The 134,984-nt window shown below is 37.4% G+C and overlaps 1 protein-coding gene, 1 non-coding gene and 1 pseudogene across 2 annotated transcripts; all 3 read right to left on the bottom strand.

The window, feature by feature from the left end:
• Positions 1 to 66,769: 66,769 nt before the first annotated feature.
• On the bottom strand, positions 66,770 to 91,234 carry LOC143271220 (vomeronasal type-2 receptor 116-like; annotated as a pseudogene).
• Positions 91,235 to 91,503: 269 nt separating this feature from the next.
• On the bottom strand, positions 91,504 to 132,447 carry LOC143271219 (vomeronasal type-2 receptor 116-like). Its single transcript, XM_076563423.1, has 3 exons — positions 132,310 to 132,447; positions 114,151 to 114,934; positions 91,504 to 92,408 (listed from the first exon to the last, which is right to left on the bottom strand). Exons 1-3 carry the CDS (start codon positions 132,445 to 132,447, stop codon positions 91,504 to 91,506), a joined length of 1,827 nt encoding a protein of 608 aa, XP_076419538.1.
• LOC143271232 (U6 spliceosomal RNA) lies at positions 128,927 to 129,029 on the bottom strand. Its single transcript, XR_013048454.1, has one exon. It is a non-coding gene; the product is annotated as a U6 spliceosomal RNA (small nuclear RNA).
• Positions 132,448 to 134,984: the final 2,537 nt, after the last annotated feature.

Here is a 134,984-nt window from a genome sequence, read left to right as displayed (position 1 = left end):
AGTAAATTTTGTTGGATGATGCGCATTGAGACATGCAGTGATGGTTTAGGGGGATTCACAATCAGAATTCATGGTTACATACTGGGAATTGTATCACATAGTCTCTGTTAGGCAAAAGCAGCTTGATGTTTATAGCAATTGAGTTACACACACAGCATGCACAGGACCTACACCTGTGACAGTTAATGTCTAACCAAATCCTGTGCTTTCACATGTTGAGAAACAATAATCAGACCAAATTCCATAATTTCCTTAATCCTGCCATTTTAATACTATCAAGCTAAACATAGAGACAATGGTTTCATTTATATTACAAAAATGTTTTTAAATATTCAAAACCATCCATAGAGATCTTCTGCCCTACCCTTCAAACACTAAATAAGATCTCTCATTTCTCCTCTACACCAATCATTATTAAAGTGTAGATATGTTGAATATTTGATATCTAAAACATCATCTTTGTCCCCAATCCTCAGTTCTCATAGATCAATTTCTTTGTTGACTCATTTCTTCTTATTTATATTTGATTCCCTACATTGTTTTAGTTGATTTTACAATCTAGAAAATGCTGTGAAGAAGACTTTTTGAGTATCTCAGAAGCAAATAACAAATGGGAAGTGGCCCTGTGTTTAATGTGTAAATTGTTCTTAAAACATTTTCCTAGTTTTCTATTATTGTTTGCATTCCAGAACTTGCACTGCCAGTGTGAGAGCATTCTGATGAGTGTGGGTTGATCATCCTTCAGTGGATATGGACTACAGAGAAAGCAGAACAAAAGTAGGGCACTTCTTTGCTGTGGTTAGTGATGTGTCTTATTTAGTTTTTGAGATGATGCACACATGGCTATTGTTCTTATCTGGATCTTATTTTTTATTCAATAATAAACATTTAAAGAGTGCATGACCTCTGGTTTTGTGATGAGCTATCCTCGGGGTCTAAAATGTGGAAACAGAGGAATGTGACAGGAAGAGTCTTTCATAGGAAGACAGAGAAATATCACCTTTCATGAAGAGTGCAAATAAAAATTCCAGTGGTCCAGTTTGGGCACATGGTATCCAGCTTTGTTTTGTGTGTATAATTAATTTTTTTATTTAATATACTTTATTCTGGCAACTCATACATGTATCATGTGTCCTTTGGTGGTATTTTCTCTACTCTTGCCCACATCTATTGCTCAACTTACTACTCATTTCATTCCTCAGTCTAAGTGGTTTCCTTCTAACGTTCTTATGTTTATATGTTTGTATGTGTGCATATTAAATTAATGAGACAGTGTTTTATTTTCTTTATATTAGTTTCACATGGGAACCCATCCTTAGATCCTTAGGCCTTAAATTCCCAAATAATACATGTAATATTTTATTTATTCTGAAATGTGATTTTATTTGTATGTTAATAAATAAAGTTGCCTGGCAGTCAGAGCTAATAGCAAGTCATTTAGCAGTAGTCTGGCAGTGGTAGCACACGCCCTTAATCCAATCACATGGCAGACAAAGTTTCTGTGTGTTCAAGGACACTTTCAGCATAGAGATACACACCTTCAATGGCAGTACCAAACACAGAAACCTGGAGGTCTATGTAGACAGGCATTAATGAGGAAGTCATGTGGTTGAGTTAAAACCAATGAGAAGGTAGAACAGAAAGGCAATAAAACGACAGGTCACACAGGAGAAGGTCTCTCTCAGGGGCAAAATGGCAGCAACTGGTAAGCTAAAGTCTATTCACTAGTGCTCTGACCTCTTGTGCTTTTAACTATTCATTTGGCTCTGTGTTTCTTACTTAATAAGACCATTTAGAATTACATCTACATAATACCTCTCCTACTTTCTTGTGTAAAATGTTTGCATTATGCACACACACAAAAACATGCACATGCACACACAATCTCACAATCACATACACATAAACACACAGATACACACAATTATATCTAGAATCTGTGAAAAGTCTGAATTTCCAGAGTCTATTTAGATAACATGGATAACCTACTAATTTTTCCCCAATACTTGCTAATGACATCATTTAATTCTTCCAGGCTGCAGATACCTTCATTATGTGTAAATAAACCTGGTGAGGATTTCCTCTGAATTATAATATGTCTAAGAGAAGTCAGGACTCAGTAATCTTATTAGTTTAACTTCATCTTTGATTCCAATCATTTATGAATTACATAGACTCAATTTGTCTAAATTTCTCTAAAATCCGTGTATATGGTTTAGTTAAAAATCACTGTGTATATATTTAATTGTGCTAATTCATGATACCAAACTTTCAAAATTCTAATAATGCATGGCAAATAACAATAGTGAATCTTTGTACATATAAAAATAAAATCACAAAATTTTAGCTGAAATCTTTTCTTTATTTCTTCATCTTTTTAGAATCATTGTGACTGATTCCATGTCTAGCATATTCTGAATTACAGTGAAATAAACCTGCCTAGACAAATATATATGTGCTATGCTGACTCATTTGCTTTCAGAAGTTTTCAAGAAAGGTGTGGATGGACCATAAGATTTTCATACATTTACTGACTGAAGTAGCAGTATGTGCTTACCACAATGGAGCCCTAGGCTTCAACTCACACTAGAAACATTCACTGTTTTCCCACAACTCCTACATGCTCCTTCATTTAGTATAGGTCAGATTTTAGTCACCAATTATCACAGTGATAGGGAACTCCCATCTTTTCTGGTTTTCCCTTTATATAGCTAAAACAATCGAGTGTATTTTTATACTCATGTTGTCTTTCACAATTTGAAAAAAATAAAGTTAAAATCTAATACTGGTTATGAAGAAGTCAGGATTTCTAATATTTTGATGTTGGCCATGGACTTTCTTTAAATTGCATTCATCATGTTGAGGTATGTACCACTTTTCCCTATTGTCTCCATGACTTTTTCAACTAAGTGGTGGTGTATTCTTTCAAAGGCTTTTCTTCACCTCATGGGATGATCATATGTTATCTTTTTTTTCAGTTTGTTTATGTGATAAATTATATTAGTTTGTTTCTTTTATTGAACCATCCCTCCATCTCTGAGAAGAGGCTGACTTGTTCATGTTGGATGAAATTTTTGATGAATGATTGGATTTGGTTTGCAAATATTTTATTGAGTATTTTTGCATCTACTTTCATAAGGGAAATTTGACTATAATTCTCCTTTTTGTTCAATATTTAGGAGATTTGCATATCAAGGTAACTGCCTCGTGAAATGAATTGAGCATGTTCCTTCTATCTCTGCTTTGTGGAGTAAATGTTTGTGTATTGGTGATAGCTCTTCTTTGAAAGTCTGCAATAATATTTTATGACCCAGGGCTTTTTTTTGGTTGGGAAACATTTAATGACAGCTTCTATTTCACTCGGGATTATAGGTCTATTTAAATTGTGTATATGATCTTGAGTCGACTTTTGTAGTACATACATATTGAAAAAATGCCTGTTTATTTTACATTTTATAGTTTGGTGGAGCATGGTTTTTAAAAGTATTTTCTTATGGCTCTCAAGAACCAGCTCTTGATTGCTGTCATATGGTCTGTATGTCAAATCTGTTGCTCTGATTGGTCATAAATAAAACACCGATTGGCCAGTGGCCAGGCAGGAGGAAGTATAGGCAGGACAAGGAGGTGCAGAATTCTGGGAAGTGGAAGGCTGTGTCAGAGAAATTGCCAGGCACCACCATGACAAGCTGCATGTGAAGACACCGGTAAGCCAAAAGCCACGTGGCCAGTTATAGATTTATGGAAATGGAATAATTTAAGCTATAAGAACCGTTAGCAAGGAGCCTGCCATGGCCATACAGTTTGTAAACAATAGAAGTCTCTGTGTTTACTTGATTGGATATGAGCAGCTGCAGGACTGGAGGGTGATAAGAGATTTGTCCTGACTGTGGGCAAGGCAGGAAAACTCTAGCTACAAATAGTGCCCAATGAGTTGGCAAGTGTTTCCACATAAAACCTGACTAAAAAGATTTTAAAACGGAGCCTAAAACAGTTCATAGTTGTCTCTTTCAAGTTAGTGGCAGCATGTGTGTTTGAGCTACTAGCTACAATGGCGGGTTCCTGCTGTGTGTGCTTGTCCTGCAGTATGGCAGGAATGAGGCCTCTGCAAGAGGCACATTAAGCTGAGTGGTGGATTTAGCCTTTGCTAGTACAAAACAAAAAGAGGTTTCTGGGGTACATGCTGCCTTGATAAATGCATAGACCCCCTGTTTCTGAGAGATGATGACTCCCAGAGCTGGCAGAAAACATACCACCGCCATGTTGGGAAGCTGAAGTGGGCAGAGCCAGCAGCCACAGCACTGTTTCAGGCTTAAAAGGCTGCAGTTTAAAGCAATAGGCTCAAGGTAATATAAAAAATAATCCACCTAAAGATGGCTATCACACAGAGAATCTGGATTATGTTCTTTTTGATATTCGTAACTGAAGAAAAACATTTGATTGCAAAAGCTATTGAGTTATGGCAAAATGTATATTTTAAAGGTACCTTGACTTCAAAATTTGGATGTAAGGATATGTTGCTTTGGAAAGGAGGTTCTGCTTTTGTCTCCACAGAAAGCCAGAGGCTATGGATTTGTTCCAGATTAAGATATATCGGGTTTGACCAGCCAAGACCCCCTGAATGGTCACCGATGACACCATGGCCCAGATGATCCACCATCCAGAATTGTTTCAAGGTAACTGGCTCAGACGATACAGCCTCACGGACTACTCCATAATCCTTAAAATTTCTATGTGTCCCCATAAGATACAGCGCCCCTCCAGCAGGAAGTAGTAAGAGAAGCTACACCCAAATTCCCAAATATACCAAGCTGGCTTTGGAGATGTGTAAAAGTGAAAAACTTTCTTTTTGGAAAAAAAATAGGGGAAGTGCTGTGGGATAGTCTGTATGTCAAATCTGTTGCTCTGATTGGTCAATAAATAAAACACTGACAGGCCAGTTGCCAGGCAGGAGGAAGTATAGGCGGGACAAGGAGGAAAAGAATTCTGGGAAATGGAAGGCTGAGTCAGAGAAATTGCCAGGCGCCACCATGACAAGCTGCATGTGAAGACACCGGTAAGCCATTAGACACGTGGCAAGGTATAGATTCATGGAAATGGATTAATTTAAGCTATAAGAACGGTTAGCAAGAAGCCTGCCACGGCCATAGAGTTTGTAAACAATAGAAGTCTCTGTGTTTACTTGGTTTTGTATGAGGGGCTGTGGAACTGGCCTGTGACAGAGATTTGTCCTGACTGTGGGCAAGGCAGGAAAACTCTAGCTACACTTGATTACTTTTTTTTTCTATGTTTAAAGCACATTATTTCTATTTCATTGACTTCAACCCTGAGATTGATTAAATTATTGTATCTACTCCTCTTGGGTTACATTGTTTCATTTTGTTATTGTTCTAGAGCTTCCAGGTGTGCTGTATTTTTCTTAGTGCCAGATCTCTCCAACATTTTTATGTAGGCACTTAGTGATAAGAACTTGCCTCTTGGAGCCACTTCTCTTCATGTACCACAAGTTTGGGTATGCTGTATATTCATCTTTATAGAATTCTAGGATGTCGTTAATTTTTTCTTTTTTTCTGTCCTGGCCTATTTCTCATTCACTAGAGAATACTCCAGTTTGCATGACTTTGTAAGATTTTGTTGTTGCTCTTGTTGTTTGTCTACAACTTTAATTCATGATGACCTGATATGATGCAGGAATTTACTTCAATTTTCATGTATCTGTCGAGAACTGCTTTGTTTCTAAAAATGAGGTCAATTTTGGAAAAAGAATCATGAGGTACAGAAAAGTAGATATAATCTTTGGTGTTTGGGTGAAATGTTCTGAAAACATCTGTTAGATCTATTTGGTTTACAGCATCTGATATCGACAGTATTTCTCTGTTTAGGTTTTGTCTGCATGGCCTCTCCATTGGTGAGTATGGGGTATTGAAGTCTCCCACTATCAATGTGTGGGGCTCAATATACTAATTTTAAAATACTAGGTTCTTTTACAAACATGAGTTACTTTGTGTTGGGGCAGAGATTTTAAGAATTTTAAGAATTTTAAGCTATCTTGGTTGATTTTTTTTACTTTAATGAGTATGTATTTTCCTTCGCCTAAGAGCTTTGTTTAGTGGTTTGAAGTCTATTATGGTATCAGATATTAAAATGGCTATACAAGCTTGCCTCTTAAGTTCATTTTCTTGAAATATATTTCCAATTATTTACCATGAGTTAATGTCTGTATTAATGTTGAGGTGAGTTTTGAGAATGCAGCAAAAAGATGGGTCCTGCTGGGCAGTGGTGGCACTTGCCTTTAATCCCAGCACTTGGGAGGCAGAGGCAGGCAGATCTCTGTGAGTTCGAGGCCAGCCTGGACTACCAACTGAGTTCCACGAAAGCCACAAAGCTACCTGTCTCAAAAAAAAAAGAAAGAAAAAAAGGATGGGTCCTATTTTCACATCAATTCTGTCAGTCCCTGTCTTTTAAATTGGGAATTAAGTCCATTCATATCAAGAGATTTTAATAACTAATGATTATTTATTCTTGTTACTTAGTTTGGGTGCTGTTGGTGCTCTGTGTGTGTGCTTCACTTATTTTCTTTAATAGTCTAAGATTGTTTAATCCCTCTGTCTTTGTGGAAGGCATTTTCCTTCTATCACCTTCTATATGTACTTACTTAAAGATGGATATTATCTGTAAACTAATGGATAGCCATGCCAACATCAACAGACCCAGAAAGGCTACCTAACAGGTAGGGCTCAAGGGGATATATGATTCTCCCTGGGAAAGGGAGATAGAAGATATTTTGTGAATGGGCTGGGTGTGGGTATGTGTGGGAACAGGAAGTATCAGATTGGGCTGTGTGGAGGGAAATAGTATTGAAAAAGATGACTGGATAGTGGAGGAAACTTGGGGTCATGTAAAAACCCGGTGAAAGGGAAATTCACAGGAATATGTAAAGATGACCCCAATTAGGACACCTACCTAGACCAGATACATATCCTGAATTGTCCATCTCCTATGGCCAGGTAAGATTTCCAGTGGAGGGACTGGGATGACAACCCAGCCACATAACCATTGACCTACAGTCTTTCCTGCCTATGTAACGTGCTGGGGCAAGGGTTTTACAGAGATTGTGGGAATGACAAACCAATGGATGGTCAAGCCAGAATATGTTGCCAGATACCCTCAGAACAGAGATAGAAGAGGGATAAGCAGCCCTGTAGGTTCTGGGGAATAGAACCCTGGTCTTCTAGAAGAACAGCAAATGCTATTAACCACAAAGCTACCTCTTCAGGATGGTATAAGGAAACATTTTACCCAAATAATGAACTGCAAATTTACCAAAACTTAAAGAAATGGGTTCCTTAAAAGTCATAAATGATAGAAGTTAGTGGTAAAATTAAACAAATAATAATTTTGATTACAATCTTTTCTTAGGCATATTAGAATTTTTTAAAGGACACATGAGGTTTATATACACATAATTGATTAGTACTCAGCTAGTACTATCATTTAATTCACTGAGAATTAAATGATACAATTATGAAGAACAGGAACAAAATAAAGCATCATCAATTCAGAGAAAAAAACCCTTGTTATTTTACCTTTAAGCTACAAACTTAAATGTGAGGGATGTGTGTGTGTGTGTGTGTGTGTGTGTGTGTGTGTGTGTGTGTGTGTGTGTGAAGAGAGCCTGGAGAGTTTTTTTCAGTGTTAAAAAAGTCTGATAGTTTTGGACATGTAAAGTACATAGCCAATGATAAGAAAATTACTGTAGATGAATAAAAAAGTCACATATTATGTGGAGCACCAACATCCCTAGGGAATAGGAGGAGGAAGGATTGTAGTATGAAGAGAGGTCAAGGACACAATGAGAACATGGTGTTCAGGATCAACTAAGCAGAGATCGCAGGGGCTCAAAGAGACTAAAGGGGCAGTCACAGAGCCTCCATGGGTCTATGCTAGGTCCTCTGCATACATGCAGTGGTTGTTTAGCTTGGGGTGTTTGTGTGACTGTTCACAGTGGGACTGCATGTCTGTCTCTGACTCTTTTGCCTGTTCTTGAGAAAATTTTGATCCTACTGGGTTGCCTCATCCAACTTTGATAAGAGGGTTTGTGTTGAGTTTTATGGCATCTTGTTATGCTGTGTTTATTTGACCTCCCTGAGAGACCTGCTCTTTATGAAGGAAAAGGAGAAGCAATGGGTCTAGTGGAGAGAGGAAGTGTGGCATGGTGGCCGGAAGAGATGGAGGAAGGGGAGGCTACTGTTAGGATGTATTTTTGTGAGAATAATAATAATTAAATAAGAAATCCAGAATCACACACACACACAAAAAAAACCAGGGGAATGAAGTGAATAATACACTTCAATACCTAAAAATGGAAAAGAAATCAATAGTAAGAAAAAGGACCAAATTGAAATTTCTCTGGAAATAAAAAATTTAAAAATTCATGTGGGAAAAACTATAGCCAAGTTTCACCATCAGAATGTACTATTCCAGGGGGTGGGAGGGAGAACATGGGAATCTGTGGCTGATATATAGAACTACATTACATTGGAAAATAAAATTTAATTAATATAAAAAAAGAATGTACCATTCCAACTCAATTTTAAACAGATCATCAGAGGAAACTTTTCACATTCATATGGATAAACAATAAGAAGAACATAAACAAATAGCTGAAATATATAAAAACAATAAGTGACCTCTTGGAACTCTTACCATCTTTGATTTCCAGTTGGACTGAAAACCTATAGTTATAAGAACCGTATGATACAGTCATAACAAGAGACAGGTTGGTCAATTGAAACAAACTGTTGATCTTTTTCTTCTAGAGTTCTCAGGTGGACTGTTAACCTGCTAGTGTAAGATTTCTCCAACTTGTTTGTGTGGGGATTTAGAGCTCTAAACTTTCCTCTTAGTACTGCTTTCATAGTGTCCTATAAGTTTGGGTATGCTGTACATTCATTTTCATTGAATTCTAGGAAGTCTTTAATTTCTTTCTTTATTACTTCTTGACCAAGTGGTGATCCAGTTGAGCATTATTCAGTTTCCATGAGATTGTAGGCTTTTTGGAATTTTTGTTGTTCTTGAATTCTAACTATAAGCCATCGTGGTCAGATAAAACATGGGAGGTCATTCTAACTTTTTTTGTATCTACTGAGATTTGCTTTGTAACTGACTATGTGGTGAATTTTAGAGAGGGTTCCATGGGGTACTGAGAAGAAGGTATATTCTCTTCTGTTTGAGTGGAATGTTCTCTAGGTTTCTACTAAGTCCATTTGAGTCATAACCTCTGTTACTTCTCTTATTTCTCTGTTAAGTTTCTGTCTGGCAGACTTGTCCATTGGTGAGAGTGGGATGTTGAAGTCTCCCATTATTAGTGTGTGGGGTTTGATATGCAATTTAAGATTTGGTAATGTTTCTTTTACAAATGTGGGTGCCCTTGTATTTGGGGCATAAATGTTCAGAACTAAGACTTCATCTTGATGGATTTTTCCTGTGATGAATATGTAATGACCTTCTTGATGTCTTTTGATTAATTTTATTTTGAAGTCAATTTTGTTAGTTATTAGGATAGCTACACCAGCTTACTTCTTAAGTCCATTTGACTGGAACTTTTCCCAGCCCTTTCCTCTGAGTGGCCGGTTGTTCCTTTGTCTCTCAAATCTTTCAGCATTTACCCCAATATCTGTCTCTGGGTTTTTATTATTAAGATCAATTAGAATTCACCCCACATCTGGTATCCAACTTGTGAGACATGAACTCACAAAAAGCCACTCATCTGTGGCTTTGCAGCCACCAGCACAGACGAGGGCTACACATGGCCAGAGTCGATAACCCAACAGCTAAGGATTTCCTTTCTGTTCCCCAAGCACAAGTAAGTCTGGAATTTTTTTCTATTATAGCCTGTCTGCTGCAAACTTCATAGGCACATGGGCTCAGAATGTTGCTGAAGTTATCCCCTCTCATGATCAGCCACATCTACCTTTAGGCAGCTCCCACCACACAAGTTTCTTCCTCTTAATCTACTGTGTGCATTTTTCAGATAACAGGTTCTCTCTCCTGGTGAGTTGTAGGTATTCCCTGGACCCTTTCTTGGGCTACTGTCACAGTAGGTATCTGCCTTACTTCAACCTCATCTGAATTTTTAACTTTGGCAGATTTGTTGAGACAACTGGAAATTCTCAAAGACAGAGTTAATTAAAAGAGAGAGTTTTTCCCCACATTAAAATGGGAAACTATTAACAAGGGGGGAATTGGGTTTCTGTATTTCAATACACTGGGCAGTTTGGAAATGGAGCACTTAAATGAGAGGATAACTAATTTAGATGAGATTTATATAGTGCCAATTATAAATATTATCTCTTTGATCATTTTTGCCTTATCACTAAAAAAATAGTTAATAAAATGCCAAGATAAAAGTTTAAAAAACTAATTAAAAAGGATGATAGATATATTCAGACCCAGAGCAAATAATTTAAAGGAGAACCAATCTCAGCATTGCATTATAAGATTGAGAGGAACAACCTAAGATTTTCAAACAACCAACCTTAATTTACCCAGTAGCTTTACAGGAACTGCCAAATGGTAGATATCCTCAAGGGTGAGTAAGAGCTTAATAGACTCCTGTTCAAATATTAGATTTAAGGAGATTCAAGGAATCAATAGTCTCATATGGCCGGGCGTTGGTGGCGCACGCCTTTAATCCCAGCACTCGGGAGGCAGAGCCAGGCGGATCTCTGTGAGTTCGAGGCCAGCCTGGGCTACCAAGTGAGCTCCAGGAAAGGCGCAAAGCTACACAGAGAAACCCTGTCTCGAAAAACCAAAAAAAAAAAAAAAAAAAAAAAAAAAAAAATAGTCTCATATGTTGTGCATTCACCTTTTGTGAAGCAGATGTTAAACTTGTGGTCATCTTATAACAGAGCTATCTCTCAAGACTGGAGAGTGTTCAGTACAACAATTGAAAGCTTTCTCAGGTTTTAGGTAAAAACACTTGCCCTATGTTTTGGCAAAATTTGTCACTGAAAGTTGTCTTGTGTCCTGCCCAGTCTGTAGCTGCTCAGACCCAGGTAAACACATGAAGGCTTATATTAATTATAGCTGCTCATCCACTAGCTCAGGCCTACCACTGACTAGCTCTTACACTTAAACCCAGCTCATTCTGTTAATCTATATGTTCCCATGTCTTTTGTGGCTTTACCTGTGTGTCATTAAGTGCTCTTCCCTAGACAGCAGGCCAGCATCTCTCAACTCAGCCTTCCTCTTCTTCTTGTCTGTTTATCCCACCTATACTGCCTACCAGGCTACTGGCCAATCAGTGGTTTATTAAAACACTGTACAAAATCATTATCCCACAACAATAACCTTGTGCAGAGTAACACAGCCAGGATCCCTAATTTCTACCCTTTCTGTAATTATCACTAGCCGCATCTGGCCAGGATCATCTCTGAATATAACAAAGTGTCTTACCGGAGATACTTCAAAGCTTCTCTAAGAACAGACTTAAGCATTCCCACTATCTATTTAAGAAGGTGGATGAGCTTATTAAGCTTAACATTCTCATTTCCAAAGTCTTATTTTTAGGTTTAGGTCCACCCTTAACAGTTAACTCAAAACTGAAGCCTTCCTACATACAGGTACATCTAGCTGTGGTTGAAGTTGCCTAGCCAAGTTGCCTAGTTACCAAGCAAACTTCCCTACCCTGCCAAGAGTGGAAGAAGCTGAGATAGCTTGGAGAGATAAGGGCCAAAGGGATAAAAGGAAGGTTTATTTTCAAAGCAAAAATAGAGAGAAAATAGGGAATGAAAGAACTAGATAGGTAATAAATGGTGGGGAATAAACTGAGGTGGGGAAGAAGTAGATTAAAAGAGAACTAAATTGGAGAAGAACTAGATTGGAGGACTAGAAGAGAGAACTAGGAGGATGAGAGAGAAGATGAGGAAGCCAGATGGGGAAGAACTAGATGTGGAAGAACGAAGTGAGAAAGACGAAGAAGGGGTAGAAATAATAGTCTTACAGGGAACAGTAGAAAGAGGTAGAGAGTATTAAGCAAGAAAGGAGCTAAGTAAGAGAGCAAATGCAAGGCATGTGGAGTGAGAGCTGACTCAGAATAACAAAGCATATAGACTAAAGATCTCTGTGTACATAGATTTATTAGAGAATCTCTCAGATTAATCCACAACCGGTAGCATCTTTTCTAAAACTCTGGGTGAATGCAATTCAGGGGCTGGACCCCAATAGCTTTCATTACCTGGTGCATGTCATGATAACCATACTAATTAGAAGAGTAATTACCCAAGTACATCCAGGGAGAGAGGAATCAATTAGAGGAGGTTGTCCAGAGTAGAGTCAGTTTCCCAGAGAGTCATAAAGATGACCTCTGAAGTCTTCAGCTACCAAGTAGACCTAACCAAAGGGTGCTGCAGCCCCAAGGACATGGTACCCCCTGGAGTGTTGAGTAGTTTGAATAATACCTTGCCCAGTCCCCTAAGAATATTTTTCAAACCATCTATCAGAACAAGTCTAAAGAGAAGGAGCTTCTGATAGAACTTACAGGACACAATCTTGAGATAAGAGGTATGTCAGCCAGCTCCAGTCAGTTTACAAGCTTAAATAAAGAAACAACAGACTATCTTAATCCCAAAAGGCTCCCTGAAAAATAAAAATGAAAGATTTAAAGCACCCCTAAGGGCCTCAGACCTAGTGGGATGGTTTCACTTGCAGACTATGATAAGTGGCAAAGTTTCTAACTTTTCCCTTTAAGGAAGAAACCTGCTGTTATTTCATTCAGGGCCTTACAAAGAGATAACACAATATTATCACACTACATGACCTCCTGAGAGCATAAACTACAGCTAATGAAGTCTACTAAGTCCTGTGAAGTGACAGCCTCCTGCTACAATCAGCTTTTTTTTTTTTTTTTTGCTTTGACTCAGCAGAATCTAAAAGGATAACTTGGGCTGTAAAATTTCTAACCTGCTCTGCAGATAGCCCTGAAGCTCAATCCAGCAGCTTTCTTTAATAACAATACAAGCCTCAAAGCCCTGCTTGAGCCAGTTTTAAAACTATGGCAATTCCCCAGCATTCATAAACTACTTCTTTAGCTCTCCTATCACTGTATTACAAAAGTGTCTCTTTTTCCTTTTCTCTTTCTGGGTTGCCTGTTTCTATGAGGCATTTGGTTATTTACAAAAATCTTGGCCAAATCTAAGAACTTCCAGTTAAATCATTCAAATCAGACTTGCAGAAAAGGGACACTCTTCCAGGATCTGGAAATCCTATGGGTTTTCTGGACCCCAGAGACTTCTGGAGACTGAGAAATCCTACCTAGGTAAATGCTTCCTGAACATCTGCCTTCTTTTGTCTCTGAGCCTAACTGCCTGCCTGTAATTAATCTCCTTGCATTTCTGCTGTGTCTCAGGTCACTTCAGCTTTCATCTCAAGCCCTCTCCTCACCTTGCCCTTCCCAGCCGTTACCTGGCTTGATTACAAACTGAACAAATTGACTGCTACAGATAAAACGACAAAACAAAACACTTGTCCCTTTAATTTTTTTTTACTGTGCTTATCTTATATTATGATACATCATTTAGGATTTATCCAATTGTTACTCTCCTTACATAAAATAATTCTGAATAAGCGCTCTTGTCCCTATATGAAAATAACTTCAGTACAGGCTTATAATTTTTTAAGCCTAAACCTAACATGGATAAATCTTAAAGTTCTAAGTTTATAAGGACAACTAACTTATAAACTATTAAGAATAAGTTTACATTAATTAAAAACAATTAAAGATAATTAAGATATACAACTTATCAATTGTTTGCCCAACAAGCTGTAACTGTTTAAGGATAAGTTAGTTGTACTTAAATTATAAGCTATTAAAGACAATTATTGGGATACAAGTTACATCTTGATCATCTTAAAAAAAGTCTAATTCCCTAATGTATGTAAAATCATATTTATATACCTGGTTAGTATGCCAAATATAATCAATTCATTACTTAGCCCCTGGCATTTAAAATGTTTAAGATTCCCATTTTAGACAAAATTGCCATGCCCCTTACTACCAGGGTTTAGTCCAAATTAGACTTTGGGATCATTTGTTCTGTATTTCCACTTACCAGGTCTAAAAAACAGTTTTCAAAGTAATCTTTGACTGTTACTTTGTTTAAAGGAATTCATTCACTCTACATTGGCTGCTCTCCATATTTAATCATCCATGTCTCCTAAAGAAATAAATACAAAGATGCTTTTAGAAGTAAAGTTTTTACAAGGATATGAAGGCTTAGATATAAAGAATGTTTAAGGAAGTTCAGAAATAACTTAAGATATGTAAAATACAATTTATTGGGAGAGATAAATATAACATATAAACATCTAATATGTAATAAATGATACATGAGTCTCAGTAAATAAGCTAGATATACTGAGGATATATGTCTAAGTTAGATATAATGATAAAGTTTTTTTATTTGTGAGATATATAGGCTTTAGGAGTGGAGTTATGTTCCACCTCCTTCACAATACAAAAACTGACTCCTCAACAGTATGACTTAATACAAGAGTCTATGGACCTGCCTACAAGCTTAACTTCCTCCTTTCTAGGTTTACATCAACCCTTACCTACAGTAAAACCAAATGATAGTGTTCTAAAAAAGGCAATAATAAATCTTGTAATTGCATTGTTATATTCAGGGATCAACATCTTGCTCAGTCATCTTCAGAGAATCTTAATTCTATAGCAGACAGGAACAAAGAGCAAACAGAAATCAACAGCCAGACATAATGTTTACAGGAAGAAAACTAAGGTTAAAAGGGTTACCTCTTTCTTTTTTTTTTTTTCTTTTTTTTTTTTTGGTTTTTCAAGACAGGGTTTCTCTTGTGTAGCTTTGCGCCTTTCCTGGAACTCACTTGGTAGCCCAGGCTGGCCTCGAACTCACAGAGATCCGCCTGCCTCTGCCTCCCGAGTGCTGGGATTAAAGGCGTGTGCCACCACAGCCCGGCTAGGGTTACCTCTTTCACATATCCCCTCAAGCCACAGAAAATAGCACGGACCCATATGTAGAAAGAGATTAAGAGACAGACAGAATGGAGAACTATTAAGGTCAAAGCATGTGAGTCGACTTAATGGACAATATGAATTTATTAAGATTTAAATTTAGAAATACACTCCCTAAATCAGTCACAAGTAAACTTCTGAAGTCATCTTCTATTCTGTAAGTGAGCAAATGAACCTGGCGAACAGATCAAGCCAGTAAGAAGAAGAATGTGACCTCTCTCTGTTTTCTTTATGAGGTCACATATGATGGCAAGAAACACAGCCTCTTTTGGCCTGTATAGTGCATGACATGGGTGGAGCAGATACCATGACAGAGGACACGAAAGAAAAAAATGTCTTATAAATGAACAGGATTGATAAATAAAAGAAATCATAGAACCTAGGAAACAGGAACAGTTCAAACATGTTTTTTTCCCAGTTGGGTCCCATACCTGAGAGTAGAAGTGATCACAAGTGTATTTTAAAGTCTCAGATCCCATGGTTTTAGTGCCTCCTGATGTCTTTCTGTCTGTTTTATATATTTTGTTCCTATAATAGATGGGGACTTTGTCTTCCATTGGGATACTTCCTGTGATATGTTTTCTAGTTTGAATTTACTAGCCCAAATCCATTTACATAGACGAAATACTAACCTAAATCTGTAGGGACACTTAGAATTCACACATGGCATGCCATCACAAAGTAGATTTATTTGACCCAAAGAAAAATGAGCAGGGAATAGGTGACAGAAACAGGAGATAGAGAAAGAAGGAGAAGAGGAAAACAATAAGAAAGAGGGGGAAGAGGTTTTTGGCCATGAAAGACAAATAACTGCTCTGGATAGAGAAGACATAGACATGGCCTCTTGGAACATGGCAGCTTATAAAGATGAAAGGGAATCCCTGGTTAGGCTGAAGTACTTAATTTAAATTGGACACTTTCATTAGGATAGACACAACAGAGTTTTTGAAAGCTGGACTTCAGTTCTTTGAATGCTGGACATTATTAGTCAGCCTCAGGAGGAGGAAGTGACCAAATTAGGGAATAGACATTGGTGACTAGCTTTAAGAATATAATAGCCTTAGTTAGCATTTCTATTGCTGTGAAGAAAACCATGACCCCAGTAGCTCTTCCAAAGGAAAACATTTGATTGAATGGCTTATATTTCAAAGGCTCAGTCCATTATCTTCATGGGGGGACATGGTGCTATGCAGGCAGTCATAGTTCTGGAGAAGAAACTGAACATTTTACATCTTTGATCCATAGGCAACAGGAAGAAAACAGTCTCACTTGGTATGGCTTAAGCATATAAGAGGCCTCAAAGTCTTCATCCACAGTAGCACAATCTTCCAATAAGAGCACATCTCCTCCAACAAGAACACACCCTCAAATAGGGCCAATTTCATTCAAACTATCACTGTAATCTCATGATTTTAGGCAAGGCAAAGGGAATAGGGAAGAAAGGTAGTGCTTGCTAGAGCCAAATTTTCATGCTTATTGTAACTAAAGTTCCTTCATAATTGTATGTTTTGTGTGTGTATATATGCATGTATGTACATACAAAAGTAACAACAGAGCTCTAATATGAGAGTGATTGGGTTTATATGGGGGAAGCAGGAAGAGGAGAGTGAAAGAAGAATGTTACATAAATGTAATTTTTATGTTTATAAATGCAAAAATAATTAATCACTTAAATATGTCCCCAGTTGTGTCCTTATCTGGTAGTAGGGATGGTTTGTCCCCGAGTCTCTTATAAGAAGCAGTAACCCCCTCCTGAAGTCAGAAACATCTGTATATACTTAGCATTAACAAGCCTTTCTTCTTGATTCTATCACTTTTGGGAACAGACCACCAGCTTTCTTCCTCTGTAGATGTAACCAATCGTATTATTAAAATAAGAAACACAGAGCCAAGGTAAAAGAGAAAAGCCGAGAGGTCAGAGCTCAGAGATAAAATCTTACCTCCTGCAGTGCTCCTAGCTTCCCCGAGAGAGGGAGGTACTTCCTGTGTCCCTGTTTAAATAATCTTTCTGTTCTGCCTTCTCATTGGTTGTAAACCCAACCACATGACTGCCTCATCACTGCCTGTAAGTACCGCCCTCCAGGTCTTAAAGGCGTATGTCTCCAATACTGCCTGTATCCCTGAACACACAGAAATCTACCTAGCTCTTCTAACCACCACGTTCTTACTATGGCTCTAATAGAACTGAACCAAGGGCAACTTTATTTATTAACATAAAATTAAAATAACATTTCAGTACAAATAAAATATCACCACATTTCCCCTTTTCTATTTTAATAAAAAGAAAAAAGGCAAAGGTTATAACTAACAAAAGAAAAACTATATACAAAAGTACAATAACTATATACAATATATACAAGTAACAAATACCTAAACGATGTCTAGTCCATTTGTATTTGACAAATCAGAGAAAATAATTCCCTTATCTATCCTATTTTAGTAAGTTCAAAATGTATCTAATTCACTTTCTATCCTAATTAATCTTCAACTATAACTAACTAATCTTCAACTCCCTCAGAGACCCAAGAAGGAAATAATATTAGCTAACAAAAATAAAAACAGGAAGTGCACAAAAGCAACTTCCAAAAATTTTGTGAGTTGACAGAAATAGCCAGATGCCTGGACAGTCACCTGAGGTTTCTCCATAGTGTTGGGGCATCATCTTCAGCCTATAGGCTTATGGTATCTGACAGACTCATTTGTGAAGTAGGTTGTACACAAGGTCAACAGTTCAACCTCACATTGGGTGAGAGCAGTCCATGTACCAGAAACACCTGAATTCCACTAGTGTCATGTCATGATTCAGGATTTTAAATTCTGGAAATTGTTGACAGTTTTTGAATTCAGCTGTCCATTCTTCTTGTCTGTGTATATATGGCTTCATCTCAGCATCCTCTTCTTCTCCACATCCCTCTATTAAATGCCAGTCTACTATTGAGAGGCGTGAACTTTCAGTTGCTGTTCCATTGTACAACAGAAGCCATCGGCCCACTGCCTGTTCAGCTGCCTTCAAAGAAAAGGGCACTGTACCTTTTCCAGATTGTGAAGGCCACTTCAGGGATGGTGCCATATTGTCCTGGCCTCAGAAGATGCCGTCTGATAAAGCCATAACCACACTTGTTTTGGCAGGAATCGGTAGTCCTTTGTTTCGTGTTCTGTCTGTCCATTTTGTCCTGTTGATACGAGGATACTTTGTTGTCCAGTGGCTAACTTTTGCCACAATGAAAATTAACTCCATATGCAGTTTCTTCAATGCCCATATTTTCTCTGAAGTAGATTGGTACTGCCAGGAGCCGACATGTCTCAAAAAAGAAAAATTTCTAAGTTATTAAAACATTTTAAATGCCATATTCTGTAGATCTCTGAAGGATTTGAAGATGACCTGTCTAAAATACATCTGCTCAATTTTTAAAACATATCTAATATGACTACAATTTCTATTGTAATGTCTAACTACTAACTTTCATTTCCTTATATCCTAATAGTTGGTAATAATGTAAAGTATTTAAAATTAGTAACTGTCTTTTTCTTTTCTTTTCTTTCTTTCTTTTTCTCTCTTTTTTTTTAAAAAAAAAACAAGAACCTTAAATCTAATCTTCTTTGCTTAGCCTTTTTCCTAACCCTTGACAACTTGTAACCTACCCCCCTAAATAATGAAAATTATCCCCGACCCAAAACCCATTAAAAGAACCAAAAAACCACCCGCCCCACACCACTTCTTTGGCAATGTGGGTGTCATATTCTTAAAATTGCTTCCTGCTGGGTATGGGCGAAGTTATCTTTATCCTGAAAGAAAAATTTAGGTTAATTGTCAAATTCTAGGAAAGGTAACTATATCCTTCATTATTATCCAGTCTGTGTATAAAGCCAAAGTTCAGGGTTTTTCTCAAGTCCTTATTCAAGTAGTCTTTGAGACTGGATCATCTCAGCTAGTCATCTCAAAATTGCTCTGAGCACCTTGTAGTTCAAAGCTGATCTGTAGATGATGTTTGTCAGTTTAGTGATATTATTATTGTCCACGTGGAATTGTTGTTGTTGTTGTTGTTGTGGGGCCCCATCTTCTTTCCGGAGACTTCAGTTGATGTTAGGCCTGGCCGTGATTTCCTGCAGAAAACTGATAAGAGACTCGAACACAAAGACATATATATGCAGCTAACTGAAGCCTTTTTTCTAGAATTAGATAGTACTCTATATGACCATTCATATCTTAACAAAGTTTAAAATGTATATATATTAATCTTGTAAATTTTGATATAAAATTTATACTTTAAGAAAAGTTTAAAGAATCAGAATAGAATCAAAGAGTTGAGATTAGTAATAGAATAGTCCCTTAATTAATTTGGCTTTTGTCCTGTCCCATAGCAGAAAATGGCTCTTTCTGGCATGATACAGGGAGTTTGCATTTTCCTTTTAACAACATGCTTGAGTTTAAAGAAGGAGAGAGCCATTCTCCAACTCCAAAGTCAGCTTTAAATTTTAATTGAACTGGGACTATTAGAAAACCAATAGTGTTAAATCTTTAGAGAAAAGCAGAAACAAACATAATTTTTTTTTTTTTTTTTTTAGATTATATATACCCATACGCCGTTTCACTTTGTTTCCTGGGATAGATGATTTGTCCTTTTTCTTCAGTTGTCTCATTTGTCTTGTGTTCTTCAGATTCCTTAACCTTCATTCTCCTAAAAGACAAAAACAAAAACCTTCCCCCAAGACTAATTTTGGGGATGTTCCTTTTTGGCAAGTTATTATCTGATTAAATGAAAAGACATGTGTTACAGGTACAAGTTAGTTTAAATTGGATGTTCATGCTGGTTGATGAACTATCACCTCCTCTAATTAAGAGGTTTCTCTTGTTCAAATCGAACCTTTATCAATTTTGATGGTACCCACAGCTTATCTTCTCCTATAGAAACAAAAGCAAAACCTCGTCCCCAACGTAATACATACCCTGGCTTCCATTCTGAGGTCAGCACATCCTTAAAGTATATAGGCTGATTTAATTCTGTAGTTTTTTCTATTATCCAATGTCTCTCTGCAGCTGTTGTTCCTTTCTCATTGGCATTCAGAAAATTCAAAGTTAATAGAGCATTATGCAGTCTATTTCTGGGGGTTTTTGTTACTCCTTTCTGTTTATTTAGCATATCCTTTAGAGTTCTGTTTGATCTTTCTATAACTGCTTGACCTGTAGGATTATGTGGTATACCTGTAATATGCTTTATATTGTAATAAGCAAAAAACTGTTTCATTTTAACAGAGACATATGATGGAGCATTGTCAGTTTTGATTTGTGCAGGTATACCCATGATGGCCATAACTTCTAGCAAATGAGTGATTACAGAATCAGCTTTTTCAGAACTCAGAGCAGTTGCCCATTGAAATCCTGAATATGTATCAATGGTGTGGTGTACATATTTCAATTTTCCAAATTCTGCAAAGTGAAACACGTCCATCTGCCAGATTTCATTCCTCTGAGTACCCTTTGGGTTACATCCTGCTGGTAATGGTGTTTGATTATAGAAGGAACAAGTAGGACATTTCTTTACTATTTCTTTGGCTTGTTGCCAGGTTATGGGAAAATCTTTTTTTAAACCTTTACTATTGACATGATGTTTTTTATGAAATTCTGAGGCCTCCAGCACATTTCCTATCAATAATTTATCAATTTCATCATTGCCTTGTGCTAGAGGGCCTGGCAGACCAGTATGAGATCGGATGTGAGTTATATATAAAGGATGATTCCTTTTCCTGATTGTATCTTGTAATTGAATAAATAGTGAAGTTAATTCTGAAGCATCAGGGATAAATTCTGCAGTCTCAATATGTAATACCACTCTTTCAGCATACTGAGAGTCAGTTACTATGTTGAGAGGTTCTGAAAAATCCATTAATACCAACAGAATAGCATACAATTCTGATTTTTGCACTGAATTATAAGGACTTTGTACCACTTTACTTAAATTTTCTGATTTGTAACCTGCCTTTCCTTGTTTGTTGGCATCTGTATAAAATGTACGAACTCCAGATATGGGTTTTTGCCGTACAATTCGAGGCAAGATCCAATCAGCTCTCTTTATAAAATCAATTCTGTTGCTTTTGGGATATTTGCTGTTAATTTCTCCCAAAAAATTACTGCAAGCTCTTTGCCAAGGTTCACTTTCTGTCCATAATTTTTCAATGTCCTCCTTAGTTAAAGGTACGACAATTTCTGCTGGGTCTATTCCTGCTAATTGACGAAGTCTCAATTTTCCTTTCCAAATCAAGTCAGAGATTTTTTCCCCATAAGTTTTTAATTTTTTATTTGGTTTATTTGGTAAAAATATCCATTCCAATATAATATCTTCCCTCTGCATTAATATACCAGTAGGGGAATGCCTAGAAGGTAAAATAACCAAAATGCAATCCAGCTTTGGATCAATACGATCCACGTGCCCTTCATGTACTTTCTTTTCTACCAAGGCCAATTCTTTCTCAGCTTCAGGTGATAATTCTCTTGGACTATTTAAGTCCTTGTCACCTTCTAAGGTTTTGAACAAATTAGTCAGTTCATCATTTTTTACCCCAACAATAGTTTGTAGATGAGAAATATCTCCAAATAATCTTTGAAAGTCATTAAGAGTCTGTAGTCTATCTCTCCTAATTTGCACCTTTTGGGGTCTAATTTTTGGTAGCTCTATTTTATATCCTAAATAATTAATAGAATCTCCTCTTTGTATTTTTTCAGGAGCAATTTGTAATCCCCAGCAAGGCAAAATTTTATTTACTTCTTCAAACATTCTTTCTAAAGTATCTGCATTTGAGTCAGCTAGTAAAATATCATCCATATAATGATAAATTATAGATTTAGGAAATTTTTTACGTATCACTTCCAATGGCTGTTGTACAAAATATTGGCACAGAGTTGGGCTATTTAACATTCCCTGTGGGAGGACCCTCCATTGAAATCTTTTAACCGGTTGTGAATTATTGTAAGTAGGCACTGTGAAAGCAAATCTTTCTTTGTCTTTTTCTTGTAAGGGTATTGAAAAGAAACAGTCTTTTAAATCAATAACTATGAGAGGCCATCCTTTTGGTAACAGAGTAGGCAAAGGAATTCCAGATTGTAGAGAGCCCATTGGCTGAATTACTTTGTTAATTGCTCTAAGGTCTGTTACCATTCTCCATTTACCAGATTTCTTTTTAATAACAAATACAGGAGAATTCCAAGGGCTGGTTGACTGTTCAATATGCTGAGCATTTAACTGTTCTTCTACCAGCTCTTCTAAAGCCTGGAGTTTCTCTGTTGTTAAAGGCCATTGCTGAACCCATACAGGCTTGTCTGTTAACCATTTTAAAGGTAGAGCTGTTGGTATTTTTGGAAGATTATCAGTTGTTGTGCCCTGTTCTTGTATAATATGGATGGCTGGTGACCACTCAAAATAATGCCTTCTAATATTTCTCTCAGAAACATGTGCTAGTTTATGATTTGTTTCTGAGATTGGAGGGATTTTAATCTGAGTATTCCATTGTTGCAACAAGTCTCGACCCCACAGGTTCATAGCTATGTTAGCGACATATGGTTTTAATTTTCCTCTCTGTCCTTCTGGACCTATACATTCCAGCCATCTTGCACTCTGTTTCACTCCAGATAATGTCCCAATTCCTAACAGTTGAACGTTTACCTCCTGAAGAGGCCAAGCTGGATGCCAAAATTCTGATGCAATTATGGTAATGTCCGCACCTGTGTCTACCAGACCAGACAACAAAACACCATTTATTTTTATCGTTAATTTTGGTCTCTGTTCATTAATAGAAGTTTGCCAAAAAATTTTCTTTATGTTTTCTCCTGAATTTTCTATTCTCTCTGTTTCATCATTCTGACCAGCATGATTTATTCCAATAGTCATTTGGTTATTTAATCGCTCAGAGCAGGGATTTCCTCTACAGCTGCAGGAAAGTTTTGAACTGGTTTTGCTATGGGGGCCTGCATGAGGCCCCTCCGGGAGTTTCCCGAAAACTGAGGCAAAGGATTACCCTGTCTGTCCTTTGTTGATCTACATTCGTTGGTCCAGTGTTTTCCCTTACCACACCTTCTGCATACTCCAGAAGGAAGGGGCATTCTGTTGCCATTGTTCCTTGAAGAAACATTGCTTCTAGGAATGACCTGTTTACAGTCCCTTTTAAAATGTCCTTGCTTTCCACACCCAAAACATCTAACACTTCTCAAACCTTTTGAAATTACTTCTCCTACCCACGTATCATGCTCATCAACCTCAACATTAATTGTTTCTCTAATCCAATCTTCCAAAGGTGCAGATCTTGCCCTTAACGGCCTGATTATTCTTTTGCATGCTGCATTCGCATTCTCAAATGCCAAAGCTTCAATTATTGCCTTACTAGCTTCTGATCCTGAGACCATTCTGTTTACTGCTGAAGCCAGTCTTTCTAAAAAATCTGTGAAAGATTCTTTTGGGCCTTGCATAACCTTTGTGAATGACTCAGATTTTTTTCCTGGTTCATCAACTCTGTCCCATGCATTCAAGGCTGCCATTCGACATAAAATTACGGTTTGAACATCATATAAACATTGTGTTTGTATTGAAGCATATTGGCCTTCGCCCATAAGCTGATCCTGACAAACTTGTATTCCTTTATCCCTCCATTGTGTTTCTACGTTTCTAGCTTCCTCCTTAAACCACGTTAGAAATTGAATTCTCTGGCTGGGTTCCAGAACAGCTTGTGCAAGGTCCCGCCAGTCCTGTGGTATAATCCTATTATATGTTGACCAAGAGTTTAACATTTGCTTTACATATGGGGAATGCATGCCATAAGATACTATTGCCTCCTTAAACCTTTTAAAATCCATCAGTTCAATTGGAGCCCAGATATTTTGTGTAGCCATTTGATCAGGCATCTGCTGTACGGTTACAGGATAAATTAAGGATGACTGTGTGAAAACAGGCTTTCTTTCTGTAACCTTATGATCCAAACTTGAACCAACTTCACTGTTAAAATTAACAGGTTTTTCTAAAGCTGTTATCCTGGCACTTAAATCGACTATCTTTTTAAATAGTAAAATGAGAATAAGCATGGTGATTAACTGCATAATTCCCATAATACTAATCTTTTCATATAGTTGTTCCATTGTCAGACTGCCTAAAATTTCAAAAACCCAATTTTCTTCCAATGTACACAGAAAACCCATTTTTTTTAAATGTGGAAAAAATTTGTCTTTTAAATAGTTTCCTTTATGACTTACCAAATCTGCGTAGAACAGTAGAAATCCGAGCGAATTTCAAAAGAGCCACCTAGTGTCCTAGGTGTGAATCCAGAGAGAGAGAGAGAGAGAGAGAGAGAGAGAGAGAGAGAAAGCAAGAGAGAAAGCGAAAGTGAAAGTGAAAGTGAAAGCGAAGGGGTAGCCCGCTAAAGCTTAAATCCAGCCACTTGTTCCCTCTTGAGCCGAGTCAAGGCTTGGCTTTACAGGCAGGGGCCCTGTTTAGCAGGGCAGGCCTGAGCTGTTTGTAGCACTGGCTTTAAGCAAGCAGCTCACAGTCCAGCCTGAGCCCAAGCAGACCTGAGCCGGGGCTAGGGAGCCGGCTGCTCTGGCTAGGGAGCCGGCCCCAAGCAGTTTTTAATGGATTCTTGTCACGTTGGGCGCCAGATGTAGATGTAACCAATTGTATTATTAAAATAAGAAACACAGAGCCAAGGTAAAAGAGAAAAGCCGAGAGGTCAGAGCTCAGAGATAAAATCTTACCTCCTGCAGTGCTCCTAGCTTCCCCGAGAGAGGGTGGTACTTCCTGTGTCCCTGTTTAAATAATCTTTGTGTTCTGCCTTCTCATTGGTTGTAAACCCAACCACATGACTGCCTCATCACTGCCTGTAAGTACCGCCCTCCAAGTCTTAAAGGCATATGTCTCCAATACTGCCTGTATCCCTGAACACACAGAAATCTATCTAGCTCTTCTAACCACCACGCTCTTACTATGGCTCTAATAGCTCTGACCCCAGGGCAACTTTATTTATTAACATAAAATTAAAATAACATTTCAGTACAAATAAAATATCACCACATTCCTCTTTCACTAATTTCCATCTATGAGAGTCTCAGATTTTGTGAGTGCACGAAAATGCTAAGTAGATATTGATATAATACTATGATCACAATAAAAAAAGAACACCTGAGAGTTGGGGATTTAGCTCAGTGGTAGAGTACATGCCTAGCAAGCAAAAGGCCTTCGGTTTGATCCTCAGCTAAAAAAAAAAAAAAAAAAAAAAAAGAACAATCAAGCAAGAGTGATAGGTCAGAAAGTTTGTTTGGAGGAATAATATCCCGTCCATAATTTGCAGTCTCCACCATGGTAAGTTTAAGAGACTTGAGTATAATTGCTCTGAATCATTCGAAATTGCATAGAGTCATGATGTGCTTTTAGGTTTCAAGTCTTTTTATCTAGAACAATGCATTTATGGAAACATGTAACAAGTTATGTTTTAAAGGAATAGAAGCTTTTCACAGTAGTTAAGAGAATATACTGCTCTTGCACAAGAACTGAATTCAGCTCTAAAGACTCACGTCAGGTGTCTCACAACTGACTGTAACTCTAACAATAGGGGCCTTGGATGCTTCTCACATGCACATGCAATTGTGTACACATAACCACACATTTGACATATATAGACATAATTAAATAATAAAAATATTTTTTCTGTAATTTTTGATGTATTTATTGTTGTAAATACCATTTATTCTTATATGTTTCATATGTAAAACAATTTCTTTAGAGTCAATTTAAGTAAATTGCAGTAAGTTTTATGTGCAAGTACATAGGGATCAGAACACAACTTCTAAGACTTGGCAACATCTTTTTAATAAATGGGTCCACAGGATGAACTCATCATCACCTTTAGTAGGAAGGGATTTAACTTCTGAACTGTTTTACTGGCCATAAATGTTCTTTAAGAACTTTTATTATATAGGATGATAGGCAACAAGAAAGAAAACATAAGTATCTGACATTGTTATATAACCAACTCTAAATAATCATTTGACTAACATGGGCTGTGTAGGTGTCAACACCATTTGGATAACTGTAGCTGGTTGCTATCATTCAAAACCATTGTGTCTTCTACTTTTTACTTTATTAACTATACTATATTTAAAATACTGATTATATACTCCATATTTTCTACTTTATGTGGGAACAATTCTCCACACTACTCTAGATTTAATATCACAATGATACTTTGAAAGTGGGGCTCTCTGGACATAGCTTGAAATCCTTTGTATCATACTGAACAGTTTCTTATAATTTCCTAAGAATTTGTTTCCATTCTTCATTAATCTTACAGAGACAGAGGGCTTATATTTGGTTTCTAAAACCCACATCCCAGAAATCAAGTGATCAGAAGCCCTTGTCTGTTCTCCATTGATTCCCTGCATATACATGGTGCCTATCAACTTATAAACTTATGTAGTGACACAAACAAACACGTAAATATAAAAAATAAATTCTAGTAAATTTTCAGAATTGGAATCTAAACTACTTGTAGTTTCAAAACAGATTAGTCACTAGTAAAGACCTTCTATGGAATTCCCTCACATTGTGGTTTGATTATCAAAATTTATATGAGAAAATGCTACCTACCATGGATTTTCAATGAGTCAAAGATGTATGTCATGGTGTAACATGTTACTTAAAGTGACACTGTTAATGATCATAGTCCTATCAAAACTAACTTGGGAAAGTGATATGGTTTATTTTTACACATATCTTTTAGAACATTTGATCATACCAGTGTGTTTGGGAGAGGATGATCTATGTGAAGTATTTATCTACCAGCAAATACTCACTTGTCTCATTAGAAACTTCATTTTCTGGGGAGGGGGATACAATCAAAACAGCACGCTGCAATTCCTTCCTGCAAGAATTTTTTGAATCCGGGACCACAATCAGCACTGAAAAACAGAGGGTGACATCTGAGGAAAATTAGACACATGCTGATATCAGGAGTTTTACTTACTTCTTCCATAACAAAATTATATTAGCATGTTGAAATATCAATAAGCTTATTTTATGTATATCAAATGAGTGACAACATTAAACATAGTATATTTTATAATGCCAAACAAGGAAATGTGGTGGTATTGTGTTCCCCAAAATATTGTGCACCCTAATAAACTTGTCTGGGGTCAGAGACAGAACAGCCACAATATTAAACATAGAGGATAGGCAATGGTAGCACACGATTTTAATCCCAGCACTTGGGAGAAAGAACTAGGCAGAAATCCATGTGTTCAAGGATATAGCCAACATGTCGACTCAAGACTTTAATCCCAGAAAGCAAGGCTTTAATCTCAGGAAGTGGTGTTAGAAAGCAGAAAGATATATAAGGCATGAGGATCAGGAACAAGAAGTATTTGGCTGGTTAAGCATTTGGCTGCTTAAGCTTTTAGGTTTTGAGCAGCACAGTTCACGTGAGAGCCATTCGGATAAGAGGACACAGAAGCATCCAGTCTGAGGAAACAAGATCAGCTGAGAAGTTGTCCAGGTGAGGTTAGCTGTGTCTTGTTCTGTCTCTCTGATCTTCCAGTGTTCACTCCAATAACTGACCTTAAGCTTGATTTTATTAACAAAAATTTTTAAGATTTATGCTACAAGCAAATGTACGGAAACAATCTGATGTAAGTTTAGCAGCTTCCCATTTTAGAAATTTAGGAATAAGAATGGGTTGTTTGCTGTGGACTAAAACCATAGAGGTTGCAAACTGATTTTTCTAGTTAATTTCATCACCTTGACAGAAAGTACATTAAAAAGTTAGAAGGAAGCTTAACTAAAATATTTCTCTCCATTGAAATAGCCAGCTGTCATATTATTTATGTATTTTATTACTGTATGAGTCCCCAGTCCACTGTGGGCAGTGCTGTTCCTAGGCAGGGCTCTAGGAGAAATCAACCAGAGCAAAGCAATAGACAATGTTTCTTCAGGGTCTATACTTTAGTTGAAGGATCCAGATTCCTGCCTTGTCTTCCCTTTACTGTAACCCATGAGCCTAATCAACCCTTCCTCCTGAGTTTGCTTATGGTCATTGTTTAATCACAGGAACAGTGCAACAAAGTAGGATAAATGGATATCAGAAACATGGAAAATATCTCTTCAAACCTCTGACAGCAAACATGAACTCCAATAAATATCACTGCAAAGCATGACAAGCAGAGTGTAAAGACAATAACAGGGAAATAGGCAGAGCCTGGTGTATTTCTGGTGACAAAGTGTTGAACTAATATGCATTGAACTGAACGATGGAATGTTTCCTGAGGTGAAAAGGCCTTATAAAGCCTGCAAATATTTGGGGAACTGGAATAAAAGTGAGATTGTTGAAAATTAATTAAAGGATTTCTTAAAGTTTAAAATATAAAAAGTTTATAAAATCAAAAACCTGGTGATAGGGATCTATATACTGTTTACATAGCTGCTGATGGCCAGGTGCTCACATGCCATCCTTTGTTGAATATTGAGTTCTGAGTCAGAGCCATGGTGGGTCTTATGCATGGGCTCTTTCGTGTTCTCCACAATGTGATTAACTACAAATATTCTTTTTTATTGTGGTTTTCTTGAAACAGGTTTTCACAATGAATTGTTGGTATATCTCAACTAACTATATATAGGAGGTTCACATAGAGATCCGCCTCTCCTGCCTCCCGAATGCTGGAATTAAAGGTGTTTGCTACCACTGGGCACATTCCTTGCCTTATTTCTGTATTTCATGTTCATAATTTCTTTTTGTATTTGCTATGATATTAAGGACCATTTTGAAGATGAGTGGAGAAAATGAATCTGCTCATCCAATTTTTTTATTCTTTATTAAATTATTTATTTTATTTGCTAACCAAAGTTTCCCCTTCCTCCTCTTACCCAGTTCCCTCCCTACCATTCCTCTGTTATACAACACCCACTCCTCAGAAAGGGTAAGGCCTTCCATTAGAGTCAACATAGCATGTCATACCAAGTTGAGGGAGGACCAAGCTCCACCCCCTGCATCAAGCTGGGTGATTAATCCCACCATAGGGAATAGGTTCTAAAAAGACAGCTTATGTGCCAATGACAGATCTTGGTCCCACTGCAAGGAAATACAAACAAACCAAGCTTTACATTTACTACCCACATGCACAGGGATTAGGTAAATCCCATGAAGGCTCCCTAGCTGTTGGTCTAGATTCCCTCATCTTCCACTACTCTGCTTAGCTTTCTATGTGGGTTGACCTGTTATGATCTGGACCCACTTGCTCATATAATCCCTCCTCTATTCACCTGGTCTCCCAGAGCTTGGCTCAGTGCTTGGCTGTGCATCTAATCATCTGCTTCCATAGTTACTAGACGAAGACTCCATGATACAATTAGGAAACTCACCATTATGATTATAGGAGAAGGCCAGTTCAGGTACCTTCTCTAGGAATCTTAGCTGGGCCATTCTTGTAGAACCCTAGGGGTTTCTCTGGTAACAGGTTTCTCCCTATCCCAATAATGCCATAATTACCCCTTCTCTCAATATATATCCTTCATTGCTCTCCATCTCCATCCCTCCCTCAACTGGGCTACTCCAAAACCTCATGTCCCTATCACTCTGTTTATCCAGGAGATTCCAGCAATTTCCCCTCCTAGGGTGATCCATGTGTCCTTTTTAATTTGCTTCTGTGGGGCTGAGGAATGTTATCCTTTGCTTTTCATCTTATGTTCAGTTTATGAGTGAGCACATACCATGTTTCCATATCTGGGTCTTGGTTAACTCACTCAGGATGATGGCCCTCATCCAAAGAATGGATAAAGGAAATGTGATACATTTACATAATTACTCAGCACAAAAAACAATGACATTGTGAAAGTTTAAAGCAAGTGAATGTAACTAGAAAAAATCATCATTGTCCAATTTTTGCTCATTTCTTTTGAGAGAGGGTTGTATATGCAACCCTAGCTCACTTGAACTCACTATGTATGTACACCACACTGGCCATCAACTGAGAGGTTTGCCTGCATCTCCATCCAAGAGTTTGATTATAGACATGAACCACCACATATACCTGGCCTCACTAGGACTTTTATTGATATTCTTTGAGTTTCTCTTCCTGTAGTATAATGTTGTCAATAAGATTGCCTTACAAAAAAATTTCTTATGTGATTGGGCTGGGAAAAATTATTTAATAAAAAAGAAAACTTCAATAAGTCAAGATGTGTTCCTTCTATTATGTTAGGTTTTTGGTTTTTTTAACTTTTAAATATGATTGGATGCAGAACTTTGTTAAGAGCACTTTCTGCAACATATTTGGATAATCATGTAGTCTAATGCTGAAATCTATTTATGTGCCCCATTTACTTAGCTGACCTGTATATGCTGAACCACCCCTGTATACCTGGAATAAAGCTATATTTGTCACAGGGACAGAAATTTCTGTTGTGTTGTTGATTAATATTAGTCAGTGTTTATTTGTAAATTTTTCCATCATGTCCACCCAAGTGTTTAGTCTCTCATTTACTTTATTATGTTCTACATCCTCAAAATTCTTTTCCTCCATATTTACAGAAGTTAACTCTCTACGTTTGTAAGGTTTGTTTTTAGAAGAAAAATATGAATGTTGGTTTGACAAAACAATTTTTTGTTCATGTATTATGATTAGAGAATGTGAAGATTGACATTGATTTTATATTGATAATTATTTGATAATTATTGTCCATTTTTATTGTAATATTTGATACAGTTTGATAACATTTGTTTTTCTATCTGGTGTTGTAATGCTTATTTTCTTTCTCTTCCTTGACCACTCATATTTATCTTATTTTTCAGTATGTAGTAGTTGTTCAAGTGTCTTCCATAGATGTTAGAGTGGTTATGAATTCCTAAAACTCATATATATCATGGAACATTGGTCTGTCTTAGTATTTGTTAGGGTTCTTAAAGAACTTACAGAATGAATCTTTCTGTCTGTCTGTCTCCCTCACTCTGTTTCTCTGACTTTCTCGCTCACATATACATATATATGGATTCACAAAATTTATTAGAATGTCTTCTAGGATGCAGTCTAGCTAATCTAGCTATCACTAGGTATAAATGACAATCCCAAAATGAAGAAACTTCTCATTCTACTATGTGAAATGTGTCAGCTGATCTTCAGAAAACACTTAAATACCATAGATGTAGGTTCTAATGCCAGTGAAGAAATAGACTTGCTATCAAGAGAAAGCAAAGAGCACAAGTTTCCTTTTTGAATGTCCGTATATAGGCTTCCAGCACAGAGGGAGATTTTCAAAATCAAATGATGTAATTCAAAGTTGTGTCTTTCCAACTTAAGATCCATATAAAAGATGTGTCTTTTCCCAGGTTAAAAGATGTCAACTACAGGCAAGACTTCCTATTTCTTCTTTTTTGGGGGGGTTTTGTGTTAGAGACATGGTTTCTCATTGTAGCCCTGGCTGTCCTGGAGCACCCTCCATAAAAGAGGCTAGCCTAGAACACAAAGATCCCTCTGCCTCTGACTCCCCAGTGCTCAGATTAAAGACATGTACCACTGTCACCTAATATAAGGCCTATCTCCCTATCTCAAAGATCGGGGTAACAAATTGATCCTCCTACTTCCAGCTAAGTGAAAATATCTCTCAAGTGTGCCCTCCATTTATGGTTTTAATAAATTCCAGACTCACTCAAGGTTATCCCCATGAAGAGCTTCACATCCTCCTTTGACTGTAAATAACTTTGTTGGATACAGTAACATATTTAGCTGCTTGGATTGCATCACTGTTACTCTCCCCTTTTAAGAAAGTTCATGAAGGAATCTGCTGTTAACTAGAAGGGGCCTTTCTATGAAATGGGTTTCCCTCTCTGCAATTGTTAATTTCTTTCCTTTATATGTATAAATCAAGTTTTAATTAAGATATGTGTCAGGAAGGTTCTTTTCCGATATTAAATGCCCTGCCTCAAGATGGCCACCTGTCTCACTATATTTTGGAAAATTCCCATCGTATTTTACTGGATATACTGTTGATGTCATTGTGAGTCCTTCTTCTTCTCTTCTGCCCATTGTTTGTAAATTTGATTGTTTAATGGTATCCCCCTCCCTGGTCCTATACATATTTCATTTATCCTAATTTTTATCTTTGTCACAATTTCAGTTTTCTAATTATTCTGCTTGGTTTTCAAGGCTGCCAACTTGTCTTCAACTTTAAATATTCCTCTGGAGAAAATTTTCCTGAGATATTTTGGATTTATTTTTATTTCCTTTGCATATTTTAGTTTGACTTTTTCATAATTTTGTACATTTAGGAATGCATATGTCATATGTTCTCTCAGTTCCTTAGTGCATGTAAGTTTTTTTTTTTTTTTTTTTTTTTTTTTTTTTTATCCAATTGCATTGTCCTGAAGGTGATTTGTGTCCTGTTTGGCATTATGGAATACTGTTATTATCATTTTTTGAATTCGTTTTTCAGTATGTCATTGAACATACTTATACTTAAGGCTATGACTGCAACTGTGCCCTGATCCCTGTCTACCACCCCCCAGCTCCAATGCTCACCTTTCGTATTTGGTTTTCTGGAAATGCAGCAGCCTGGCCAGAGTGAACATCCCCATGGTTCCATCAGTGCATAGCCCCTGGTTGGGACACTGTAAATTCAGGGAGTCAGTGCAGGAGGCACAGCAGGTTTCAAGGGCATTAAATGCTACCACAGCTCAAGGGCCCTGAACAGACAAGATGGGCTGCCCCTAGAGCACTGATTCCCCAAGACTAGAGGTTTTTTAATTTTATTTATTTTAATTATTTTGGTTTTTCAAGACAGGGTTTCTCTGTGTAGCTTGTGCCTTCTTTGGAATTCAATCTGTAGCCCAGGGTGGCTTTGAACTCACAGATATCCATCTGGCTAGGCCTCCCAAATGCTGGGATGGTTTTTTATAAATATTTTCATTTTATAATTAATTTAATTTTACCCCTGACCTCCCTTCTCCCATTCCCCAATCTACCCTCCCAATCCACCCCCCATTCCCACCTTCTCCAAGGCAAGGTCTGCCCTGGGGATTCAGCCAATCCTGGTAGATTCTGTTTGGGCAGGTCTAGTCAACTCCTCCCTACATCAAGGCTGAGCAAAGTGTCTCAAAATAGGCCCTAGATTCCAAAAAGCCATGTCATGCATCAAGGACAGGTTCCATTTCCACTGTGGGGATGGGGGGGAGGTACATAAGTATTCAAGCTCTTCAACTGTCTCACTTATCCAGAGGTCCTGGTCCAGTTCCATGGGGGCTGCTCAGCTATTATTTCACAGTTCATGTGTTTCCACTAGTTTGGCTATTTGTCCCTGTGCTTTTCCCAATCATGGTCTCAATATCTCTTGTTCATATCATCCCTACTCTCTCTCACAGGTTGGACTCCAGAAGCTCCACCTGGGGATTACCTGTCGATCTCTACATCTGCTTCCACCAGTCACTGGATGAGAGTTTTATCATGACAGTAAGGGTGTTCAGCCATCCTAACATCAGAGTTGGTCATCAAAGACACTCTCTTGACCATTGCCAGTAGTCTATAGTGGAGGTATCTTTGTGGATTTCTGGGGACCTCTCTAGCACTCTGCTTATTCCTATTCCCATGGGGTCTTTATTTATCATCATATCACTTTCCTTGTTCTCCCACTCTGTTTCCATCCAGCTGGTACCTCCCATTCCCCTAAGCTCACTTTCCCCCTCCCTTGTCATATATTACTTCCCCTCATATCCAGTTTGCTCCTGTAGATCTCTTTCATTTCTCTGTCATTGGGTGATCCTTATGTCTTTCTTAGGGTCCTATTTACTAGGCAGCTTCCCTGGAGTTGTGAGTTGCAGTCTGTTTATCCTTTGCTTTACAGCTACTATCCACTTATGAGTGAGTACATACCATGTTTGTATTTCTGAGTCTGGGTTACCTCACTCAGGATGATATTTTCTAGTTCCATCCATTAGCCTGCCAACCTCATGATGTCATTGTTTTTCTCTGCTGAGTAGTACTCCATTGGGTATCTGTACCATATTTCATTTATCCAGTCTTCAGTTGATGGGCGTCTAGGTTGTTTCCAGGCTCTGGCTATTACAAATAATGCTGCTATGAACATACTTGAGCAAGTGTCCTTGTGGTATGATTGAATATTCCTTGGGTATATGGCCAAGAGTGGTATAGCTGGGAGGTTGATATAGAGGGAGGTTGATTCCCAATTTTCTAAGTAAGTGCCATATTGATTTCCAAAGTGGCTGTACAAGCATGCACTCCCATCAACAGTGTAGGAGTATTCTCCTTGCTCCACATCCTATCCAACATAAGCTGTCTTCAGTATTTCTGAACTTAGTCATTCTGACAGGTGTAGGATGGTATCTCAGAGTCATTTTGACCTGCATTTCCCTGATGATTAAAGATGTTGAGCAATTCCTTAAATGTCTTTCAGCCATTTGAGATTATTCTGTTGAGAATTCTCTGTTTAACTCTATAGCCCATTTTTAAATTGACTCTTGGGTATTTTGATGTCTAAATTTTTGACTTCTTTATATATTCTGGATATCAACTCTCTGTCAGATGCCGGGTTAGTGAAGATCTTTTCCCATTCTGTAGGCTGTTGTTTTGTCTTATTGACTGTGTCCTTTGCCCTACAAAGCTTCTCAGTATCAAGAGGTCCCATTTATTAATTGTTGCTCTCAGTGTCTGTGCTACTGGTGTTACATTTAGGAAGTGACCTCTGATGCCAATGAGTTTAAGATTAATTCCTACTTTCTCTTCTATCAGGTTTAGAGTAGCTGGAATAATGTTGAGGTCTTTGATCCACTTGGACTTAAGTATTTTTCACAGTGACAGATATGGATCTACCTGCAGTCATTTTGACATCCTGTTATGCCAGCACCATTTGTTGAAGATGCTTTCTTTTTCCATTGTACAGTTTTGGTTTCTTTGTCATAAATCATATGTTCATAGGTGTGGGGATTAATGTCAGGGTCTTCATTTGATTCCATTAGTCCACATGTCTGTTTTTATGCCAGTATCAAGCTGTTTTGATAACTGTAGCTCTATATTAGAGCTTGAAGTCAGGGATCGTGATGCCTCCAGATTTTGTTTTATTGTACAGGATTCTTTCAGCTATTCTGGATTTTCAGTTTTTTTATATAAAATTATGTATTGTTCGTTCCAGGTCTGTGAAGAATTTTGTTGGGATTTTGATGGGGATTTCATTGAATCTGTATTTTGCTTTTGGTAATATCTGTATATTGCTTATGGTACTATGTTAATCCTACCTATCCATGAGCAAGGGAGAGCTTTCCATTTTCTGACATCTTCTTCAATTTCTTTCTTCAGAAACTTAAAATACTTTTCATACAGTTCCTATGCTTATTTAGAGTTCCACCAATGTATTTTATATCATTTGTGGAAATTGTGAAGGGTGATATTTCTCTGATTTCTTTCTCAGTCCATTTGGCATTTGTATATAGGAGTGCTACTGTTTTTTGTTTAGTTAATCTTGTATCATTCTATATTACTGAAGGTGTTTATAAGCTGTATGAATTCTTTGGTCGAATTTTTGGTGTCACTTATGTATACCATAACGTCATCCGCAAATAGTGAAAGCTTGAATTCTTCCTTTCCAATTTGTATCCCCTTGATACCCTTATGTTGTATTATTGCTCTGACTAGAACTTCAAGTACTACATTGAATAAGTATGGGGAGAGCAGACAGCCTTGTCTTGTTCCATTTTAGGGGAATCAATTTGAGTTCTCTCCATTTACTTTGATGTTGGCTGTTGGCTTGCTGGAAATTGCCTTTATTATGTTTATGTATGTTCCCTGCATTCCTGTTTGCTCCAAGACCTTTATCATGAAGGGGTGTTGGATTTTGTCACAGGTCTTTTCTGCATCTAGTGAGATGATCATGTGGTTTTTCTCTTTCAATTTGTTTATATGGTGTATTACATTGACAAGCTTTCATATGTTGGACCACCCTTGAATCTCTGGGAATGAAGCCTACTTAATCATAGTGGATACTTGCTTTGATGTGTTCTTGGAGTATGTTTGCCAATATGTTATTGAGTACTTTTGCATCAATGTTCATGAGGGAGATTGATCTGTAGTTCTCTTTCTCTTGCATTTTTGTTTGTCTTGGGAATCACGGTAATTGTAGCCTCATAAAAGGAGTTTGGCAATGTTCCTTCTGTTGATATTGTGTGGAACAATTTAAACAGTATTGGTATTATCTCTTCTTTGAAGATCTGGTGGAATTCTGTACTGGAACCATCTGGTCCTGGGATTTTTTTGGTTGAGAGACTTAATGACTGTTTCTATTTCCTTAGGGGTAATTGGTCTATTTAAATAGTTTAGCTGGTGTTGATTTAACTTACTTATGTGGTACCTATACAGAAAATTGTCCATTTCTTTTTTGATTTTCCAGTTTTGTGGAGTACAGGTTTTTGAAGTATGACCTGATGATTCTCTGGATTTCCTCATTGTTTGTTGTTATGTCTACTTTTTCATTTCTGACTTTGATAATTTCAATGCTCTCTCTCTGCCTTTTGGTTAGTTTGGATAAAGGCTTCTCTATCTTGTTCTTTTTCTCAAAGAACCAACTCTTTGTTTGATTGATTATTCTCATTATTTCTATTTTATTGATTTCAGCTCTCAATTTGATTATTTCCTGGCATCTATTCCTCCGGGGTGACTTTGGTTCTTCTTGTTCTAGAGATTTCAGGTGTGCAGTTAAGTTACTAGTGTGAGATTCTCCAACTTTTTCATGTGGGCATTTAGTGCCTAGAATTTTCCTCATAGCACTGCTTTCATATGTCTCATAAGTTTGGGTATGTAATATATTCATTTTCATTGATCTCCGGGAAGTCTTTAATTTCTTTCTCTGTTTCTTCCTTGACACATTGGTGATTCATTTGAGCATTATTCAGTTTCCATGAGATTGTAGGCTTTCTGTAATTTTTGTTGTTGAAATCTAACTTTAAACCATGGTGGTGTGATAGAACACAGGAGGGTATCCAATTGTTTTGTATCTGTTGAGATTTGCTTTGTGGCCGAGTATGTGGTTGATTTTAGGGAAGATTCCATGGGGTGCTGAGAAGAAGGTATATTCTTTTTTGTTAGGATGAAATTTTCAGTAGATATTGATTAAGTTCATTTGAGTCAAAACAACAGCTAAATCCCTTATTTCTCTGTTAAATTTTGATTTGGCACATCTGTCCAGTAGTCAGGTGTTGAAGTCTCCCACTATTAATGTGTGGGGTTTTATGTGTTATTTTAGCTTTAGTAAAGTTTCTTTTACATATGTGGGTGCCCTTGTGTTTGGGCATAAATGTTCAGAATTGAAACTTCATCTTGGTGATTCTTTCTTGTGATGAGGATGTAATTCCTTTCTTGATCTATTTTGATTGATTTTAGTTTGAAGTCTATTTTTCTGGATATTATGATGGCTACACAGCTTGCTTCTTAAGATCATTTGATTGGAAAGACTTTTCCCAGCCTTTTATTCTGAGGAAGTGTCTATCTTGAAATTGAGGTGTGTTTCCTGTATGCAGCAGAAAGATGGGTCCTGCTTTCCTATCCATTCTATTAGCCTGTGTCTTTTTATAGGTGAATTAAATCCATTGATATTAAGGGATATTAATGACAGTGATTGTTCATTCTTGTTATTTTTTTGGTGGTACTTGGTGTGTGTTTCTCTTCTTTGAGGTAACTGTTATGAGGTTATCTATTGCCTGTGTTTTTGGATTGTATCTGACTTCCTTAGGCAGAAATTTTCCTTCGAGTGCTTTCTGTAGTGCTGGATTTGTGGATAGGTATTGTTTAAATCTAGTTTTGTCTTGGAATGTCTTGTTCACTCTGTCTATGATGATTGAAAGTTTTGCTGAATATTTTAGGCTAGGCTGGCATCCATGGTCTCTTAGTGTCTGCATTGCTTCTCTCTAGGTCCTTCTGGCTTTCAAAGTCTCCATTGAGAATTTGGGTGTTATTCTGATGGGTTTGTCTTTATAAGTCACTTGGTCTTTTTTCTTTGCTGCTCTTAATATTCTTTCTTTATTCTGTACGTTTAGTATTTCATTATTATGTGGCAAAGAGACTATTTTAGGGGGTCTAGTCTGTTTGGTGTTCTATAGGCTTCTTGTATCTCCATAGGCATTTCCTTCTTTAAGTTGGGAAAGTTTTCTTCTATGATCATGTTGAATATATTTTCTGTGTCTTTGAGTTGTGTATATTCTTCTCCTTCCTCTATCCCTATTATTTGTAGGCTTGGTCTTTTCATGGTGTCCCACATTTCTTGGACATTTTGTGTTATGACTTTTTTGGCTTCAGTATTTTCTTTGAATGATGAATTTATTTCCTCTATTGTATCCTCTACACCAGATATTCTCTCTTCCATCTCTTGTATTCTCTTGGTTATGCTTGCATCTGTTTTTCCTGTTTCTTTACTCAGATTTTCTATTTCCAGCATTCCTTCTGTATGTGTCTTCCTTATTGTTTATATTTCCCTTTTCAGGTCTTGAATTGTTTCCCTCCCCTGTTTATTTGTTTTTCCATGATTTTCTTTAAGGGATTTACTGTTTTCTTCCAATATTTTATTTGTTTTTTACTCTTTTTCTTTATAGACTTCTTCCAATTTTTTATTTCTTTTTCTCAATTTCTTTATTGATTTCTTCCACCACTTATTTGTTAGTTCTTCCTCAATTTCATTCTTCATTTTTTTCTTGAAAAGCATCTAGTATCTTCATGATGCTATTCTTTTTTTTTTTTTTTTTTTTTTTTTTTTTTTTGGTTTTCCGAGTCAGGGTTTCTCTGTGTAGCTTTGTGCCTTTCCTGGAACTCACTCTGTAGACCAAGCTGGCCTCGAACTCACAGAAATCCTCCTGCCTCTGCCTCCCGAGTGCTGGGATTAAAGGCGTGAGCCACCACAACCCGGCTTCATGATGCTATTCTTAATGTTGCTTTCTTCTGCGCTTCTTGTACCTTGTGATATTCAGGCCTTGCTGTTGTAGGAGAGCTATGTCTGGTGATGCTGTATTGCTCTTTATGTTGTTGTATGTACCTCTGCCTTGATGTCTGCCCATCTCTTCCTCTAATGGGTATTAGAGGGCCCTGTGTCTTAGCGAGTTGCTGTTGGTCCACTCTGTGCTTGTTGTGTCTGTGGATTAGGGAGCCATCTTGGCCCTATCTTAGCTCCTGGTCTAATTGGAGCAGGTACATTCTGTCTCTCAGGTAACTTCTCTTGTGTCAACCCAAGCTAGTTGATTCTGTGGCTCTCTGACCCACTCTTGGTCTTATCAGGGCTTATGGTGCAGTCAGAGTTGACAGATTCTGTGTTTCAGGAAGCCTCTCTTGGTCCACTGAGAGGTGGCAGATTCTACTTCTCCAAAAGCTCTTTTTGTTCTGATGAGGGCTGGCAGATTCCCTGTCTCCTGAGGTTACTCTTGCTCCAGTGACAGCTCTTTGTCCAATGAGAGCTCTCTCTAGGCCTGATGATAGCTGGGCATTGGTTTCCTAGCCACAGGAAGTTGCTGCGGTCTCCGGAGGATGGGTATGGTTGCAGGGTGTGTAGATTGCAGGGTGTACAGGTTGCGAGGTCTTGGTGAGGGAAGGGCCTTCCCACAGGAGCCCTGCTTACTGGCCAGCAACTGGTGCCCAATTGGGCCATTGTTCCCAGGGGGAATTGTTGGGGCCAAGGAATGGGTCCTAGGGGCAGGGATCACTGGATATGAACAGAGTCACTCACCTCTAGGACCAATGAGGGCTGTCAGAAAGTTTGAACTGGATACCTGAAAACCATCCACATCAGAATTCATTCCTATAATATACCTTAGGTTCATAGAAGTGTACATCATTTATAAATTTCTAAAGCCATTTCTTTTACTACCAGTAATACCTCCTCCCCACACAGATGAGGAAAATAGGCACATCCTTGTTTGTTTGATAGATCTATAAAGAATTATTGGTACCAAGAAATGTTCCTCTATTTAGTAATTTTTTTTTTTTTTTACAAAACGTGCTTCAATGCTGGAGAATTGGCTCAACTGTCTAGAACAAATACTGCTCATATACAGGGTTCACGTTTGACTTTCAACACCCACTGGTGGCCATTCACTGTCTCTACAACCCTGAGATTCAAGCCATTGTGTTGGCATCCATATGCACCAGGCATACCAGTTTTGCAGAGACATATATGCAGACACGACATTCATACACTTTTCACAGAAAAAGGGAACAAAGAAAGGGAGAGACAGAGAGAAATAAATGAAAAAGAAAGAAAGAAACAAACAAACAAAGAAACAAAGAAGAGAACAGAAAAAAAAGGAGCGAAGAAAGAAAAAAAGTTATAATTCATAGGGTATCCTAATGGGCCATGAAAAAGTTATCTTAATATTTAGTTAGCAATGTTGGCAATTTCGGACCTGTTGGTACAACAGGCTTGAAACCAATTATTTAAAAATAATTAATGGTTTGCATGTGTTTACTTTACTCCTCCTTACATTTACCTTCATTCTTTCGGCATCTATGTCAAAGCTTGAGCAGAAAAAAAGGACTAGCACTGTGTAGTAATCAGAATGGTATCAAGAGGATATTGCACACTTTCCTGGAAATGATATAGTACAGTGGTAACTATCAATTTTCTTTTTGTAATAAAAACAAGAAACATGTTCTGGAATGATTGAAAAATCATTCTATGCATGGTATGCATGTCTGAGAACATTAAAGAATTAACAAAATTCACATCAAGAACTGAAATGAAGAAACATGACATGAATAGGGAGGCTGGAAAATGCTTCTTGATGTGACAGTCTATTTCAGTGCATCAGTTACAAGGCAGCACAAATGGACGCACTTGACAGTGTTACTGCTGTATGACAGAAATAATTACACTTAGGTCACACCCACCTGTCTACTTCCTGTGGCCCACTCTATCACATCTTCATATAAATGGAGCTGTTGACCATGTGGAAAATATGGACTAAACTCTCCTATCTTCACCTTGAATCCAAATCCGTTTGGGAAATTCCAAATCTGGAAAATGTCATACTCTGCCTGTAAGTTTTCTCTCTATTTCATATTCACTTTTTCTCCAACACGATTAGTGAAGTGAGTCTTCCTCAGACAGGAGTGCAGCTGAAAGAGAGGCAGCATTCTATATTGTGTGTGCCCTTCCTTGATATCAGAAAGCATATACTGATTTCATCTTAAAGGCAACATTATTGAAGGTGTCCATGAGAGAAATATAATAAGAGAAATAAAAGAAAGTGGATAACTAAAAGTTTCATAACATTCCTAGAATTTAATTTCTTTCATAGGAAACTACCAAACAGAAACACAGACATGCATGCAGACACAAAACTTTGGTAAGAAAAATGCACACACACACACACAGAGTGAGAGAGAGAGAGAGAGAGAGAGAGAGAGACTCACATCCATACAGACATACATACATAATATGGATACATACAATATACATACATGTGTATATATATATATATATATATATATATATATATATATATATATCAGACACACACATCAAAATACAGTCAGAAACAGACAGTCATAATAACCCAAACAGAAACAGAAACATTAAAAACAGAGGATCACAACATATGCACATATTTATAAATGAATATACATGAGAAGACATACAATTATTGAAACACAAACACTGAGAAACATTGACATATACGAATTTATGCTCACAATACAAGTTTGACACAAACACACACACAGAGAAAAACAGATATTCATATGTGCAAGCAGATACACAAAACACACAGTAGTGACATGAACCTGAACTGAAAAATACAAGGAAAATATACATAAAACAAACACACATAAACAAAGACATTGACACAAGATAAATTAATGCTCAGTTCCACAGATAGCTATGCAGATAGACAGATATACACAATATACGCAGCAATGCAGATTTACACACAGATACACAGAAAAAAGAATCATTCTCCCATACACAGTGAGAACCATTAATTCACAAACATGGACACATGTATGTCCAGAAATAAATAAGAGCACCACTGTTACACAGTAATTCCTGTGTAATTACTCACAGTGTGTTAAACAAAGTCCCTTTGTAGAGAGCCTACACTAGGGCAAAATCAGTTGAGAACACTTGTGAAAACCATCTCATACACTGATTACCACATGTTTGAAAATCGATGAACAAGGGCTCATCTTCTTATCATGGAGAGGATTAATTAGGAAGGACTTTAATATTTCCAGTAATAGAAGAAGTGAATTGATATTCAGGTGTTCTGTAATTATGTTACTGATATTCCTTCATAAATTCATTCCTTCACTCCATTGCTTTGACACTAATATTTATATCAGACTCTAGATTTAATTCCTTACCAGGAAATAATTTCAAAATATTCCTATTTTGATTAAATATTTGCTAATCCAATAAATTGGAGCATCTGACAGATTCTTAAAGGCTATATTGATGTCACATAATTTCATCAAATAGAAAAAAACACTACCTTCAAGCAGTTACCATGGTGTTCATTCCCATTATACACATGTTGAAGAAGCATCTAATGGGCAGCATGGACTGCAGTATACACAGCATTATATATATCATAATGGTCATCACTAAAGGCCATGTCCATAGCCTTTCCCATTAGAAATTGTAATGAGGCATTGGATGAAAAATTCTTCAGTGTCTTACACTTAGAAGCTGAGACTTCACAGTTAAAGTTCATCCATCCCAGCCTTGCAAGGTATTTATCTGTGTATTTCAGAGGGTTCAATGTCTAGACAAAAATCTTAAAACCAGAAATCTCAGGATGATGGTGTGTAAAAGCTAGTGTCCCATGGGATGTGCCAAATGTGGAGTCTCTCTTCCTTGTAGTGACATCCCACTGTGATGTGGTTAAAAATATTCTGTGTATACCTAGAGATTCCCACATTTAAAAGCTCACAGCTAGAGTACTGTATATGTCACCATAAATGATAACTACATTTGCAGATGATGTTATGATTTGGTTATAATACACTTCAGCTCTTGACATATATAAATGAATGTTGGCTGGGAACATGCTTACAAAGGCAAAGCAGACTGTATTTTTCTCTATCTCAGTTCTCAAATGTGAGAGAAATTTGGTACCCTGGTCATTGTCACAGATGGCCACTCCTATCCAGTTCCAGTTGAAGTGAAGCATCAAAGAGACCATTGCCAGCGGTAGAGCTGTGTCCTTGGTGGCCATCTGATACAGATAGGGAAATTTTTCATGATCACTCAGGATAGCATGGAAAGGTCCATAGGAAAGCAGAAGGATCTAGGACACAGGGAGCATTATGAGGTAGCATGCCCTTCTAAGAACTTGTAAACACACTTTCAGCAAAGAGTTCTATAAAAACTTCTTACCTATGATCTTTCCCTCATCTCAACTTCAAAAAGGAAATGAAGCCACATGAAGTCTCTGAATAGTACTCTTGAACCACACTGTTTCACATAATTCCACACACTCTTCTTAGCATCTTGGTATTCCAACAGAGTCACAGTTTCTTGCAAATCCACAACAAAAGCTCACCTGTTGCCGGGCAGTCGTGGTGTCCGGGCGCTGGTGGCTCATGCCTTTAATCCCAGCACTCGGGAGATAGAGCCAGGTGAATCTCTGTGAGTTTGAGGCCAGCCTGGACTACCAAGTGAGTTCCAGGAAAGGCACAAAGTTACATAGAGAAACCCTGTCTCGAAATTAAAAAAAAAAACTCTCCTGTTGAGATCTGGAGGGGTCCAGCAATGTCCCAACCAGAGCAGATGTTTCCCAATGTGGTCCTGTCAGCATCACTATACAAGTAGGCTCTTCATTACACTCATAATTAGGGTAATAATCTTGATTTTCTTCAGTTAAAAGCATGAGACTGTATAATTTTGACACAGTCTTACAACCACCTTCAGCCAATTGAAATACTAATGACATATTCGGCAAAAGATCAGGGTTCCTATTGACTTCATCCATGGAAAAAGTTAAGGCGAGTTGAACCTGAATGTTTTCAGTTGGTGTTCTGTAAGAGGGTAGGATGCTTATTATGGACAGAGACCTAAAAATAATCCTTTGTAGTCAATAGAAGGACTATCCAAAATTGGATGGTATTTCCAACCAGACGCAAATACTGAAACAAATGTCCTTTGCTGAGAAGCTTGAATGACATAATAAGCTGGATGTGGCAATATTTTATTGTGTTGAAATGTAGTAATATTTTATTTGTATGTTAATAAATAAAGTTTGGCTACAGATCAGAGGAAATAGCAAACCATTTTAAGTAAAGACAAAAGTAAGGCAGTGGTAGCACATGCTTTAATCCGAATTCTTGGCAGACAGGGTCTCTCTGTGTTCAAGTCCATAATAGGGAGCAGAACCAGGCATGGTGACACATGCCTTTAATACCGCTACCAGCCATAGAGACCTGGAGGTCTCAACAGAGAGACAGTGACAAGAAAGTGAGGCAGCTAGGCAACAAGCCAATGATGGGAGAGAAGAGCAAGGCAATAAAGGTGCAGGAAAACAGGAAGTAGCACACACTCTGGAAGCTGTTGCATGGTGAGGTAAGGTTAGCTGGACACAGCCAGAGCTGCAAGGGGACAGAGCTGAAAGTGGCTGGACTGTTTGGGGGTTACAGAGTCTGTGGCTCAGACCCAGTTTGGCTCAGGACAGAGAACGAGGCTAGAATTTCCTTATTTTTTTTCTCCTGGTGTGTAATAGCTCACCCCCTCTCTCTTTTAATTCCAATTTTGGACTACCAGCAGAGTAGGTAGCTGCTTTTAAATTTCCTTGGACTTTTACTCTTCTAAGCAGACTTGGTAAGGCGTTAAGACATCTTAAAGGGAGAAACTAGTTATAAGACAATTTTTTCCATATAAAATATGAGAAACATTTTTACAATAGAACAAAATTGGTATGTTTTAAATAACACATTAGGCAGTGTGAAAATGGAACAATTAAATGAGAGGATGAATATTGTTGATGGTATGTATATAACATCAATTATGAATATTATTTGTTTAATCATCCTTATTATAGTATTAAAAATGTTGTTCAATTTAAGTGCCAAGATAAAAGCTTTAGTAAAATCTGTTAAAATGATTTATAGAGAAATTCATACCCAGAGAACAGAATGTAAAGGTGAAATTATTTCAGGACTGACTTATATGGTTACAGAGAGACAGCCTGTATTCAAACAATGAAACTTAATCTGTGTGCTAACCTTACAGGAATTACCTGCTCAAGGGCATAAACAAGCTAACTGGACTCCAGTGGAAATGGGAGCTTTAAGGAGGTTTTAGGAAGCTATAGTATCATATGGCATGCATTCTACACTTGTAAAGCAAAAGTTATACTCATGGCAAACTTGTAATAGGATTACTCCTCAGCACTGGAAATAATTGTTAATAGCTCTCCTAGAGTCTGGAGCATAATTACAGTGGAGAACATGGTTAAAGGAGGAGGCTACGTCAATAAAAAGCCATTGTAGAACAAGAGGTGTGGAAATTTACCAGGATCAACTGCTTGGATAGGATGAATATGCTGATATACAAAGATAATGTTTATATGAAAACCAAACTTTAATTCTATGTCACATGGCAGCAATGATTGCATGGAACAGAATTGAGGAAGCAGGAAAAATATTGAATCATTCAAAAAAGGTCTATAGGTTCCCAGAGAATCCATCACAGATTTCTTACAAAGGATCTCCTCATCAGTATATAGAATAATACCAAATTCAGAAGCTGGAAAGATAATAATTAATGTTTGGCTTTTGAGAATGCAAATGCAGCATGCAAAAGTATAATCAGGCCATTAAAAGCAAGATCAGCACCCTTGGAGGATTGGATCAGGGACAAAATTAACATTGAGTCTCATGAACATGATGATATGTGGATAGAAGTGATTTCAAAACCTTTGAAGTAAAAAAGTAGGAGTTTGGTTATAGTAAACAAATTTATTAGAAAAGGGTATATAAACAGGGTGTTCCTAGAAAGAATTTTTATTCAAAGAACAATGGCAATCTTCCCCCAGACTTCCCTTCTGGACCTGAGTGTCCTGGCTCAGCCTGGACCCCATCCATGGTCACCAGCCACTCCAGGGAAGACCTGTCCAAAAGGAAGTTGGGTGAGAACGATCTGTGTGATTCACTGGAGAAATTGATGCAACTGGCTGAAGCAGGTGATCGGCTACAGAACTGGATACATGACATGGCATTTTTTTTTTTGAGGAACTGAAGGAGAGGTGACCATTTGCTGTTAAGCTTTATGCTTCCCTGCCTGGAATCGACTATAAGTATCCAGGGAATTTCCCTTTGAATTTGGGGCTCTGTAAAAGCAATGAGTGAGAGGAGGAAAGTTAGGATGGGGAGATTCCTGTGTTCCATTGGCAACAGGGTCAGAGGTAGAGAATTGATTGCCCAACATGTAGATGGCTGCTGAGATGGGGAAGGGATTGAGAGATTGGATTTGTTGGAATGGAGGGGAAAGGAATTATCTGCAATGAAAAAGTTGTAGTAACATTTAAAGGCCAACCTATCTGAATTTCATCTGACTTTTCAATGGAAACTATAAAAGCCAGAATGATGTGGTCAGGTGTACTGCAAATGCTAGGAGATCACAGATGACAACCCATACTACTATACCCAGCAAAACATTCAATCAATCCTCATGAAAGGAGAAAATAAGATACTCCATAATAAATCAAATTTAAACAATATCTACCCACATATACTGTTCTACAGAAGGTAATAGAAGAAAAACTGACACTAGGAAATTTGACTTCATCCATGGAAATACAGGATAAATAATTTCTTACCAGCAAAGCAAAGAAGCAAAACACAAACAAGTACCACCATCAACCTCAACAATAAAAAAAAGAAATTTACAATCATTGGTCATTGATATATCAGTGTTATCAACTTCAAAATAAAATGAGACAGACTAACAACAGTACGGATGTGGAAAGAGTATTCATCCTTCTTCTGGAAATCATAAGTATACCTCAAAATCGAAATAGTCATGCCTCAGAGTTAATTGCTAGAAAAATATTTTAAGTAAAATTATCTAGAAAACAAGATAGTGAAGCCATTCTAACATCTAACAAAATGCACTCCTAACCAAAATTAACAAAAGGATATGAGAAAGGGTACTACCTATATATTATATGAGAAATCCACCTAGATAACATTTCACTTCTTAATATCTATGCTCAAAATGCAAGGGCATTCACATTTATAAAAGAAACATAACTGAAGCTTAAATCACATATTGATTATCAGACATTGATAGTTGGTAATTTCAATATCCCACTCTGTCCAACGAACATGTCATCTAGACAAAAGTTAAGCAGAGAAACACTCAAGGTATTAGATGTTATAAATCAAAAGACCTAACAGATATCTACGGAACATTGCACTCAAACACAAAAAGTATTTCTTATTTTCAGGACCTCATGGAACTTTCTCCAAAACTGACCACATGGTTGGTCAAAAAAAAAAGTCTCAACTGATGCACGAAAATTGAAATACCCGCCTGCATCCTGTCAGACCACTACAAATTAAACCCAAACATCGACAATAAGAGAAAAAAAACAGAAAGCTTTCAAACTCATGGTAACTGAAGTCTTTCATGAATGACTAAGGGATCCAAGGCACGAACATGGAAATGAATGACTTCTGAGATCCAAATAAATATGAATATAGCATACACCAAAAATTATGGGACAAAGTGTCAGTGTTGGTAAAAAGAAAAGTTTGTTTATCTAGCTTTTTTAACAAAAAACTGGAGAGAACTAATACTAGCAATTTACAATTCACTTGAATGCTCTAGAACAAAAAGAAGTAAGTCCCATCCAAGAGGAATAGACACTATTATCATCAAACTAAGATGTAAAATGAATAAGATAGAAAAAAAGTGAACAACAAAAAAAGATTCAATCTAACAAGAATTGGTTCTTTGAGAAGAGGAACAAACTCTTATCCAACATAATGTAAAGATAGACGGAATATCCAAATAACAAAATCAGAAATTAAAAGGGAGATATAATAATAGCTATCAAGAAAATCTGAATAATCACTAGATCACATTTGAAAACTTGTAATTAAAAAATTGGAAAAGCTAAAAGAATTGCATGATTTTCTCAATAGATACATCTTACCAATTTAAATCAAGATCAAACAATTGAAATGCACCCGCAACCCCTAAGGAAATAGAATCAGTCTTTCACAGTCTCCAAAACAAATCAATCCCAGTGCCAGATGGCTTTAGAATAGACCAGATATTCTACCAGATATTACAGTAAGACCTAATATCAGTTTTCTTCAAATTATTCCACAAAATATAAACAGAAGAATGGTTGCCTCTTCACTTTATGAAGCCACAGTCATCTGATACACAAACCACAAATAATTCCACAATAAAAGAAAATTACAAATTCCCCTTATGAACATAGATGTAAAATACACAATCAAATAATTATAAACTGAATCCAAAAACACATCAGTAAGATCATCCATCATGACCAAATAGACTCTATCCCAGATTTTGAGGGATGGTTCAACATATGAAAATCAGTCAGTGTAATCCACTGTATAAACAAATTGAAAGAAAAACACCACATGATAATCTCATTAGATGCTGAAATAACGTTTGACAAAATCCGACAAATTTGATGATAAAAGTCTTGGGGAAAGAAGGAACACAGGGAACATATCTCAATACAGGGAATGTACAACCATCCTATAACCAAAATCCAAGTCAGCAGAAAGAAACTCAAAGCAACCCCACTGAAAACAGGAAGAAGACAAGAATGTCTGTTCTCTCTATATCTACTCAATATAATATTTTAGATTAAGAGCAGTAACACTGTTGAATTAGATCATGAGGTTACAACTACACACATATAAACACGCACACACATTGCTACACACAGAGATACTCACATTCATACAAATATACATACATAATACAGCAACATACTCACACACATTTCCATACATACTAAGACACACAGAGAAACATGCTGTCACATATAGACAGAGAGATGTATACACCATAATAGACCCACAAAAAGAGAAACAATCAAAATATACCCAGGCCCACAAAAACATACATGTTCTCAGAAAAATACACATAGGTAGAGAAACACAGATACAAACAACCACACTGAGAGACATTGAAAAGACAAACTCATGGCCACATGCAAAGTCATACCAACAGACACACCCATATAAACCAACACAGACATATGGATGTCAAACACTATACAGAAACATGCAAAATATCCACATAGGCATATGCAGACACATACACTGACAAATACACACTGATAGATACACAAGTAGACACAAACCCACATATATGTAAAGCAACACAGATACATACACAGACACACAGAAACACACAAACATACCTCCATATAGAGTGAGATGCATCCATTCACATACATGAATATGCATGTATGCACCATACTGAATCACAGCACAGTTTCATTCTTAATTACTCCCCAGTGCCTAGAGTGGGGGCAGAATTAGCTAAGGACACTTGTGAAAACCATCTCCTACATGGATTACAACATATTTCAGAATTAATAAATGAGGGCTCATCTTCTCAACATGGAGAGCATTAATGACTAAGGGCTGATATATTTTCAGTATTAGGATGGACTGATGATATTTGGGTGCTTTGTAATATAGTCACTGATTTTCATTGATAAATTGTATCTTCCACTTATTTGGCTTTGCCTAGGAGACTAAAACCAACACCTACATGTACTTCCTCAGAAAGAAAATATGTTCAAAAATCTTTCCATTTGGTGATTATTTCTTAATACACTAGATTTGCACATCTGAGAGACTCTTAAGCACTATAACATTGATGACACCAAATATCATCCAATAGAAGAAACACTACCTTCATGAAGGTAATATCAGGTATTTTCCTATTGTGCATTGGCTGATTATCTTTTGCTGATAAAGCATCTCATGCAGGGAAAGGAACACAGCATACACAGAATTGTATACATCATAACTTCCATCACTAATGGCCATGCAAATAGTCTGGAACATTGGCCAAGCCAATGAGGCATTGGATGAAAAGTTTTACAGTGTCTTACACTTAGATGCCAACAGTTCACAGTTAAATTTTATTCCCTAGCCTTGCCAGGTATTCATCTGATTATTTGAGATAGGTCAATGTTCAGACAAAAAAATTGAAACCAGAAATCGAAGGATGGTTTTATGCAATAATAAGAGACCCAAGGTATGAGTCAAGTGTAAATCTTCTCTTACTTGTAGTGACATCCCACTGTGAGGTGGTGACTCATATTCTCTGTATACCTAGAGAGTCTCACATACAAAAGCTCAAAGCTAGAATACTGTTTGTGTCACCATAAATAATTACTACATTCATGGCTGGTGTCATGATTTGGTATAATACACTTCAGCTTTTGACATGCTGCCCGGGAACATGCTCACAAAGTTGAAGCAGACTGTCTTTTTTCCATGTCTCTTCTCAAATGTGAAAGAAATTGTACAGCATGATCATTATCTAAGATAGACAGCCCAATCCAGTTCCAGTTGAAGGGAAGCATCAAATAGGTTATAGCCAGGGCTAGATATGTGTTTTGTGGGGCCTTTGGATACAGATATGGAAATTGATCATGATCACACAGGATAGGATGGAAGGGTCCATAAGTAAGCTAAGGGAACTAGGACACAGGGAGTATCATTGTGAATCATGCATTCCTAAAAATTTATAAACACCGGTAAACACTGTTCTGCTAAATATTCTAGAAAATCTCCTTCCTTGGTTGTTCTTCCCTCATCTTGTTTCACACAAGGAAATGTGGAAGTCCCATCAAGTCTCTGAAATGTACCCTTGCACTACACAGTTTGACATACGTGTGAGGCCAGTCTCCTCCTCACACTCTTCTTAGAATCTGGGAATGGTACCAGTGGAGACAGAATTTCCTGCAAAATCACCCTCAAAAAAACTCATCTGCTGGGATTTGTAGAAGTCTGGGAATATCCCAATGATGACAGATGCTGCCCAATAATTTCATAAAGTTCATGAGAGTGCATCTCCCATAAAAAAGATGGGACATTGCATTTTCCACAGAGAGGGCTCTCCCCTCTGTCATTGTAAGCTTGCTCAGAAGATAAATTCAAGGGCACAGTCCTTGACCAAACAATAAACCTGATCTTGAATTCCTTTTGAAATTATAGCATATGGCATGTGATGCATCAGCCAAGTTTCTGGTAATTCTGGGAAGAATAATAACTCCCATATCTTCTTACTTGTTTCATATCATCTGAACAATAAACATCAAACTCAAACATATTCTTTCATTCTGAACAATTCACGCACAGTTAAATAAAATTGATTTTCCACTTAGAAATTGTACCTTTGTGGTATCTTTATGAATAAATACAAATGTTTATCTATGCATTTTTAAAATAAAAAATATCTTAGAATATTCTTTCTTACCACATGGAAAAATGTCATTGAAATTTTCAGTACCAGTCAACCCAGAATTTGAGAGTATAACTTAGGAATCTTAAACACCATCTCCTGCACACTAAACAATAAGAAACATCAATGACTTGAGCTGTTACTGTTGCCTACTGGACTAAAGTGCTATGTTTGAAAACAACTATCATTAATATACAAAATCAAAAATTTATATTATGCCCAAATTGGTAAAATATACAGCTATAACTAGTAAAATTACAAAAAGAGAAACACAAGAGGTAAATATAAGTGTCAGAGAATAAACACCTTAGACACAAAGAGAAGAAACGCATGCTTCTTAAATAATGTTAGAGATGTGCTTGTATGTAACTATTTTCAAGTGTAGCCACGTATCACATGCCACAGCTGTCACTCAGGCAAATGACAATGAAAGTAATCAGTCATATGAGGGAAAAGTTGCATCTGTGATTGGAATGTAAAGTGAATAAAAAATTTCTTAATTAAAAAAAAAAGAAAGTAAGCAGTCACCACTCTTAGCTACAGCCTCACATTTCAAAGAATGCAAACTTATCATTTATAGTCCACACATTTCTTGTGTAGCCTATAATGAGAAGGAAGAACTACACTATGAAATTAAAGGTCAGGTATTACACATGTCTATAACTGAATTATGGGTAAACAGGAACATATGTGAAGTTCACAGTGGACAAGTCTCCACTTTTATTCTTGATGAAGCTTTAGAAGGTACAATGTGACTGCGTGAAGAACATCTGAGAGAGTAACTGAAGAGCAATGTAAAAATTCTCTGCAGCTAGGGTGGCCACAAATATTACAAATATTAGTAGTCCTAGCACATGCATTAGGATTTAAATAGTGATCACAGGGTCAACACAAATTCATTTTACAGTCATTTCGTTACACTCACTTAGAATGATACTCCTTGAATAGTGTGGGGTTTCTTTCAGTAAGACATCACCAGCTACTGTGCTGTAGAAACTGTCAAAAGGAGGGCAATATGTGATGGACAAGACACAGAGTCCTTTTTTGTTCAGCTTTCAGCCTAATAAGTAGGATGCTAACTGGGAGAATAACAAAATACTCATTGGAAAAAGTAAAAGAAGAAAAATAGCATTGAGTCTCTAAAAGAATCTGGAGTTGTTTCTTGGTGTGCAGATTGGGTAACAGTACAAAAGATTCAAAGCAATGCTCTCACTCTCATCTTCCTACCCACCCACTTCACACATTTACATAGAAGATACAAAGAAACTTACTGTGTATTCAGAATATAGTTGAAATAATCTTTCTCAACATGCTCCTTCACAGCCCTAAGGAAAAAGATACAACCTGCCAACAGGTCTCCATTTTTGTCTTTATTCTGCTTCATTCTCCAAAAGCACCTGGGATGAATGAAACTGGTAACAAGAAGTGGAATGTTCAGGAGGAAGAACAGAAAAATCAAAGTGAACACCTTTGTCTTACTTGACACCTGGGCAATGTGCATTGTGAAGTGCTATTCAGATCAACACATTATATGTGACCCATCTATCTCTTTTGCTTTGTTAAAAAAGCCAAAGGAGAGGCTACTTATGAATTCATGTTTCCTTTTTTTCCAGATGGTCCCTCCCCTCTGGAGAATCTTGGACACTCTCTTCCCTGGGGCACTGAATCTGATGTCCATGTGATTAAATTTGGTTGTTAAATACATATGAGGAGAGTTGAGCTAGTTTCATGATATCACACACAGTTGTGGAAATTAAGGCTCTTTGGAGGATACCAGTTTGGGAAAATTTGATCCCAGGACTGCGTGAACAATCTGTGTATGTTAGTGACTTTAGAAATGATGTCAGTAGATTTTATTGGATGATCCCCATTGAGACATGCAGTGATGGTTCAGGAGGGACTCACAGTCAGAATTCATGGTTACATACTGGGAATTTTATCACAAAATCCCTGGTAGGCAAAAGCAGCTTGATGTTTATAGCAATTGAGTTACACACAGCATGCACAGGACCTACACCTGTGACAGTTAATGTCTAACCAAATCCTGTGCTTCCACTGTGTGGAGAACCAATAATCAAACCAAATTCCAAAATTTCCTTAATCCTGCCATTTTAATACTATCCAGCTAAAGCCGGGTGGTGGTGGTGCACGCCTTTAATCTCAGCACTCGGGAGGCAGAGGCAGGCGGATCTCTGTGAGTTCGAGGCCAGCTTGGGCTACCAAGTGAGTTCCAGGAAAGGCGCAAAGCTACACAAGAGAAACCCTGTCTCGAAAAACCAAAAAAAAAAAAAATACTATCCAGCTAATCATGGAGCCACTGTTACATTTATAGCATTACAAAAATGTTTTTAAATATTCAAAAAGATCCATAGAGATCTTCTGTCCTACATTTCAAACACTAAATAAGATCCCTCATTCCTCCTCCACACCAATCATTATTAAAGTGTAGATAATTTAAATATTTGATTTCTGAAACATCATCTTTTTCCCCAAGCCTCAATTCTCATAGAATAATTTCTTGTGTTGACACATTTCTTCTGCTTTATATTTGATTCCCTACATTGTTTTAGTTCATTTTACAATCTAGAAAATGCTGTGAAGAAGACTTTTTTGAGTAACTTAGAAGCACATAACAAATGAGAAGTGGCCCTGTGTTTAATGTGTAAATTGTTCTTATAACATTTTCCTAGTTTTCTATTATTGTTTGTATTCCAGAACTTGCACTGCCAGTGTGAGGGCATTCTGATGAGTGTGGGCTGATCATCCTTCAGTGGATATGGACTACAGAGAAAGAAGAACAAAAGTAGGGCACTTCTTTGCTGTAGTTAGTGATGTGTCTTATTTAGTATTTGAGATGATGCACACATGCCTATTATTCTTATCTGGATCTTATTTTTTATTCAATAATAAACAGTTAAAGAGTGTATGACCTCTGGTTTTGTGATGAGCTATCCTGGGAGTCTAAAATGTGGAAATAGAGGAATGTGACAGGAAGAGTCTTTCATAGGAAGACAGAGAAATATCACCTTTCATGAAGAGTGCAAATAAAAATTTAGTGGTCCAGTTGAGCATGGTATCCAGCTTTGTTTTGTGTGTATAATTTTTATTTAATATACCTTATTCTGGCAATTCACACATGTATCATGTGTCCTTCAGTGGTATTATCTCTACTCTTGCAAACATCTACCGCTCAACTTAATACTCTTTTATTCCTCAGTCTAAGCAGTTTCCTTCTAACTTTCTTATGTTTGTGTGTTTGTATGTGTGCATATTAAATTAATGAGACAGTGTGATATTTTCTTTATATTGGTTTCCCATGGGAACCCATCCTTAGTTTCTTAGGCCTTAAATACTCAAATAATACATGTGGTGATATTTTATTTATGCTGAAATGTGATTTTATTTGTATGTTAATAAATAAAGTTGTCTGGGAGTCAGAGCTAATCGCAAGCCATTTAGCAGAAGTCTGGCATTGGTAGCACAAGCCCTTAATCCAATCACATGGTAGGCAAAGTCTCTGTGTGTTCAAGGACACAGCCAGGTTAATGATGCGCGCCTTTAATGCCAGTACCAACCACAGAAAAATGGAGGCCTGTATAGACAGGCAGTAATGAGGAAGTCATGTGGTTGAGTTAAAAACCAATGAGAAGGTAGAACAGAAAGGCAATAAAAACACAGGTCACACAGGAGAACGTCTCTGTCCCAGAGGAAGAATGGCAGCAACTGGTAAGCTAAAGGCTATTTGCTAGTGTTCTGACCTCTTGGGCTTTTAAATATTTATCTGGATAATAAAACTGTTTAGAATTACATCTACATAATACCTCTCCTACTTTTTTGTATAAATTGTTTGCATACATGCACACACACACAAACATGTGCATGCACACACAAAATCACAATCATATACACATAAACACATAGACACACAGATACACACAATTATATCTAGAATCTGTGAAAAGTCTGAATTTCCAGAGTCTGCTTAGATAAAATGGAATACCTACTAATTTGTCCCTAATACTTGCTAATGACATCATTTAATTCTTCCAGCCTGCAGATAACTTCATTATGTGTAAATAAACCTGGTGAGGATTTCCTCTGAATTATAATAGGTCTAAGAGAAGTCAGGACTCAGTATACTTTTTACTTTAACTTTATCTTTGGTTCCAATCATTTATGAATTACATAAAATCAGTTTGTCTAAATTTCTCTAAAATCCATTTATATGGTTTAGTTAAAAATCACTGTGTATATATTTAAGTGTGGTAATTCATGATACAATGCTTTCAAAATTCTAATCATGCATGGCAAATAATAGTGAATCTTTTTACATATGAAAATAAAATCACAAAACTTTTGCTGAAATCTTTTTTTTAATTTCCTCATCTTTTTAGAATCATTGTGACAGATTCCATATCTAGCATATTCTGAATAACAGTGAAATAAACCTGGGCAGACAAATATATATGTGCTATGATGACTCACTTACTTTCAGAAAGTTTCATGAAAGGTGTGGATGGACCATAAGATATTCCTACATTTACTGACTGAAGTAGGTATATGTGCTTACCACAATGGAGCCAGAGTCTTCAACTCACACCAGAAACATTCACTGTTATTCCCACAACTCCTACATGCTCATTCATTTATTGTAGGTCAGATTTTAGTCGCCATTTATCACAATGATAGTGAAATACCATCTTCACTATGGTTTTCCCTTTATATAGCTAAAATGATTGAGTGTATTTTTATACTCACATTGTCTTTCAAAATTTGAAAAAATTAAAGTTAAAATCTAACACTGGTTATGAAGAAGTCAGCATTCCTAATATTTTAATGTTGGCCATGGACTTTCTTTAAATTGCATTAATCGCATAGAGGTATGTCCCATTTATCTCTAATTGTCTCCATGACTTTTACAACTAAGTGGTGGTGTATTCTTTCAAGGGCTTTTCTTCATCTCATGGGACGATCATATGTTTTTTTTCCTTTTTCTCAATTTGTTTATGTGATAGATTATGTTAGTTGATTTCTTGTATTGAACCATCCGCCCATCTCTGGGAAGAGGCTGACTTGTTCATGTTGGATGATATTTTTGATGCATTATTGGATTTGGTTTGCAAGAATTTTATTGAGTATTTTTGCATCTACTTTGATAAGGCAAATTGGACTATAATTCTTGGGTTTTTTTGTTCGATATTTAGGAGATCTGCATATCAAGGTAACTGCCTTGTGAAATCAATTGAGCATATTCTTTCTATCTTTGCTTTGTGGAGTAAATGTTTGAGTATTGGTGATAGCTCTTCTTTGAAAGTCTGCAATAATATTTTATGACCCAGGGCTTTTTTTTGGTTTGGAAACATTTAATGTCAGCTTCAATTTTTACTAGGGATTATAGGTCTATTTAAACTGTGTATATGATCTTGAGTCGACTTTTGTAGGAGATACATATTGAGAAAAATGCCTGTTTATTATAGATTTTACAATTTTGTGGAACACAGTTTTTAAAAGTATTTTCTTATGGTTTTCTGGATTTCCTCATTGTCTATTCTCTTCCCCTTTTAGTTTCTGAATTTATTTAATCTCTATTTTATTTCTGTGTTTTTTACTTATTGTGGATAGTGATTTGTTTTTTTTGTTGATTTTCACCAAGAACTAACACTTTGATTCCTTTTTTTTTTTCTATGTATAGATTACTTTGTTTCTATTTTATTGACTTTAACCGTGAGATTGATTAAATTTCTTATCTACTCCTCTTGGGTTACATTGTTTCATTTTGTTATTGTTCTAGAGCTTCCAGGTATGCTGTGTTGTTGTTAGGGTGAGATCTCTCCAACATTTTTATGTAGGCACTTAGTGATATGAACCTGCCTCTTGAAGCCACTTTTCTTCATGTCCCACGAGATAGAAGGTGAGGAAGTCAGATGGGGAAGAAGTAGATGGATAAGAACGAGATGAGAAAGACCAAGATGGGGCAGAACTAATATTCTTAGAGGGAACAGCAGAATGAAGTAGAGATTATTAGGCAATAAAGGAGCTAAGTAAGAGAGCAAATGGAAGGCATCTAGAGAGAGAGAGATCTGACTCAGAAGAATAAAGTGTGTTGACTAAAGAGCTCTGTGTACATAGATTTATTAGAGAATCTCTCAGATTAATCCACCACCAGTAGCATCTTTTCTGAAATTCTGGGTAAATGCAATTCAGGGGCTGGACCCCAATAGCTGTCATCACCTGGTGCTTGGCATGATAACCATACTAATCAGAAGAGTAATTACCCAAGTACATCCTGGGAGAGAGGAATCACTTAGAGGAGGCTCTTCAGAGTAGAGTAAGTTTCCCTGAGGATCATAAAGATGACCTCTGAAGTCATCAGCTACCAAGTAGACCTAACCAAATGGTGCTGCAGACCCCAAGGACATGGTACCTCCTGGAGTGTTGAGTAGTTTGAATAATACCTTGCTCCACTCCCCTATGAATATTTTTCAAACCATCGATCAGAACATGTCTAAAGAGAAGGAGCTTCTGGTAGAACTTACGGGACACAGTCTTGAGATAAGAGGCATTTCAGTCAGCTCCAGTCAGTTTACAAGCTTAGATAAAGAAGCAACAGACTATCTTAATCCCAAAAGGCTCCCAGAAAAATGCAAGGAAAGATTTAAAGCACCCCTGAGGGCCTCAGACCTGGTGGGATGGTTTCACTGGCAGACTATGATAAGTGGCAAAGATTCTAACTTTTCCCTTCTATGGAGAAATATGCTGTTATTTCATTCAGGCCCTTACAAAGAAATAACACAATATTATGACACTAAATGACCTCCTGAGAGTGTAAACTATAGCTAATGAAGTCTACTAAGTCCTCTGAAGTGGCAGCCCCCTGCTACAAACAGCCTTTTTTTTTTTAACTATGACTCACTGGAATCTAAAAGGATAACTTGAGCTCTAATATGTTTAACCAGCTCTGCAGTTAACTTGGAGCTCTATCCAGCAGCCTTCATTTAATAACAATACAAGCCTCACAGCCCTGCTTGAGCCAGTTTTAAATCTATGGCAATTTCCCAGCATTCATAAACTAATTCTGTATTACAAAAGTGTCTGTTTTTCTTTTTCTCTTTCTGGGTTGCCTGCTCCTATGAGGTTCTGTGTTATTTACAAAAACCTTGGCCATATCTAAGAACTTCCCGTTAAATCATTCAAACCAGACTTGCAGAAAAGGGATACTCTTCCATGATCTGGAAATCCTACGGCTTTTCTGGACCCCAGAGACTTTTGGAGACTGAGAAATGCTACCTAAATAAATGCTTCCTGAATATCTGCCTTCTTTTGTCTCTGAACCTAACTGCCTGCCTGTAATTAATCTCATTACATTTCTGCTAACTGTGTCTCAGGTCACTTCAGCCTGCATCTCAAGCCCTTATGTCACCTTGCCCTGCCTGGCAGTTACCTGACTAGATTACAAACTGGAGAAATTGGCTGCTACAGATAAAAAGACAAAAACAAAAACAAAACTTCTCCCTTTTAATTTTTTTTACATTGTTTATCTTATTTTATGATACACCATAAAGGATTTATCCAATTGTCACTCTCCTTACATACAATAATTCTGAATAAGACCTCTTGTCCCTATATTAAAATAACTTCAGTACAGGCTCATTGTTTTCAAGCCTAAACCTAACATGGATAAAACTTATAGTTCTAAGTCTATAGGACAACTAATTTATAAACTATTAAGAATAAGTTTACTTAAATTATAAACTATGAAAGATAATTAAGATATACAACTTATCAATTGCTTGGACAACTTAACCTGTAAACTGTTTAAGGATAAGTAGTACTTAAAATATAAGCTATTAAAGACAATTTTTGGGATACACTTTACAGCTTGATCATCTTAATAAAAGTCAAATTCTCTAATGTATATAAAATCATATTTATATACATGCTAAGTATGCCAAATATAATCAATTCATTAGTTAGCCCCTGGCATTTAAAATGTTTAAGATTACTACTTTAGACAAAACTGTCATGCCCCTTACTGCCGACTTTGGGATCATTTGCTCTGTATTTCCATTTACCAGGGCTAAAGATAATTTGCCTCGATACTCAATTTCAAGTTAAGATAGCTCACCAAACAGTTTTCAAAATAATCTTTCACCGTTACTTTGATTAAAGGAATTCTTTCACTTTACATTGGCTGCTCTCCATATTTAATCATTCATGTCTCCTGAAGAAATAAATACAAAGATGCTTTTAGATGTAAAGTTTTAACCCAGATTTGAAGGCTTGTAAATAAAGAATGTTTAGGGAAGTTCAGAAATAACTTAAGATATATGAAATACAATTTATTGGGAGAGATAAATATAACATATAAACATCTAATATGTTATAAATGATACATGAATCTCAGTAAATAACCTAGATATACTGAGGATGTATGTCTAAGTTAGATCTAAAGATAAAGTTTTTTATTGCCTGAGATATATAGGCTTTAGGAGTGGAATTATGTTCTACCTCCTTCACAATACAAAAACTGAATCCCCAATAGTATGCCTTAGTACAAGAGTCTATGGACCTCCCTAGAAAGGAAACTGAGGCTAAGTATAGGCCATAGCTCCTCTCCTGTACAAGGTTTCAATGTTGCCCTAGGGATGATTGATCTTGACTTTACTGGAGAGATTAAGACCATTGTACTACCCCCTACAAAAACAATTCAGATTCATGCCGGGCAGCACCTAAGGGATGTCTAGTTCTGATTCTAGTGATATGGATTTCTGGGTACAGGAAATTAAATTTTCAAGACCATCTAAATGTTTAAAACACAGGGAAAGAAAATCATTTGCTTGTTAGACAAAGGCACAGACATTTCAAGCATTTGCGAAAAGATTGGCTGAGTTCTTGAAACAACTATTACTCTTTCCTCTCTATTAGGCCTAGGTCAAGCTAATGTTGTAGCCAGAAGCTCAGGAATATTAAGGTGATCTGATAGAGGAAATCATAGCACTTTCTGTCTATATGTCATCCCCTCCATACCTATCACTCTATGTGAAAGAGATGTGCTACAACTAATGGGTGTGTTGTTAATCTCTGCTAATGTACTGGTTTCAGCTCAAATGCTTCAGATGGTTTTTAAACCCTGAAAAGGACTTGGGTAAACAAGCCCAAGGCAAAATTGAGCCCATTATTCCAGAAATTAAAAAATGATAAACATGGCCTAGGGTATCAAAATATATCCTTGGGACCACTGTTCTCACTGCTGATCTCCATTACATGGAAATCTGATGCTCCAATAAGGGTAAACAATGGCCATTAAATGCTGAGAAATATGAAGCTGCTACCTGTCTGGTGGAAGGTAGAGCCACCCATCAGCTCTTGGAACACACGATATTTGTTATTAAGGAAAAAATCAGGCTAATGAAGGCTGTTACAAGATCATAGAAAATTAATGGAATTCACTGGAGCCTATGGACACTTGACAGCCTGGCTTGCCATCTCCTATGGCCATCCCTAGAAATCAAAAACATAATTGTCATAGATTTGCAAGATTGCTACTTTGCCATACCTCTACACCCTAAAGACTGTCAATGTTTCATGTTTTGGCTCACTTGCTCCAAATTTTCATAGACAATATCAGAGGTATGAGGGAAATATCTTACCTCAAGGAGGCAAAACTAGCCTGACAATATGTCAAAAATAAGTTTTTGCAAGTTTGTAAAGTGTATTCTGAGGTTTATCTTGTTCATTGTATGAATGATATATTGATTTCTCATGCTGAGAGAGCCTATTTACAAGAAGGATTACATTTTCTGGTCCAACAATTGACTTTATATTGGGCCTCAAATGGCCCCAGAAAAATCCAAATTCAACCTCCTTTCTCATATTTGGGAAATGTTACTCACACAGATTTTGTCTCTCCTAAACCTTTTCATTTGAGAATGCACTGTTTAAAAACTTTATATGATTTTCAAAAACTGCTTGATGATCTCTCCTGAGTACCTACTTATTTAGATATACGCATGGTTGTACTCAAATTTTTATTTGACATTTTTCTTTGATGACCCTAATCTAAGATCATCGTGAAAATTATACATCTGAGGCTAAAGCTTCCTTGGCTCTGTTTGTGGGTGGGTCTTAATTCTAAAAGACTGGGCCTAGGAAGGAAATTAAACCAAAAAGAGATGAATTGTTTGGGCAAGATATTCATGTGACAATCCTCCCTCATTGGCTGAACAGCATAATATCTTGTATTATGAGCCTAAGATTGGCAAGTACCTCAGGATAAATTGACATATTTTCATATGAACTACATGACCATTATCTGTTCATTATTGATGGTTTGTAAGAGTACTAAATATGCTTTCATCATTTCAGGTGTTAATTCAATCTACAGCATTTGGGTCATTGATTTTCAATATCAGGAATGCCTAGAGCTCTAAAAATGGACAATAGCCTTCTTACACTTCAAGAACTTTTGAGAACTGGTGCTTACCTTTCCTATCTCCCACTAAGGCATTCTTTATAACCCCCAAGGTCAAGCTAAGTTAGAAAGAGCTCATCATACTTTAAACACCCAAGTATCCAAATTGCAAAGTAAAGATTTTAATATTCATCTGCCCATCATTACTTAAATCATGTTCCATTTTAATCATATGAATATATATCTGAGAACAATACGAGTTCTTTCCTCAGACACTTCTCCATGTAAGTTACAATTGAGTCTCTTGGACCTCCTCACTGGTAATTGGAAGGTCCTGATGTTTTAATAATGACAGCAAGAGAATATGGTTACATGTTTTAACAGGACACTGACTCACTTTTATGGATCCTGGATCACTTGATCACACCACATGGCCAGGCCACTTCAGGACAAAGGCACTCCTAGGTGCCAGTCTGGCTACAAGCTGTAATTTACTTCTAGATTCTTAATATTTAGACCTTGGCTTTAGGAATAAACTGATAGAAAAAAAAGGTTCCTCCTTAAAAATTCCATGACTGCATGTTCTACCACTAATATATATTTGTTTCAAGCAGGAATTCTAATCACTTAAAGAGTTAAAGGTTGTCAACCTCTTGCCAACTGGTGTGCTGTCTAGCTGCAGCCCTGCACCCCACACACGAGGCCACATACCAAGGAGTCCTTCTGTACTCCTGTTTGTCTCTAAGCACAGACTGATTCAAATTGCTGCCTGCATGGACAACACGTGAAAACATCAACTCTTCCCTGAGCTTCCACTGTGTTCCAGCCTTCTCAACTCCAAACTTTGCCCTATTTAGCATCAAGCAACTATAAGCAAATTCCATGCCCCCAAATGTCACTCCCCTTCATTTCCTTTTTGCTTACATAACCTTCATATAAAAAGATTAGATTACCTTTTTTAAGGTTTTATTATTAATTGTATGAACTGTGCCTGTGATCCTGAATTGTATGTCCTATCAGACACAGTCGTCATGTGCTTGTGACAATTGTTCTGTATGTCTTTCTGTGTATACCCTGACACAGGTTATTACAGCCCTCTCAAAGTTAAATGGGTTTACATTGCCTTGATTATAAATTTGAACTATTAGGTCAGCTTTAACTGAAGCCCCACAGTTGCTCATGACTAACTCATGTAACTCTTAATCTAGTAATACTTCATTAAAATACAGATTAACCAAATTAAAACCACTAATCAGAAACTAAAAAATATTCTTAATATTCCAAATTAACCATTTCTGTTTGATAAATCAGAATCTTATTATTTAGACACACTGTACCATATTATGTCACACTGACTAATGATAGATTTTTATGTTACTTCTCTGCTCCCTCCTTGGGACAGAGATATTCTAATTACATACAACTACACCTATTTGCTGTGGAATGTAATTCTGTATGATGTGGATGTGTGTTGCTCCAATTGGTTGATAAATAAAATGCTGATTGCCCAGTATCCAGGCAAGAAATATAGGTGTGATGAGCAAACAAGGAGAAATCAGGGAAAAGGTAGGCTGAGTGAGGAGTCAGACACAGGGAAAGCAAGATGACAAGGCAGAACTGAGAAAAGGTACCAAGCCATATGGCTAAACATAGATAAGAATTATGGGTTAAATAAACTGTAAGAGTTAAGTCAGTGATAAGCCTGAGCTAATGGTGAAGAAGATATAATTAATATAAGCTTCCGGGCTGGAGAGATGGCTCGGTGCTTAAGAGCACTGGTTGTGCTTCCAAAGGTCTTGAGTTCATTTCCCAGGAACCACATGGTGGCTCACAACCATCTAGAATGAGATCTGGTTCCCTCTTCTGACCTGCAGGCATACACGCAGGCAGGACATTATATACACAATAAATAAATAAATATTATATATATATAAATATATATATATACAAATTTATATATATATATATATATATATATATATATATATATATATATATATATATATATATATATATGCTTCCATTTGCTTACTTGGGGGATGCAAGTGGGAGAGACTTGTCCAAATGGCTGGCCAGCTGGGACACAGGAAAACTTTTGACTACACCTATTAAATGGTTAAATTAATCCTCAGCTTTTTATCTATATAGATTATTGATTATAAATATATTTGATTAATTATAATTATATATTATTGATACAAATATTGATTAATTATCAATATTAATTAACCATTACCATTTTTCCAGTCATCTCTAAATTTAAATTTATCCACATTTTTGTTTTCCTAAAGAAAATTAAACATTCTACTTTTCTTTGCTAAATGAAAAAACCAGAACTATTGTAAGTTACAATAGTACAAAGTAAGATTTCAGCTGATTATGGCAAGCTATTACCTGGAAGAAGCCAAGGTCAAGCTGAGGCTCAAGGAGCCTTGGTGATAACGTCCTTTGATTATTAGCCATTTCCTGCTATGAAATTCTCGTGTGTTGTTGTAGCAATTTCATCATTTATTAGGCACAATTTCCCCTCTACTAATGGAATATTTAGATAAACTTCTGGGCAGTTACACAGCCAGGATCCCTAATTTAAGGCCTTTCTGTAATTATCATCATTATCAGCATTCATCCAGGACCATCTCTGGATGGACGAAGTATCTTATTTGAGATACTTCACAGATTCACTAAGAACAGACTTAAGAATCCAGATTACCTGTTTGAGAAAGCCTGGTGGATGTGTTAATTAAGCTTAACTTTCTCCTTTCTAGGTTTTGATCTACCCTTACCTACAGTAAAACCAAATGATCCAAATTCATGAATCAACATCTTGCTCAGTCATTTTCATAATATCTTCATTTTGCAGGAGACAGGAACAAAGAGCAAACAGAAATCAACAGCCAGACATTATGGTGAGAGGAAGAAAACTAAGTTTAAAAGGGTTGCCTGTTTCACATATCTCCCTATAAGCCACAGAAAATAGCATGGACCCATATGTAGAAAGAGAATAAGAGGCAGACGGAGTGGACAACTATTAAGGTCAAAGCATGTGAGTCTATTTAATAGGTAATATGGATTTTAAGATTTAAATTTAGAAATACACTCACTAATTCAGACACAAGTAAACTCAAGTCATCTTCTATTCTGTAAGTGAGCAAATGCACCTAGCCAACAGAATAAGCCAGTAAGAAGAATGTGACACCTGTCCCTTTCCTTTTAAGAGGTCACATATGATGGCAAGAAGCAAAGCCTCCTTTGTCCTGTATAGCCCAAGTTCATGGGTGGAGCAGATACCATGACAGAGGACACCAAAAAAAATCCTTATAAATGAATAGGATTGATAAATAAAAGAAATCATAGAACCTAGGAAACAAGAACAGTGCAAACATGGCTTTTCCCACTTGGGGTCCCAGACCTGGGAGTAGAAGTGATCACAAGCCTCATCCCTAAACCAGAAGTTATCTCCAACTGAAAACCACCAGCTAATGAGAATTTACTTTCCATTAAAGGAGTTTCAATAGGGAATTGAACTACTTTTAAGGGTGGACTCGATGCCCAGAACTAGATGGGAACAGAAAATTGAGTCAACCTCATTTTTGGAGGTCCTTGTCTCATAGTATTTTAAGAGTTCCCACTTTGTCCCACATTTGCAGGTATTTCATGCTGTGTGTGTGTGTGTGTGTGTGTGTGTGTGTGTGTGTGTGTGTTGTATGTTTGTGTGTGTATGTACACACTTTTATATATGTAATTTCTACTCACTTTTAAACTACACATTGCTTGCATATATGTTATGATTCAAGAAAAGATATTTGGGGGATTCCTGAATGTACTAACACATGTGTTTAATTCTCATGCCCTCTCTTGGGCTCTTTTCCTTATGTTTGCCAATTTTGACCAATTCCAATGTGTTAGATTTTCTTTATCATAGTATGTTTTTTTTATTATTATCACCTAGAAAGCTTATTATTTTCTGGTGAGAGATAGAAGTGGGGTGGATTCAGATAGGAAGTGATGTGGGGAGGATCTTGGGAGAGCTTTAAGAAGCTGGGAGGGGAAACCATAATCAGGGTATATTATGTGAAAGAAAATCTATTTCAATGAATGGGAAAGAAAGAAAACCAGTGTTTCATTGTAGTGCTATGTAAACTTCAATTTATAATTTTCATTTAATTTCCTTTATGTGTATGTGTGCTTTTTGAGTGTGCTCTTATGTGCACACCTGTGTGTAGGTGTTCTTGAGAGACAGAAAAGGCATCTGATCCATTGGCACTCTTGTTAAAGGTACCTATGAATGTTAATATGCATGGATTTGATATTGAACTAACTGGTATCCTTTCAAAAAGTTGTACATGATTTTAAATGCTAATACATATACCCATCTTTCACAATAGTATTTTAATCTATATAACAAAACATCTTTCTTTCTCCTAAGTTTTACCCCTCTAACTCCTAGTATGCAAGAAAAGTCTCTTTTCACCTCCAGAAAGGGTAATTAGTCTGCAAATATTCATTCCCTCTACTAAAAACTTTCTTGGTTTTTCTCTTACATTAAAGTCACACATTAATTCAGATATCAAAAGAATTACTTGGAATTAATTACAAATATTACTTTGTATTAGAGAAATAAAAGAACACATCCCTTATGTACTAATCTCCAGGAAACAGGTCTTGTAAAATAAGTGTTGGAGTGGAAGATTATAGGATACAATGTACAGAAAAGAAGTACACCTGACATTTCTGGGCATTATAGAAGAAACAATGAGAATCGATAGCTGATGCATACATCTTGCATTGTATCACAACTGGTGTCTCTGTACCACTATACTTTTCAGTAACAATTTATGAAATGAGAGTTCAGGAAGATGTTTTCTCCCTTAACTTTTGAAGAGAATTTCTCTCAGGTCGGAATAAAATTATGTAGCACTTGGGGATAAAGATGCATCCCAGCAGACCTGCACTTGAGGAAAAAATGGAAAAGACCTCCACCACCACCATGACCTTGCCCTTGGTGCTGTGGTAGACAGGGAGAAATGTGATCCACAAACTGCAGAACAACAGCATGCTGAAGGTCAGCAATTTGGCTTCATTAAATTTGTCAGGGAGATTCCTGGTCAAGAAAGCCACAATGAAGCTCCCTAAGGCAAGGGAGCCATGGTATCCCAAGACACAGTAGAATGCAGTAACTGAGCCCTTGTTGCACACAATGATGATTTTGCCACATTCAGAGTCTGCATGAATGTCAATAGAGGGAGGAGGAACTAGCAGCCATATTGCACAGACAATAATTTGGATAAGGGTACATATGGCAATGATGTAGTTGGGTGCCCTTGAAATCATGAAGAACCTCATCCTTCTTCCAGGGGCTATGACTATGAAAGCCAAAAGCACAGTCACTGTTTTGGCCAGCACAGTGGAAATAGCCACAGTGAATACAACTCCAAATGTGATTTGCTGTAGAATACAGGTAGCTGAACTGGGATGGCCAATAAAGAGCAAGGGGCACAAGAAACAAAACATGAGTGAGATGAGCAAGATGTAACTAAGATTCTGGTTGTTTGCCTTCACAAGGGGAGTGTCATGGTGATTGACAAAGACCACAAGAACAAGCACTGTGAATGCAGAGAAGCACAAGCCTATTGAGGCAAGAGTCTTTCCCAAGGGGTCTTCATAGGTCAGAAAGACCACAGATGTGGGAATGCACTGGTTCTGCTCTCTGTTGCCATACAGGTCCTCTGGACACCTCACACATTTTTCCACATCTGATGAAGAAAGGAAAGTATGATTAATGCAGCTTTAGCCATTTATTGACTGGATATTTCAATTGAATGTGCTGAAGTAGCATTGCACTATATGCATTTGTTTCTGAGAATGGAGTCGAAGGACATTGCTGAATAACAATGCTTTCATTTCATAATACTCATTCATTATCTTTATGGGGAATGAAACCAAACCCACTGTGTATTATCTAATTTACGATGTGGTGATGATGTCATTTGTTTTATTATCAGAAAGCACAGATATTTTCAGTACATGACTTAAACTGGTGAATTGACAGAGGGTAAAATCATTAACCAATATTTTGCACAGAGTGTATTTTAAAGTCTCTGATCCCATGGCTGTAGTGCCTCCTGATGTCTTTCTGTCTGTTTTATGTATATTCTTCCTGTAATAGATGGGGACTTTGTCTTCTATTAGGACACTTTCTGTGATATGTTTTCTAGTTTGAATTTCCTAGCCCAAATCCATTGACATAGAAGAAATTCTAAACATAATCTGTAGTGACACTCAGAATTCACACATGGCAGGCCAACACAAAGTAGATTCATTTGACCTTAGGAAAAATGAGCAGGGAATAGGTGACAGAAACAGGAGATAGAGAATGAAGGAGAAGAGGAAAGCAATAAGAAAGACGGGGAAGAGTTTTTTGGCCATGGAGGACAAAGAACTGCTCAGGATATGTAAGACATAGACATGGCTTCTTTGAAAATGGCAGCTAATAAAGATGAAAGGGAAACCCCTGGGTAGGCTGAAGTGTTTAATTTTGATTGGAAAGTTTAATTAGGACAGACACAACAGAGTTTTGGGAAGCTGGACTTCAATTCTTTGAATGCTGTACCTTGATAGTCAGCCTCAGAAGGAGGAAGTGCCCAAATAAGGGAATAGACATTGGTGACTAGCTTTAAGAATATAATAGCCTTAGTTAGCATTTCTATTGCTGTGAAGAGAACCATGACCCCATTAGCTTTTACAAAGGAACACATTTGATTGAGTGGCTTTCAGTTCAAAGGCTCAGTACATTATCATCATCGGGGGACATGGTGCTATGCATGCAGACATAGTTCTGGAGAAGAAGCTGAACATTTTACATCTTTGATCCATAGGTAACAGGAAGAAAACTGTCTCACTTGGTATGGCTTAAGCATATAAGATGCCTCAAAGTCTCCATCCACAGTGGCACAAATCCTCCAATAAGACCACACCTTCTCCAACAAGACTCCACCCTCTAATAGGGCCAAATTCATTCAAACTATCACTGAAATCTCATGATTTTAGGCAAGGCAAAGGGAATGGAGAAGAAAGGCAGGTCTTGCTAGAGCCATATTTCCATGCTTATTGTAAACTAACGTTCCCTCAATATTAGTAAGTTGTGTGTGTGTGTGTGTATATGTGTATGTATGTACATGCAAAAGTAACAACAGAGCTCTATTATGAGAGTGATTGGGTTTATATGGGGGAAGCAGGAGGGTGAGAGTGAAAGAAGAATATTACATATATATAATTTTTATGTTTATAAATGCAAAAATAATTAATCAAAAAATCTGTCCCCAGTTGTGTCCTTATCTGGAAGTAGGGATAGTTTGTCCATGAGTCTTGTTCATAAGAAGCAGTAACCCCCTCCTGAAGGCAGAAACTTCTGTATATACTTAGCATTAGCAAGCCTTTTTTCCTGATTTTATCACCTTTGGGAACAGACCACCACCTTTCTTCCTCTTTCACTAATTTCCATCTAGGAGAGTCTAAGATTTTGAGAGTATACTAAAGTGCTAAGTAGATATTGATATAATACCATGATCACAATAAAAGAAGAACACTCAAGCAAGAGTGATAGGACAGAGGTTTGTTTGGAGGAATAATATCCTGTCCATAAGTTGCAGTCTCCACCATGGAAAGTTTATGAAACTTGAGTAAATTTGCTCTGAAACATTGGACAATTGCGTAGAGTCATGATGTGCTTCTAGGTTTCAAGTCGTTTTATCTAGAACAATGTATTTATGGACACATGTAACTAGTTATTTTTTAAGGCATAGAAAATTTTCTCAGTAGTGAAGAGATTATACTGCTCTTGCAGAAGAACTGAATTGAGTTCTAAAGACCCATGTCAGATGTCGCACATCTGACTGTACTCTAAATGCAGGGGCCTTGGATGCCTCTCACATGCACATGCAATTGTGTACACATATCCACCCATTTCACATATACAGATATATATATATATATATATTTATATATATATATATAATGAAAATATTTTCTTTAATTTTTCATGAATTTATTGTTGTAAATACCCTTTATTCTTATGTGTTTCATATGTAAAACAATTTCTTTAGAGTTGATTTAAGTAAATTGATGTAAGTTGTATGTGCAAGTGCATAGGCATCTGAACACAACCTCTAAGACTTGTCAACATCTTTCTATTACATGGGCCCAAGGAATGAACTCATCATCAGCTTTAGTAGAAAGGGATTTAACTTCTGATCTGTTTTACTGGCCATAAATATTCTTTAAGAACTTTCATTATATAGGATGAAAGGATAGAAAACGTAAGTATCTGCCATTGTTAAATAACCAACTCTAAATAATCATTTGACTAACATAGGCTGTGTAGGTGACAACACCATTTGGATAACTGTAGCTAGTTGCTATCATTCATAACCATTGTGTCTTCTACTTTTTACTTTATTAACTAGGCTGTATATAAAAATACTGATTATAGTACTCCATATTTTCTACTTTATGTGGGAACAATTCTCCACACGTCTCTAGATTTCAAATCACAATGATACTTTGAAAGGGGGATCTCTGGATATAGCTTGAAATCCTTTGTATGATCATGAACAATTTCTTATAATTTCCCAAGGATTTGTTTCCAGTCTTCATTAATCTTACAGAGACAGAAGACTTATGTTTGGTTTCTAGAACCCATATAGCAGAGTTCAAGGGATCAGAAGCCCTAGTCTGTTCTACATTGATTCCCTGCATATATATGGTACCTGTCAACTTATAAATTTATGTAGTAACACAAAAAACACATAAATATAAAATAAATATTAATAAAGTTTTATAATTGGAATCTATTCTACTTGTAATTTCAAAGGTAAAGACCTTCTATGGAATTCCCTCACATTGTGGTTTGATTATCAAAATTTCTATGAGAAAATGCCACCTACCCTGGATTTCCAATGAGTCAAAGATGTATGTCATGGCATAACATGTTACTTAAAGTGACATTGTTAATGATCATAGTCCTATCAAAACTAACTTGGGAAAGTGATATGATTTATTTGTACAGTGGACTTTTAGAACCTTTGATCATGCCAGTGTGTTTGGGAGAAGATGATCTATATGAAGAATTTATCTCAGCAGCAAACACTCACTTGTCTCATTAGAAACTTCATTTTCTGGACAGGGGATGCAATCAAAACAGCAGGCTGCAACTCCCTCCTGCAAGAATTTTCTGAATCCAGAATACAGGACCACAATCAGCACTGCACACAGAGGGTGGCATCTAAGGAAAATTAGACACAGGCTGATATAAGGAGTCTAACCTACTCCTTCCATAACAAAATTATATTAGCATGTTGAAATATCAATAAGCTTATTTTATATATACCAAATGAGTGACCACATTCAACTTAGTATATTTTATAATGCCAAAAAAGAAAATGTGATGGTATTGTGTTCCCCGAAATATTGTGCACCCTAATAAGCTTATCTGGGGTCAGAGACAGAACATCCACAATATTAAACATAGAGGATAGGCAGTGGTAGCATGAGCCTTTAATCCCAGCACTTGGGAGGCAGAGCTAGGCAGAAATCCATGTCTTCAAGGATACAGCCAAGCATGTTGACTGAAGCCTTTAATCCCAGAAAGCGAGGCTTTAATCTCAGGGCATGGTGGTAGAAAGCAGATAGATATATAAGGCGTGAGGATCAGGAACAAGAAGCATTTGGTTGGTTAAACATTTGGCTGGTTAAGCTTTTAGGTTTTGAGCAGAACAGTTCAGCTGAGAGCCATTCAGATATGAGCACACAGAGGCTTCTAGTCTGAGGAAACAAGATCTGCTGAAAAGTGGGCCAGGTTGAGGTTAGCTGTGTCTTGTTCTGTCTCTCTGATCTTCCAGTGTTCACCCCAATAACTGGCCTTAAGTTTGATTTTTACTTTTTTTTTCAATTCCTTTTTTTTATTATTATTATTTTACAACGCCATTCAGTTCAACATAATAGCCACAGATTCCCCTGTTCTCCCCCTCTCGCCCCCCTCCCCCCATCCCACCCCCCATTCCCACCTCCTCCAGATCAAGGTCTTCCCCAAGGACCGGGGTTGACCTGGTAGACTCAGTCCAGGCAGGTCCATTCCCCCCCTCCCAGACCGAGCCAAGCATCCATGCATAGGTCCCAGGATTCAAACAGCCAACTCATGCAACGAGCCCAAGGACCCGGCACCAACACACAGCTGCCTCCAAAACAGATCAAGCCAAATGACTGTCTCACCCATTCAGGGGGCCTGATCCAGTTGGGGGCCCCTCAGCCTTTGGTTCATAGATCCTGTGCTTCCATTCATTTGGTTATTTGTCCCGGTGCTTTATCCAACCTTGGCTTCAACAATTCTCGCTCATATAAACCCTCTTCTTTCTCACTAATTAGACTCCCTGTGCTCCACCAGGGGCCCAGTCGTGGATGTCTGCATTCAGATTCCTCAGTCCTTGGATGGGGTTTATGGCACACAAATGTATGAAAACAATCTGATGTAAGAAGAGTAACTTCTCAGTCTTAGAAATTTAGGAATAAGAATGGGTTGTTTGCTGTGGGTGAACACCATAGAGCTTGCAAACTGATTTATCTACCTAATTTCACCGTGACAGAAAGTACATTACAAAAGTTAGAGGGAAGCATAACTAAAATATTTCTCTCCATTGAACTAGACGGCTGTCATTTACTTATGCATTTTATTACTGCATAATTGATGTATGAGTCCCCAGTTTACTGTGGGCAGTGCTGTCCCTAGGCAGGGCTGTAGGAGAAATCTACCAGAGCAAAGCAGTAGACAATGTTCCTTCAGGGTCTATACTTTAGTTGAAGGATCCAGATCCTTGCTTTGACTTCCCTTTGCTGTAACCCATGAGCCTAATAAACCCTTCCTCCTCATTTTGTTTATGGTCAGTGTTTAATTACAGCAACAGTGCAACAATGTAGGATAAATGGATATCAGAAACATGGGAAATATCTCTTCAAACCTCTGACAGCAAACATGACTCCAATAAATAACACTGCACAGCATGACATTCAGAGTGTAAAGAGAATAACAGCTAAGTAGGCAGAGCCTGGTGTATTTCTTGTGACAAAGTGTTGAACTGATATGCATTAAACTGAAATGTGGAATGTTTCCTGAGGTGAAAGGGCCTTATAATGCCTGCAAATATTTGGGGAACTGGAATAAAAGTGAGATTGTTGAAAGTTAATTATAAGATTTCTTAAAGTTTAAAATATAAAAACTGTATATAATCAAAAACCTGGTGATAGGGATCTATATACTGTTTAACACAGCTGCTGATGGTCATGTACTCACATGCCATCCTTTGTTGAGTATAGAGTTCTGTGTCAGAACCACAGTGTCTCCTATGCATTGGCTCTTTCATGTCTCCACAGTGTGATTAACTACAAATATTCCTTTTTGTTGTGGTTATCTTTAAAAAGGTTTTCACAATGTGTTGTTGGTAAATCTTGACTAACTATATATAATATGTAAACTAAGATAACATAGAGATCTGCCTCTCATGCCTCCCGAATGCTAGAATTAAAGGTGTAAGCTACAAGTGGGCACATTTCTTTCCTTGTTTATGTATTTCATGTTTATCATTTCTTTTTGTACTTGCTATGATATTAAGGACTATTTTGAAGGTGAGTGGAGAAAATGTATCTTCTCATCCAATTTTTTTTAATCTTCATTAAATTATTTAATTTTTTTGCCAACCACAGTTTCCCCTCCCTCCTCTTATCCAGTTCCCTCTCCACCATTCCTCTCTACTACAACACCCACTCCTCAGAAAGGGTAAGGTCTTCCATTAGAGTCAACATAGCATGGCATACTAAGTTGAGGAAGGACATAGCTCCACCCCCCTGCATCAAGTTGGTTGATAAATCCCACCATAGGGAATAGGTTCTAAAAAGACAGTTTATGTGCCAATGACAGAGCTTTATCCCACTGCAAGGAAATACAAACAGGCCAAGCTATACATTTATTACCCACATGCACAGGAATTAGGTAAGTCCCATGAAGGCTCCCTAGCTGTTGGTCTACATTCCTTAAGCTTCCACTACTCTGGTCACCTGTCTCTGTGGGTTGACCTGTCATGATCTGGACCCTACTTGCTCATATAATTCCTTCTCTATTAAACTGTACTCCCACATCTTGGATCAGTGCTTGGCTGTTCATCTAATCATCTGCTTCCATAGTTACTAGATGAAGACTCCATGATACAGTAAGGGAACTCACCATTATGATTATAGGAGAAGGCACATTCAGGTACCCTCTCTAGGAATCTTTGCTGGGCTATTCTTGTAGAATCCTAGGTGTTTCTCTGGTACCAGGTTTCTCCCTATCCCCATAATGCCATAATTACCCTTTCTCTCAATATATATCCTTTATTACTCTCCCTCTCCATCCCTCCCACAACTGGGCCACCACAAAAGCTCATGTCCCCTTTGCTCAGTTTACCAAGTGATTCCAGCAATTTCCCCTCCTAGGGTGATCCATGTTTCCCTCTTCATGTTATTTTTAACTAGCTACTCTGGAGCTGTGGAGTGTTATCATTTGCTTTCCATTTTATGTTCAGTTAATGAGTGAGCACATACCATGTTTCTATACCTGGGTCTTGGTTAACTCACTCAGGATGATAACCCTCATCCAAAGAATGGATAAAGGAAATGTGATACATTTACATAATTATTCAGCAGCAAGAAAACAATGACATCATGGAATTTTAAAGCAAGGAGGTAACTAGAAAAAATTATCATTGTCCAATTTTTGCTCATTTCTTTTGAGGGAGGGTCTGTATATGCAATCCTAGCTCCCTTGGACTCACTATGTACACCACACTGGCCATAAACTGAGAAGTTTTTGCTTGCCTCTCCATCCAAGAGTTTGATTATAGTCATGCACCACCACATACACCTGGCCTCACTAGGACTCTTAATGAAATTCTTTGAGTTTCTCTTCCTGTAGTATAATCGTGTAAATAAGATTGCCATAGGAAAACTTCTTATGTGATTGGGCTGGGAAAAATTATATAATAAGAAAGGAAACTTCAATAATTCAAGGACGTGTTCCTTCTATTATGTTAGGTTTTTTTATTTTAAATCTAATTGGATACTGGACTCTGTTAAGAGCACATTCTTCACATATTTGGATAATCATATAGTCCTATGCTTGAGTCTATTTATGTGCCCCATTTACTTAGCTGACCTGCATATGCTGAACCATCCTCGTATCCCTGGAATGAAGCTATATTTGTCACAGGGACAGAACTTTCTGTTGTGTTGTTGACTTATATTAGTCAGTGTTTATTTGAGAATTTTTCCACCATATCCATCCAAGTGTTTGGTCTCTCATTTACTTTATTATGTTCTACTTCTTCAAAATTATTTCCCTCCATAATTACAGAAGGAATCTCTCTACATTTGAAAGCAAGGTTTGTTTTAGAAGAAAAAAATGAATGTTGGTTTGACAAAACAATATTTTTGTTCATGTATTATGATTAGAGAATGTGAAGATTGACATTAATTTTACATTGATAATCATTTGCTAATTATTGTCCATTTTTGTTATTGCAATACTTGATACAGTTTGATAACATTTGTTTTTCTATCTGGTGTTGTAATGTTTGCTGTCTTTCTCTTCTTTGACCACTCATATTTATCTTACTTTTCAGTGTGTAGTAGTTCTTCAAATGTCTTTCATAGAAATGTTAGAGTGGTTATGAATTCTTAAAACTCATATATATCATGGAACATAGATCTGTCTTAGTATTTGTTAGTCCTTAAAGAACTTACAGAATGAATCTTTCTGTCTCTCTGTCTCCCTCACTCTGTTTCTCTGACTTTCTCTCTCACATATACGTATATATGGATTCACACAAATTATTAGAAAGTCTTCTAGGATGCAGTCTAGCTAATCTAGCAATCACTAGGCATAAATGACAATCCAAAAATGTAGAAACTTATCATTCTATGATGTGGAATGTGTCAGCTCATCTTAAGAAAACACTTAAATACCATAGATGGTTCTAATGCCAATGAAGGAATGGACTTCCTAGCAAGATGAGAGAGAGCAAAGAACACAAGTTTCCTTTTTAAATGTCCGTATATATGCTTCCATCACAGAGGGAGATTTTCAAAATCAAATGACGTAATTCAAAGTTGTGTCTTTCCAACTTAAGAATCAAATAAAAGATGTGTCTTTTCCCAGGTTAAAAGATGCCAATTACAGTCATGACTTCCTTTTTCATCTTTTTTGGGTTTTGTTTTAGAGACATGGTTTCTCATTGTAGCTCTAGCTGTCCTGGAGCTCCCTCTGTAAAAGAGTCTGGCCTAGAACACAAAGATCCCTCTGCCTCTGACTCTACAGTGCTCAGATTAAAGGCATGTACCATGTCACATAAAATAAGGCCTATCTCCCTATCTCAAAGATCTGGGTAACAAATTAATCTTACAACTTCAAGTTAAGTGAAAATATCTCTCAAGTGTGCCCTCCATTTTTGATTTTGATAAATTCCAGATGCATTCAAGTTTATACCCCTGAAGAGACTCACAGCCTCCTTTGACTATAAATAACTTTGTTGTGTACAGTAACATCTTTAGCTGCTTGGATTGCATCACTGTTACTCTCCCATTTTAAGAAAGTTCATGAAGGAATCTGCTGTTTCTAGAAGGGGCCTTTTTATGAAATGGGTTTCCCTCTCTGCAACCGTTAATTTCCTTCCTTTATATGTATAAATCAAATTTTAATTAATATATGTGACAGGAAGGTTCTTTTCTGATATTAAATGCCCTGCTTCAAGATGGCCACCTGTCTCACTATATTTTAGAAAATTCCCATTGTATTTTACTGGATATACTATTGATGTCATTGTGTGTCCTTCTTCTCTTCTGCCCATTGTTTGAAAATTTGATTGTTTAATGGTAACCCCCTCCCTGGTCCTATACATATTTCATTTGTCCTAATTTTTTATCTTTGTCACAATTTCAGTTTTCTAAATGTTCTGCTTAGTCTTCAAGGCTGCCAACTTGTCTTCAACTTTAAATATTCCTTTGGAGAAAAGTTTTCCTGAGATATTTTGGATTTATTTTATTTCCTTTGCATATTTTAGTTTGACTTTTTCATAATTTTTTACATTTAGGAATGCATCTGTCATATGTTCTCTCAGTTACTTATTGCGTGTAAGATTTTTATCTCATTGCATTGTTCTAAATGTGATTTGTGTCCTGTTTGGCATTCTGGAACATTGTTAGAAATATTCTTTGAAATCTTTTTTCAATATGTCATTGAACATAATTATATTTAAGGCTATGACTGGAACTGCATCCTGACCACTGTCTACCACCCTACAGCTCCACTGCTCACCTTTCATATTTGGTTTTCTGGAAATGCAACAGCCTGAAAAGAGTGAACATCACCATGGTTCCATCAGTGCCTAGCCCCGGGTATGACACTGGAAATGCAGGGAGTCAGTGCAGGAGGCACAGCAGGTTGCAAGGGCATCAGATGCTACCATAGGTCCAGGGTCCTGAACAGACCAGATCAGCTGCCCCTGGAGCCCTGAGGCCCCAAGCCTAGACTCTGGATAGCAAATACCGAGTATGTGGAGATTTTTTAATTTTTTTTATTTTATTTATTTTGTTTTATTTATTTATTTTGGTTTTTCAAGACAGGGTTTCTCTGTGTAGCTTGCGCCTTTCCTGAAATTCAATCTGTAGCCCAGTCTGGCCTTGAACTCATAGAGATCTGCCTGGCTCTGCCTCCCAAGTGCTGGGATTGTTTTTTATAAATATTTTTATTTTATAATTAATTTAATTTTACCTATTAGCCAGTGATTCCCCTATCCTCCCTTCTCCCATCCACCAACTTAACCCCACATTCCACCTCCCATTCCCACCTCCTCCAAGGCAAGGTCTGCCTTGGGGATTCAGCCCAGCCAGGTTGATTCCATTGAGGCAGGTCCAGTTGTCTCCTCCCTACAGCAAGGCTGAGCGATGTTTCTCAAAAAGGCCTTAGATTCCAAAATGCCAGCTCATGCATCAAGGAGAGGTCCCAATCCCACTGTGTGTGGTCAGGGGTTCCTAAACCATTCAAGCTCATCAAATGTCTCACTTATTGAGAGAGTCTGGTCTAGTTCCATGGGGGCTCCTAAGCTATTGGTTCATAGTTCGTGTGTTTGTCTATTTGTCCATGTGCTTTTTTGAGTCATGGTCTCCATATTTCTTACTCACAGCATCCCTACTCTCTCTTACAGGTTGGACACCTGGAGCTCCACCTGGGTGTTAGCTGTGGATCTCTACATCTGCTTCCACCTGTGGTGATATTTTATTTGTACTGAAATGTTATTTTAATTTTATGTTAATAAATAAAGTTGCCCTGGGGTCAGAGCTATTAGAGCCATAGTAAGAGTGTGGTGGTTAGAAGAGCTAGGTAGGTTTCTGTGTGTTCAGGGATACAGGCAGTATTGGAGACATACGCCTTTAAGACCTGGAGGGCGGTACTTACAGGCAGTGATGAGGCAGTCATGTGGTTGGGTTTACAACCAATGAGAAGGCAGAACAGAAAGATTATTTAAACAGGGACACAGGAAGTACCTCCCTCTCTCGGGGAAGCTAGGAGCACTGCAGGAGGTAAGATTTTATCTCTGAGCTCTGACCTCTCGGCTTTTCTCTTTTACCTTGGCTCTGTGTTTCTTATTTTAATAATACAATTGGTTACATCTACATCTGGCGCCCAACGTGACAAGAATCCATTAAAAACTGCTTGGGGCCAGCTCCCTAGCCGGAGCAGCCGGCTCCCTAGCCCCGGCCCAGGTCTGGGCTCAGGCTGGACTGTGAGCTGCTTGCTTAAAGCCAGTGCTACAAACAGCTCAGGCCTGCCCTGATAAACAGGGCCCCTGCCTGTAAAGCCAAGTCTTGACTCGGTTCACGAGGGAACAAGTGGCTGGCTTTAAGCTTTAGACGGCTACCCCTTCGCTTTCACTTTCACTTTCACTTTCGCTTTCGCTTTTGCTTTCTCTCTTGCTTTCTCTCTGTCTCTCTGTTTCTGTCTCTCTCTCTCTCTCTCTCTCTCTCTCTCTCTCTCTCTCTGGATTTACACCTAGGACTCTAGGTGGCTGTTTTGAAATTCGCTCGGATTTCTACTGTTCTACGCAGATTTGGTAAGTCATAAAGGAAACTATTTAAAAGACAAATTTTTTCCACATTTAAAAAAATGGGTTTCCTGTGTACATTGGAAGAAAATTGGGTTTTGTTTGAAATTTTAGGCAGTCTGACAATGGAACAACTATATGAAAAGATTAGTATTATGGGAATTATGCAGTTTATCACCATGCTTATTCTCATTTTACTATTTAAAAAGATAGTCGATTTAAGTGCCAGGATAACAGCTTTAGAAAAACCTGTTAATTTTAACAGTGAAGTTGGTTCAAGTTTGGATCATAAGGTTACAGAAAGAAAGCCTGTTTTCACACAGTCATCCTTAATTTATCCTGTAACCGCACAGCAGATGCCTGATCAAATGGCTACACAAAATATCTGGGCTCCAATTGAACTGATGGATTTTAAAAGGTTTAAGGAGGCAATAGTATCTTATGGCATGCATTCCCCATATGTAAAGCAAATGTTAAACTCTTGGTCAACATATAATAGGATTATACCACAGGACTGGCGGGACCTTGCACAAGCTGTTCTGGAACCCAGCCAGAGAATTCAATTTCTAACGTGGTTTAAGGAGGAAGCTAGAAACGTAGAAACACAATGGAGGGATAAAGGAATACAAGTTTGTCAGGATCAGCTTATTGGAGAAGGCCAATATGCTTCAATACAAACACAATGTTTATATGATGTTCAAACCGTAATTTTATGTCGAATGGCAGCCTTGAATGCATGGGACAGAGTTGATGAACCAGGAAAAAAACATGAGTCATTCACAAAGGTTATGCAAGGCCCAAAAGAATCTTTCACAGATTTTTTAGAAAGACTGGCTTCAGCAGTAAACAGAATGGTCTCAGGATCAGAAGCTAGTAAGGCAATAATTGAAGCTTTGGCATTTGAGAATGCGAATGCAGCATGCAAAAGAATAATCAGGCCTTTAAGGGCAAGATCTGCACCTTTGGAAGATTGGATTAGAGAAACAATTAATGTTGAGGTTGATGAGCATGATACGTGGGTAGGAGAAGTAATTTCAAAAGGTTTGAGGAGTGTTAGATGTTTTGGGTGTGGAAAGCAAGGACATTTTAAAAGGGACTGTAAACAGGTCATTCCTAGAAGCAATGTTTCTTCAAGGAACAATGGCAACAGAAGGCCCCTTCCTTCTGGAGTATGCAGAAGGTGTGGTAAGGGAAAACACTGGACCAACGAATGTAGATCAACAAAGGACAGACAGGGTAATCCTTTGCCTCAGTTTTCGGGAAACTCCCGGAGGGGCCTCATGCAGGCCCCCATAGCAAAACCAGTTCAAACCTTTCCTGCAGCTGTAGAGGAAATCCCTGCTCTGAGTGATTAAATAACCAAATGACTATTGGAATAAATCATGCTGGTCAGGATGATGAAACAGAGAGAATAGAAAATTCAGGAGAAAACATAAAGAAAATTTTTTGGCAAACTTCTATTAATGAACAGAGACCAAAATTAACGATAAAAATAAATGGTGTTTTGTTGTCTGGTCTGGTAGACACAGGTGCGGACATTACCATAATTGCACCAGAATTTTGGCATCCAGCTTGGCCTCTTCAGGAGGTAAACGTTCAACTGTTAGGAATTGGGACATTATCTGGAGTGAAACAGAGTGCAAGATGGCTGGAATGTATAGGTCCAAAAGGACAGAGAGGAAAATTAAAACCATATGTCGCTAACATAGCTATGAACCTGTGGGGTCGAGACTTGTTGCAACAATGGAATACTCAGATTAAAATCCCTCCAATCTCAGAAACAAATCATAAACTAGCACATGTTTCTGAGAGAAATATTAGAAGGCATTATTTTGAGTGGTCACCGGCCATCCATATTATACAAGAACAGGGCACAACAACTGATAATCTTCCAAAAATACCAACAGCTCTACCTTTAAAATGGTTAACAGACAAGCCTGTATGGGTTCAGCAATGGCCTTTAACAACAGAGAAACTCCAGGCTTTAGAAGAGCTGGTAGAAGAACAGTTAAATGCTCAGCATATTGAACAGTCAACCAGCCCTTGGAATTCTCCTGTATTTGTTATTAAAAAGAAATCTGGTAAATGGAGAATGGTAACAGACCTTAGAGCAATTAACAAAGTAATTCAGCCGATGGGCTCTCTACAATCTGGAATTCCTTTGCCTACTCTGTTACCAAAAGGATGGCCTCTCATAGTTATTGATTTAAAAGACTGTTTCTTTTCAATACCCTTACAAGAAAAAGACAGAGAAAGATTTGCTTTCACAGTGCCTACTTATAATAATTCTCAACCGGTTAAAAGATTTCAATGGAGGGTCCTCCCACAGGGAATGTTAAATAGCCCAACTCTGTGTCAATATTTTGTACAACAGCCATTGGAAGTGATACGTAAAAAATTTCCTAAATCTGTAATTTATCATTATATGGATGATATTTTACTAGCTGACTCAAATGCAGATACTTTAGAAAGAATGTTTGAAGAAGTAAAGAAAATTTTGCCTTGCTGGGGATTACAAATTGCTCCTGAAAAGATACAAAGAGGAGATTCAATTAATTATTTAGGATATAAAATAGAGCTACAAAAAATTAGACCCCAAAAGGTGCAAATTAGGAGAGATAGACTACAGACTCTTAATGACTTTCAAAGATTATTTGGAGATATTTCTCATCTACGAACTATTGTTGGGGTAAAAAATGATGAACTGACTAATTTGTTCAAAACCTTAGAAGGTGACAAGGACCTAAATAGTCCAAGAGAATTATCACCTGAAGCTGAGAAAGAATTGGCCTTGGTAGAAAAGAAAGTACATGAAGGGAACGTGGATCGTATTGATCCAAAGCTGGATTGCATTTTGGTTATTTTACCTTCTAGGCATTCCCCTACTGGAATATTAATGCAGAGGGAAGATATTATATTGGAATGGATATTTTTACCAAATAAACCAAATAAAAAATTAAAAACTTATGGGGAAAAAATCTCTGACTTGATTTGGAATGGAAAATTGAGACTTCGTCAGTTAGCAGGAATAGACCCAGCAGAAATTGTTGTACCTTTAACTAAGGAGGACATTGAAAAATTATGGACAGAAAGTGAACCTTGGCAAAGAGCTTGCAGTAATTTTTTGGGAGAAATTAACAGCAAATATCCCAAAAGCAACAGAATTGATTTTATAAAGAGAGCTGATTGGATCTTGCCTCGAATTGTACGGCAAAAACCCATATCTGGAGTTTGTACATTTTATACAGATGCCAACAAACAAGGAAAGGCAGGTTACAAATCAGAAAATTTAAGTAAAGTGGTACAAAGTCCTTATAATTCAGTGCAAAAATCAGAATTGTATGCTATTCTGTTGGTATTAATGGATTTTTCAGAACCTCTCAACATAGTAACTGACTCTCAGTATGCTGAAAGAGTGGTATTACATATTGAGACTGCAGAATTTATCCCTGATGCTTCAGAATTAACTTCACTATTTATTCAATTACAAGATACAATCAGGAAAAGGAGTCATCCTTTATATATAACTCACATCCGATCTCATACTGGTCTGCCAGGCCCTCTAGCACAAGGCAATGATGAGATTGATAAATTATTGATAGGAAATGTGCTGGAGGCCTCAGACTTTCATAAAAAACATCACGTCAATAGTAAAGGTTTAAGATGAAGCCATATATACACAGCCAAGAAGAATGGACAGCTGAATTCAAAAGCCATCAACAATTTCCAGAATTTAAAATCCTGAATCATGACATGACACTAGTGGAATTCAGGTGTTTCTGGTACATGGACTGCTCTCACCCAGTGTGAGGTTGAACTGTTGACCTTGTGTACAACCTACTTCACAAATGAGTCTGTCAGATACGCTAAGCCTATAGGCTGAAGATGATGCCCCAACACTGCAGAGAAACCTCAGGTGACTGTCCAGGCAGCTGGCTGTTTCTGTCAACTCACAAAATTTTTGGAAGCTGCTTTTGTGCACTTCTTGTTTTTATTTTTGTTAGCTAATATTATTTCCTTCTTGGGTCTCTGAGGGAGTTGAAGATTAGTTAGTTATAGTTGAAGATTAATTAGGATAGAAAGTGAATTAGATACATTTTGGACTTACTAAAATAGGATAGATAAGGGAATTATTTTCTCTGATTTGTCAAATACAAATGGACTAGACATCGTTTAGGTATTTGTTACTTGTATATATTGTATATAGTTATTGTACTTTTGTATATAGTTTTTCTTTTGTTAGTTATAACCTTTTGCCTTTTTTCTTTTTATTAAAATAGAAAAGGGGAAATGTGGTGATATTTTATTTGTACTGAAATGTTATTTTAATTTTATGTTAATAAATAAAGTTGCCCTGGGGTCAGAGCTATTAGAGCCATAGTAAGAGCGTGGTGGTTAGAAGAGCTAGGTAGATTTCTGTGTGTTCAGGGATACAGGCAGTATTGGAGACATACGCCTTTAAGACCTGGAGGGCGGTACTTACAGGCAGTGATGAGGCAGTCATGTGGTTGGGTTTACAACCAATGAGAAGGCAGAACAGAAAGATTATTTAAACAGGGACACAGGAAGTACCTCCCTCTCTCGGGGAAGCTAGGAGCACTGCAGGAGGTAAGATTTTATCTCTGAGCTCTGACCTCTCGGCTTTTCTCTTTTACCTTGGCTCTGTGTTTCTTATTTTAATAATACAATTGGTTACATCTACATCCACCAGTCACTGGATGAGAGTTCTATCATGACAGTTAGGGTGTTCAGCCATCAAATCATCAGAGTAGGTCATCTCAGGCACTCTCTTGACCATTGCCAGTAGTCTATAGTGGAGGTATCTTTGTGGATTTCTGGGGACCTCTCTAGCACTCTGCTTCTTCCTATTCCCATGGGGTCTTCATTTATCATCATGTCTCTTTCCTTGTTATCCCACTCTATTCATGACCCAGCTGGGACCTCTGGTTCCCCTAAGCTCACTTTCCCTCTCCCTTGCCCTCCATTACTTCCCCTTACATCCGGTTTGCTCCTATAGATCTCTTCCATTTCTCTGTCGCTGAGTGATCCCTGTGTCTTTCTTAGGGTCCTCTTTAATAGGCAGCCTCCCTGGAGTTGCAATCTGGTTACCCTTTGCTTTACATCTAGTATCCATTTATGAGTGAGTACATACAATGCTTGTCTTTCTGAGTCTGGGGTACCTCAGTCAGGATGATATTTTCTAGTTGCCTTTATTATGTTTAGATATGTTCCCTGTATTCCTGATCACTCCAAGACCTTTGTCATGAAGAGGTGTTGGAGTTTGTCAAAGGGCTTTTCTGCATCTAGTGAGATGATCATATGGTTTTCTTCTTTCAGTTTGTTTATATGTTGTATTATATTGCCAGTCTTTCATATGTTGAACCACACTTGAATCTCTGGGAATGAGGCATACTTAATCACAGTGGATAATTGTTTTAATGTAGTCTTGGAGTATGTTTTCCAATATGATATTGAATATTTTTACATCAATGTTCATGAGGGAGATTGATCTGTAGTTCACTTTCTCTGTTGTATCTTTCTTTGTTTTGGGAATCAGGGTAATTGTAGCCTCATAGAAGCAGTTTGGCAGTGTTCCTTCTGTTGCTATTGTGTGGAAAAGTTAAAGAGTATTGATATTAACTCTTCTTTGAAGATCTTGTCGAATCTGTACTGAAATCATCTCTTCCTGGGGTAATGTTCCATGGGGTGCTGATAGGAAGTTATATTTGTTTTTGTTAGGATGAAATCTTCAGTAGATATTAAGTCCATTTGAGTGATAACAACAGCTAAGTCCCTTATTTCTCTGTTAAGTTTTGATTTGGCACATCTGTCCAATAGTCAGGTGTTGAAGTCTCTGACTATTAATGAGTGGGGTTTTATGTGATTTAAGCTTTAGTAATGTTTCTTTTACATTTGTGAGTGCCCTTGTGTTTGGGACATAAATGTTCAAAATTGAAACTTCATCTTGGTGGATCTTTCCTATGAAGAGTATATCATGCTCTTCTTGATCTATTTGGATTGATTTTAGTTTGAAATCTCTTTTGCTGGATATTAGGATGGCTACACAGCTTGCTCTTAACACCATTTGATTAGAAAGACTTTTCCCAGGATTTTATTCTGAGGTAATATCTATCTTTGAAATTGAGGTGTGTTCCCTGTATGCAGCAGAAAGATGGGTCCTGCTTTCCTATCCATTCTGTTACCCTGTGTCTTTTTATGGGTGAATTAATCCATTGATATTAAGGGATATTAATGCCCAGTGAATTTAATTACTGTTATTTTTTTTGGTGGTAGTGTGTGTACTTCACTTCTTTGGGGTTACTGTTGTGAGGTTATCTATTGCCTGTGGTTTTGGGGTTGTATCTGACTTCCTTAGGTAGGAATTTTTTTAGTGCTTTCTGTAGAGCTGGATTTGTGGATAGGTATTGTTTAAATCTGGTTTTGTCTTGGAATGTCTTGTTCACTCCGTCTATGATGATTGAACGTTTTGCTGGGTGTATTAGTCTAGGCTGGCATCCATGGTCTTTTAGTGTCTGCATTATATCTGTCCCAGTGCTTCTGGCTTTCAAAATCTCCATTGAGAAATTGGGTGTTATTCTGGTGGGATTGCCTTTATAAGTCACTTGGTCCTTTGCCTTATTCCTGCTCTTAATATTCTTTCTTTATTCTGTACATTTAGTTTTTTAATTATTATGTGGCAAAGAGACTTTTTTGAGACTCTAGTCTGTTTTGTTTTCTATAGCCTTCTTTTATCTTCATAGGTATTTCCTACTTTAAGTTGCAAAAGTTTTTTCCTATGATCATGTTGAATATATTTTCTGTGCCTTTGAGTTGGTATTCTTCTACTTTCTCTATCCCTATTATTTGTAGGTTTGGTCTTTTCATGGTGTCCCACATTTCTTGGACATTTTGTGTTATGACTTTTTTGGCTTTGGTATTTTCTTTGACTGATGAATCTATTTCCTCTATTGTATCCTCTACACCAGAGATTCTCTCTTCCACCTCTGTATTCTCTTGGTTATGCTTGCATCTGTGTTTCCTGATCGTTTACTCAAATTTTCTATTTCTAGCATTCCTTCTGTTTGTGTCTTCTTCATTGTTCCTATTTCCCTTTTCAAGTCTTGAACTGTTTCCCTCACCTGTTTATTTGGTTATTCGTGATTTTATTTAAGGGTTTTATTGTTTTCTTCCAGTTTTTTATTTGTCTTTTCCTCTTTTTCTTTATAGACTTCTTCCAATTTTTTATTTCTTTTAGTCAATTTCTTTATTGATTTCTTCCACTTTTTTGTTAGGCTCTTCCTCAATTTCATTTTTCATTTTTTTTCTTAAAAATCCGCTATCATATTCATGATGCAATTCTTAAAGTTGCTTTATTCTGCTTCTTATTCCTTGTGATGTACAGGTCTTACTGTTGGAGGAGGGCTTCGTTCTGGTGATGTTGTATTGCTCTTTATGTTGTTGTATGTACTTCTGCCTTGACATCGGCCCATCTCTTCCTCTTATGGGTATAAGAGGGAACTGTGTCTTAGCGAGTTGCTGTTGGTCCACTTTGTGCTTGTTGTGTCTGTGGCTCAGGGAGCCATCTCAGCCCCATCTTAGCTCTTGGTCTAATTGGAACAGGCAGATTCTGTGTCTTGGGGAGCTTCTCTTGTGTCAACCCAAGCTAGATGATCCTGTGGCTCACTGATCCACTCTTGGTCTTATCAGGGCTCTTGGTCCAGTTAGAGTTGACAGATTCTGTGTTTCAGGAAGCCTCCCTTGGTCCACTGAGTGGTGGTAGATTCTACTTCTCCAAAAACTACTCTTGTTCTGATGAGGGCTGGCGAATTCCCTGTCTCCTGAGGTTACTCTTGGTCCAGTGACAGCTCTTTGTCCAATGAGAGCTCTCTCTAGGCCTGATGATAGCTGGGGGTTGTTTTCCTAACCTCAGAAATTTGCTGGCGTCTCCACAAGATGGATATGGGGACAGGGCATGTAGATTGCAGGGTGCACGGGGAGGTCATTGTGTGGGACTGGCTTTCCTGCAGGAGCCCTGCCTACTGGTCAGCAACTGAGGCTGAGATGGGCCAGTGTTCCCGGGGCAAATGGTTGGGGCCAGCAATGGGTCCTAGGGGCAGGGCTCACTGGGTATGAAGAGTCACTCACCTCTACGACCAATGAGAGCTGTCAGAAAGTTTGAATTGGATACCTTAAAACCACCCACATCAGAATTCATTCCTATAATATACCTTAGGTTCATAGAAGTATACATCTTTTAAAAATTTCCAAAGCTATTTCTTTTACTACAAATAAAACATCCTTCACACACAGATGAGAAAAATAGGAACAGCCTTGTTTGTTTGAGAGAATTATAAAGAACTAATGGGACCAAGAAATGTTCCTCTATTGAGTATTTTTTTTTACAGAACATGCTTTTATGCTGGAGAATTGGCTCAACACTCTATAACAATTACTGCTCATGTACAGGGTTCAAGTATGACTTTCAGTACCCTCTGGGTGGTCCTGCACTCTCTCCACCACCCAGAGAATCAAGTCATTGTTTTGGCATCCATATGCACAAGGCATACCAGTGTGCAGAGACATATATGCAGACAAGACATCCATACATATTTAATAGAAAAAAAGGAACAAAGAAAGAGAAAGACAGAGACAGAGAGAAAGAAAAAAAGGAAAGAAAGAAAGAAAGAAAGAAAGAAAGAAAGAAAGAAAGGAAGGAAGAAAGAAAGAAAGAAAGAAAGAAAGAAAGAAAGAAAGAAAGAAAGAAAGAAAACAAAGTTACAATTAATAGGGAATCTAAATGGACCATGAAAACGTTCTCTTAATATTTGGTTAGAGATGTTGGCAATTTAGGACCTGTGGGTACAAAGGCTTAAAAAATTATTTAATAAATAATTAATGGTTTGTATGTGTTTACTTTAATCCTCCTTACATTTACCTTCAGTCTTTCAGCATCCATGTCAAAGGTTCAGCAGAAAAAAGACAAGCACTGTATAGTAATCAGAATGGTATCAAGAGGATAATGAATGCTTCACTTGAAATGATAGAGTACACTGATAACTATTAATTTTCTTTTTGTAATAAAAACAAGAAACATGTTCTGGAATGATTTAAAAATAACTGTATGCACGGTATGCATGTATGAGAACCTCAAACAATTAACAAAATGTCACATCAAGAACTGAAAAGAAGCGACATAAAGAGGGAGGCTGGAAAATGCTTCTTGATGTGACAGTCTATTTCAGAGCATCAATTCCAAGGCATCACAAATGGACCCACTTGACAGTGTTACTGCTGTATGACAGAAATAATTACAGTTAAGTCACACCCACCTGTCTAGTTCCTGTGGCCCACTCTATCATATCTTCATATAAATGGAGCTGTTGACCATGTGGAAAATATGGACTATACTCTCCTTTCTTCACCTTGAATCTAAATCCATTTGGGAAATTCCAAATCTGGAAAATGTCATACTCTGCCTGTAGGTTTTCTCTCTGGTTCATATTCACTTTTTCTCCAACACGATTAGTGAAGTGAGTCTTCCTCACTGAAAGAGAGGCAGCATTCTATATTGTGTGTGCCCTTCCTTGATGTCAGAAAGCATATACTGATTTCATCTTAAAGGCAACATTATTGAAGGTGTCCATGAGAGAAATATAAGAGAAATAAAATCAAGTAGATAAAAAAGCTTCATAACATTTTTAGAATTTTAATTCTTTCAGAGGAAACTACCAAAGGAAAACCCAGACATACATGCAGAAACAAAATTTGGTAAGAAAAATGCAGAGAGAATGAAAAAGACTCAAATCCATACAGACATACAGACATAATACAGATACATACAATATACACACATGTATATATGTCAGACACACACATCAAAATGCAGTCAGAAACAGAGAGTCATACTAACCCAAACAGACACACAGAAACAGAAACCTGAAAAACACAGAGGCTCAAACACAAATGCACACATTTATAGACAAATACACATGGGGAGACATACACATATTGAAACACCCACACATAGAAACATTGCCATATACAAATTTATGCTCACAATAAAAGACTGACAGACAGACAGACACACACACACACAGACACACACACATAAAAACACAGAGAAAAACAGATATTCATATGTGCAAGCAGATACACAAAACATGCAGTAGTGACATGCAGCTGAATTGAAAAACACACAGGAAAATATATATAAAACAAACACACATACACAAAGACATTGACACAAGATAAAATTATGCTCAGTTCCACAGATAGATATGCAGATAGACAGATATACACAATATATGCAGCAACGCATATATACACACACATACACAGAAAAAAAAGAATCATAATCCCATACACAGTGAGTACCATTCATTCATACACATGGACACATGTATGTTCAGAAATAAATAAGAGCACCACGGTTACACAGTAATTCCTGTATAATTATTCACAGTATGCTAAACAAGGTCCCTGAGTCTACACTAGGGCAGAATCAGTTCAGAACACTTATGAAAACCATCTCATACACTGATTATAATGTTTGACAATCAATGAACAAGGGCTCATCTTCTTATCACGGAGAGGGTTAATGATGAAGGACTGTTATACTTCCAGTAATAGAAGAAGTGAAATGATATTCAGGTGTTCTGTAATTATGTTACTGATATTCCTTGATAAATTGTGTCCTCCAATCCATTGCTTTGGCATTAATATTATATCAGACTCTAGATTTAATTCCTTACCAGGAAATAATTTCAAAACATTCCCATTTTATTAAATATTTGCTCATCCAGTAATTTAGGGCATCTGACAGTACCTTAAAGGCTACATTGATGACACATAATAGAAAAAACACTACGTTCAAGCAGTTAAAAGAGTGTTCATTCCCATTATACATTTGTTGAAGAAGCATCTCATGGACAGCATGGACTGCAGTATACATAGAATTATATATGTCATAATGGTCATCACTAAAGTCCATGTCAATAGTCTGTCCCATTAGAAATTGTAATGAGGCATTGGATGAACAATTCTTCAGTGTCTTACACTTGGAAGCTCAGACCTCACAGTTAATTTTCATCCATCCTAGCCTTGAAAGGTATTCATCTGTGTATTTCAGAGGGTTCAGTGTCTGGACAAATGTTTAAAAACCAGAAATCTCAGAATGTTGGTGTGCAAAAACTAGTATCCCATGGGGTGAGTCAATTGCGGAGTCTCTCTTACTTATAGTGACATCCCACTGTGAAGTGGTCAAAAATATTCTGTGTACACCTAGAGATTCCCACATTTTAAAGCTCACAGCTAGAGTACTGTCAATGTCACCATAAATGATGACTACATTTGCAGATGATGTTATGATTTGGTTATAATACACTTCAGCTCTTGACATGTATGTAAGGAATTTGGTTGGGATCATGCATACAAAGGAAAAGCAGACTGTATTTTTCTGCATCTCAGTTCTCAAATTTGAGAGAAATTGGGTACCCTGGTCATTGTCAGAGATGGCCACTCCTATCCAGTTCCAGTTGAAGTGAAGCATCAAAGAGACCATTGCCAGGGGTAGAGCTGTATCCTTGGGGACCATCTGATATAGATAGGGAAATTTTTCATGATCACTTAGGATGGTATGGAAAGGTCCATAGGTAAGCTGAAGGATCTAGGACACAGGGAGCATTATGAGGTAGCATGCACTTCTAAGAACTTGTAAACACACTTTCAGCAAGGAGTTCTATAAAAACTTCTCACCTATATTTTTCCCTCATCTCAACTTCAAAAAAGGAATTGAAGCCACATCAAGTTTCTGAATAGTACTCTTGAACCACACTGTTTCACATAATTCAACATACTATTCTTAGCATCTTGGTATTGTTCCAACAGAGTCACAATTTCTTGAAAACCCACACCACAAAAATCTCACCTGTTGAGATACGTAGGGGTCCAAAAATGTCCCAATTATCGCAGATGTTTCCCAATCTGGTCCTGTCAGCATCACATTACAACTAGACTCTTTGTTACACTCATAATTAGGGTAATAATCTTGATTTTTTTCACCGACATGTATTATTCTGTATAATTCTGACATATTCATGCATCTGTCCTCCATCAGTTCAAATACTAATGACATATTTGGCAAAATATCAGGGTTCCTATTGACTTCATCAATGGAAAAAGTTAAGGCCAATGAAAACTGGATGTTTTTGGGTGATGTTCTAAGAGGGTATGATGGTTATTATGGACAGAGACCTAAAAATAATTCTTTGTAGTCAATAGAAGGACTATCCCAAACTGGATGGTATTCCCAACAAGACCCAAATACTGAATCAAATGTCCTATGCTGTGAAGTTGAAATGATGTAATAAGCTATTTTTCAGTAGCAATTTATGAAATGAGTGTTCAGGAAGATGTTTTATCCCTTAACTTTTGAAGAGAGTTTCTCTCTGGTAGGAACAAAATTATGTAGCACTTGGGGATAAAGATGCATCCCAGTAGACCTGCACTTGAGCACAAAATGGAGAAAACCTCCACCACCATCATGACCTTGCCCTGGGTGCTGTAGAAGACAGGGAGAAAGGTGATCCACACACTCCAGAACAACAGCATGCTGAAGGTCAGCATTTTGGCTTCATTAAATTTGTCAGGGAGATACCTGGCCAAGAAAGCCACAATGAAGCTCCCTAAGGCAAGGGAGCCATGGTATCCCAAGACACAGTAGAATGCAGTAACTGAGCCCTTGTTGCACACAATGATGATTTGGCCATACTCAGAGTGTGCATCAATGTCAATAGAGGGAGGAGAAACTAGCAGCCATATTGCACAGACAATAATTTGGATAAGGGTACATATGGCAATGATGTAGTTGGGTGCCCTTGAAATCATGAAGAACCTCATCCTTCTTCCAGGGGCTATGACTATGAAAGCCAAAAGCACAGTGACTGTTTTGGCCAGCACAGTGGAAATAGCCACAGTGAATACAATTCCAAATGTGATTTGCTGTAGAATACAGGTAGCTGAGCTGGGATGGCCAATAAAGAGCAAGGGGCACAAGAAACAAAACATGAGTGAGATGAGCAAGATGTAACTAAGATTCTGGTTGTTTGCCTTGACAAGGGGAGTGTCATGGTGCTTGACAAAGACCACAAGAACAAGCACTGTGAATGCAGAGAAGCACAAGGCTATTGAGGCAAGAGCCATTCCCAAGGGGTCTTCATAGGTCAGAAAGACCACAGATTTGGGAATCCACTGGCTCTGCTCTATGTTGCCATACTGATCATCTGGGCACCTCACACATTTTTCCACATCTGATGGAGAAAGGAAAGTATGATTAATGCAGCTTTAGCCATTTATTGACTGGGTATTTCAATTTAATGCGCTGAAGAAGCATTGCACTATCTGCATTTGTTTCTGAGGATGGAGTGGAAGGACATTGCTGAAAAATAATTCTTCCATTTCCTAATACTCATTCCTTATCTTTATGGGGAATGAAACCAAACACACCATGTACTATCTAATTTACTGTGTGTTGATAATGCCATTTGTTATGTTATCAGAAAGCACAGATATTTTCAGTACATGACTTAAACTGATGAATTGACAGAGGGTAAAATCATTACCCATTATTTTGCACAGTGTGTATTTTAAAGTCTCCAATCCCGTGGTTGTAGTGCCTCCTTATGTATTTCTGTCTCTTTTTTTTATGTTCTTCCTGTAATAGATGGGGACTGTGTCTTCTATTGGGACACTTCCTGTGATAAGTTTTCTAGTTTGAATTTACTAGCCCAAACCCATTTGCATAGAAGAAATACTAAACATAATCTGTAGGGATACTTAGAATTCCCACATGACATGCCAACACAAAGTGGACTGATTTTACCCAAAAAACAATGAACATGGAATAGGAGGCCAAAACAGGAGATCGAGAATGAAGAGAAGAGGAAAACAATAAGAAAGAGAGAGAAGAGGTTTTTGGCCATGGAGGACAAAGAACTGCTCTGGATAGAAAAGACACAGACATGGCCTCTTGGAACATGGCAGCTTATAAAGATGAAAGGGAAACCCCTGTTTAGGCTGAACTGTTTAATTTTGATGGGACAGTTTAATTATGACAGACACAACAGAGTTTTTGGAAGCCAGATTTCAAAAATTTGAATGCTGAACCTTGGTAGTCAGCCTCAGGAGGAGGAAGTGACCAAATAAGGCAATAGACATTGGTGACTATCTTTAGTAATATAATAGCCTTAGTTAGCATTTCTATTCCTGTGAAGAGATCCATGATCCCAGTAGCTGTTACAAAGGAAAACATTTGATTGAGTGCATTATAGTTCAAAATTCAGTCTACTATCATCATGGCGGACATGGTGCTATGCATGCAGAAATATTGTGCACCCTAATAAGCTTATCTGGAGTCAGAGACAGAACAGCCACAATATTAAACATAAAGCATAGGCAGTGGTAGCACACACCTTTAATTCCAGCACTTGGGAGGCAGAACTAGGCAGAAATCCATGTGTTCAAAGATATAGCCAAGCATGTTGACGCAAGACTTTAATCCCAGAAAGCGAGGCTTTAATCTCAGGGTGTAGTGGTAGAAAGCAGAAAGATATATAAAGCGTGAGGACCGGGAACAAGAAGCATTTGGCTGGTTCATCATTTCGCTGGTTAAGCTTTTAGGTTTTGAGCAGCAAGGTTCAGCTGAGAACAATTCAGATATGAGGACACAGAGGATTCCATTCTGAGGAAATAAGATCAGCTGAGAAGTTGGCCACGTGAGGTTAGCTGTGGCTTGTTCTGTCTCTCTGATCTTCCAGTGTTCACCTCAATAACTGGCCTTATGTTTGATTTTATTTATAAAAACTTTTAAGCTTCATGCTACAAGCAATATTTGAAAAAAATCTGATGTAAGTTGGGTAGCTTCCCAATCTTAGAAATTTAGGAATAAGAATAAGAGCTTGCAAACTGATTTTTCTAGTTAATTGCATCACCTTGACAGAAAGTACATTAAAAAGTTAGAGGAAAGTGTCACTAAAATATTTCTCATCATTGAACTAGTTGGCTGTCATATTATTTATGCATTTTATTACTTCATAATTGATGTATGAGTGCCCAGTCTACTGTGGGCAGTGCTGTCCCTAGTCAGGGCTGTACTAGAAATCAACCAGCACAAAGCAATAGACTATGTTCCTTCAGGGTCTATACTTTAGTTGAAGGATCCAGATTCCTGCCTTGTCTTCTCTTTACTGTAATCCATGAGACTAATCAACCCTTACTCCTCAGTTTGCTTATGATCAGTGTTTAATCATAGTAACAGTGCAGTAAAGTAGAATAATGGAGATCAGAAACATGGGAAATATCTCTTCAAACCTCTGACAGCAAACATGAACTCAAATAAATAGCACTGCAAAGCATGACAAGCAGAGTGTAAAGAGAATAACAGCTAAGTAGGGAGAGCCTAGTGTATTTCTGGTGAAAAAGGGTTGAACTAATATGCATTGAACTGAAAGGTGGAAATTTTCCTGAGGTCAAAGTGTCTTACAAAGGCTGCAGGTATTTGGAGAACTGGAATATAGGTTAGAAAGTTTAGGTTAATTATAGGATTTCTTAAAGTTTAAAATATAAAAACTTTATATAATCAAAAACCTGGTGACAGGGATTTGTATACTGTTTAACACAGCTGCTGATGGTCAGGTGCTCACATGCCATTCTTTGTTGAGTATTGAGTTCTGTGTCAGAACCACATTGTTTCCTATGCATTGTCTCTTTCATGTTCTCCACAATGTGATTAATTAATATTCCTTTTTGTTGTGGTTTTCTTGAAACAAGGTTTTTTTTGATGCCCTAGTACTTTTTTTAATTTATTTTACAACACCATTCAGTTCAACATAATAGCCACAGATTCCCCTGTTCTCCCCCTCTCGCCCCCCTCCCCCTCCCCCCAGCCCACCCCCATTCCCACCTTCTCCAGATCAAGGTCTCCCCCAAGGTCTCCCCCGGGATCGACCTGGTAGACTCAGACCAGCCAGGTCCAGTCCACCCCTCCCAGACCGAGCCAAGCATCCATGCATAGGTCCCAGGATTCAAACAGCCAACTCATGCAACGAGCCCAAGGACCCGGCACCAACATACAGCTGCCTCCAAAACAGATCAAGCCAAATGACTGTCTCACCCATTCAGGGGGCCTGATCCAGTTGGGGGCCCCTCAGCCTTTGGTTCATAGATCCTGTGCTTCCATTCATTTGGTTATTTGTCCCGGTGCTTTATCCAACCTTGGCTTCAACAATTCTCGCTCATATAAACCCTCTTCTTTCTCACTAATTAGACTCCCTGTGCTCCACCAGGGGCCCAGCCGTGGATGTCTGCATCCAGATTCCTCAGACCTTGGAGGGGTTTATGGCACAACTAACAGGGTGTTTGGCTATTCCCATCACCAGAGTAGATCAGTTCCTGACGGCTCTCGACCATTGCCAGCAGTCATTTGCTGGGGTATCTTGTGGATCTCCATGGGCCTCCCGAGCTCTCTGCTTCCACCCCTTCTCATGTGGTCTTCATTTACCATGGTCTCCTATTCCTTGTTCTCCCTCTCTTTTCTTGATCCAGCTAGGATCTCCCACTCTCTTTCCCTCGACCGTCGTCGCCCTTCATTGTTCCCACTCATGACCAGGCTGTTCATGTAGATCTCATCCATTTCTCCGTGTCTTTTCTGGGGTCCCGTTTTCCAGGTAGCCTTACTGGTGATGTGAGTAGCAGTCCAGTCATCCTTGTTCCACATCTAGCACCTTCCGATGAGTGAGTACATATCATATTTGTCTTTCTGAGTCTGGATCACCTCACTCAGGATGATTTTTTCTAGATCCATCCATTTGCCTGCAAACCGTATGATGTCATTGTTTTTCTCTGCTGAGTAGTATTCCATTATGTATATGTGCCACAATTTATTTATCCATTCTTCAGTTGAAGGGCATCTAGGTTTTTTCCAGGTTTTGGCTATTACAAACAATGCTGATATGAACATAGCTGAGCAATTCTCTTGTGGTATGATTGAGCATTTCTTGAGTATATGCCCAGGAGTGGTATAGCTGGATCTTGGGGTAGATTGATTCCCAATTTTCTAAGAAAGCACCATATTGATTTCCAAAGTGGTTGTAGAAGCTTGCATTCCCACCAGCAGTGGAGGAGTGTTCCCCTAGTTCCACACCCTCTCCAGCATAATATGTCTTCAGTGTTTTTGATCTTAGCCACTCTGACACGCGTAAGGTGGTATCTCAGAGTTGTTTTGATTTGCATTTCCCTGATGATTAGGGATGTTGAGCAATTCCTTAAATGTCTTTCATCCATTTGGGTTTCCTCTGTTGAGAATTCTCTGTTTAGTTCTATAGCCCATTTCTTAATTGGACTGTTGGTTGTTTTGATGTCTAATTTCTTAAGTTCCTTATATATTCTGGATATCATTCCTCTGTCAAATGTGGGGTTGGTGAAGAACTTTTCCCATTCTGTAGGGTGTCGCTTTGCCTTGTTGACCGTATCCTTTGCTCTACAAAAGCTTCTCAGTTTCAAGAGGTCCCATTGATTGTTTCTATCAGTGTCTGTGCTACTGGTGTTATATTTAGGAAGTGATCTCCTATCCAATGTGTTCAAGACTACTTCCTACTTTCTCTTCTAGCAGGGTCAGAGTAGCTGGATTTATGTTGAGGTCTTTGATGCACTTGGACTTAAGTTTTGTGCACGGTGACAGATATGGATCTATTTGCAGCCTTCTACACGTTGATATCCAGTTATGCCAGCACCATTTGTTGAAGATGCTTTCTTTTTTCCATTGTACACTTTTGGCTTCTTTGTCAAAAATTATATGTCCATAGGTGTGTGGGTTAATATCAGGGTCTTCAATTCCATTCCATTGGTCCACTTGTCGGTTTTTATGCCAATACCAAGCTGTTTTTATTACTGTAGTTCTATAGTAGAGCTTGAAGTCAGGGATTGTGATGCCTCCAGAAGTTGTTTTATTGTACAGGTTTCTTTTAGCTATCCTGGGTTTTTTGTTTTTCCATATGAAGTTGAGTATTATTCTTTCCAGGTCTGTGAAGAATTGTGTTGGTATTTTGATGGGGATTGCATTGAATCTGTAAATTGCTTTTGGTAAGACTGCCATTTTTACTATGTTAACCCTGCCTATCCATGAGCATGGGAGATCTTTCCATTTTCTGACATCTTCTTCAATTTCTTTTTTTCAGGGACTTAAAGTTCTTGTCATATAGGTCCTTCACTTGCTTGGTTAGTGTTACCCCACGGTATTTTATGTCATTTTTGGCTATAGTAAAGGGTGATGTATCTCTAATTGCCTTCTCAGCTTCTTTGTCCATTGTATATAGGAGGGCTACTGATTTTTTTTTTGAGTTGATCTTGTATCCTGCAATGTTGCTGAAGGTGTTTATAAGCTTTATCATTTCCTTGGTGGAATCGTTGGGGTCACTCAAGTATACTATCATGTCATCTGCAAATAGGGAAAGCTTGACGTCTTCCTTTCCAATTTGTTTCCCCTTAATCTCCTTATGTTGTCTTATTGCTCTGGCTAGAACTTCAAGTACTATATTGAATAAGTATGGGGAGAGTGGACAGCCTTGCCTCGTTCCTGATTTTAGTGGAATTGCTTTGAGTTTCTCTCCATTTAATTTGATGCTGGCTGTTGGTTTGCTATATATTGCCTTTATTATGTTTAGTTATGTACCCTGTATTCCTGATCGCTCCAAGACTTTTATCATGAAGGGGTGTTGGATTTTGTCAAATGCCTTTTCTGCTTCTAGTGAGATGATCATGTGGTTTTTTTTCTTTGAGTTTGTTTATATGGTGTATTACATTGATGGAATTTCATATGTTGAACCACCTTTGCATCCCTGGGATGAAGCCTACTTGATCATGGTGGATAATTGTTTTGATGTGTCCTTGGTGTCTGTTTGCCAGTATTTTATTGAGTATTTTTGCATCAATGTTCATGAGGGAGATCGGTCTGTAGTTCTCTTTCTTTGCTGCATCCTTGTTTGGTTTAGGAAACAGGGTAATTGTAGCCTCATAGAAGGAGTTTGGTAATGTTCCATCTGTTTCTATTATGTGGAACAATGTAGAGAGTATTGGTATTAACTCTTCTTTGAAGATCTGGTAGAATTCTGCTCTGAAACCATCTGGTCCTGGGATTTTTTTGGTTGGGAGACTTTTAATGACTGTTTCTATTCCCTTAGGGGTTATTGGGCTATTTAAATAGTTTATCTGGTCTTGATTTAACTTAGGTATGTGGTACCTGTGCAGTAAAATGTCCATTTCTTTTAGGTTTTCCAGTTTTGTGGAGTAGAGGTTTTTGAAATATGACCTGATAATTCTCTGGATTTCCTCAATGTCTGTTGTTATGTCCCCCTTTTCATTTCTGATTTTGTTGATTTGGATTCTCTCTCTTTGTCTTTTGGTTAGTTTGGATAAGGGATTGTCTATCTTGTTGATTTTCTCAAAGAACCAACTCTTTGTTTCATTATTTTTTTGTATTATTCTCTTAGTTTCTAATTTATTAATTTCACCTCTCACTTTGATAATTTCCTGGCGTCTATTCTTCCTGGGAGACTTTGCTTCTTCTTGTTCTAGAGCTTTCAGGTGTGATGTTAAGTCACTAGTGTGGGATTTCTCCAACTTCTTTATGTGGGCATTTAGTGTTATGAATTTCCCTCTTAGCACTGCTTTCATAGTGTCCCATAAGTTTGGGTATGTGGTGTCTTCCTTTTCATTGATCTCTAGGAAGTCTTTAATTTCTTTCTTTATTTCTTCCTTAACCCATTGGTGATTCAGTTGAGCATTATTCGGTTTCCATGAGATTGTAGGTTTTCTGTAGTTTTTGTTGTTGTTGAAATCTAACTTTAAACCATGGTGTTCTGATAGAACACAGGAGGTTATTCTAATTGTTTTGTATCTGTTGAGATTTGCTTTGTGGCCAAGTATGTGGTCAATTTTAGAGAAAGTTCCATGGGGTGCTGAGAAGAAGGTATATTCTTTCTTGTTAGGATGGAATGTTCTGTAGATATCTATTAGGTCCAATTGAGTCATGACATCAGTTAAGTCCTTTATTTCTCTGTTAAGTTTCGATTTTTGGAGATCTGTCCAGTGGTGAAAGTGGGGTGTTGAGATCTCCCACTATTAATGTGTGGGGTTTTATATGTGGTTTAAGCTTTAGTAATGTTTCTTTTACATATGTGGGTGCCCTGGTGTTTGGGGCATAAATGTTCAGAATTGAAACTTCATCTTGGTGGATCTTTCCTGTGATGAGTATGTCATGTCCTTCTTGATCTCTTTTGATTGATTTTAGTTTGAAGTCTATTTTGTTGGATATCAGGATGGCTGCCCCTGCTTGTTTCTTAAGACCACTTGATTGGAAAGTCTTTTCCCAGCCTTTTTTCTTAGGTAGTGTCTGTCTTTGGATTTGAGATGTGTTTCTTGTATGCAGCAGAAAGATGGATCCTGCTTTTGTATCCATTCTGTAAGTCTATATCTTTTTATAGGTGAATTAAGTCCGTTGATATTAAGGGATATTAATGACCAGTGATTCTTCATCCCTGTTATTTTTGGTGGTAGTGTGTGTGTACTTCCCTTCTTTGGGGTTTACTGTTGTGGCTTTATCTATTGCCTGTGTTTTCGAGTGTGTATCTGACTTCCTTCGGTTGGAATTTTCCTTCTAGTGCTTTCTATAGGGCTGGGTTTGTGGATAGGTATTGTTTTAATCTGGCTTTGTCTTCGAATGTCTTGTTCCTTCCGGCTATGATGATTGAAAGTTTTGCTGGGTATATTAGTCTGGGCTGACATCCATGGTCTCTTAGTGTCTGCATTATATCTGTCCAGGTCCTTCTGGCTTTCAAAGTCTCCATTGAGAAATCAGGTGTTATTCTGATGTGTTTACATTTATAGGTCACTTGGCCTTTTTCCTTGGCTGCTCTTAATATTCTTTCTTTATTCTGTACATTTAGTTGTTTAATTATTATGTGTCGAGGGTACATTTTTGGGGGTCTTGTCTGTTTGGTGTTCTATAGGCTTCTTTTATCTTCATAGGCATTTCCTTCTTTAAGTTTTGAAAGTTTCCTTCTTTAATTTTGTTGAATATATTTTCTGTGCCTTTGAGTTGGTATTCTTCACCTTCTTCTATCCCTATAATTCATAAGTATGGCCTTTTCATGGTGTCCCAAATTTCATGGACATTTTGGTTAATGACTTTGTTGGCTTTAGTGTTTCCTTCGACTGATGAAACTATTTCTTCTACTGTATCTTCAATGCCAGAAATCCTCTCTTCCATCTTTTGCATTCTGTTGGTTATACTTGCATCTGAAGTTCCCGATCTTTTACTCAGGTTTTCTATTTCCAGCATTCCCTCTGTTTGTGTCTTCTTCATTTTTTCAATTTCCCTTTTCAGTTCTTGGACTGTTTCCTTTGTTTGTTTCATTGCTTTTTCATGATTTTCTTTCAGTGCTTTATTGTTTTCTTCCAGGACTTTATTGTTTTCTTGGAGAGCTTTATTGTTTTCTTCTAATTTGTTTGCCCTTTCCTCTAGTTGTTTACATCGTTCTTCCAATTTTCTTGTCTTTTCCTCTACACAAGCTTCTACCTTCTTCATGAAGTTACTCATAAGTCTACTTTCTTCTGCTTCTTCCAATTTTTTGTGTTCAGGTCTAGATGTTGGAGGCGGGCTAGGTTCTGGTGATGCTGTATTGCTGTTCATTTTGTTGTATGTACTTCTGCCTTGAAGTCTGCCCATCTCCTTGTGGTTCCTTCTTGGTCATATCAGTGTACTTGTTTCAGAAAGAGCTGACAGATTCAGGAAGTCTCTCTCTCTTGTCCAAAAGGGAGTTCTCTTGTCCAACTCTCTGGTCCAGAAAGGAAGACGGGGGCAGGATGGGAGCTGGTGGCCGGTCTCTAAGTCTCAGGGAGTGGCTGGGGTCTTGGGCAGATGGGCGTGGGGGCAGGGTGCGGAGATTGCAGGGACTGCCGGGAAGCTTGTAAAAGGGGATCCCTCCCGGTGGGGCTAGAAGGGGAGCTGCCCAGTGGCCAGAACCTGATGCCAGGTTGGGCAGGTCTTCCCGGAGTGGCTGGTGCCCAGGGATGGGGTCCGGGTTGGACCCGGATACTCACCTCTGGTCCAGAAGGGACGTCGGGGGCAGGATGGGAGCTGGGGGCTGGTCTCTAAGTCTCAGGGAGTGGCTGGAGTCTTGGGCAGATGGGCGTGGGGGCAGGGCGCGGAGCGAAACAAGTTTTTCACAATGTGTTGTTGTTATATCTCAACTAACTCTATATAGTAGGTTAACTTAGATCACATAGAGATCCACCTCTCCTGCCCCCCCCCCGAATGCTGGAAATAAAGGTGTTTGCTACCACTGGGCACATTCCTTGCCTTATTTCTGTAATTCAAGTTAACCATTGCTTTCTGTACTTGCTATGATATTAAGGCCTATTTTGAAGATGAGAGGAGAAAATGTATCTGCTCATCCAATTTTTTTTTATTCTTTATTAAATTATTTATTTTAGTTGTCAACCAAAGTTTCCCCTCCCTCCTCTTATCAAGTTCCCTCTCTACCATTCCTCTCTACTACAACACCCACTCCTCAGAAAGGGTAAGGCCTTCCATGGGAGTCAACATAACATGGCATACCAAGTTGAGGAAGGACCAAGCGCCACCCCCCTGCATCAAGCTGGGTGATTAATCCCACCATAGGGAATAGGTTCTAAAAAGACAGCTTATGTGCCAATGACAGATATTCATCCCACTGCAAGGGAATACAAACAGACCAAGCTTTACATTTATTACACACATTCACAGGGATTAGGTAAGTACCATGAAGGCCCCCTAGCTGTTGGTCTAGATTCCCTCAGCTTTCACTACTCTGGTCAGCTGTCTCTGTGGGTTGACCTGTCATGATCTGTACCCACTTGCTCATATAATCCCTCCTCTGTTCAACTGGACTTTCAGAGCTTGGCTCAGTGCTTGGCTGTGCATCTAATCATCTGCTTCCATAGTTACCAGATGAAGACTCCATGATACAATTAGGGAACTCACCATTATGATTATAGGAGAAGGCCAGTTCAGGTACCTTCTCTAGGAATCTTAGCTGGGCCATTCTTGTAGAATCCTAGGTGTTTCTCTTGTACCAGGTTTCTCCCTATCCCCATAATGCCATAATTACCCCTTCTCTCAATATATATCCTTCATTGCTCTCCATCTCCATCCCTCCACCAACTGGGCCATCACAAAACTCATGTCTCTCTTTATCCAGGCCATTCCAGCAATTTCCCCTCCTAGGGTGATCCATGTGTCATGTTGAACTGACTTCTCTGGGCCTGAGGAATGTTATCATTTGCTTTCCATCTTATGTTCAGTTTATGAGTGAGCACATACCATGTTTCCATATCTGGATCTTGATTAGCTCACTCAGTATGATGGCCCTCATCCAAAGAATGGATGAAGGAAATGTGATACATTTACATAATTACTCAGCAGCAAAAAACAATGACATTGTGAAAGTTTAAAGCAAGTGGATATAACTAGAAAAAATCATCATTGTCCAATTTTTCCTCATTTCTTTTGAGGGAGAGTCTATATATGCAACCCTAGCTCATGTGAAATCACTATGTACACCACACTGGCCATAAACTGAGAAGGTTTGCCTGCCTCTCCATCTAAGAGTTTGATTATAGACATGTACCACCACATACACCTGGGCTCACTAGGACTTTTATTGATATTCTTTGAGTTTCTCTTCCTGTAGTATAATGTTGTCAATAAGATTGCCATAGAAAAAACTTCTTATGTGTTTGGGCTGGGAAAAATTATTTAATTAAAAAGAAAACTTCAATAATTCAGGGATGTGTTCCTTCTGTTGTGTTAGGTTTTTATTTTTTAACTGTTAAATCTGAATGGATGCTCTACTTTGATAAAAACACATTTTGCACATATTTGGATAATCATGTAGTCCTATGCTGGAATCTATTCATGTGCCCCATTTACTTAGATGACCTGCATATGCTGAACCCTCCCTTTATCTCTGGAATTAATCTATATTTGTCACACGGATAGAACTTTCTGTTTTGTAGTTGATTTATATTAGTCAGTGTTTATTTGAAAATTTTGTCACCCTGTCCATCCAAATGTTTAGTCTCTCATTTACTTTATTATGTTCTACATCCTCAAAATTCTTTTCCTCCATATTTACAGAAGTAATCTCTCTACATTTGTAAGTAAGGTTTGTTTTTAGAAGATAAAATGAATGTTGGTTTGACAAAACAATCTTTTTGTTCATGTATTATGATTAGAGAATGTGAAGATTGCCATTAATTTTATATTGATAATTATTTGCTAATTGTTGTCCATTTTTATTATTGCAATATTTGGTACATTTGGATAAAATTTGTTTTTCAGTCTGGTGTTGTAATGCTTATTTTCTTTCTCTTCCTTGACCACTCATATTTATCTTACTTTTCAGTATGTAGTAGTTCTTCAAGTGTCTTCCATAGAAATGTTACAGTGGTTATGAATTCCTAAAACTCATATATATCATGGAACATTGGTCTGTCTTAGTATTTGTTAGGGTTCTTAAAGAACTTACAAAATGAATCTTTCTGTCTCTCTGACTCCCTCTCTCTGTTTCTCTGACTTTCTCTCTCACGTATACATATATATGGATTCACACAATTTATTAGAATGTCTTCTAGGATGCAGTCTAGCTAATCTAGAAATCACTAGGTATAAATGGCAATCCAAAAATGTAGAAACTTATCATTCTATGATGTGGAATGTGTCAGTTGATCTTCAGAAAACACTTAAATACCATAGATGTAGATTCTAATGCCAATGAAGAAATGGACTTGCTATCAAGAGAAAGTGAAGAGCACAAGGTTCCTTTTTAAATATCCTTTTATAGGATTCCAGCACAGAGAGGGATTTTCAAAATCAAGTGATGTAATTCAAAGTTGTGTCTTTCCAACTTAAGATCCAGATAAAACATGTGTCTTTTCGCAGGTTAAAAGATGTCAACTACAGGCAAGACTTCCTTTGTCTTCTTTTTTTTTGGGGGGGGGTTGTTTTAGAGACATGGTTTCTCATTGTAGCCCTGGCTGTTCTGGAGCACCCTCTGTAAAAGAGGCTGGCCTAGAACACAAAGATCCCTCTGCCTCTGCCTATCCAGTGCTCAGATTAAAGACATGTACCACTGTCACCTAATATAAGGCCCATCTCCCTATCTCAAAGATCTGGGTAACAAATTGACCTTCCTACTTCCAGCTAAGTGAAAATATCTCTCGTGTGCCCTCCATTTTTTGTTTTGATAAATTCCAGACTCAATCAAGTTTATACCCATGAAGAGACTCACAGCCTCCTTTGACTATAAATAGCTTTGTTGGGTACAGTAACATCTTTAGCTGCTTGGATTACATCACTGTTATTTTCCACTTTATAAAGTTCATGAAGAAATCTGCTGTTAACTAGAAGGGGCCTTTCTATGAAATGGGTTTCCCTCTCTGCAACTGTTAATTTCCTTCCTTTATATGTATAAATCAAATTTTAATTAAGATATGTGACAGGAAGGTTCTTTTCCGATATTAAATGCCCTGCTTCAAGATGGCCACCTGTCTCACTATATTTTGGAAATTCCCATTGTATTATACTGGATATACTGTTAATGTCATTGTGAGTCCTTCTTCTTCTCTCCTGCCCATTGTTTGTAAATTTGATTGTTTAATGACATTCCCCTGGTCCTATATATATATATATATATATATTTCATTTGTGCTAATTTTTATCACTGTGACAGTTTCAATTTTCTAATTATTCTGCCTGGTCTTCATGGCTGCCAACTTGTCTTCAACTTTAAATATTCCTCTGGAGAAAAAAATTTCCTGAGATATTTTGGATTTATTTTATTTCCTTTGCATATTTTAGTTTGACTTTTTCATAATTTTGTACATTTAGGAATGCATCTGTCATATGTTCTCTCAGTTCCTTAGTGCATGTAAGGTTTTTGATCTCACTGCATTGTCCTGAAGGTGATTTGTGTCCTGTTTGGCATTCTGGAACACTGTTATTAAAATTTTTTGAAATTTTTTTTCAGTATGTCATTGAACATACTTATATTTAAGGCTATGACTGCAACTATGCCCTGACCCCTGTCTACCACCCTACAGCTCCACTGCTCATCTTTCGTATTTGGTTTTCTGGAAATGCAGCAGCCTTGCCAGAGTAAACATCACCATGGTTCCATCAGTGCCTAGTCCCTGGCTGGGACGCTGGGAATGTAGGGAGTCAGTGCAGGAGGCACAGCAGGTTGCAAGGGCATTAAATGCTACCACAGCTCCAGGTCCCTGAACAGACCAGATGGGCTGGCCCTGGAGCCCTGAGGCCCCAAACTAGAATTTCGGGAGAGCAAATCACGAGTATATGGAAGTTTTTTTTTTTTAATTTTTTAATTTTATTTATTTTATTTTATTTATTTTGTTTTTTTGAGACAGGGTTTCTCTGTGTAGCTTGTGCCTTCTTTGGAATTCAATCTGTAGTCCAGGGTAGCTTCAAACTCACAGATATCCACCTGGCTCTGTCTCCCAAGTGCTGTAATTTTTAATAAATATTTTCATTTTATAATTAATTTAATTTTACCTATCAGTCAGGGATACACCTGACCTCCCTTCTCCCATCTCCCAATATACCCCCCAAATCCACTGCCCATTCCCACCTCCTCCAAGGCAAGGTCTGCCCTAGGCATTCAGCCCAGCCAGGTAGGTCAATTTAGGCAGGTCCAGTCACCTCTTCCCTACACTAAGGCTGAGCAAAGTGTCTCAAAATAGGCACTAGGTTCCAAAAAGCAATGTCATGCATCAAGGAGAGATCCCAGTCCCACTTCCGGGCAGGGGAGGGGTCCTAAACAGTTCAAGCTCATCAACTGTCTCACTTATTCAGAGAGCCTGGTCTAGTTCCATGGGGGCTCCACAGCTATTAGTTCACAGTTCATGTAATTCCACTAATTTGGCTATTTGTCCTTGTGCTTTTTCCAATTATGATCTCAATATCTCTTGCTCATATAATTCCTACTCTCTCTCACAGGTTGGACTCCTGAAGCTCCACCTGGGGCTTACCTGTGGATCTCTACATCTGCTTCCACCAGTCACTGGATGAGAGTTTTATCATGACAGTTAGGGTGTTCAGCCATCTTAGGGTCCTCTTTACTAGGCAGCCTCCCTGGAGTTGTGAGTTGCAGTCTGGTTATCCTTTGCTTTACATCTAGTATCCACTTATGAGTGAGTATATACCATGTTTGTCTTTTTGAGTCTGGATTATCTCACTCAGCATATTTTCTAGTTCCATCCATTTGCCTGAAAACCTCATGATGTCATTGTTGTTCTCGGCTGATTATTATTCCATTGTGTATCTGTACCACATTTTATTTATCCATTATTCAGTTGATGGGCATCTAGGTTGTTTCCAGGTTCTGGCTATTACAAATAATGCTGCTATGAACATAGTTGAGCATGTGTCCTTATGGTATGATTGAATATTCCTTGGGTACATGGCCAAGAGTGGTAGAACTGGGAGGTTGATATTGAGGGAGGTTGATTCCCAAATGTCTATGAAAGCACCATATTGATTTCCAAAGTGTCTACAAGCTTGCATTTCCACCAACAGTGCAGATGTATTCCCCTTGCTCCACATCCTCTCCACCAGAAGCTGTCTTCAGTATTTCTGATCTTAGTCATTCTGACAGGTGTAAGAAGGTATCTCAGAGTCATTTTGACCTGCATTTCCCTGATGATTAAAGATGTTGAGCGATTCCTTAAATGTCTTTCAACCATTTGAGATTCTTCTGTTGAGAATTCTCTGTTTAGCTCTATAGCCCCTTTTTTAATTGGACTCTTGGGTATTTTGATGTCTACATTTGTGTCTTCTTTATATATTCTGGATTTCAACTCTCTGTCAGATGTGTGGTTGGTGAAGATCTTTTCCCATTTTGTACTCTGTCGTTTTGTCTTATTGACTGTGTCCATTGCCCTACAATAGCTTCTCAGTTTCAAGAGGTCCCATTTATTAATTGTTGCTCTCAGTGTCTGTGCTACTGGTGTTATATTTAGGTAGTGACCTCTCATGCCAATGAGTTCAAGGTTAATTTCTCTTCTATCAGGTTTAGAGTAGCTGGATTAATGTTGAGGTCTTTGATCCACTTGGACTTAAGTTTTGTGCAAACGGTGACAGATATGGATCTACCTGCAGTCATTTTGACATCCAGTAATGCCAGCACCATTTATTGAAGATGCTTTCTTTTGTTCATTGTACAGTTTTGGCTTCTTTGTCATAAACCATATGTTCATAGGTGTGCAGATTAATATCAGGGTCTTCACTCAGATTTCATTAGACCACATGTCTGATTTTATGCCAGTATCAAGCTGTTTTTATAACTGTACCTCTATAGTAGAGCTTGAAGTAAGGGATCATGATGCCTCCAGATGTTGTTTTATTGTAGAGGATTCTTTCAGCTATTCTGGATTTTTTGTTTTTCCATATGAAGTTGAGTATTTTTCTTTCCAGGTCTGTTTTGAATTGTGTTGGGATTTTGATGGGGATTGCATTGAATCTGTAGATTGGTTTTGGTAATATTGCCATTTTTACTGTTAATCCTACCTATCCATGAGCAAGGAGAGCTTTCCATTTTCTGACATCGTCTTCAATTTCTTTCTTCAGGAACTTAAAATTCTTTTCATACAGGTCCTACGCTTGCTTATTTAGAGTTACACGAAGGTATTTTATGTCATTTGTGGAAATTGTAAAGGGCGATGTTTCTCTGATTTCTTTCTCAGTCCATTTGACATTTGTATATTGGGGGGCTACTGGAGTTTTTTCTAGTTAATCTTGTAGCATTCTACATTACTGAAGGTGTTTATAAGCTGTATGAATTCCTTGGTCGAATTTTTGGGGTCACTTTTGTATACTATAACGTCATCTACAAATAGTGAAAGCTTGACTTCTTCCTTCCCAATTGGTTTCTTCTTGATATTCTTATGTTGTATTATTGCTCTGACTAGAACTTCAAGTACTATATTGAATAAGTATGGGGAGAGTGGACAGACTTGTCTTGTTCCATTTTAGTGGAATCATTTTGAGTTCTCTCCATTTTCTTTGATGTTGGATTTTGGCTTGCTGGTAATTGCCTTTATTATGTTTAAGTATGTTCCCTGCATTCCTGATTGCTCCAAAACCTTTATCATGAAGGAGTGTTGGATTTTGTCAAAGGCCTTTTCTGCATCTAGTGAGATGATCATGTTGTTTTTCTCTTTCAGTTTGTTTATATGGTGTATTAAATTGACAAGCTTTCATATGTTGGACCACCCTTGAATCTCTGGGAATGAAGCATATTTAATCACGGTGAGTACTTGCTTTGATGTATTCTTGGAGTATGTTTGACAATATGTTAATGAGTATTTTTGCATCAATGTTCATGAGGGACATCTATCTGTAGTTCTCTTTCTCTTGCATCTCTGTTTGGCTTGGGAATCACGGTAATTGTAGCCTCATAGATGGAGTTTAGCAATATTCCTTTTGTTGGTATTCTGTGGAACAATTTAAAGAATATTGATATTATCTCTTCTTTGAAGATCTGGTCGAATTCTGTACTGGAACCATCTGGTCCTGGAATTTTTTTGGTTGAGAGACTTAATGACTGTTTCTATTTCCTTAGGGGTTGTTGGTCTATTTAAATATTTAAGCTGGTGTTGATTTAATTTAGGCATTTAGTACCTATACAGAAAAATGTCTGTTTCTTTTAGATTTTTCAGTTTTGTGGAGTACAGGTTTTTAAAGTATGACCTGATGATTCTCTGGATTTCCTCAGTGTTTGTTGTTATATCTCCTTTTTCATTTCTGACTTTGCTAATTTCGAAGCTCTCCCTCTGCCTTTTGGTTCATTTGGATAAGGGCTTGTCTATCTTGTTCTTTTTCTCAAAGAACCAACTCTTTGTTTGATTGATTATTCTTATTATTTCTATCTTATTGATTTCAGCTCTCAATTTGATTATTTAACGGCATCTATTCCTCCTGGGTGACTTTGGTTCTTCTTGTTCTAGAGCTTTCAGGTGTGCTGTTAAGTCACTAGTGTGGGATTTCTCCAACTTCTTTATGTGGGCATTTAGTGTTATGAATTTCCCTCTTAGCACTGCTTTCATAGTGTCCCATAAGTTTGGGTATGTGGTGTCTTCATTTTCATTGATCTCTGGGAAGTCTTTAATTTCTTTCTCTGTTTCTTCCTTGACCCATTGGAAATGCAGTTGAGCATTATTCAGTTTCCATGAGATTGTAGGCTTTCTGTAATTTTTGTTGTTGAAATCTAACTTTAAACCATGGTGGTGTGATAGAACACAGGAGGGTATCCAATTGTTTTGTATCTGTTGAGATTTGCTTTGTGGCCGAGTATGTGGTTGATTTTAGGGAAGGATCCAGGGGGTTCTGAGACGAAGGTACATTCTTTTTTGTTAGGATGAAATTTTCAGTAGATATTGATTAAGTCCATTTAATTCATAACGACAGCTAAGTCCTTTATTTCTCTGTTAAATTTGATTTGGCACATGTGTCCAGTAGTCAGGTGTTGAAGGCTCCCACTATTAATGTGCGGGGTTTTATGTGTGAGTTAAGCTTTAGTAATGTTTCTTTTACATATGTGGGTGCCCTTGTGTTTGGGCATAAATGTTCAGAATTGAAACTTCATCTTGGTGTTTCATTCTTGTGATGGGGATGTAATTCTTTCTTGATCTATTTTGATTGATTTTAGTTTGAAGTCTATTTTTCTGGATATTAGGATAGCTACACAGCTTGTTTCTTAAGACTATTTGATTGGAAACACTTTTCCCAGCCTTTTATTCTGAGCTAGTGTCTATTTTGTAATTGAGGTGTGTTTCCTGTATTCAGCAGAGAAATGGGTCCTGCTTTCCTATCCATTCTCTTAGCCTGTGTCTTTTTATAGGTGAATTAAATCCATTAATATTAAGGGATATTAATGACAGTGATTGTTCATTCCTGTTATTTTTTTGGTGGTACTTTGTGTGCTCTTCTCTTCTTTGAATTAACTGTTATGAAGTTATCTATTGCCTGTGTGTTTTGGGTTGTAACTGTTTTCCTTCCGTAGGGGTTTTACTTTTAGTGTTTCTGTAGTGCTGGATTTGTGGATAGGTATTGTTTAAATCTGGTTTTCTCTTGGAATGTCTTGTTCACTCTGTCTATGATGATTGAAAGTTTTGCTGAATATTTTAGGCTAGGCTGGCATCCATAGTCTCTTAGTGTCTGCATTGCATCTGCCCAGGTCCTTCTGGCTTTCAATGTCTCCAATGAGAAATTGGGTGTTATTCTGATGGGTTTGTTTTTATGTCACTTGGTCTTTTTCCTTTGCTGTTCTTAATATTCTTTCTTTATCCTGTACATTTAGTTTTTTATTATTATGTGGCAAAGATACTATTTTAGGGAGTCTACTCTGTTTCGTGTTCTATAGGCTTCTTGTATCTTCATAGGCATTTCCTTCTTTACATTGGGAAAGTTTTCTTCTATGATCATGTTGAATATATTTTCTGTGCCTTTGAGTTGTGTATATTCTTCTCCTTCCTCTATCCCTATTATTTGTAGGTTTGTTCTTTTCATGGTGTCCCAGATATCTTGGACATTTTGTGTTATGACTTTTTTGGCTTTGGTATTTTCTTTGACGAATCTATTTCCTCTCTTGTATCCTCTACACCAGAGATTCTCTTTTCCAGCTCTTGTATTTTCTTGGTTATGCTTGCATCTGTTTTTGCTGTTCCTTTACTCAGATTTTCTATTTCCAGCATTCCTTCTGTTTGTGTCTTCCTCATTGTTTATATTTCCCTTTTCAGGTCTTGAACTGTTTCCCTAACCTGTTTAATTGCTTTTCCATGATTTTCTTTAAGGGATTTATTGTTTTATTTCATTTTTATATGTCTTTTCCTCTTTTTCTTTATAGACTTCTTCCAATTTTTTATTTCTTTTTCTCATTTTTTGTGGATTTCTTCCACTTTTTTGTTAGGCTCTTCCTCAATTCCATTCTTCATTTTTTTCTTGAAAAACCTCTAGCATCTTCATGATGCTTTTCTTAATGTTGCTTTCTTCTGCTTCTTCTACCTTGTGATGTTCAGGCCTCGCTGTTGGAGGAAGGCTACGTCTGGTGATGCTGTATTGCTCTTTATGTTGTTGTATGTACCTCTACCTTGATGTCTGCCCATCTCTTCCTCTAATAGGTATAAGAGGTGCCTGTGTCTTAGCGAATTGCTGTTGGTCCACTTTGTGCCATTTCTTTTACTACCAATAATACCTCCTCCCCACACAGATGAGGAAAATAGGCACACCCTTGTTTGTTTGAGAGATCTATAAAGAATTACTAGGACCAAGGAATGTTCCTCTATTTAGTAATTTTTTTTTTACAAAGCGTGCTTCAAGGCTGGAGAATTGGCTCAACTGTCTATAACAATTACTGCTCATATACAGGCTTCAAGTTTGACTTTCAGCACCCACTGGGTGGCCATTCACTGTCTATACAGCCCAGAGATTCAAACCATTGTTTTGGCATCCATATGCACCAGGCCTACCAGTCTTGCAGAGTATATATGCAGACAAGACACCCATACACATTTATCAGAAAAATAGGAACGAAGAAAGGAGAGAAACAGAGGGAAAGAAAGGAAGAAAGTAGGGAAGAAAGAAAGAAAGAAAGAAAGAAAGAAAGAAAGAAAGAAAGAAAGAAAGGCAGGAAGAAAGAAAGAAAGGGAGAAAGAAAGGAGAGAAGAAAGAAAAACCAAATTTATAATACATAGGGTATCTAAATGGGCCATGAAAATGTTATCTTAATATTTAGATAGCAATGTTGGCAGTTTAGGACCTGTGGCTACAAAGCCTTAAAACATTTTTTTCAAAAATAATTAATGGTTTGCATTAATTATTTTACTCTTCATTACATTCACCTTTAGTCTTTTGGCATCTATGTCAAAGGTTCATCAGGAAAAAGGATAAGCACTGTGTAGTAATCAGAATGATTTCAAGAGGATATTGTACATTTTACTGGAAATAATATAGTACAGTGGTAACTATTAATTTTCTTTTTGTAATAAAAACAAGAAACATGTTCTGGAATGATTGAAAAATCACTCTATGCATGGTATGCATGTCTGAGAACCTCAAAGAATTAACAAAATGTCATATCAAGATCTGAAAAGAAGAAACATGAGAGGGAATCTAGAAAATGCTTCTTAATGTTACAGTCTATTTCAGTGCATCAGTTACAAGGCAGCACAAATGGACCCACTTGACAGTGTTACTGCTGTATGACAGAAATAATTACAGTTTAGTCAGACCCACCTCTCTACTTCCTGTGGCCCACTCAATCACATCTTCATATAAATGAAGCTGTTGACCATGTGGAAAATATGGACTAAACTCTCCTATCTTCACCTTGAGTCCAAATCCATTTGGAAAATTCCAAAATTGGAAAATGTCATACTCTGCCTGTAGGTTTTCAATCTGGTTCATATTCACTTTTTCTCCAACAGGATTAGTGAAATGAGTCTTCCTCAGAAAGGAGTGCAGCTGAAAGAGAGGCAGCATTCTATAACTCATGTGCCCTTCCTTGAAGTCAGAAAGCATATACTGATTTCATCTTAAGGGCAACATTATTGAAGGTGTCCATGGGAGAATTATAATAAGAGAAATAAAAGCAAGTGGATAAATAAAAGTTTCATAACATTCCTAGATTTTAATGTCTTTCATAGGAAACTACCAAACAGAAACCCAGACATACATGTAGACACAAAAATTTGGTAAGAAAAATGAACACACATACACACAGAGAGAGACAGAGACTCACATCTATATAGACATGCATACATAATATGGATAAATACAATATACATCATGTATATATTTCAGACACACACATCAAAATACAGTCAGAAATGGACAGTCATACTAATGCAAACAGACACACAGAAACAGAAACCTGAAAAATACAGAGGCTCACAACAAATCCACATATTTATAAACAAATATACAAGGGAAGACATACACATATGGAAACACCCACACTGAGAAACATTGACATATACAATTTATACTCACAATAAAAGATTCACACACACACACACACACACACACAGAGAGAGAGAGAGAGAGAGAGAGAGAGAGAGAGAGAGAGAGAAACAGATATTCATATGTGCAAGCAGATACACAAAACACACAGTAGTGACATGCAGCTGAACTGAAACACACACAGGAAAATATACATAAAACAAACACACATACACAAAGACATTGACACAAGAAAAATTTATGCTCAATTCAACAGATAGACATTCAGATAGACAAATATATACTTATGCTCAATTCCAGCGATAGGTATTCAGATAGACAGATATACAATATACGCAGCAATGCAGATATACACACAGATACACAGAAAAAAAGGAATCATTCTCCCATACACAGTGAGAACAATTCATTCACAAACATGGATACATGTATTCCAGAAATAAATAACAGCACCACTGTCATACATTAATTCATGTGTAATTACTCACAGTGTGCTAAACAAGGTCCCTGAGCCTACACTAGGGCAGAATCAGTTGAGAACACTTGTGAAAATCATCTCATACACTGATTACCACATGTTTGAAAATAGATGAACAAGTGCTCATCTTCTTATCATGGAAAGGATTAATTAGGAAGGACTGTTATACTTCCAGTAATAGAAAAAGTGAAATGATATTCAGGTGTTCTGTAATTATGTTACTGATATTCCTTGATACATTCTATCCTCCACTCCATTGCTTTGACATTAATATTTATATCAGACTCTCGATTTAATTCCTTACCAGGAAATAATTTCAAAATATTCCTATTTTGATTAAATATTTGCTAATCCAGTAAATTGGAGCATCTGACAGACTCTTAAAGGCTATATTGATGGCACATAAATTTATCCAATAGAAAAAACACTACCTTCAAGCAGTTACCATGGTGTTCATTCCCATTATACACATGTTGAAGAAGCATCTCATGGGCAGCATGGACTTCAGTATACACAGCATTATATATGTCATAACTGTCATCACTAAAGTCCATGTCAATAGTCTGTCCCATTAGAAATTGTAATGAGGCATTGGATGAACAATTCTTCACTGTCTCACACTTAGAAGCTGAGACTTCACAGTTAAAGTTCATCCATCCGAGCCTTGCAAGGTATTTATCTGTGTATTTCAGAGGGTTCAATGTCTGGACAAAAGTTTTAAAACCAGAAATCTCAGGATGATGGTGTGAAAAAGCTAGTGTCCCATGGGATGAGCCAAATGTGGAGTCTCTCTTCCTTGTAGTGACATCCCACTGTGATGTGGTCAAAAATATTCTGTGTATACCTAGAAATTCCCACATTCTAAAGCTCACAGCTAGAGTACTGTCTATGTCACCATAAATGATAACTACATTTGCAGATGATGCTATGATTTGGTTATAATACACTTCAGCTCTTGACATGTATAAATGGAAGTTCGCTGGGATCATGCTTACAAAAGCAAAGCAGACTGTATTTTTCTCCATCTCAGTTCTCAAATGTGAGATAAATTGGGTACCCTGGTCATTGTCAGAGATAGCCACTCCTATCCAGTTCCAGTTGAAGTGAAGCATCAAAGAGGCCATTGCCAGAGGTAGAGCTGTGTCCTTGGGGGCCATCTGATATAGATAGGGAAATTTTTCATGATCACTCAGGATAGCATGGAAAGGTCCATTGGTAAGCTTAAGGATCTAAGACACAGGAAGCATTATGAGGTAGCATGCACTTCTAAGAACTTGTAAACACACTTTCAGCAAAGAGTTCTATAAAAACTTCTCACCTATAAGTTTTCCCTCATGTCAACTTCAAAAAAGGAAATGAAGCCACATCAAGTCTCTGAATAGTACTCTTGAACCACACTGTTTCACATAATTCCACACACTCTTCTTAGCATCTTGGTATTGTTCCTACAGACTCACAATTTCTTACAAACCCACACCACAAAAGATCACCTGTTGCCAGGCAGTGGTGGTGGCCAGGCGCTGGTGGCTCATGCCATTAATCCCAGCACTCGGGAGGCAGGGCCAGGCAGATCTCTGTGAGTTTGAGGCCAGCCTGGACTACCAAGTGAGTGCCAGGAAAGGCACTAAGCTACATAGGGAAACCCTATCTCGAAATGAAAAAAAAAAAAAAAACCTCATCTGTTGAGATCTGTAGGGGTCCAGCAATGTCCCAACCAGAGCAGATGTTTCCCAATGTGGTCCTGTCAGCACCACTATACAAGTAGGCTCTTCATTACACTCATAATTAGGGTAGTAATCTTGATTTTCTTCAGTTAAAAGCATGAGACTGTATAATTTTGACACAATCTTATAACCACCTTCAGCCAATTGAAACACTAATGACATATTTGACAAAAGATCAGGGTTCATATTGACTTCATCCATGGAAAAAGTTAAGGCCAATGGAAACTCGATGTTTTCAGTGGGTGTTCTGTAAGAGAGTAGGATGGTTATTATGGACAGAGACCTAAAAATAATCCTTTGTAGTCAATAGAAGGAATATCCAAAACTGGATGGTATTCTCAAGCAGACCCAAATACTGAATCAAATGTCCTGTGATGTGAAGTTTGAATGACATAATAAGCTGGATGAGGCAATATTTTATTGTGTTGAAATGTAGTAATATTTTATTTCTATGTTAATAAATAAAGTTTGGCTGCAGATCAGAGGAAATAGCAAACCATTTTAAGTAAAGACAAAAGTCAGGCAGTGGTAGCACATGCTTTAATCTGATCACTTGGCAGGCAGGGTCTCTCTGTGTTCAAGGCCATACTAGGGAACAGAACCAGGAATGGTAACACATGCCTTTAGTACCACTACCAGCCATAGAGACCTGGAGGTCAGAACAGACAGGCAGTGACAAGGAAATGAGGCAGCTAGGCTAAGATAAAATGAAAGGACAGAACAGGAAAGTAATAAAGTTGCTGGAAAACAGGAAGTAGCACACACTTTGGAAGTTGTTGCATGGTGAGGTAAGGTTAGCTGGACACAGCCAGAGCTGCAAGAGGACAGAGCTGCAAGTGGCTGGACTGCTTTTGGTGTAACTGAGTCCATGGCTCAGGTCTGGTATGGCTCTGGCCAGAGAACAAGGCTAGAATTTTTTTCCTCTGGTGTTTAATTGTCCACCCCCTCTCTCTTTTAATTCCAATTTTGGACTACAAGAAGAGTAGGTAGCTGTTTTTAAATTCTCTTGGACGTCTACTGTTCTAAGCAGAGTTTGTAAGACATTAAGATACTTTAAAGGGAGAAACTAGTTAAAAGACTATGTTTTCCCATATTAAAAAATGGGCAACACTTTTACAATGGAACAAAATTGGTCTGTTTTAATAACAAAATTAGGTAGTCTGAAAATGGAACAATTAAATGAGAGGATAATTATTGTTGATGGTATGTATATAACATCAATTATGAATGTTATTTGTTTAATCATCCTTATTATTTTATTAAAAAAGTTGTTCAAATTAAGTGCCAAGATAAAAGTTTTAGAAAAATCTGTAAAATGATTTATAGAGAAATTCAGACCCAGAGAAAAGAATTTAAAGGTGAAATTATTTCAGGATTGACTTATATGGTTATAGAGAGACCGCCTGTTTTAAAACAATCAAACTTAATCTATGTGCTAACCTTACAGGTATTACCTGCTCAAGGGCATGTACAAGCTAACTGGACTCCAGTGGAAATGAGAGATTTAAGGAAGCTATAGCATCATATGGCATGCATTCTCTACTTGTAAAGCAAAAGTTAAAATCATGGCAAACTTGTAATAGAATTACTCCTCAGCACTGGAAAGAATTGTTAATAGATGTCCTAGAGTCTTGAGCATAACTACAGTAGAGAACAGGATTAAAGGAGGAGGCTATGACAATAAAAAGCCAATGTAGAACAAGAGGTGTGAATATTTACCAGGATCAACTGCTTGGATAAGGTGAATATGCTAATATACAAAGATAATGTTTATATGATAGCCAAACCTTAATTCTATGTCACATGGCAGCAATGAATGCATGGAACAGAATTGAGAAGGCAGGAAAAATATTGAATCATTCAAAAAAGGTCTATAGGATCCCAGAGAATCCTTCACAGATTTCTTACAAAGGCTGTCTTCAGCAGTATATAGAATAATACCAAATTCAGAAGCTGGACAGATAATAATTGAATGATTGGCTTTTGAGAATGCAAATGCAGCCTGAAAAAGAATAATCAGGCCATTGAAAGCAAGATCAGCACCCTTAGAGGATTGGATCAGGGACAAAATTAATATTGAGTCTCATGACCATGATGATATGTGGATAGAAGTGATTTCAAAACCTTTGAGGAAAGAAAAATAGGAGTTTTGGTTGTTGTAAACAAAATTATTAGAAAAGCGAGTATAAACAGGGTGTTCCTTAAAAGAATGTTTATTCAAAGAACAAAGGCAAAAGCATGTCTCTCCATTCTGGACTATGCAGAAAGTGTGGTAAGAACTTCAGGCCAACTGGAATGAAAAAAGAAAACAGAAACAAAGGAACAAAACATCCAAATAAGATGAACATAAAAATAAGCACTTGGCTTATATTCACCAACAAACTTAAAAGCCTAGACAAATTGTAAGTATACTATCAACAACCACTGAGGCAATATGTCACTAGCAATGCCAGATGTCTTACTACAGCAAGCCCTGACTATTCCAACACAGCTGAAGTAGAATAAAAAAGACCTTAAGACCAACTTCTTGGAGATGGTTGAGGACCTTAAGTGAGAAATGGGAAAAAAAAAACCCTGAAAGAAATAGAGGAAAAGACAAATGAAACAGTGTAGAAAATGAGTAAATCTTTTAAAGAAGGTGGGAAATCAGTTGAAAGAAACGAATATAACTTTAAGACCTGAAAGGATGGATCTTGAAAATGTCATGCTGAGTGAGGCAACTGAGACTCAGAAGAATAAACATGACTTGTCCTCACTCATTCGGGGATACTAGATATAAAGCAATGAATAACCAGACTATAACCTACAGCTCAGAGAAGTTAGCTAACAAGGACAGCCCTAAGAGAGATGCTTGAATTGCCCTGGGAAAGGGAAATAGATGAAATCTCCATGAGTAAACCGAAAGGGGGGGAATAGCAGGCATGGGATCAGGGATGAGAACATGAGGGAACAGAAGGGTTGAGCTGGATATGAACAGAGTGGGAGAGCAATCAAAGAGATAGCATGTTAGAGGGAGACATCATGGGGATAAAGAGAAACTTGGTGCTAGGGATATTCCGAGAATTAACAAAAATGACCCAGGCTTAGACTACTAGCAATACTGGAAATGGTACCTGAACATGACCTACCCTAGTAATCAGATTGGTAAATACCATAACTGTCATCATAGAGCCTTCATCCAGTAACTAATGGAAGCAGATGCAAACAACCACAGCCAAGCACCAGGCCAAGCTCCAGGAGTCGAATCAAAGAAAGAGAAGAGGGATTCTATGAGCAAGAAACATCATTATCATGATGGGGAAATATACAGAGACACCCATACCAAGATAAACTTTAGACCAACACCTGTATTTTCTCCATGGGAATCAACTAGGCTGTCTGCATAATTGAGGCATTTGTATACCTTGATCTGTTTAAGGGGCCCTTCTCAGTAGGATCAGGATCCATCCATGATGCATGAGCCAGCTTTCTGGAGCCCACTACCTACAGTTGAATACCATGCACATCCTTCATGTGGGGGTGGAGTGTTGGACTTGCCTCAACTGAATGCACCAAGCTCTGCTGACTTCTTATAGATGGCCTTACCTTGTCAGAGGAGGGAATGCAAAATGGGTTAGGAGGGAATGCTGAGGGGCAGGAGGAGGGAAAAAAGGGGAATCTGTGGTAGGTATGTAAAATGAATAAATTTCTTAATAAAAGAGACTTGAAAACGAATTAGAAACAATAAAGAAAACACAAACTGAGCGAATTCTGGAAAAGGAAAATCTAGGTAAGTAAACAGGAACTGCACACATCAGCATCGCCCACAAAATACAAGAGATGGAACAGAGAATCTGAGGCATTGAGATATGAGAGAAAAAATAGATTCAATTATTGTGGTGGTATTCTAATTGTACTGAAATGTGAGTTTGATTGTATGTTAATAAATAAAGTTGCCTGGGGGTCAGAGCTATTAGAGCCATAGCAAGAGTGTGACGGTGGTTGCACATGCCTTTAATCCCAACACTTGGTAGAAGAGCTAGGTAGATCTCTGTGTGTTCAGGGATACAGCCAATATTGGAGACATATGCCTTTAAGACTTGGGGGAGCTGTACATACAGACAGTGATGAGGCAGTCACGCGTTTGGGTTTACAACCAATGAGAAGGCAGAACAAAAGAGTATGAAATGACTTACACACAGGAAATAGCTTTCTTTCGGGAAGCTAGGAGCTCGCAGGAGGAAGGGTAAGATTTTATCTCTGAGCTCTGACCTCTCTGCTTTCTCTTTTAATTTGTTTCTGTGTTTCTTATTTATTAAGACGGTTGGTTACATCTACATCTGGCGACCAACGGGACAATAATCCATTAAAAACTGCTTGGCTTGGTGGCAGGTCCACTTTCCTGCAAGGGCAGCAGGCCGGGTGATCGGTTTTTTAGCCTGGGCCTAGGTCTGCTTGGCCTCAGGCCGGACTAACTGTGAGCTGCTTGCTTAAAGCCTGCTTCCTTAAAGCCGGTGCTACAAACAACTCAGGCCTGCCCTGCAGAACAGGGCCCCTGCCTGTAAAGCCAATACATGTGGTCATAGCTTAAGGAAGCCAGAGCCAAGCCTTGACTCACCTCACCTCAAGAGGGAACTCATGGCTGGATTTAAGCTTTAGCCAGCTAAGCATTTTTCTGTGCTTTCTCTCTCTCTCTCTCTCTCTCTCTCTCTCTCTCTCTCTCTCTCTCTGTCTCTCTGTCTCTCTCTCTCTCTCTCTGTCTCTCTCTCTCTCTGTCTCTCTCTGTCTTTCTTTCTCTCTATCTCTCTCTCTCTGGATTTACACATCAGACACTAGGTGGCTGTTTTGAAATTTCATCAGATTTCTACTGTTCTATGCATATTTGGTAAGTCATAACATATCAGATATTTTAAAGGAAACTATTTAAAAGAGAAATTTTTTCCACATTAAAAAAATGGGTTTTATGTGTACATTGGAAGAAACTTGGGTTTTGTTCGAAATTTTAGGCAGTCTGACAATGGAACAACTATATGAGAAAATTAGTATTGTTGGAATTATGCAGTTTATCGATATGCTTATGCTCATTTTAATATATAAAAAGATAATCAATTTAAGTGCCAGGATAACAGCTTTAGAAAAACTTGTTAAACCTGTAAAAATTCAGATAGAAGAAATTAACAGTGATGTTGTTTCAAGTTTGGATCATAAGGTTACAGAAAGAAAGCCTGCTTTCACACAGTCACCCTTAATTTATCCTGTAACCGTACAGCAGATGCCTGATCAAATGACTACACAAAATCTTTGTGCTCCAATTGAAATGTTGGATTTAAAAAGGTTTAAGGAGGCAATAGTATATTATGGCATGCATTCCCTGTATGTAAAGCAAATGTTAAACTCTTGGTCAACATATAATAGGATTGTACCACAGGACTGGCGGGACCTTGCACAAGCTGTTCTGGAACCCAGCCAGAGACTTCAATTTCTAACGTGGTTCAAGAATGAGGCTAAAAACATAGAAAAACAATGGAGGGATAAAGGAATACAAGTTTGCTAGGATCAGCTTATTGGAGAAGGCCAATATGCTTCAGTACAAACACAATGTTTATATGATGTCCAAACCCTAATTTTATGTCAAACAGCAGCCTTGAATGCATGGGACAGAGTTGAGAAACGAGGAAAAAATCTGATTTAATTTACAAAGGTTATGCAAGAACCAAAAGAATCTTTTACAGATTTTTTACGAAGACTGGCTTCAGCAATAAAGAGCATGGTCTCGGATTCAGCAGCTAGTAAGGCAATAGTTGAATCTTTCGCCTTTTAGGATGCAAATGCAGCATGCAAATGAATAATCAGGCCGTTAAAAGCAAGATCTGCACCTTTGGAAGATTGGACTAGAGACACGGTTAATGTTGAGGCTCATTAGCATGATGATGTGTGGGTAGGAGAAGCAATTTCAAAAGGTTTGAGGAATGTTAGATGTTTTGGATTTGGAAAGCAAGGACATTTGAAAAGGGACTATGAATAGGTCATTTCTAGAAACACAAGGAACAATGGCAACAGAATGCCCCTTCCTTCTGGAGTATGCAGAAGTTGTGGTAAGGGAAAACACTGGACCAACGAATGTAGATCAACAAAGGACAGACAGGGTAATCCTTTGCCTCAGTCTTCGAGAAACTCCCAGAGGGGCCTCATGCAGGCCCCCATAGCAAATCCAGTTCAAACCTTTCCTGCAGTCATAGAGGAAATCCCTGCTCAGAGCGATTAAATAACCAAATGCCTATTGGAATAAATCATGCTGGTCAGGATGATGAAACAGAGAGAATAGAAAATTAAGGAGAAAACATAAAGAAAAAATTTTGGCAAACTTCTATTAATGAACAAAGACCAAAATTAACGATAAAAATAAATGGTGTTTTGTTGTCTGGTCTGGTAGACACAGCTGTGGATGTTACCATAATTGCACGAGAATGTTCGCATCCAACTTGGCCTCTTCAGGCGGTAAATGTTCAACTGTTAGGAACTGGGACATTATCTCAGGTGAAACAGAGTGCAAGTTGGCTCGAATGTATAGGTCCAGAAGGACAGAGCGAAAAATTAAAACCATATGTGGCTAACATAACTATGAACCTGTGGGGTTGAGACTTATTGCAACAATGGAATACTAAGATTAACATCCCTCCAATCTCAAAAACAAATCATAAACTAGCACATATTTCTGAGAGAAATATTAGAAGATGTTGTTCTAATGATTGGTCACCAGCCATCCATATTATACAAGATAAGGGCACATCAACTGATGATCTTCCAAAGACACCAACAGCTCTACCTTTAAAATGGTTAACAGACAAGCCTGTATGGGTTCAGCACTGGCCTTTAACAACAGAGAAACTCCAGGCTTTAGAAGAACTGGTAGAAGAACAGTTAAATGCTCAGCATATTAAAGAATCAACCAGCCCTTGGAATTCTCCTGTATTTGTTATTAAAAAGAAATCTGGTAAATGGAGAATGGTAACAGACCTTAAAGCAATTAACAAAGTAATTCAGCCAATGGTCTCTCTACAATCTGGGATGCCTTTGCCTACTCTGTTACAAAAAAAGATGACCTCTCATAGTTATTGATTTAAAAGACTGTTTCTTTTCAATACCCTTACAAGAAAGAGACAGAGAAAGATTAGCTTTTACAGTGCCTACTTATAGTAATTCTCAACCGGTTAAAAGATTTCAATGGAGGGTCCTCCCACAGGGAATGTTGAATAGCCCAACTCTGTGCCAATATTTTGTACAACAGCCATTGGAAGTGAAACATAAAAAATTTCCTAAATCTATAATTTATCATTATATGGATGATATTTTACTAGCTGACTCAAATGCAGATACTTTAGAAAGGATGTTTGAAGAAGTAAAGAAATTTTGCCCTGCTGGGGATTACAAATTGCTCCTGAAAAGATACAAAGAGGAGATTCTATTAATTATTTAGGACATAAAATAGAGCTACAAAAAATTAGACCCCAATAGGTGCAAATTAGGAGAGATAGACTACAGACTCTTAATGGATGTCAAAGATCATTAGGAGACATTTCTCATCTACAAACTATTGTTGGGGTAAAAAAATGAGGAACTGACTAATTTTTTCAAAACCTTAGAAGGTGACAAGAACTTTAATAGTCCAAGAGAATTATCACCTGAACCTGAGTAATAATTGGCCTTGGTAGTAAAGAAAGTACATGAAGGGCACGTGGATAGTATTGATACAAAGCTGGATTGCATTTTGGTTATTTTATCTTCTGGGCATTCTCCTACTGGAATATTAATGAAGAGGGAAGATATTATATTGGAATGGATATTTTTACCAAATAAACCAAATAAAAAATTATAAACTTATGTGGAAAAAAATCTCTGACTTGATTTGCAAAGGAAAAATGAGACTTCGTCAATTAGCAAGAATAGACCCAGCAGAAATTTTCATACCTTTAATTAAGGATGACATGGAAAATTATGAACAGAAAGTGAACCTTGGCAAAGAGCTTGCAGTAATTTTTTGGGAGAAATTAACAGCAAATATCCTAAAAGTGATAGAATTGATCTTATAAAGAGAGCTGATTGGATATTGCCTCAAATTGTACGGGAAAAACCCATATCTGGAGTTCATACATTTTATACAGATGCCAACAAAGAAGGAAAGGCAGGTTACAAATCAGAAAATTTAAGTAAAGTGCTTCAAAGTCCGTATTCTTCAGTTCAAAAATCAGAATTGTATGCTATTCTGTTGGTATTAATGGATTTTTCAGAACCTCTCAACACAGTTACTGACTCTCAGTATGCTGAAAGAGTGGTATTACATATTGAGACTGCAGAATTTAACCCTGATGCTTCAGAATTAAATTCACTATTTATTCCATTACAAGATACAATCAGGATAAAAGAGTCATCCTTTATATATAACTCACATTCGATCCCATACTGGTCTGCTAGGCCCTCTATCACAAGGCAATGATGAGATTGATAAATTATTGATAGAAAATGTGCTGGAGGCCTCAGAATTTCATAAAAAAAACATCATGTCAATAGTAAAGGTTAAAAAATGATTTTTCCATAACCTGGAAACAAGCCAAAGAAATAGTAAAGAAATGTCCTACTTGTTCCTTCTACAATCAAACGCCATTACCAGCAGGATGTAACCCAAAGGGTACTCAGAGAAATGAAATCTGGCAGATGGACATGTTTCACTTTGCAGAATTTTGAAAATTGAAATATGTACACCACACTATCGATACTTATTCAGGATTTCAATGGGCAACTGCTTTGAGTTCTGAAAAAACTGATTCTGTAATCACTCATTTGCTAGAAGTTATGGCCATCATGGATATACCTGCACAAATCAAAACTGACAATGCTCCATCATATGTCTCTGTTAAAATGAAACAGGTTTTTGCTTATCATAATATAAAGCATATTACAGGTATACCACATAATCAGTTACAGAAAGATCAAACAGAACTCTAAAGGATATGCTAAATAAACAGAAAGGGGTAACAAAAACCCCCAGAAATAGGCTGCATAATGCTCTATTAACTTGGAATTTTCTCAATGCCAATGTGAAAGGAACAACAGCTGCAGAGAGACACTGGATAATAGAAAAAAACTACAGAATTAAATCAGCCTATATACTTTAAGGATTTGCTGACCTCAGAATGGAAACCAGGGTATGTATTACATTGGGGACAAAGTTTTGCTTTTGTTTCTACAGGAGAAGATAAGCTGTGGATACCATCAAAATTGATAAAGGTTTAATTTGATCAAGAGAAACCTCTTATTTAGAGTTGGTGATAGCTCATCAACCAGCATCAGCATCCAATTTAAACTAACTTGTATCAGTAACACATGCCTTTTCATTTAATCAGATAATAACTTGCCAAAAAGGAACATCCCCAAAATTAGTCTTGGGGAAAGGTTTTTGTTTTTGTCTTTTAGGAGAATGAGGGTTAAGGAATCTGAAGAACACTGGACAAATGAAACAACTGAGGAATAGGGACAAATCATCTATCCCAAGAAACAGAGTGAAATGGCATATGGGTATATATTATTTAAAAATTTTTATGTCTTCCTAAATGTTTGTTTCTGCTATTCTCTAAAGATTTAACACTATTGGTCTTCAAATAGTCCCAGTTCAATTAAAATTTAAAGCTGACTTTGGAGTTGGAGAATGGCTCTATCCTTTCTTAAACCCAAGCATGTTGTTAAAAGGAAAATGCAAACTCCCTGTATCGTGCCAGAATAGAAGAATCATCTGCTATGGGACAGGACAAAAGCCAAATTAATTAAGGAACTTTTTATTACTAATCTCATCTCTTTGATTCAATTTTGATTCATTAAACTTTTCTTAAAGTATGAATTTTATATCAAAATTTACAAGATTAACATATATAGATATATATACATTTTAAACTTTGTTAAGATGTGAATGGTCATATAGAGTACTAACTAATTCCAGAAAAAAAGGCTTCAATTAGCTGCATATATATGTCTTTGTGTTTGAGTTTCTTATCAGTTTTCTGCAGGAAATCACGGCCAGGTCTAACATCAACTGAAGCCTCCAGAAAGAAGATGGGGCCCCACAACAACAATTCCACGTAGACAATAATAATATCACTAAGTTGACAAACATCATCTACAGATCAACTTTGAACTACAAGGTGCTCAGAGCAATTTTGAGATGACTAGCTGAGATGATCCAGTCTCAAAGGCTACTTGGATAAGGATTTGAGATAAACCCTAAACTTTGGCATTATACACAGAATGGATAATGAAGGATACAGTTACCTTTCCTAGAATTTGACAATTAACCTAAAATTTTTCTTTCAGGATAAAGAAAAATTCGCCCATACCCAGCAGGAAGCAATTTTAAGAATATGACGCCCACATTCCCAAAGAGGTGGTGTGGGGCATGTGGTTTTTTGGTCTTTTTAATGGGTTTTGGGGTTGGGATAATTTTCATTGTTTAGGGGTTTTGGTTACAAGTTGTTGTCAAGGGTTAGGAAAAAGGCTAAGCAAAGGAGAATAGATTTAAGGTTCTTGTTTAGAAAGAAAGAAAGAAAGAAAGAAAGAAAGAAAGAAAGAAAGAAAGAAAGAAAGAAAGAAAGAAAGAAAGAAAGAAAGAAAGAGAAAGAAAGAAAGAAAGAAAAAGAAAGAAAGAAAGAAAGAAAAAGAAAAGAAAAAGCCAATTACTAGGTTTAAATACTTTACATTGGATTGGATCGTTTTATATTGTATACAAATTTGAAACTGATATTGTTAGAAAATGCTATATGTATATTTCTAATTGTATTCATACCATTCATTTAACAAAATGCAATTTTCTGATCCTTGAATGTTATTATTACCAACTATTAGGATATAAAAAAATGAAAGTTAGTAGTTAGATATTACAATAGAACTTGTAGTCATATTAGATATGTTTTAAAGATTTAGCAGAGATGTTTTAGACAGGTCATCTTCAAACCCTTCAGAGATCTATAGAATATGGCATTTAAAATGTTTTAATAACTTAGAAAATTTTTTTTTCTTGAGATATGTCAGCTCCTGGCAGTACCAATCTACTTCAGAGAAAATATGGGCATTGAAGAAACTGCATATGGAGTCAACTTTCATTGTGGCAAAAGTTAGCCACTGGACAACAAAGTATCCTCGAATCAACAGGACAAAATGTACAGACAGAACATGAAACAAGGGACTACTGATACTTGCCAAAACAAGTGGGTTATGGCTTTATCAAAAGGCAGCTTCTGAGGCCAGGACAATATGGCCCCATCCCTGAAGTGGCCTTTGCAATCCGGAAAAGATACAGTGCCCTTTTCTTCAAAGGCAGCTTAACAGGCAGAGGGCCAATGGCTTCTGTTGTGCAATGGAACAGCAGCTGAAAGCTCACGCCTCTCGATAGTAGACTGGCATTTAATAGAGGGATGTGGAGAAGAAGGGGATGCTGAGATAAAGCCATATATACACAGCCAAGAAGAATGGACAGCTGAATTCAAAAACCGTCAACAATTTCCAGAATTTAAAATCCTGAATCATGACATGCAACTAGTGGAATTCAGGTGTTTCTGGTACATGGACTGTTCTCACCCAATGTGAGGTTGAACTCTTGACCTTGTGTACATCCTAATTCACAAATGAGTCTGTCAGATATGCTAAGCCTATAGGCTGAAGATGATGCCCCAACACTGCGGAAATCTCGGGTGACTGTCCAGGCAACTGGCTGTTTCTGTCAACTCACAAATTTTTTGGAAGTTGCTTGCATGCACTTCCTGTTTTTATTTTTGTTAGCTAATATTATTTCCTTCTTGGATCTCTGAGGGAGTTGAAGATTAGTTTGTTATGGTTGAAGATTAGTTAGTTATAGTTTAAAATTAATTAAGATAGAAAGTGCATTAAATACATCTTGGATTTACCAAAATAGGATAGATAATGGAATTATTTTCTCTCATTTGTCAAATACCTGTTTAGGTATTTATTACTTGTATATATTGTATATAGTTATTGTACTTTTGTATACAGTTTTTCTTATGTTAGTTTTAACCTTTTGCTTTTTTTCTTTTTATTAAAATAGAAAAGGGGAAATATGGTGGTATTCTAATTATACTGAAATGTGATTTTGATTGTATGTTAATAAATAAAGTTGCCCAGGAGTCAGAGCTATTAGAGACACAGCAAGAGTGTTGCGGTGGTGGCACACACCTTTAATCCCAACACTTGCTAGAAGAGCTAGGTAGATCTCTATGTGTTCAGGGATACAGCCAGCATTGGAGACATATGCCTTTAAGAACTGAGGGGCTGTGCATACAGACAGTGACGAGGCAGCCATGTGTTTGGTTTTACAACCAATGAGAAGGCAGAAAAAAAGACTATGAAATGACTTACACACAGGAAATAGCTCTCTTTCAGGAAGCTAGGAGCTCTCAGGAGAAAGGGTAAGATTTTAGCTCTGACCTCTGATCTCTCGGCTTTCTCTTTTACATTGCTTCTGTGTTTCCTTTTTAATAAGACGGTTGGTTACATCTACAAATTATCAAATGTTAGATCCTAAAAATCCTTGACACAAACCATCCAGGAATACTTGAACAATATGAAAAGGCCAATCAAAAGAATAATAGGACTAGAAAAATGAGAAGAATCATATCTCAAATTCCAAGAATATATATATTTTTTTTCAATTGTAGAAGAAAATTTTCCTAACCTAGAAAAGGAGAAGCCTATCAAGATACAAAAAAAATTCAAAAACCACCAAATAGATTGGAACAGAAAAAGGATGCCCTAGCAAAATAATCTAAAGATTAAATATACCTAACAAGGAAAGAATATTAAATACTGCAATGAAAAAGTTGTATTGTAGTGATATATATATATATATATATATATATATATATGACTTTTCAATGGAAATTATAAAAGCCAGAGTGATGTGGTCAGGTGTACTGCAAATGCTAGGAGACCACAGAGGACAACCCATACTACTATACCCAACAAAACATTCAATCAATCCTCATGAAAGGAGAAAATAAGATACTCCATAATAAATCCAATTTAAACAATATCTACCCACATATACTGTACTACAGAAGGTAATAGAAGAAAAACTGACACTAGGTAATTTGATTTCATCCATGGAAACACAGGAAATTAATAATTTCTTTTATTAATTTATTTATTTATTTATTTATTTATTTATTTTACAACACCATTCAGTTCTACATATCAGTCATGGGTTCCCCTATTCTCCCCCCTCCAACCCCCTCCACTTACCCCCAGCACACCCCCCATTCCCACCTCCTCCAGAGTAAATCCTTCCCCGAGGACTACAATCAACCTAGTAGACCCAGTCCAGGCAGGTCCAGTCCCTTCCTCCCAGAATGAGCCAAGTGTCCCTGCATAAGCTCCAGGTTTCAAACAGCCAACTCATGCAATGAGCACAGGACTTGGTCCCACTGCCTAGTTGCCTCCCAAACTGATCAAGCCAATCAAAAAAATATGGAACGCTTCATGAATTTGCATGTCATCCTTGCCCAGAGGCCATGCTAATCTTCTCAGTATTGTTCCAATTTCAGTATATGTGCTGCCCAAGCAAGCTCAATAAAAATTTCTTACCAGTAAATCAAAGAAGCAAAACACACACAAGTGCCACCATGAACAACAACAATAAAAAAAGAAATGAACAATCATTGGTCATTGACATATCAGTGTTATCAACTTCAAAATAAAAAGAGACAGACTAACAACAGTATGGATGTGGAAAGAGTATTCATCCTTCTTCTAGAAATAATAAATATACCTCAAAGTCAAAATAGTCATACCTCAGAGTTAAGGGCTAGAAAAAATATTTTAAGCAAAATAAACTAGAAAACAAGATAGTGAAGCCATTCTAACATCTAACAAAATGCACTCCAAACCAAAATTAACAAAAGGAGAGGAGAAATGGTACTACATATATATCATATGAGAAATCCACATAGATAACATTTCACTTCTCAACATCTCTGCAAGGGCATTCACATTTGTAAAAGAAACATAATTGAAGCTTAAATCACATATTGATTACCAGACATTGATAGTTGGCAATTTTAATATCCCACTCTGTCCAAAGGTCAGGTAATCTAGACAAAAGTTAAGCAGAAAAATATTCAAACTATTAGATGTTATAAATCAAAAGGCCAAACGGATATCTACAGAACATTGCACTCAAACACAAAAAATATTTTTCTTTTCTGGACTTCATGGAACTTTCTCCAAAACTGACCACATGATTGGTCAAAAAACAAGTCTCAACTGATGCATGAAAATTGAAATGCCCGCCTGCATCCTGTCAGACCACTACAAATTAAACCCAAACATCAACAACAAGAGAAAAAAAACAAAAAGCTTTCAAACTCATGGTAACTGAAGTCTTTGATGAATGACTAAGGGATCCAAGGCAAGAACATAGAAATGAATGACTCCTGAGAACCAAATGAATATGAATATAGCATACACCCAAATTTATGAGATAAAGTGTCAGTGTTGGTAAAAGAAAAGTTTGTTAATCTAACTTTTTTACCAAAAAAAAAAACTGGAGAGAACCAATACTAGCAATTTACAATACACTTGAATGCTCTAGAACAAAAAGAAGTAAGCCCCATCCAAGAGGAATAGACACTATTATCATCAAACTAAGGTATAAAATCAATAAGATAGAAAAAAAGAGAACAATAAAAAATATTCAATATAACAAGAATTGGTTCTTTGAGAAAAGGAACAAACTCTTATCCAACATAATGTAAAGATAGACAGAATATCCAAATAACAAAATCAGAAATTAAAAGGGAGATATAATAATAGATATTAAGGAAATCTGAATAATCATTAGGTCACATTTGAAAACTTGTAATTAAAACTTTGGAAAAGCTAAAAGAATTGCATAATTTTCTCAATAGATACATCTTACCAATTTAAATCAAGATCAAACAATTGAATTGCACCTGCAACACCTAAGGAAATAGAATCAGTCTTTCACAGTCTTCAAAACAAATCAATCCCAGTGCCAGATGGCTTTAGGGTAGACCAGATATTCTACCAGATATTACAGTAAGACCTAATATCAGTTTTCTTCAAATTATTCCACAAATTATAAACAGAAAAATGATTCCCTCTTCACTTTATGAAGCCACAGTCATCTGATACACAAACCACAAATAATTCCACAATAAAAGAAAATTACAAATTCACCTTATGAACATAGATGTAAAATAATCAAATAATTGCAAACTGAATCCAAAAACACATCAATAAGATCATCCATCCATCATGAACAAATAGATTTTATCCCAGATTTTGGCGGATGGTTCAACATATGAAAATCAGTCAGTGTAATCCACTGTATAAACAAACTGAAAAAAAAAAAAAACACCACATGATAATCTCATTAGATGCTGAAATAACGTTTGACAAAATCCGACAACTTTGATGGTAATATTCTTTGGGAAAGAAGGAACACAGGGAACATATCTCAACATAATACAGACAATGTACAACCATCCTATAACCAAAATCCAAGTTTGCAGAAAGAAACTCAAAGCAACCCCACTGAAAACATATCAGCCCTTAGTCATTAATGCTCTCCATGTTGAGAAGATGAGACCTCATTTATTAATTCTCAAATATGTTGTAATCAGCATATTACAATGTTTTCACAAATGTCCTTAGCTAATTCTGCCCCCACTCTAGGCTCTGGGGAGAAATTATGCATGAACAGACAAGGCTGTCTGTTCTCTCTATATCTACTCAATATAATATTTGAGATTAAGTAAGAGCAGTAACACTGCTGAATTAGATCATGAGGTTACAACTTCACACATACAAACACATACACACATTGCTACACACAGAGATACCTACATCCATACAAAGATATATACATAATACAGCAACATACTCATTTACACACAGTCCCATACATGCTAAGACACACAGAGAAACATGCTGTCACATATAGACAGAGAGATGTATACACCAAAATAGACACATAAAAAGAGAAACAATCAAAATATACCAAGGCCCACACAAACATACATGTTCTCAGCAAAATATACATAGGGAGAGATACACAGATATAAACAACCACACTGAGAGACATTGACAAAGACAAATTTATGCCCACATCCAAAGACATACCAACAGACACACCCATATACACCAACACAGACATAAGGATGTCAAACACTACACAGAAACATGCCAAATACCAACATGGGCACATGCACACACATACACAGACCAATGCACACAGACAGATACACAGGTAGACACAAACCCAGGTATATGTAAAGCAACACAGATACATACACAGACACACAGAAACACACAAACATACCTCCATAAACAGTAAGATGCATCCTTTCACATACATGAATATGCATATATGCACTGTACTGAATCACAGCACAATTTTATGCATAATTACTCCCCAGAGCCTAGAGTGGGGGCAGAATTAGCTAAGGACTCTTGTGAAAACCATCTCCTAGACAGATTACAACATACTTGAGTATTAATAAATGAGGTCTCATCTTCTCAACATGGAGAACATTAATGACTAAGGGCTGATATGTTTTCAATATTAGGATGGACTGCTGATATTTGGGTGCTTTGTAATATAATCACTGATTTTCATTCATAAATTGTTTCTTCCACTTAATTGGCTTTGCATTAGAGACTAAAAACAACATCTACATGTACTTACTCAGAAAGAAAAAAAATGTTCAAAAATCTTTCCATTTGGTGATTATTTCTTAATACACTAGATTTCCACATCTGAGAGACTCTTAAGCACTATGACATTGATGACACCAAATATCATCCAATAGAAGAAACACTACCTTCATGAAGCTAATATCAGGTTTTTTCATATTGTGCATTGGCTGATTATCTTTTTGTTGACGAAGGATCTCATGCAGGGCTAGGAACACAGAATACACAGAATTGTATACATCATAATTTCCATCACTAATGGCCATGTCAATAGTCTGGAACATTGGCCATTCCAATGAGGCATTGGTTGAGCAGTTTTTCAGTGACTTACACTTAGATGCAAACAGTTCACAGTTAAATATTATTCCCCAGCCTTGCCAGGTATTCATCTGAGTATTTGAGTTGGGTCAATGTCCAGACAAAAAAATTGAAACCAGAAATCGAAGGATGGTTTTGTGCAATAATTAAAGGGATGAATCAAATGTGAATCTTCTCTTACTTGTAGTGACATCCCACTGTGAGGTGGTGACTCATATTCTCTGTATACCTAGATAGTCTCACATACAAAAGCTCAAAGCTAGAATACTGTTTGTGTCACCATAAATAATTACTACATTCATGGCTGGTGTCATGATTTGGTATAATACACTTCAGCTTTTGAAATGTGCCCAGTATCATGCTCACAAAGATGAAGCAGACTGTCTTTTTTCCATATCTCTTCTCAAATGTGAAAGCAATTGTATAGCCTGATCATTGTCTAATATAGACAGCCCAATCCTGTTCACGGTGAAGTGAAGCATCAAATAGATTATGGCCAGGGGTAGAGATGTGTCTTTGGGGGTCATCAGAAACAGATATGGAAATTGATCATGATCACACAGGATAGGATGGAAGGGTCCATAAGTAAGCTAAAGGAACTAGGACACAGGGAGTATCATGAGGAATCATGCACTCCTAAAAATTTATTAGCACCGGTAAACACTGTTCTGCTAAATATTCTAGGAAATCTACTTCCTTGGATGTTCTTCCCTCATCTTGTTTCACACAAGGAAATGTGGAAGTCCCATCAAGTCTCTGAATTGTACATTGCACTACACAGTTTGACATAAGTGTGAGGCCAGTCTCCTCCTCACACTCTTCTTAGAATCTGAGAATGGTACCAGTGGAGACAGAATTTCCTGCAAAATCACCATCAAAAATACTCATCTGCTGGGATTTATAGAGGTCTAGGAATATCCCAATTATGACAGATGCTGCCCAATAAGTTAATAAAGTTCATGAGAGTGCATCTGCCATAAAAAAGATGGGACATGGCATTTTCCACAGAGAGGGCTGTCCACTCTGTATTTCTTAGCTTGCTCAGAAGACAAATACAAGGGCACAGTCCTTAACCAAGCAATAAACCTGATCTTGAATTCCTTTTGAAATTGTAGCATATGACAAATGATGCATGAGCCAAGTTTCTGGTAAATCTGGGAAGAATAATAACTCCCATATCTTCTTACTTGTTTCATATCATCTGACCAATAAACCTCAAACTCAAACATATTCTTTCATTCTGAACAATTCACGCACAGTTAAATACAATCTATTTTCCACTTAGAAATTGTACAATTGTAGTATCTTTATGAAAGAACACAAATGTTTATCTTTGCATTTCTAAAATAAAAAACATCTTAGAATATTCTATATTACCACATGGAAAAATGTCATTGAAATTTTCAGTACCAGTCAACCCAGAGTTTGAGAGTATAAATTAGGAATCTCAAACACCAACTCCTGCACACTAAACAATAAGAAACATCAATGACTTGAGCTGTTACTGTTGCCTACTGGACTAAAGTGCTTTGTTTGAAAACAACTATCAATAATATACGAAATCAAAGTGTATATTATGCCCAAGTTGGTAAAATATGCAGCTCTAACTAGTAAAATTACAAAAAGAGAAACATAAGAGGGAAATATAAGTGTCAGAAAATAAACACCTTAGACACAAAGAGAAGATACGCATGCTTCTTAAATGATGTTAGAGATGTGTTTGTACATAACTATTTTCAAGTGTAGCCAAGTATCACATGCCACAGCTGTCACTCAGGAAAGTGACAATGAAAGTAAGCAGTCATTCTGGATATCAGTCCTCTGTCACATGTGGGGTTGGTGAAGAACTTTTCCCATTCTGTAGGGTGTCGCTTTGCCTTGTTGACCGTATCTTTTGCTCTACAAAAGCTTCTCAGTTTCAAGAGGTCCCATTGATTGATTATTTGTCTCAGTGTCTGCGCTACTGGTGTAATATTTAGGAAGTGATCTCCTATGCCAATGCATTCAAGACTACTTCCTACTTTCTCTTCTAGCAGGTTCAGAGTAGCTGGATTTATGTTGAGGTCTTTGATCCACTTGGACTTATGTTTTGTGCATGGTGACAGATATGGATGTATTTGCAGCCTTCTACACGTTGATACCAGTTATGCCAGCACCATTTGTTGAAGATGCTTTCATTTTTCCATTATACACTTTTGGCTTCATTGTCAAAAATTATATGTCCATAGGTGTGTGGGTTAATGTCAGGGTCTTCATTTCTTTTCCATTGGTCCACATGTCGGTTTTTATGCCAATACCAAGCTGTTTTTATTACTGTAGCTCTATAGTAGAGCTTGAAGTCAGGGATTGTGATGCCTCCAGAAGTTGTTTTATTGTACAGGTTTCTTTTAGCTATCCTGGGTATTTGTTTTTCCATATGAAGTTGAGTATTATTCTTTCCAGGTCTGTGAAGAATTGTGTTGGTATTTTGATGGGGATTGCATTG

The sequence above is a fragment of the Peromyscus maniculatus genome, chromosome 1 (genome assembly GCF_049852395.1).
Source record: "Peromyscus maniculatus bairdii isolate BWxNUB_F1_BW_parent chromosome 1, HU_Pman_BW_mat_3.1, whole genome shotgun sequence".
Taxonomy (NCBI): domain Eukaryota; kingdom Metazoa; phylum Chordata; class Mammalia; order Rodentia; family Cricetidae; genus Peromyscus; species Peromyscus maniculatus.
The sequence above is the reverse complement of the archived record's forward strand: the minus strand, read 5'-3'. Positions and strand labels throughout refer to the sequence as shown.

What these genes read in the sequence shown, in the direction of transcription:
- LOC143271219 (XM_076563423.1), bottom strand. Translation starts at nt 132,447, where the DNA reads ATGGCCATTAGTGATGGAAATTATGATGTATACAATTCTGTGTATTCT. An exon ending in CTGATATTAGCTTCATGAAG is followed by an intron (nt 114,935 to 132,309) that starts GTAGTGTTTCTT and finishes CCTGTGTCTTAG; the next exon opens with ATCCTTAAGCTTACCAATGG. An exon ending in TAATGGGAATGAACACCATG is followed by an intron (nt 92,409 to 114,150) that starts GTAACTGCTTGA and finishes TTTCTCCATCAG; the next exon opens with ATGTGGAAAAATGTGTGAGG.